Source organism: Pelobates fuscus, chromosome 5, assembly GCF_036172605.1.
Source record: "Pelobates fuscus isolate aPelFus1 chromosome 5, aPelFus1.pri, whole genome shotgun sequence".
NCBI lineage: Eukaryota > Metazoa > Chordata > Amphibia > Anura > Pelobatidae > Pelobates > Pelobates fuscus.
This window is the reverse complement of record NC_086321.1, coordinates 147447298-147591476: the sequence shown is the minus strand read 5'-3', so window position 1 is coordinate 147591476 and position 144179 is coordinate 147447298. Positions and strand designations below refer to the sequence as shown.

General features: G+C 41.3%; 1 protein-coding gene across 1 annotated transcript; it reads right to left on the bottom strand.

The window, feature by feature from the left end:
- Nucleotides 1-27669: 27669 nt before the first annotated feature.
- Nucleotides 27670-142595, bottom strand: TXNRD2 (thioredoxin reductase 2). Its single transcript, XM_063454426.1, has 17 exons — nucleotides 142367-142595; nucleotides 137592-137660; nucleotides 134451-134507; nucleotides 125218-125362; nucleotides 124652-124726; nucleotides 122836-122914; nucleotides 117800-117862; nucleotides 114147-114217; nucleotides 71379-71398; nucleotides 68375-68466; nucleotides 68086-68260; nucleotides 41501-41637; nucleotides 39913-40008; nucleotides 35862-35954; nucleotides 32121-32192; nucleotides 30388-30485; nucleotides 27670-28937 (listed from the first exon to the last, which is right to left on the bottom strand). The coding sequence occupies exons 1-17, from the start codon at nucleotides 142434-142436 to the stop codon at nucleotides 28814-28816; spliced, it is 1536 nt and encodes a 511-aa protein (XP_063310496.1). The 5' UTR covers nucleotides 142437-142595; the 3' UTR covers nucleotides 27670-28813.
- Nucleotides 142596-144179: the final 1584 nt, after the last annotated feature.

Here is a 144179-nt window from a genome sequence, read left to right as displayed (position 1 = left end):
TATGTGTGTGGCGGTGCCCGGCCTCACCTGGGCACCGTACCTTTAACCTTGCTGGTAGATATAGAAGAATGTGTTTTGAGTCTTTTTGCCTACCACTACAATTTCAATAGGTCCCTCTGCAAAGCATGGACAGTGGAATATCCTCTTTTAACCAAGGATGTCAAACCCCCAGATGGTGTTACAGTATATAAAGGTAACTACACTTGTTATGCTAATTATGATGGAATTGGTAAATTCTTGGGTAACTTCTCTAAAGGGTATTGTGCCACCTACAGAAATGTCTCCATGAACTTATTGCAGTTCCATACTAGGTCATTGGGGGATATTTACTGGTTGTGTGGGGATTTACAGCTAAGATCCAGGATGGACAAGGAATGGTGGGGGGAGTGTACTTTGGCTAAAGCCATTATGCCTATACATATTATCTCTGACACACACCCCGACACACATGAGTCCAAACACACACCAGCCAAGGTTAAGCGCGAAGCCCCAGTAAAAGGCAGTTTCGACCCCCACATTTATATTGATGCCATTGGGGTGCCTAGGGGGGTGCCCAATGAATTTAAAGCAAGAGATGAAGTTGCTGCAGGATTTGAATCACTTTTTACCATAGTTACTGCAAACAAGAATTTGAATTGGATAAATTACATCTATTACAATCAACAGCGCTTTGTTAATTACACCAGGGATGCCCTCCAAGGATTAGCCGAACAGTTGCAGGCAACATCCCAAATGTCCTTCCAGAATAGAATGGCCTTAGATATGATTCTAGCCGAAAAAGGGGGTGTATGTAAAATTTTGCCCGACACCATGACATGTTGTACTTACATCCCAGAAAACACAGGCCCTAATGGTAAAGTCACCTTAGCCATAGAAAAATTAAATGAGCTCTCTGAAGAGTTAAAAAGAAATTCTGGGATAAAAGATCCCTGGGAAAGATGGTTTGGTTGGATGACAGGATGGCAAAGAGCTTTAATGCATATTGGTATAGCAATACTAATTTCTCTTTTTATCTTTGCTCTTCTCGTTTGTTGTGTCCTCCCTTGTCTGAGAAAATTCCTACAGAAGACTGTAGACCAAACAACACCAACTTTTGCACATCTGGCAGTTGATGACCAAGATTTTCAAGATCTCAACTCACCCTGTATACCGCTGCAAACTATCCCTTTTGTTGATAAAGTGCGAGAGTTCTAGGAAGGGACCAGCTTAGGGACAGCATCTGTCAGTGAATGGGTAAAGTCCCCGTGTGGAGAAGTGGTGGACAAGCCACCATGGGCCACCCATGGGATTGAAGTGTTCGAGAGCCATGCTGACGGATGAGTTAGCCTGCTAGGGTCAGATTAAGGGACAGAATTGCACTTTGCATTAACACCTAGCTAGCGGCCACGGGGTTTCTGTGCCTTTGGGCTAACACGTCTTCTGGTATTAACAAATAAAGTTTATCTTTTAGAATCTAACATTTCATAGGGGGGACTGATGTAGAATTATTAAAAACCTGTACTGAACCTGTATTGAATTTTTGTACTAACTCCATTTTAACCCACATTACCTGACAGATCCTCCATTTTAAACTACATTACATGACAGAATTTCCCAGCAACATTTAGTACAATGAACAGAGACTGTATTTTCTATAAAGACATGACTAACCCCGGAATTGCTGAATCTCCTGTAATTTGCAACATAGTATAATCTGAAGGCCATGAGAACACTGTACTAATGAAATGTTCTATTCATAAAAGAACCTTGCACCTGATCACGAGACTGACATCACTAACTACGTAAAATGACGCCCAAGCCCCCCTTTCCACCGAGTAAACCTCATGCTGGGAAAGATGGCGCTTGAGCCATCCGTCCACACCCGTGTCCAGAACAATACCACCTCTCGGTGGGAGGACACCTAGCTAACCACTTAGTTTTTGAGCCAATTAATCATATTGATGGGTGGACATTGACACAGACACTTAACAATTAAACCAATTAATGATGTTTATTTACTGATATCTTGATAATCAATGATGATGCAAAACCCCCCTTTTAAGGGCCTGCGAGCCCGCTCTTTCCTCAGATGCTAATAAATTTCCTCGAAGTTATTTTAACCTGAACTCCGTGTGTCAGTCTGAATTACTTCTGCGTATACGCAATTTAATCATCTCAAATTTGGACAGGAACAGATAGACTTTTTTTTTTTAAATTCTTTATTTTTATTGTGCAGGTGGTTACAGGTTATCACATTCGCCACAACAGCGTGTTGCATAGGTTCACAAGAGTTAGGTAGTGGCATGAGCGTTTGCACATTTTTGTATTTATAACAAATTTAGTAAACATTGGTGATCCATAGTTAAGCATGGTGAGTAATAGTTAAGCAAGGTGATTAACAATGAAGCATGCTAGGTTGAATTTGTAAATAACAGCACTAGTTGCGCTGGAGCTTAGACATATATTGCGTTACATTAATTGGTAAGACAGCTTTTGTAAAACCTGTTTTTAAACAGGCTTTTAAATCAGGCTTATATGTCAGGCTTATATGTCAGGCTTATATGTCAGGCTTATAAAACAGGCTTATATATCAGGCTTATATATCAGGCTTATGAAACAGGCCTATGGGACAGGCTCATGAAACAGGCTTAGGTACTGTTATAGTGTGAGCATGTTTAGTGCAGTTATGTAGCATCAGCAAAGGTACAATATACATGCAATCTAGCGTGTGTAATCTAAGCATAAAATGATCAGCAATGCTAGCGAATGCTAAATTAGCTGGATTATACCTTCCCTGCGTGTCCCATGTATTTTGTACTCCAGGTAAGCAGGACAAAGTGTGGTGATGGGACCTGCGTGGCTGCCTGGAGGCACGTTATGAGGCACGGGTGACAGTGGGGCAAGGGGATCAAGCGACTCGCCAGTCAGGCAGGCTTGTCAGTATGGGGTTGGTCTGTGGCATTAGAGTTCAGCGTGGGTCGTCGGTCACGGCTTAGGAGGCTGTAAATGGGTCTAGGGTAAGTCCGTTTGGGTTGCGGCTCTGAACAGTGCCCACCGTGATGTCCCATGGAGTGAGTACCCCCTCAGCCAATGCCCAGCGTTGGGAAGAGCGTTGTGAAGGTAAGAAAGTCCTGGTGTTGGCCCTGGTGCCTCGCCGAGAGGGGTCCCGCATGCTTGGTTTGGAGGGTAGGCAAAATTGTGGAGATTAGCATGCATCTCCTATATGACCTCGGGATCCAATGTGAGATATGCATCTGGTTCTTCGTTGTGGTCAGATCTGGTTGTGGTAAGCTTCTTGTTGTGTCTTTCTTTGCCTTTCTCTTGTTGGGATGTCTGGCAGGGTACCAGTGGGCGGCTTGCTGTCGTGGTAAACCGGGTCTTTTGATCCGCCATTTTCGGGCCCCTTGCGTCTTTAGCGCCATGCGTTTGCCTCGTGGTCGTGGAGGCTGCTTGTGAGGTAAGTTTTCTCTTACTTCTGGCGACCGGACCTGTTGCTGCCTGAGTTCCAGCTTTCTCCAGAAGGCGTTGAACAGGCTATCCAGTCTAGCTTTGAGGTCCCAGTTTGCATGTGAGCACTTGGCGTCCGCCATTTTCAGTTTTTCCGTGGCTGTTTGCAGCTCGATCGGTGACTGCTTATACGGCTTGAGGAGCAGGGTTGCCTCCCTGGAGTGGACCGGGATCACCCCCGCCGGTCCCTGGGGGGGGGGATAGAACCTCGAGGAATCCGCACCGCCACTGGCAGGCCGAGGAGAGCGGCCGCCTCTCCCCCTTTCTGCCAACCGCAGGCCACGGTTGTACATCTCGGGCTCCCGTTCTCAGAATCTCTCGGGTAATATGTCTAGGGGTACACCAGAGCTCCCCTAGCTTGGGTTGAGCTATGTGGTGCCTATTCTAACGCTGTAGCATCGATTTTTCGCCCAAAATCCCCTGAAATAACGGGAGCCCTGTGAACATGCAGCTGTTCGGCTTGCCGGCCAGACTCCGCCCCCCACAGATAGACATTTAAACATATTTGTTTATTTCTAAATTAATCTACATCAGCGGTACGGTTCGCTTGTATGGACCACTTTCATAATGGAAACACCCAAAATAGCGAACCGTACCGAACTGAACCGATCCGCTCAGTGGAAACGAGGCATAACTGAGCTCATATAGCTACGTTTGATTAAATTTACTGGTGAAAATTCATTTAGTGAGAAAACTCTCGGATCTGGTAGTTAAAATTGGTGGTAACATTTAACAGAATGATCAAAACAGTCTGCAGAGAGTTTTAATTATGAGAAAATTCTATGCAGAATGGGGCACATCAGAGCATATGTGCTGGATTTAGAAAAAGGTGCTGAAGTAGGAATAGGATTCTGGGAGTGGCATTTGGGTTTAGGAGCGAAAATAGGAGTCAGCGATAAGAAGGAGTGTGGAGCATTGAATAGTTTTGCATTGAAATACATTTGAGTCAGACAGGGTCAGATGGTAGCAGGGAGAAATGGGTGGACTGTGTGGGATTACATTGCATAGTGTTACCCCATATCGCTGCATCAGTCTATCATGTAATGCGTCAAAAACATCTCCTAGCTCAAATGAAGAGGTGCCCAAAAGGTAGATCCCCAGATATTGTAGAACTACAACTCCCATTATGCTTTTAGAATGACAAAACATCATGGAAGTTGTAGTTTTTAAAACATCTGAGGATTTACCTTTTGGGCAACCCTGCTCTATTGCATCTGCACTTCCTACTAAATGCTATATTAATATTAGCCAATAAATGTAGCACATGGCTTTGTATTTGTTTTATTTAAGTAGCTGATTTTAATTTGTAGAATATTTCACGAGAGAAAGGAATGAAATTTAATTTTGATATTGAATATGGTCGCTCACAACACCCAGTTTTTGGATTAATATATTATCACTAATGCAACAAAAAAAGTCTGATTTACGGTACATGAAAGGATTTGACGATAAAATAAAGTTTAAAGAATAACATATGTTGTTTGTCCGCAGTACCTGCTTACAAATCTGCTAATGTATCTAAGTTCTAAGAAAGGTTTTCAAATATTCTTTATAATTGTTATGATTGCTTATATATCTCAAACATATTCCGCAGCAAATCGCAGTTATAAATATAACCAAGTGACTGACAGACAAAATAAATGTTGACAATTGAAAGAGGTTAAGAGGGCGCTTCTCAAATGAGCTTGCAATCTAGTAGGTGAATAAGAAACGCTCATTTTTAAGAATATACAGATATGAGATATATTTTATAACGGAGCTCCCTGTACCCCTTGCTGGGTACCTCCACCAAGGACCGCTTCCTAGCTGGAACAGGGGACAAACCGCAGCACTTCTGCCCAGAGTCGCCGTGGCTTGACTGGGGTCCAAGAACCTTGGGAGCCCACCCATAGTGTGTCTTCCATCCCCAGTGATGGTGACTACCGTCAAATATCTTCCCCCCCAAAGGTAGACTAACCAGGTACCAGACCTCCAATCGGTCTGTGCCTGAGTTAATCGGGTAATAAGTCCCAAAAAGTCCATCCATCCTGGCAGCCTTCTCGATAAAGTTCCACATAGTTTGTAAGTTTGTCCCGGTCAGGAGCATGGAGCCCTCATAGCCGATCAGTCTGTGGAAGTCTGGTTTGGGCAGGCCAGACTGGGCTTCTCGGTCACCCTGTACATCTAATAATCACAGGGTGACTTAGACATAAGAGGGGACTTGGAAGTGGAGAAAGGGAGTTCCCAGTGAATCTGCCATGGCCCCCTTCCCAAACTCAAACCTATCCCCATATGACTCCACTCTTAGGGGTCCACTGTGACCCCCATAGACCCAAATAGAAATTCTGGAACCCTGTATCCTCAGCTCAGAATAGTTTCCAGCATATTTCTTCCCCTTCAGAAGGAGACCAATACAGGAGACCCCCAGACGAGTTGACTCTGAAGTTAGTGACTATATCCAGATCATAAAGGCCATCACTGAATCGGTACCCCAATCAAATTGCCCATGGAAGAGCAGCACTTACCCAGCCAACCTCTGCATCCACTAAAGCATATACCTGGCGATGCGTGCACACTGTCCTGTCTCCCTGGATCTCTCTCAGCCGCTGGAGGGAAGGCAGGGTGGCTGGGCCCCCTCTGACATGGGGTTGGGGATTGGAGGTCACTGTCCAGCCTTCCTGGGGACTACAGGTAGAGACCAGAGTCCCATCCATTTGTATTGGATAGAGATCCCCCAGTGCTTGTGGCAAAGGGCTGAGGTTAGCCGTGCTTTGCTCTGGGATCCGCTCTTCCATGGGACCAGCTGTGTCTGATGCCTGAGGCTCGCGGGTTACCAGTGGGTTTGGGCAGAAGCAAGTGGAGCTCTGCCCCCGATGCCAGCACTTCAGCTGGGGGAGTTGCGCACTCCTTGAACTCCACCTTCACTAGAAGGTTGATCTCCCTGCTCTTCAACTCCAGCGTCATTGCAAGTTGGGCACCTCTCAGCACTTCCCAATTCAATTTTATCCTCAAAGACCTCCCACAATAGGCCAGGGCCATCATAGTCCTCACCCTCTGGATGGTCATCATCTGCTAAAAATGGGTACTGCTGGACTGCATACCACCTTAAGGCCCGGTAAGACTCATCCAGCCACAATTCTTTCTGTACCAGCTCCTCTAATTTAAACACCCATTCCACCAGGGGCTGCTCTCCCAAGAATTGCATCTGCAAATCAACTTGATCCCAAAATCGTTGCATAATAGTTGGGAGGGATTCTCCCCGGAGACAACAAACCTCCTCAAGAACATTGTTCCAGAGATCCCGATGGATCGAGTCCAGCCGGTCCAGTTCACCCTTTGTTAAGAAAGGGCCATCGTACTGGGACACAGCTGCTTGTAGCCTCCGCTGTAACTCCTCCTCAGATGGGGATGCTGCACAAGTGCTAGCTCTATCCATTTCCATGAATTCCAGAAAGCACAGTGGGATCCCAGTAGAGGTGCCGGTGTCCAGGGACGTTTCTCCAGCTGCTAGGAAGCCATCCCACCGCTGCCAACCAATGTAACGGAGCTCCAGTACCCCGACCGAGTACCTCCACCAAGTCTGCTTCCTTGTAGCTATCAGGGACCCTGAAACACTTCAGACCCAGACGCCGAGGCTTGACTGGGATCACCTAGGGCCTTTTCCACCCTGGACCAAACACCAGACGACACATGGTGAAGGTTAAACAGCAACTCTTTAATGAAACAGCACACATAGTTTAAGCCCCCAACAGCCTCATTTACATACAATAGGTTACATAGATTACTATAGTACAAGGAAGGGTGGGGTCAGAAAATAGCAAGGGCTGATGGGAGATTGAGGAGGGACAGAGCAGCTAGATTAAACTGGTCTGGCAGTGTCCCTGGGACAACGCCCTGCTGGGGAAACAACAGGACAGGATAAAGGGGGAGGTGGAGATGCACAGACCAGCAAGACATTCCACATACCCTGCACAAATAATAGGCACAATGTGAAAAAACACAAAAGGAATTTGGGAGCCCACCCATAGTGTCTGTCTTCCATCCCCAGTGATGGTGACTACCGTCACAGCCTGCTTTTATACAAGTTCAGACACAGTTAAGCACGCACCTGGCACTCCCACACAAGCAGGATAATCCCTCTCCTGGACCTGAGTGGGGACTAGTTACAAGTTACAAACTCCTACTCTGTGCGATCTGAACTAACTCAATTATCTCCAGGCACAGAAAAATATTACAAAACCCCCAAAATACCTTTAAAACACATAAAACCCCACAAAAGTTACATCCCCTGATAGCTGATCTGGGTGACAAACATATCCACAAATCACCCAGATAGGTTCAGGGGTTCGGAATTTCCCTGGAAGTCATAATTTCGACCAACCGTGCACATGGTCCTATGCCCAAAACAGTTCCATGAAATCAATGCTAACGGTCGGTCAAGTCCTGTAGTTTAAAAACGAACAAACTACCGAACGGAATCCATAGTTCTACCCTGGAGCTTATTCACCTTGTTCGTGGGAACGTTTCCCCCGAACAGTGCCTTTCTAAGTATAGAACCGAACGCAGGCGATGATGGAAGTCCAGCGGTGTTCGGGAGTTTCTGTGTCCGATTTTAGTTCCATGAACTCGACGATCAAACACTGCTGTCTGCGTTCATGTGAACAAGATGGCCGCCACCTCGTGGTCGTTCATACGAATTGCAGCCACCCAAATGAACAATTAGAACACTGCAGTGGAACTAGTAACAAGGTGTCAATTGGGCTTAACAAGCTCCCGGGTGGACTCTGGTTCGTGCCGTTGTTTGGTTCCTGAACAACATAATCCTAAATCACACAAACAGAGTAGTTTGCAGGGTATTTTGTATGGCCCAAAATCCTGGGGCAGGAGGCTGACTAGCAGGCTCCTCCAGGAGCGTGTGGCAAACGACCAGACCATAGGGCATTTGTCACATATTTGGTTCTAGATTTATTTAACTCCGTTTCTTCTCCTTGACTAATTTTAGCTCCAAACTGCCTATATCTGCAGACAGATATGTACATATTAAAGAAACTGCCAATTTCATAACTACATTTATTAATGCAACTTCCAGTATTGGCATGTAGGAACATAAGTAAATGCTGAATTTTCGCCAGAGATTGACATGTGCTGGTGGGAGTGGTTCAACAAATTGTTAGCTCTTTATTTTTTCCTGCCTTATTCGCTGGCACGGACTGTAACATGCCTACAGGTTGGAAGAGACGTTGGAAGAAACATACAGATTTATAATTCCCCAGGGACATTAAGATACTAAACCACAATAAATCAGGAGACAGAATTGACTTGTTGTATCCTAAAGCTTCTGTTTTGTAATGTTGATCTTGGCAAAGTAAGAAAATCCACAATATGTTTACATTCTTACTTTCTACCAATAATATATAAATCTTACATCTTTTCTGCTCCTCAAAATACCACATTCCAGAATAAAAATATTAGAAAGCCATGTTATTATTTTACAATGGCTCATATTCAACAAGCTACAAGATAAAGAACATTCTAAACAGGAAACCTGATGAATAGTATGTTAATTATAAGTGATATAAAAAAGTTATTCTGGTTTCTTTACCCTATTTTACAGAGAGTATTTCTCTTGCTCATAATGCAGATATTTCTGCTTTGTGTCTTAATGAACCAGGATTAGACTTCGTACATTCTCTGTGCCGAGATAGGCACACTGCTGGAGTTTTTAACTTAAATTAACACCCTCCCACCTTCCCCCCCATAACAACTTAAGCTGAATTAAGACGTTTTTGGAACAGGAGTGTCCAGGCATTAACTTACCTTCAGGGGTTAAAACATTTTGCAACGATTTAAGCCCAAAGTTAGGACTCCTAAAATAAATTAGGTCCAGGCACTAAGGATTGCTGCAGGAAGGCAGGTTTATTGAAACAAAAACAGCAGCGTTTCAGCCTACACAGAGGCTGATAAAGGCCTCTGTTCAGGCCGAAACATTGCAGTTTTATCTAAATTTATTTTATCTACTAAACTGGGTTTTGCCAACCCTGGCCCTGATACGCACCTTGATTCCTAAGTGTGAGTGTGGTATCCTCCGTTTGTGAATTACCAAATTTAGGGCTCCAACATCTGACATCAATACATGTCCTCTCTATTACCACAGCACCAGGAAGGTTTAATATGCTGGTCATAGATAGGCCACGAGTGTCGGCTGTTATTTCATTTCTATATATATTGCATATGCCCACCCAGAATCCTTTGCGGTGGTATCATCGGTGCAGATTTGTGATTTATGTGGGAAAAGAAAGTCTTATGGCTTGAGTGATTTTTGTTTAACACTGTATTAACTGTTCACAGACTTCAGGTGGAAGGGGTTTTCAATCACACTTTTCCCCCCACCATAACCTTTAATATAGATATGTCTATATTGCTTTTCCCACAAAAAAATTAAAATCTGCAGTGATGATACTACCGCAAAGGATTCTGGGTGGGCATACGCAAATTAGTTTAACAAATAATCACATTTGTGCCTCATTCCATTTTAAACATGGATTCCTTTGAGTTTGTGTTTGCTGTATACAACAGCTTTGAAACACAACTTAGGAAAAGATGCAAAGCCAGTGAACCACTCATGGACAGCTGTTTCGTTGTTAATGCAAATCATTAGCATGAGGTTGGTTACTTGTTTGCTTATTGAGGCTTGGTAGTGCTTGGGAAGCAAAAACCAAAAAATGTGGGGAAAGCAAGTCTTATGGCTTGACTGGTGTGCAGATTTTTGTTTAACATTGTTTTAAAGGGACGCTATAGTCACTAAAACAACTTTAGTTTAATGAAGCAGTTTTGGTGTATAGATTATGCCCCTGCAGCTTCAATGCTCAATTCTCTACCATTTAGGAGTTAAATCACTTTGTTTTAGTCACACCTCCCTGCATGTGACTTGCACAGCCTTCCTAAACACTTCCTGTAAAGAGTCATCTAAAGTGTATCCTTTCTTTATTGCAAGTTCTGTTTAATTTAGATTTTCTTATCCCCTGCTATGTGAATAGCCTGTAAGACCCTCCTGTATGTGATTATAGTTCAATTTACAGAGCAAGATATAAAATTGTTAAAGGTAAATTACATCTGATTGAAAGTGAAACCAGTTTTTTTTTAAAAGCAGGTTTTGTCAATCATAGCCAGGGGAGGTCAGGCAAGGGCTGCATAAACAGAAACAAAGTGAATTGAGCAGTAAAACCTGAGAGGCATGAAATATTCACTAAAACTGCTTAATTAAGCTAAAGTTGTTTAGGTGACTATAGTGTTCCTTTAATTTACATATACATATATATATAAAGAGAGAGATTAGTCTAAGACAAGCTTTCAAAAGTTCCCCCCTCCCTTCCTCAGGTCTGAAGCAATGCTTAGTTTAGGAAGAGGAGAACACTCTTAAAAGCTTGTCTTTAAAATGTTAGTCCAATAAAAAGGTATCATTGTATACTGCAATACTATGGTTACTTTGGCATCATAAACATCATGTTTTTTATTTTTTAATAAGTTGCATGTAATAAATCTGTATTGGCTTTTATATTAATAAACATCATGCACCTTAGATTTCTACTTGGAATTACAGGACTTGCTTATAGATTTTGGAAACCACTGGGAAATGTATACAAGACTCTACTCATACTTATGTTTCTGTGCATAATTCACCTCACTTTACCCTGGTGATGCCTTGAGCGGTTCCACTTCTGTTTGTTATTTGAGTTCCCTATAGGACTAGCTGCTTTCTCGTTAAAATAGAATATATTGGAATTATGCATTGATTAACATGTTATTATGATAGTATAGCCAACACTGGTAATGAAAGTGTTGATGTCTCTGGAAGGAATTGTTCTTAAGAATTTTTCTTGGAGCAGGAAATCTCTATAAATACTGAGGACAAATTGTTTCCCCAAACTGTGCTTAAAATACAAAGAAAAAAGGGCTAAAAAAAAAAAAAAAAAATACAATACGTCATAGCACAGCAAGAGTTTATCCATGATGGATGCCATTATATCATACATCTCAGTATCATCTAACTTTGCACATGTGCGATATTAGAGGAGTGACGCATCTGAAAAAGAAGATGGTATGGCGTGTGGGTGAGAGGTTCAGGTACGTTCAATGCCCTTTAGGCATACTCCCAGGCCACCATACACTGAGCGGGGAAGTCACCTTTGGGGTGTTTGCAAAATATGTGAATGCTACAAAATGGTTTTCCATATAAAAGAAATGTCAGATATTTAAAGGGACACTATAGTCAACCAGACAACTTCAGCTCAATAAAGTGGTCTGGGTGCCAGGTCCCTCAGGTTTTATCTCTTCAGATACAAACATAGCAGTTTCAGAGAAACTGCTATGTTTACATTTGGGGTTAATCTAGCCTCTAGTGGCTGTCTTCCGGACAGCCACTAGAGGCGCATCTGCGATGCTGGATGCAAATTTCGCATCCATCGCGCAGAGCGTCTATAGGAAAGCATTGAAAAATGCTTTCCTATGGACACTTTGAATCCACGCGCGGCACTTGCCGCGCATTCAGCTCCACTGACATCGGACGGTGAGCTGATGTCGGCGGGGGAGGAGAGGTCACCAGCGCCGAGAGAGCCCAGCACTGGAATAAGGTAAGCTGCTGAAGGGGTTTTAACCCCTTCAGCGCCACGGGAGAGGGACCCTGAGGGTGGTGGCACCCTCAGGGCACTATAGAGTCTTTAAATAGCAATTTGGGTGTTGAATTATCTATATAGTGGATATAAGGTAATCAAAACCAAATGTTTAATTCCCCTATTAAAATCGAGGCAATTTATAGATTATTCCAAAGTCGTCTTATTATTTGTAATAATGAATTCTTACAACTACCGTCCAATCCATCTCCAGTCTAGTCGTATCACTTAAGAGATTTCCTTTTAAGAGGCTTAGGAAAGTTAAGCTGCTTTCAAACATGCAGCCTGATATCCAAAGGGAGAGAACAAAATATTCTGTGTCCACGAAAGATTGAATTTATTTGATGTTTTTTTCCGTCTTTTTTTAATTACTGCTAAATTTTATCTCGCTAATGTTGACTTCCTTGTTTAAAGCATTTACGAGAAAAAAAAAAAAAAGAAGTGAAAGAAAAATGAAGAGACTGGTGACAAAAGCAGAGATGTTATACTGATATTCCACAGTTAATTAAAAAGGGGACAAAGAGCTATCTATCAATTTTGGCAGCATCACACAGAGAGGAGGTATGCAGCTCTTTCAGGGGACCTGGTTCCTTACCACTACAAGGACACACAATGTGGGAAGCGATTTTGGGAGGAAAAAAAAAACTGGCGATTGACAGACAATTTGGTTCTGCTGTTGTTTTGCAGGACAGTTTTGTAGATTTGGGAAGAGGGCGGATAGGGATAGCAGAGTTTCATGTGAGGATTGACAAAGGAATTGAGCCACAGTGTACCCAGGGGAGGTGAAATAGGAAATGCACCATTAACCAAAGTGTGTGAGGAAAATAAAAATAAAAAGTGATGACAAGACCACCATTAACACATTATCTTGCATTTAGTATCTGCAACTGCAGTCTACGTTTACTCACAGCTTTTTATTTTCAGGTTAAAGGGAAATCCTCAGTGAAAGAAAGATCAACCAATGTTGCATCATATAAAGGACGGGTTATTCAGTAAAGTGTGGATTGCTGGGATTTAAAAGTGAATTTCACACATAAAACCACAATAGCTGAACTCGAAAAAGTCAGCCATGTTTTCAGGTCAGCTATTTTGGCATAAAATGTAGAAATAACTTTGAATACCCAGCAATTCACATTTTAGTGAATAACTCAGAAAGAAAATCAATTTTAAACTATTAAAGAGGCAAAGTTACGTTGGAAGTAAGGTTATATTTGAATACCCACTTAAAGTTTAGTTATTGAACAGATACAAATTTAGCTTAATAAAGCTGTTTTGGTGAATACATCATGCCCAATCAATCCCTGTGCTCAATTATCTGCCATTTAGGAGTGAATCATTTTGTTTATGCAGCTCTAGTCATCCCCTCCCCACACAATTTCTTAAAGAGTCCAATTTCTTTTAGCTTCCCCTAATGCACAGTGTGTTTAATTTAGAATGTCTTATCTTCTGCTCTGTTATAAGCCCAATAGAGCCAGTAGAAGTCTCCTATGTGTCATTAAAGTTTAATTAACAGATATGAACTTCTAAATTAAACACACTGTTCTGTAAGAAGCATAAACAGAAACAGTGATTTAAAAAAATAATAATAGAATACTCTGTTAATTGAGTTTGCAAATATATTACAAACAGGCAATGTACTGTGCCAAGTACAAATAATATGAGATCACATTGTATACAAGTCAAAATAAGTTAACTGTGTTACATCAGGATTTGCATAGAGTTGCCATACACATTGCAAAACTACTCAGTTTAGCGAGTTAAAGGTATTAGCTATGCAAAACTATATCCCATTGAGAGCAGTGAGACAAGCCAATTAGAGCCACCAGCGTTACTCAAATATATGAATAAAAGGAACATTTCTCTCAAATAGCGACTCAGTGTGGGAGACGCCACAGTCTGACTTAAAACCTGCATACAACAGGTGCCATCAGTTTCCTAATCGGGGGACTTACCTGGCATCCCAGGGAGTCCTCCTGCTGCTGATTCGGCCCTCCTGGGCCATGTGATCTTGACCTAACGATCACATGGACGGAATAGCCGTCCATAGCAGTGCCAGCAGGGGGACTGCCTGGAATGACAGGTATTCCCCCTCCTGCTGCCTGAAATAAAGTTCACTAAAGTTTTAAATTAAATAATAAATACTTAGATCATATATATATACACATTTAGACATACATACACAGTCTAAGTGTATTTTAATATTAATATATATATATATATATTAATATCAAAATACACTTAGAATGACATTAAATATATATAAAATGATATAATATAAAATATATTTATAAATACGTTAAAAAGGAAAAATAAAAAAAATTAAAAAAAATAATATATATATATATGTGTGTGTGCAGTGGCGTACACACAACCCATGGGGCCCCGGTGCGAAAACTGATCTGTGGGCCCCCCCCCCCCCGCTTACTCTGCGCGGGCTGGGGCCGCAACACATTGCGGGCGGGCACCTGGTCGCAGGGCTGCGACCCGTGCGACCGCGGTATGTACGCCAGTGCATGCATAAACACATACACTTAAAGGACCACTACAGACACCCAGATCAAATCAGCTCAATGAAGTGGTCTGGGTGCCAGGTCTCTCTAGTTTTAACCCTGCAGCTGAAAACAGCAGTTTCAGAGAAACTGCTATGTTTCACTGAGGGTTAATCCATCTCTAGTGGCTGTCTCATTGACAGCCACTAGAGGATTTTCTGCGATTCTCACTGTGAAAATCACAGTGAGAAGACGCTGAACGTCCATAGGAAAGCATTGAGTAATGCTTTCCTATATGGGCGGTTTGAATGCGCGCGTGGCTCTTGCCACGCATGTGCATTCGGAGCTGAGAGGCGGATCGGGACGGAGAGATCCCCAGCGCCAAGGGAGCCCGGCGCTGGAGAAAGGTAAGTGCTTTAGACACACACACACACACTCTCATGAACAGACGCACACATTTACTGACAGACACACACTCAGTGACAGACGCACACAAACATACTCAGTAACAGACACACACACTAACACTAACACACTCTAAAACTAACACACTCACTAACACAATCACTCACACTAACACTCACACTAACACTCACTAACACACACTCACTCACTCACACTCACTCACTCACACTCACTCACTAACACACACTCACTCACTCACACTCACTCACTAACACACTCACTCACTAACACACACACAAACTAACACAAACTAACACTAACACACTCACTAACACACTCACTAACACAATCACTAACACAATCACTCACACAATCACTCACACTAACACACTCACTAACACACTCACTAACACACTCACACTAACACACTCACACTAACACACTCACACTAACACACTCACACTACCACTAACACACTACCACTAACACACTAACACACTCACACTAACACACTCACACTAACACACTCACACTAACACACTCACACTAACACACTCACACTAACACACTCACACTAACACACTCACACTAACACACTCACACTAACACACTCTCTCACTAACACACTAACACAAACTAACACTAACACACTCACTAACACTAACACACTCACTAACACTAACACACTCACATTAACACACTCACTAACACACACACTCACTAACACTCACACACTCACTCACACACTCACTAACACACTCACTAACACTAACACACTCACATTAACACACTCACTAACACACTCACTAACACTAACACACTCACTAACACTAACACACTCACATTAACACTAACACACTCACTAACACACTCTCTCACTAACACACACACACACTAACACAAACTAACACTAACACACTCACTAACACTAACACACTCACATTAACACACTCACTAACACTAACACACTCACATTAACACACTCACTAACACTAACACACTCACTAACACACTCACTAACACACTCACTAACACACTCTCTCACTAACACACACACACACACTAACACAAACTAACACTAACACACTCACTAACACTAACACACTCACATTAACACACACACTCACACACTCACTAACACTCTCACTAACACACTCACTAACACTAACACACTCACTAACACTAACACACTCACATTAACACACTCACTAACACTCACTAACACACTCACTCACTACCACTCTCACTAACACACTCACTAACACTAACACACACACACTCACTAACACACTCTCACACACACTCACTAACACACTCACTAAACACACACACACACACGTTTTTTCTGTTTTTGTTTTTTTTATTTAATCCCCCCAGCCTCCTTACCTGTGTGAGAGCTGGGGGGATTCCCTGGGGTCCAGTGGTGTTGCTGGTCACCCGGCTGGCGGGCGCGCGAGGGAGCACTGTCCCCTGGGTGCTCCCTTTTCAGCTCCTCGCGCGCCGCGTACTGATACCGGAGCCGGAAGATGACGTCATCTTCCGGCTCCGGTTTCAGTGCGGTGCGCGAGGGAGCTGAAGAGGGAGCACCCAGGGGACAGTGCTCCCTCGCGCGCCCGCCAGCCGGGTGACAGCAGGGCCAGCCTCGGGGGGCCCGGAGGTGGCCGGCTCCTGGGCCCCCCAGCAGAAGAGGCTGGCCCTGTGGGTACATACCGGGTCGCAGGGGCGGCCGGGCCCCCTGGTGGGCCGGGCCCGGTCGCAGCCGCGACCCCTGCGACCCTGGTATGTACGCCACTGTGTGTGTGTGTGTGTGTAATTTAGTTCTAACTGTATTTTGATAATATATATTGATATCAAAATACACTTAGAACGAAATAATATATATATATATATATATCTATATCCATAAATATATGTACATATCACTACATATATACCTATATATGAAGAAAAATTATTTAAAAAAATTATATACCCAAGGTATGTCCAGTCTTTTTTGGTATCCACTTAGTCACAAACACTGGCCAAAATTGGCGTTCAAATTAGTTTTTTGCATTTTTCACACACAAACAAATATTAACACTAACTTTGACTCGACATAGCCCATTTGCAATACCTTGGGTTGTCTACTATTGCAAATGGTGTGTCAGAATGGGGGTAAGTCTCATTCCTGGGCTACCATACAGTCTCAAAGGCAACGTAACCCATCTAGCGAATTTCAATGTAAAAAAAACTGAAAAATTTAATATGCTATATTTTACCTGTAACTTTCCAAAACACCATAAAACATGTACATAGGGGGTACTGTTTTACACGTGAGACATCACTGAATACAAACATGTGTATTGTATTGCAGTAAAAGCAAACAGTACTATGACATTCACAGTTAAAATGCCATGCAGAACTAAAAAAAATAAAATCTCTTAAGTTCTCACATTTTTAAAAAATATATTTTATTCACATTAAATTGTTTCATAGCTAAATATTTGATTTTAAATGAAAGCCCTATTTCTCCTAAATAAAATGATATATAAGAAGTGTGGGTGCACTTAATATGAAAGAGGTGAATTACGGTTGAACAGACATTTAGTCAAAATCCATGTTTTGTTTGCGTTTTATTTTGATCAAAACGTGTACATTTGACTCAGTCCTTAAGGGGTAAAGAAAAATAAATAAATAATGAAAATGGTGGGGGGAGGGCAACTATGGCTGGATTTGCCACAGCGGCATCAGGCAGGAGCGTGCAGCACGGCTGGTGGGGAGATCAAAGATCTCGCTCACTGACCTGCTCATTCTCCTGTTGTGTGGCCGAGTAAGAGATTTCCCTTGCCTTGCTCTCCCACTCCTCTGCAATGTACAACGGCAACACTTTCCTACAATACCAGGCACTGTCCGGAAGAAGCCGTCTGCACCCACGGGGGTGAACATGTGCTTCATGTCCCATTGGACAGGTGCAGCAAGGATGGTAAATCCGTGCCCTGTCCGAGACATAGTCCTTCCAGCATCCCCATCTGCCTCCTATTTAGTCATAATGTTTAATGGCTTAACATCCAATCAAATGCTTCTCATATAAGCATTATAGCATTGATTTCAGGGAGAAGCATGATACCTGCCTCCATTGCACTGAGAGGACGTTTGCAATGTGTGAGGAAGTTGAACATTAAGAACAGAGTTTGACTACATTGTGAATAAGGAAGCACCATCTAATGACGGTTAGGGTGACAGTCACTGGAGGTGTGTTAAGCCCTGCAATGAAAACTTTGTTAAGTTGATCAAACAGCAATGCTTTACATTGTAGGAGCAAACAATTAAGTGGTCTGCGTGCTTATATTGTCCCTTTAAGTGCAATGTTATTTTCCCTTAAAGTGCAACAATAGGGGAAAGAAGGTTCAAATCAACCCTAGACAACTTGTTGTTAACTTTAGACAGGCACCAAAATTATGTGCATGACATTAGCTAGACAACATTGTGAAAAACCCTTCATTAAACCTTTTTTAGTGTGTGACAAGTCTCAATTTACTCTGGGCAGGTGATAACCCCTGCTACCATTGCAGGGCTGCCATCAGAAATTTTGGGGCCCCTGACAAAGTTCAAGGTCTGGGCCCCTAGAGCCCACTCACGAGTCCGCCCACATGGCTGTCCTTGAATCTGCCCACAAGGATGCTGTATGTGTGTAGAGTGAATGCAGAGTCTCTGTGTGTGTGTAGTCAATGCACAGTGTGTGTAAAGTGGCCAAATGTAGTTCTGAATCTGTTGTAAGTCCCAGAATGCTTTGCTAGCTGGGGATCTACAATTTGCAGGGCTGTATTTAGCACTCAGCAGTGTATGTGTGTTTGAATATAAACATGGTATTGAATGGAGCATGTGTGTATTTGAATGTTGGTGTTTGAATGCAAGCGTGCATTTGTCTGTAGTGTATACACACACACACACACAGATAGATACACACCCTGACATACATGCAAATACACAGACACACAGTTACACATATTGGCACATAGTTACACACACATATATACTCAGGTTCACACTGACATAGATACATAGACATACAAACATATACACAGACACATTCAGGTGCAAACTGACACACAGACACATACACACACTGATATACATACATGCACACACATAGGAGATACAGGCACATGCATTGACATACATGGAAATATACAGACACGGTTACACACACACACACACTGACACCCAGATACAGACACACAGATACACGCACACAGAGATACACACTCAGGTGCAATCTGGCACCCATATATACACAGATACACACACTAACACTCTGATACATACACACACACACACACACACACACACTGACATACATGTAAATATACAGACACACTGAAAGATACAGACACACACACACACTCAGGTGCACATTGACACAGATACATACAGACACACAAACAGATACACGTAAAAACTAAATATAAATAAAATATATGTGTAAAAATGTAGAAAAACAACAATAAAGTAATCAATTCTATGGGCAGATTAACACCAAATAAACACAGCTTTAGTTGAGAATCTCAGAAAACAAAGAAAGCGTGAGCGCTCCAGCAAAATATATATCTATCTATATATATATATATATATATATATATATATATATATATATATATATATATATATATATATATATATATATATATATATATATATTGGAAACGACCGAAAATGGGCCATGCACATAATAAAATATAAGACAGGCTATGCAAGATAAAAACGTACACAACATGGACAGGCAGCGCCAAATAGAAAAGATATACATTACAACAAAGTTACCAAAACAAACTAACAATCTGTTTAAACATTTAAATAGAGCCACAACTAAAACTAAAATAAATGGGGAATATCAACTAAGTAGTGAAAATGATTGTGGACAAAAAGTGTACGTAAAAATCAAAAGCACAGACACTAGAAAACCATGAACATAAAAGCTGCAGCACTGCTATAAAAAAAAAATCAAAGAATAAAACAATAACAAAAACATACACTCAGGTGCACACTACCAACCAGATACAAACAAACACATAGATACACACACTGATAGATACATAGATACAGACAGACACCCACACTCTCAGGTACACATAGATACACACACTGATAGATACATAGATACAGACAGACACACACACACATTTAGGTACACAGATACACACACTGATAGATACATAGATACAGACAGACAGACACACACACATTTAGGTACACATAGATACAGACAGACACACACAAACACTCAGGTACACATAGATACAGACAGACACACTGACACTTTTTTTTAAACCACCCTCCTGTTTCTTACCTTTAGGCTGCAGGAGGGTGGACTCTGCTGGCTGGGGCTGATGTGAGTGTGGGTCTGACTCTGTCCTCCTCTCCCCCCACCCTCATGTTTTTACCTTTAGGCTGCAAGAGGGTGGACTCTGCTGGCTGGGGCTGATGTGAGTGTGGGTCTGACTCTGTCCTCCTCTCCCCCCACCCTCATGTTTTTACCTTTAGTCTGCAGGAGGGTGGACTCTGCTGGCTGGGGCTGATGTGAGTGTGGGTCTGACTCTGTCCTCCTCTCCTCCCACCCTCATGTTTTTACCTTTAGGCTGCAAGAGGGTGGACTCTGCTGGCTGGGGCTGATGTGAGTGTGGGTCTGACTCTGTCCTCCTCTTCACACTCCCCAATGCTTCCTCCCACCCTCCTGTTTCTTACCTTTAGGCTGCAGGAGGGTGGACTCTGCTGGCTGGGGGCCTGGGGCTGATGTGGGTGTGGGTCTGACTGCCCTCCTCTCCTCTTCACACTCTCCTGTGCTTCCTCCCGCGCGGGTGTTAGCTGGGAGGAAGTGAGCTCATTTCCTCCCAGCACTGCTAGTGCCAGGATCCTTAAAGGGGCCCGGACTAGCTATTAAAAATCCACGGCACTGATCGGGCCCCTTCAGAGATATGCCCATCGGGTGGCCCTAAGTGCATGGGCCACCCGATGGGCCCCCTCAGGTAGTTCTGCCACTGTCAAAACACATGTATATAGCGATAACTGCTATATATATGTATGCACATTGGGAATGGGGGGCCTGGGTGCCTGGGCCCCCCAGGACCGCCGGGCCCATGACAACAGTCATGGTTGTCACCCCCTGATGGCGGCCCTGTACCATTGTGTTCATTCATACATACATTGCAGTGTTCTGCATTATATAGTAAACTATACCGTTCATAATCACACATGCAATATTTCCAATATTTCGCACGATTTCCAAAGTGAAAAGGGATCCTTGAAGCAAATACATTTCTCTGAATTCTTAAAATGAGATTAAGCAACTTTATGACCAGAAATCTGTAAACTATCATTTATAATGGCTCGAATAACTCTCAGATACGCTGGCACCCTGTTTATAGTAGGTGTTTGGATGCTGTGGGTGCTGGGATAGACCTGGTGAAACCAAAGCTGCTCAAAAACATAAAAAAAGAGCAAGAAAAAAAGAATTGCAGTCAAACACTCCTTGTACCATAACCACTACAATAATCGGTGGTGTTTATGGTGCTAAGAGTCTCCCTTTAAGTTTTGTATGTACAGACACTGAAATTTTGAAATAACTTCATTTCCTGTATTTACAAAAAAGAATGTAAGGAATGTCAAGAAAGTGTGTCAGTAAATGTTCTATATCTAAGAATGTTAACAGACTTGCAAAATTAACAACATAGGTGTTTGATTTCAAATATTAACTTGAAAACAGTACATTTAAAGTTCTTTTTAAAGGCCATGTACACAATCATATGAAAAGGTAATTTAGACTATTTGGTATTATTTAAAAGACCCACACTACAAAGCAGTGTATCAAATCATAGGGCTGCACGATTAAAGTGGCATGACACTAGGTGTTGCACAGAGTGCAGTTACAACTAGAGCTCAGTAGCACAAGTTGCCTAGGAGCAATGTACTCCTATCTAAACCTGGAAGTCCAAGGATATGCCAAACACAGGACAGCCAATGTGTCTTCTCCCAATGTATGATACAAATTAAACACAAGGAACATACAATGCAACCTCTTGGTGGATTTGTAGAGTGCATAAATGGAAGAAGACAGATGATAAACCTGTTCCCTTGTGGTAGCTTCCTTAGACCACTGGGACTTGACCCAAGACCTCTCTCAAAGGTAAAATGTTCATTGCAGATAAAAAAAATAGATGTGAATATAAATTGGGTTGGGAAGCCCATGAAAGTTCCTTGATCACTATACACTGGCCCAAGCTGTTGCACTGTAATATAAGTGGATAATATTAGCAGCATTTATAGCCTAGAATGTAGACACTTTTATTGGTAATAAAAACGCATATTTAAAGGGTTACTCCAACCACCGCGACCACTTTGTGCTTTTACACACTGGACATAAGATATTTCCACTTTTGAGCTAGTGGCACCTCTGGCACACTTGACTTAGGAAGCCCAGAACTCTGTTCTAGGTTCCCTAATGTCAATTCTGTGCAAAATTGACATCTGTCATCGGCACACACACACACTACACTGGCACCAGATGTAAAGAATTTCTACCTTGCCGGCAGCGCTCCCTGCAACGGTAAACCTAGTTCTCCCGTCCTCCATGCATAGTTTGTTCTTTGCTTTGGTTTTAAAACTCCTCCATCCACAGCTCAGAGTGTGCACATACGCTCTGAGCCAGTGAAGTGGTTGCATCACATGCTTCTCTATGTGACATATATGACTTGTTCACGTCTAGTTTTAGGTCACATCAGGGTAAGGCTGTCTTGTGACCTTGCATTGCAATAATGGAATGTAGTTTTAAGTATGCTACACAAATACTAAAAATACAATGTACGCCATTTAAAACAGGCATGTGTCTAGCCTGCCATACCACATAATTGACTAATGCACAAGACAATTTTACTACAACCTAGAGTTTTAGACAATCAATTAGTCTTAGCTGACACTGAAATGCGGGCAAGGAAAAGTCCATTGTATTGTTTGTTTTAAAAATTTTGTTTTTCCTTTTACCATGAGAAATTGCCTTAACCCCTTAAGGACCAAACTTCTGGAATAAAAGGGAATCATGACATGTCACACATGTCATGTGTCCTTAAGGGGTTAAAGACCACCTAAATGCAACTTAATCTTAAATTATAGAGAATCACATTTAATTGTGCTACCAGGAATTACTAGCAAATTATTAAATTACTCTAAAACCAGAGATGAAAAAATAGCCCTATTCTCGACCTGTCAGTCAATTCAGTATGTGCCACACATGTGTTGATCAGTACAGAGATAAGAAAGTTGTGTTCAGCATTCTACTATCAGGGAAACTCTTCTCTGGGTGTCTCTCTCCTGCTTGTATTCAGCCTAAGGGAAAGCAATGCCTGCAAGGGGAAGTAGGGGCAGGCTCTTTGTGATAGCAGCACCAGCAACAGCACAGTGAGAGGAGAGAAACAGACAGAATTATTTATTTCAGCAGCTTTGGACAGGTAATCTGAGAATGGACATAAAGAACAGATACGATATTTAAACAAAGCCCATGTAAAGTGTTGGGACGTTTAACCTATTATGAGTATGAGTGTTCCCCAAATACGGGTATACAGCAAGTGTAACAACCACTAAAAACATGGCCAATGCTCTCAGCAGGAGACAGGGGTAATGGAAATAAATTAAAATATGAGCTTTTAATAATATTAAGGGACTATTAAAGAAACAGTTAATTGTTTAACATGAGTTTTTTTTTTACTTACCAGATGGTTAGAAAACTGCAAATGTATTTTTTGTCATGACAGGTTCACTTTAAAGATTCACTAATACTTGATGTCATCACTTACAGTAAATTGACAACTAAACAGTAACTTGGAAAAAATCTATGATATTATAGCCAGAGCTGATTGCAGAACCAACAAACTATCAGGAACTTGGGAAAAAAATTACTTTAATACAATAAATTTTTCCTGGTCTGATTAAACTTGGTTTCGGCTGCGATGGCAGGGTCAGAGTTTGTCATAAGCAACTATAATCTACCCTGCCTTGTGTCAGTGGTTCAGGCAGGTGGTAAAGGTGGGGGTAATATTTATGTGGGGGTCCTTGTGCAAGCCTGTACAAGGCTTGCACAAGGACCAATACTTAGTTTTTTTCCAAGCAGTTTATAACATATATTTAAATATTAGATCTAAGAAGTTACCTGTATAAAATATAATATTTTCCGTGCTCACATTAGGTCCATCAAAACCATGGATCACATTTTAAGTGTTGCTGGAGTATTGTTGCTGACCATGTGCATCCTTTTATGTTCAGTCTACTCATCTTCTAATGGCTACTTCCAGAAGGATAGCATGGCATGTTTTAAATCACAAGTTGTTCCTAACTGGTTCAAAGAACATGACAATGAGTTCAGAGGTCCAATGACCAAGAGACCAAGAGTCACTAGATCTCCAATAGAGTACACCTTTCTTATGTGGTAACAGGAGATTCACAGCATGAATGTGCAGCTGACAAATCTGCAGCAACTAAGTGGTGCAATGATATCAACATAGACCAGAATCTCAAAGTAATACTTCCAACACTTTGTTGAATTTGTGCGATGTAGAAATAAAACTGTTCTGGGGGCAAAGGGGTTGTCCTGACAAGTATTAAAAATGTGTACTTAATAAAGCGATCACAGAGTGTGCATGGATATATATATATATATATTGCACTATACTGAAAGTGAAGCTTAGCAGATGGGGCTGTTTTTATTTCAATGCACTGTGATAGTTCTCTTACTGAAAGAACACATAAAATATTACTCACTTTCCTAAGCAGACACAATCTTATCATACCTTTCTCAGAGCTTAAAACGTGCCATTTTTTTCCTGTTATTATTAACCTTTATTTATTACTGTCTCAAGATCCAGGACGAAACTGTACTGTCTGTTGGTGATTGCAATGAAAAGTGCCAAAAGCCTGGCCAATGGCGACATATATACATTTCCATGTTACCAGCTTAGTGTCTGCTATTTCAGCAGTTACTGGGGTGAATAACTGCAGAGGTAAGTAAAAAAAATTACGTACCTCTTCTCCTTTACATATTTTGCACATAAAATAAAATATGAACAATGTTAAAATTATTTTACAGCCATCTATAGTTATTAGTTAGCTATTAGTTTCTCCTAACATTGAGGACATGACACTTCTTTACATACAGTGTTTTCAATGACACTTTTGCCCTCTTGTATAGTAGATGATGTGCTTTCTGAGTAATGAATACGACACAAAACATTTTTTACTTGGATAAATAAAAATAAACATTTATTTGTTCTACTGAGTGTTCAATATAATCAGATCTTAGAAAACCAGTAATGTCTCAGGCTTGTCCTGCCCACTATGTGGGTTTACGTACAAACCATCATTTGTCGGTCTCAATGAATTCACATTGTTTATCATTCATGTGAACAATTTACAAAAACTCCCCATCCCTGAAAAATACATGTATCGGACAACTGTCTGCTTGGAAGAAAGAACTAACATTTTACAAAAAGAGTGATTAGATACAGACATCCTACTTTTACAGATCACATTGTGAAACCACAGTTTGGTCAGATTTTATGAATGATTTAGTACTATTTAAATAAACAACAATTTTTTTGCAGTGGCTTGGGGTGGACTTTTCTTAGTAAAAAAAAAAAGTGATAGACTAAATGGCTCAGACCAAAATGGTGGCTTTGAGGAACTTTGTAGGAGGATTTCTCATTATGTTTACAAAAATGACAATAATTAATTTCACCCAAGTAATCACTAGTATTGACCTTACACATGGCCAAGCAGATCAAGTCTAATACTAAAATAAAGTTACTGAAGCAGCTCCAGACATTTTTTTGAAGTACGCTATGGGAGCAAATTGAACAATTACTTCAATGCAAGTCAAGGTTAAGCTTAAAAACATACAACTCAGTCTGACTGGTTTAATTCATGTAGCTGTCTGCTTTCATTTTTAATGCCATGTTGAGTATGTAATACAGCCCCCCAGTGTGTATGGCAGGGGTGCCCAAAAGGTAGATGCCAAGATGTTGGAGAAATACAACTCCCACGATTCTTTGCATGCCTTTAGAATGCCTTAGAAGTACATAGTATCATGGAAGCTGTAGTTTAAAAACATCGGGGATCTACTTTTTAGGCACCACTGGTGTAGGTAAGGAATCAGCTTGTGGGGATGAGGGGATGTCATGATGAAAACTGTAGCTTTCTCACTATTGGTTTCATACATTTTAATAGCAATTTAGGGGTTTACGGTTTTCCTAACACACATCAGATTTATAATTGTAGATAGTTGTCTTTAAATAGCACATGCAGACTGCTAGCTTTTGTTTTTGCATGAATAAAAGCAGGGTACGTAAGTCTTAAGCCCACCTGGGATTCACACGCACAGATCATTAGCTCCCGTGTTCACAGCCAATGTAAAAATCACTGGACATGTTCCTTGGCCGTATGGAACATTAAGAGTCAGATGCAATTTTTCAGATCTCCTTGTGGAGAAGATAAGCCAAGCTAGCAATATTAGGACACCGTTTCCTCAGGATGTCCTCTGTTATTTTTTATTGTATTAAAGGAGGCAGTAAGCCTTTGATGGTGGCTAGGAGCGTGATGTGGGTTTCAGGAATATTTGGGAGCATAGCCGCAAATTGCAGGCAGTGATCCAAAAGTATTTTTGTTCCCAGTCTGTTTCCTCCTGTAAAGTAATTCCAGTGACGTGAACCTTTTGCTGAGCTCGAAATTAATCTGCAGCATGTCAAAGAATAATCTGTCTAGCTACACTGTATTGCTCTAATTATATCCAGTCGCCACTCACTTGGATTTTGTATTGTGTAAAGCATGGAGCAACGACTGCAGTATCAAACTGATAGATCTTATTATTAACTATCAATGCAATTATTTCATTCCATTAGAGGGAACCATGGACAACTAATATGACCTAATCTTGGAGCAGTAAATAAAACTATATATAACTAGCATTTAGTCCGGTATATGTATGATGTGCCAGGTTACCAACAACTCTAGGCTTGTTCTTATGATAATCTAGAACCCAAGAGAAATATATTTCTATAATGTACTTTGTGTGTGTGAGTGTGCATGTGTTTTGCACACATATATATACACACGCACACACTATGTGACCAAAACGATTCCAATCAATTACTAATAGCAACAAAAGAATATTAAAAACAGATATTCTGAGCTAGAGCTATTGAAAAAAAAAAAAAAAAAAACTCCAAATCGTGCATTAATATACATCCTATGTGTACTGAGTGATGAGACATATGTTCCAAGCATCTGCATTTGATATTTCTAAATGTGGATTAAATTCTATTTTGGAGAGGTGTTCTCACTGCTTACTAGATCTAGTGTATTAAGGTATTATAACTGGGGTGTTTTAGCACTCTCAGTAACCACACCCCATTCTTCACTCTTATATATGGAAAAACCTCAATGTTTTGTTTCATTAAGGTACCATGTACAGTAGGGAATACGGCTGCTCTTTACAGGTTCCTATTGAATCTATTTTAACCCTATAATGTAAAGAAGCTGGTACCCAAAATAACGAAAAATGAGCCTGTTTTCTAGAAATATAAGCCTGTATTGTGAGTTGCACAAGGACCAATACTTAGTTTTTTTCCAAGCACGTTAGAACATATATTTAAATATTAGATCTAAGAAGTTACCTATATAAAATATATATTATAGTCTGGATGTAATCTGGTTGGATAACTGAATACTAAATGAAAACTAGGGTAATTCAGTCTGAAACAGTTTATAGTGATATAAAAACTGCTTAATTTCTGGAAGAAGTAATAAACGGTCCATATACCTATACAGATTGACTCCAACATTATGGGAAGTAGTTCTAGGCTGTCAAAGATTACCATCACTGTGATATATGAATAGATATTTCAACTGTCAAAAAGAAAACCAATGGAACTGTGTAATGAATGTAAAGTTAGTAAAAAAAAAATAAAAAAATCCAATTAATATTTGGGTAGAAATTTAAATCAACTCTAGTTGGTAATAATGAACATTCCCTATTATGGTAGCATATCATATGTTATATTGCCCCAGCACAAGAGAACATTTTAGCTTTCAGTCTTGTGGAAGTGAATAAAAGGGAACAAACCCATAGCTAAAGATAACAATCTGATACATTTCTGCACTTTACACTAAAAAAAACAAAAAAGAGATGTCAGTTTGTAAAATTCTTATAGAAGGAGATGAGAAGATAGCAAATAGCTGTACATGGTCATGGCAGATAAAGTGATCTTACGTTTGAAGGCACTGCAAATAGCAGAATGCAGTTTATACATTGTGTGTGTGCAATCATTTCAATGATAAATTAGAACAGAGAGTTCTGAGAATGCTCATGCCCTGGGCATGTAGGAGATGAAAATCTGAATTACATAACTCTGATTACTACTGCTTTTACATGGGCTGGCCTGCAGTTCCACCTCCTGGCTGTTTGTAGTATAAGTTTGTCAAACTAATGCTTCATCTTATCAACTCCTTTCCACCTGATTTAACTTCAGACACGTCATGAATGCTTTGAAATTGGTTTGAAATGTGCCCTGCATTTCACATGTAATTTGGTGCTGGCAGAAGCTTTTCAAAATGAATTGAAAATAAATCCTTTGAATCCCAGCAAGCTGTCATACTGTGTGGCTGTAGGAAACGTGGTTGTATATTACAATCTTGGGTTAAGTTCTCTCTTGCAAGCAGACAGAAGGATACATATATATTTTTTTTTAAATTCAGGGATGGAAATTAACCTCAGCAGCCGGTAACTGTGGGGTCCAGCCCTGAGCGTTTGGTGATGTGCAATTTGGTTACTTCTTCAGCACATGTAGGATGTATTCCAACTGTATTCATCAGCTGACGATAGGTTGCACCACATCTGCCAATAAAATTATAGCATGTATTAAAGGACAGGATCTAGATGTTTTACACACTCTATAAGGTTTATTTCTAAACAGCACTGTCCTAAAATCAGAAGTCAATTGCTTTAACCCTTCATATAGTTTGACTGGCTCGGTGTCCCTATAAGCATTATATATTTAACTAGTGAATGCCTGCAAACCTTTAGAAAGGCTAGCAATTCAAAGGCCTGTACTTTAATTGACTAATATTTCCAATACACAGAAACACATGTCTGCAGAGCATGAAATCATGTTAAATCCACAGAAGATTGATTATGCACTCTGATAGACTATAAGAAAGGCATTTCTCCAGGTGAATCCATTTTCAGTCATCCTGCTGCAACATGTCATTTGTTTTCATACACACACATCACTTCATATTTAACAGGATGGGGAGCACTGCAGCCTGGTAAAGGTAGGAAATTAGATGACTGCTTTTTGAGCTTTGCCTCCTGATCTATTGCTCAGTTATGTCAGTTCATAGCTGCAGGCTGACCAGACTGAAACAAAGTGACACCGTATTCTAAACATCTGATCTGTTAAAAGTTTCAGACCAAGACAGTCTAGCCCATAGTCCTAACAATCACCCCTTCCCCTTCTACTGTTGCTTTATCCACTTTACCTTAGTATTTGGCTATATGTTGCAGGACAATTTTTCCTATTGCCTCCTGAAAGTCTGGTAGCATATTCCATTCACTAGTCACTAAAGTTAGAACTTTCGAGAATTCAAAGTGAATTTAAAATTTAAGGCCAAAGTAGCAGAACTGGAAAAAATAGCTAGCACCCCAGTTCCCCTTTGCCGTTTCTCTATAACTGGTTTTACATTGCAGTATTAAGACTGCCTCTACTAGCTGTCTACCAGCATCAGAGAACAACCCATAGGAAATCTTAGAGGTAGGCGAATGCCTAATGGGTGCACGGTGCTTATCACGCATGCGCATTAGGTGCCCCCCGTCATCTGACGTCAGAGGAGGCGGAGTGCGACCCATCAGAAAGGGACCTCAGCGCTGGACACGGGTAAGTGAATAAAGGGTTATTTAACCCTTTACCGTGCGGGGAGGGTAATGCACATTGGTGTTAGCAATATATCTTTGTTACTTGCTTACTTTAGTGAATAACACTGCTAGTTCTTTTAACTTGACAAATATTAATTTTCCAGGATAGACATAGGTAAAAATGACAGTAAATATGAACCACATTTTCCTTACATTCTTGATCTTTCCTGTAATTGGTGTTTTTCCCCATCAATAAGTATAGACAACTTCTGTACATCATTAGTTTCCTAAACGCTAGATAACGGACTATGTCTGAGATACATTTCTATTGTCTGACCATGTTTTCTAGCGCTTTCCCCTTTCTGAAATACATGACAGTATGGCTTTATTATGTTCAACTTCCAATTCCCAAGTCCCTAACTTTTCAACATACTTAATTCCAAGAGCAAATCCCTGAGTAACTTCTCCAGCGTTTGGTCCTGTGAAGTGCAAACCCAAAATTCTCTGATTTTCTTTCCGGAGACAGATCATCTGTAATGAAGCACGGAAAGGAAAATATAATCATAATATATTTATATCAGTCCATCAAATTCCACAGCACTGGATACAGTGAGTAAATTACAACACTTTAGTATAATAGAAACAAACTGATATAAAGTAGGTTGTGAGGTGTATAATCTAAAGATGGATTGGATGGGCATGATGTGAGTCAACAAGCACTCTATCATAAACACCTATATAAAAGATAGGATTGAGAATTAACTGGGTAATCAACAATACAAATACAGAGAGAATATCCAAGATAATTATTATGGAAAGTGCTTTTGTATTTGAAGAGTTCAGTTGACATTTGTTAATACTGCCTCAGCAGAACAAAGGGATCAAAACCATATGACAAAATGGGCAAAAAGTCATTAATGCCCAGGTGTCCAGCAGAAGGGGAGCGCACTGCACAATCTCACAGCTCAATTCTCTGCCATGTGAGTTAAATAGTTTTGTTTATGCAGCCCTAGTCACACCTCCCTGCATGTAATATTAACAGCCTTCATACACACTTCCTGTAAAGTCAGATCTAATGTTAACATTTCCTTTATTGCACATTCTGTTTAATCTAGAAATTATTTTCTGCTGCATTGCTAATAGCTTGCAGGAGCCTCCTGTGTGTGATTAAAGTTCAATTTACAGAGCAAGAGATAAAAACTTGTAAAGTAAGTTAACATTGGATTGTATTTTTTCATGCAGGCTGTGTCGGTCACAGTCAGGAGAGGTGTGGCAGTGAGACTTCAGAGGCATGATCTATACACCAAAACTACTTTATTAAGCTAAAGTTATTTTGGTAACTTTAGTGTCTCTTTAAATATTCAGTGCCAATTTTATAATAAAGCAATAACTTGTATTAGTAATGATGCTTACAGTGTCTCTTTACATGAACTTGACATAATAGGTTCACTTTAAGAGCTGCTATTTAATTAACTAACAATTATATAATTAATCACAAACATAACTAATATGTCTAACTGCTTATTGATACGCACATTTGTACCTTCCTCCCCTCCAAAGTGCCAATGCTGTCATCATGCTATCTTCAGGTGTGTAACATCCAGGTGATGGGATATATGTGACCTCAGCTCCACCTACCTTCCACCCTCCATAACATGAATGGCTCTTTTTGGTCCATTTCCCCAAGCAAGGTATAGCTTCCCTATGACACATGCATGCTGGCTTCATTTCCAGCATAGCATCAAAACAGAGTGATATCCATCACTTTACCCCATATTCCCCCAGAACAGCAGTAGATGAGATCACTAGTGTAAAAATCACAGCAGGTACAGAACCTGCTAGGAGGGTTCTCCTACTTCTCACTTGTCATTCAATCCTCAGCAGATAAGCTATGCTAGTGTCTATGCTGAAGATTTACTTACAGGTCAGGAGAGGATCTTTAATGGAGAGAGATATATAGCTAAAAATCTATACATTTGCTAGCAATTCTGCTAGCACAAATACAGATGAAATTGCATGCTTTTTACAATGAGCATACGTTGAAAGGTACACTTTAATGATTTTTGTTTTCTTACTACATATAGACAAATTAAACTTTAATAAAAATGTAACATTATTTAAACTTAAATTCACTATAAGTGGGTATAATAAAATAAAAGCACTTACCTTAATATAACACTGGGCGGCATTTCTCTCTGCCACTGTAAATTCCAGCGGCTTATAAAATGCATGAAACACCTGTTAATAAGAATTAATGTTGTTAGACCAACAAAGTCTTACATAGTACAAACTAATCGGATAAAAGTAAAGCGGGTTAAGAGTTTTCTCACATGGTAACGACCCATTGTATGTATAAGCAGGGGGCAACAAAAGGTACAACCCCAGATGTTGTAGAACTACAACTCCCATTGTGCTTTGCATGCCTTTAGAATGACAAGGCATCATGGGAGTTGTAGTTTTAAATGATCTGGGGGTCTACCTTTTGGGCACCACTGCATTAGAGGGTACCAGGGAGATGCATCCAATGATCTTCTTTGTCTGGATTTGTATTGGTTTAAGACTGGCACACTCTCAAGTGGAATACAAGAAATAACTAATGATGGGGAAATGGATGAGATCACTAGTGGGAAAATCACAGCAGGTACAGAACCTGCTAGGAGGGTTCTCCTACTTCTCACTTGTCACTCCATCCTCAGCAGATAAGCTATGCTAGTGTCTATGCTGAAGATTGACTTACAGTTGAGGAGAGGCTCTTTAATTGAGAGAGCTATATAGCTAAACATCTACACAGATTATATATGAGAAAATATTGAAACACGAAAATGGAAAAGCCTAATGGAAGGAGAGGAAAACATGCTATGTACAGGAATGGGGGACAAAAATAAGTGAAAGCTGTACTTTTTTAACTTTAATAAAAAGGATTTAATTGTATTGCTTGTGAGTTCTTTTTGTTGATTTCCGTAAGGAGTGGGCTCCATGTCTGGTCTTCCGCTATTTCGGAACAAGCCTTCAATGCCAGGCTTCAGACTCTCCTTCTGTACTTGTGAGCACTAAGAACTAATTACAGTGCCACCAATATGGTAAAAGCAATCCTATGTTTGTACTGTTTATGCATTACTTGTTGTTATGGTCTTTATAGACAATTTCCTAGCCAGAAAATTGCTCTGTGTCCTCAGTGCATTGTTTCTTACTTTGTGTCTTATGAACCTTGTATTTAATCACCTGACCAACCCACGGCAGCATAGAACTGAAATGCCATCATTATGAGCCAAAGGAGTTAAAAAGCAATCACTTGATATGGCTCCAATGTAAGTGGTCATTGTGTTCATAATATTTTCAGGTGCAATAGACTATGTTGATGCAACAGCAAAGCATTATGGGTTAATGTAAGCTATAAAAGCTTGTAACTTAAGAACCATGTTTTTTTGCATATGATGGATAGCTTGAATATTCTGGATATTTATGCACCTATATCCTTTTTTTTTTCTTCCAAAGATGAATGACATAAAAAGACAGAATCAACTGTTAACACACAGAGAGAACTTTGAGCAGTATATATTACGGAACATGTAAGGTATCAATAATTAGTGAAAAATGCAAGATGTTTTAGGACTGAATTATCTCCTCAGGTAAGAATGTACTTAGAATGAGATAGTAACAACATGAAACTTGAAGTAATTTCTCATTTTATTCATTTTTTTGCAGCACAGGAGTAACTACAATGGCATTCCTAAACAAAAAGCTGAAAGACAATATTTAACAGTCTCACCATGGACACTGGGTGGGATAGAAAGGAGTCAATCACTCTTCACTCATCCAGAATTTTTGAACATGAAAACCACATTAAATGTTCTTTGAACTTTGAAGCCAGTTCCAATGTGAGTAGACAATTTCTGGTTCATTGAGAAAATAAGATACGGCAGGAATTAGCCTGTGGATAGCTGGGAGTGCAGTTCAGCTGAAGGCAGCATAATTCTCCACCAACCTTTGACTCAACATATTGCACGTTTTCCTCCACTATTAGCCTCAGGTTCTTTATAAACCTGGTTAGTGTCAGGCTTGTTGTCAGGGAAACGTCATATAGCCCCCGAAGCCATGGCTCAGTCATAGACTGTATCCATGTGTCAATCATCCAAAAGGAGGAACGGGCAAGACAGATGACATTTTTGTCATGTGGAACTACGCAGATGGTGTCAACACACTTAAAGATTAATGAACGATCCATAACATAAATGCAAAAAAAAAAAATATATATATATATAGCAGTACAGACAGCTTTAACTATGCATTAACAATCTTTTGCTCATTTCTAAAAAAAAATTGCATGTTACAGAAGAAATGTATAGGGGCTTATTCAATTTTTGTTAAAAGACAGATGATTTTGTGTATGACTATACACAACTGAAGAGCAAAGGAATAGTTTGGTAGTGGCTAATTAATGATTATTAAATTTAATGAGATGCTTAGGGTGGTTTCTGTAATATTACCCGATATTTGTTATTCTGAATGGAGTTAGTGAAAAAAACTAATGGCTGAGATTGAGATTTTTCATGCACTAAAATGTGGACAATAAAAATAAAAAAATCATGTGGGATACAGTGTAAGTCACTTGATTTTTATTTTTCTACAGCATTTAAATCAAAAGGAAGAATTAAGGTACCATAATTCCAGATTTACTGGAAGCACACACAGACATATACCAGAGGAGGAACCTGTCCATTAGTTCCTTACATTCGCTAGCATTTATCTCGCTGCCAGGTTTGTTTGAACTTTTAACATAGGTTAATTCAAAACCCCAAAACTTATGAGTAGGTTAAGAACTATTTATTCCCAAGTCCATAGAGGTTTGGAAAAGAGTTGTTGCACTTTTTTTTTTTTTTTTTAAATATGTTTTTATTTATTTGCGTATTTTGCGTAAATCAAACAGTGAGACTCACAGGTCTCACCATGTATATAACTTTTATACAGCAATAACTTAATCAACAAGAAGTCCATGAGAGAATCTTATGTTGTGTAGGCTTATTGGCTCAAAGGCCCAGATAATTGTGGGACTTGCAGGTCCTTATCCATTTCCATAAACATACGTAGGGGTATCCCCCTTTCATTTTAGGAATCATACAAATTTACTTCCGCTATGATAATATTCCCACCTCTTGAATACTGTATTCCCCGCGTCGTGGATGCTCGCCTATTGGACGTAAGGGGCGGCATAACAGCTCTGGCAGCGTATTTGTGCGAGGCCATGGACCAGGGTTTCCCGCTGTTAAATGTTTTTCGGTGTTTGGCTTTAGATCAGTGTGTAATGCACTGAACTTTATATCTGAGGTCTCACAATATGGGTATTGTGGCGGTCATCTATCGGTGCCATGGTCTCAGAATTATGTGGGAGTTAACCTGTGCTATTCTGTCTTGTGTTTGTTAGTCGGGTTCTAAGTTTCCCCTACGCCTGTCAACTGTTGAATCCATATTCGCTATCGGTCATTCTGTTTCGAGGGGGAAGTTGTTGCACTTATTTTGCTCTCCCTACTCACCAGAATGATTGGAACAATGATGTATGTGTGGGGTTGTTACAGCTGATAGTTGAAGGTTAATAAATGATTTTAGGAAATCTCCAAATCACACTGTTGGCCACCTATATAAAAATAGGTGAGTTCCATGTCAACAGAAGTCTAGGAACACTAGAGTTGTATATTCAATAAATGCTGGATTATAGCGGACTGAAAACCAGATTGCAGGAATAAAGCTAATTTAAATAGCCTTGCTGATGACATTTCCTAATCCTATTTTGCCTACATTTCGCACCATGTTATATAGTTAACTGCAATTTTTGTTTAGACAATAAACCCCTTATCTGTGCTATAAATCCTGGTCTGTGTAGATGGAAATATGAGAATAAAAATGCTATACCTCAATTTCATCTTCTCCGTAGCGTTTGGCTGCATCTTCTTCAGTTAGCCCCACACAACCATATTCCAGAGGGGTGAACACTGTAGTAGGAACCTACAACAAAATGGTTTCAGAAACATATATAAACATAGAAACATAGAATGTGACGGCAGATAAGAACCATTCGGCCCATCTAGTCTGCCCAGTTTTCTAAATACTTTCATTAGTCCCTGGCATTATCTTATAACAAAGTTTAGGAACTGGTTGACAAAAAACAGCACTCTTCTTGGTGCCTGAAGCTCAAAATTAATATCATTGTTGCATACCACCAGCACTTCGAGCCAATCACTGCCATCCAAGTTTAATTAAATGAACATTTTTGCACGTGCTACCTGTATGTTTTTAAGCCTTTTCACTCCCCATGTCACATATAATCAGTGGCGTCGCCAAGATTCATACTTAGGGGGGGCACATAAGGAACAAAAGTAAGGGGGCAGTTATAAAGTGTGTATGTGCATATATATATATATATATATATATATATATATATATATATATATATATATATATATACCGTATTTTTCGCTCCATAAGACGCACCTCACCATAAGACGCACCTAGTTTTTAGAGGAAGAAACCCAGAAAAAAAATATTCTGAACAAACTGTCCCATAGTGTTTCTTACTATAGGACAGTTTGCACAGAATATTTTTTTCTCCCCTGTCCCATAGTGTCCCCCCCTCCCATAGTCTTCTCCTCTCTCCCATAGTCTTCACTCACCCCCTCCCCATAGACTTCATCTCCCCCCCCTTAGACTTCATCTCCCCCCCTCCCCATAGACTTCATCTCCCCCCCCTCCCCATAGACTTCATCTCCCCCCCCTCCCCATAGACTTCATCTCCCCCCCCCTCCCCATAGACTTCATCTCCCCCCCCTCCCCATAGACTTCATCTCCCCCCCCTCCCCATAGACTTCATCTCCCCCCCCTCCCCATAGACTTCATCTCCCCCCCCTCCCCATAGACTTCATCTCCCCCCTCTCCCCATAGACTTCATCTCCCCCCTCTCCCCATAGACTTCATCTCCCCCCTCTCCCCATAGACTTCATCTCCCCCCCCTCCCCATAGACTTCATCTCCCCCCCCTCCCCATAGACTTCATCTCCCCCCCCTCCCCATAGACTTCATCTCCCCCCCCTCCCCATAGACTTCATCTCCCCCCCTCCCCATAGACTTCATCTCCCCCCCCTCCCCATAGACTTCATCTCCCCCCCCTCCCCATAGACTTCATCTCCCCCCCCTCCCCATAGACTTCATCTCCCCCCCCTCCCCATAGACTTCATCTCCCCCCCCTCCCCATAGACTTCATCTCCCCCCCCTCCCCATAGACTTCATCTCCCCCCCTCCCCATAGACTTCATCTCCCCCCTCCCCATAGACTTCATCTCCCCCCCCTCCGCATAGACTTCATCTCCCCCCCTCCGCATAGACTTCATCTCCCCCCCCTCCCCATAGACTTCATCTCCCCCCCCTCCCCATAGACTTCATCTCCCCCCCCTCCCCATAGACTTCATCTCCCCCCCTCCCCATAGACTTCATCTCCCCCCCCTCCCCATAGACTTCATCTCCCCCCCCTCCCCATAGACTTCATCTCCCCCCCCTCCCCATAGACTTCATCTCCCCCCCCTCCCCATAGACTTCATCTCCCCCCCCTCCCCATAGACTTCATCTCCCCCCCCTCCCCATAGACTTCATCTCCCCCCCTCCCCATAGACTTCATCTCCCCCCCATAGACTTCATCTCCCCCCCATAGACTTCATCTCCCCCCCCATAGACTTCATCTCCCCCCCTCCCCATAGACTTCATATCCCCCTCCCCATAGACTTCATATCCCCCTCCCCATAGACTTCATATCCCCCTCCCCATAGACTTCATCCCCCCCCTCCATAGACTTCATCTCCCCCCTCCCCATAGACTTCATCCCCCCCCTCCCCATAGACTTCATCCCCCCCTCCCCATAGACTTCATCCCCCCTCCCCATAGACTTCATCTCCCCCCCCATAGACTTCATCTCCCCCCCCCCATAGACTTCATCCCCCCCTCCCCATAGACTTCATCTCCCCCCCTCCCCATAGACTTCATCTCCCCCCCTCCCCATAGACTTCATCTCCCCCCCTCCCCATAGACTTCATCTCCCCCCCTCCCCATAGACTTCATCTCCCCCCCCCCCATAGACTTCATCTCCCCCCCTCCCCATAGACTTCATCTCCCCCCCTCCCCATAGACTTCATCTCCCCCCCTCCCATAGACTTCATCTCCCCCCTCCCCATAGACTTCATCTCCCCCCCCTCCCCATAGACTTCATCTCCCCCCCCTCCCCATAGACTTCATCCCCCCCCCCTCATTAGACTTCATCCCCCCCTCCCCATAGACTTCATACCCCTCCCCATATTCTTCTCTCCCATACTGTCCCCCTCCCCTTGTCCCATAATTACTTACCTGTCTTGCAGCGTTGGCCGGCAGCACAGGGCGCACCGCGGTAGTGGAACTTGAATTTCATGTTCCGGTTTCCGGCGGGACTGAAAGGAAGTGCGCACTCAGCTTGTGCACACTTCCTTTCAGTCCCGCCGGAAACCGGAACATGAAATTCAAGTTCCACTACCGCGGTGTGCCCTGTGCTGCCGGCCAACGCTGCAAGACAGGTAAGTAAAGCTTCATATTCGCTCCATAAGACGCACAGACATTTCCCCTCACTTTTGAGGGGAAAAAAAAGTGCGTCTTATGGAGCGAAAAATACGGTATATATATACCAATGTAGAAATGTAGACTGCACTCACGGACTTTGGATATCAAAAAAAGGTGTTTATTCCATTGAACAAATAAAGATTTTTTTATTATTATCTATATATATAGATATATATATACATACACACACACACACACACTTTATCGAGCCCTGTGTATGTATGTATGTGTGTGTGTATATATATAGATATAATAATAATGAAAGCTTGGCACTCTCCTTACAAACGACTACACATTTCACCCTGATGCCTGGCATTTGTCAGCCCTTTGCTAAAACACGCAGGAAACAAAGCTGGCTGGCGCGGGGAGCATGGAGGCGGCGCACGAGGGAGCAGTAATCTTCCTGCAGTTCCTGTGTCTCTCCCGTGCACTGCTCTCTATGACCCAGCAGGAAGTCCTCCCAGCACAGCGCCCCCTCTGGCTGCTGATGGGAAAAGGGTGGAACACTGTTCCACAGTGGCAGCACTGCTGCTGCAGCTTGTGAACGGAGACTCAGTGCTTGGAGGGGCACAATTTTAATTGGATGGGCACAAGGGGGGGGCACTGCATCATGTAGGGGGCCATGGCCCCCTCTGGCCCCACCCCCTTAGCGATGCAACGGCTATAATCTCCTGTGCACAGTACATCCTCTAATAAAAGCCTGTGAGTGTATCACTTTCAGACTAGCAGATCATGATCACTGACATGTCAATAAGTAGATTTACCAGTTCCCCAAAAGAGAAAGAAAATGCACTCTGCCATTAATGTTCACCTCCTACAAACTTTGAATGAACTTCGTTTGGTCATGGGGGCTGCCAATCAGGGATTTTAAAGGCAATTTTTTCTCTCTAATGTACCACTTTATCTAAGTGGCTTTTAGGAATTTTAAGGGGGGGGGGCTTCTATTATTTATTTAGAGTAGCTGACAATATTTCGGGATGGCTAATCCTCTTTATTTTGTACCAAATAATGATTTTGATTTGTTTTATGCAATCATAAAAAAGTGTTTGAAACTTGACATGGGAAAATATTTCCTTGAGAACACAGTTGGAAATGTTAAAAATCTAAATAAAGCCAATCAATATAAGTCCCTGTGGAAAAAAGTGCTGAATTCACAAGGCAGATGTGTTGCTAAATTCATGTCCATATACATTCAAAGGTGGGTCGTACATTTTTTAAGGCTGAAAAGGAATATGTAATTATAACAATTTAATTTAATTGATGTAGTTAAGGTGTTGCTCGAGGGGAAACTATATATTTAGGAGGAGGAAGAATTCACCCCATGTTACTCACACTATCATAGTCCATCAGCTCGGTTGAATTATTAAATAGACGACGTGCCAAAAGTTTCCCGGCAGCAATTGCTGTTGGTGTCAGCTCTGGACGACCCTTAGAACAAAGAATATAGAACATTTTACTGATTATCAATACACCAAAAGGGCAAACTATAAAAATAGGATTCATTTTCCAAGCATTTGTCACCAGTCCTGCGTGCACGACGAAGCCCCAATATTGTTATTGTAGCACCATATATTCCAAGATCTCTGGTCAGTTTGCAGGTATTGGAAGAGGAAAATACCTGCCTTCCTCTCATGAACAACAATCCATATGCTGCCTGACCAAGGGTCAATGTGAATCTATCGTTTCTGTCAGTGTGAGATCAACAGAATAACAAATCCTCTGCACGCTAATATTGCCACCATGAAGCAAACGGAAACTCTTCTGACGTCTTCATAAAGTGTTAGAGGCCAAAGTTATAAAATAAATAATCAGAGGCTTGGCCTTATCGTCAGAACAATAAGAGAACTATAATAATAATGTTTAATATAGAGGGTACTAAATTTGTACATTTGCTACTCATATATACCTTTATTTCTGTGATAGACATATGTCTCTATGCAAACATTTCTTTCTTTTTTAGGACACATTTGCACATATTGCGGACGTGTGGTCACATTTTACACTTTTGATATTTTTAATATGTATATCGCACAGTAGCCTGAAAGGAAGATCGACAGATATTGCAGATCAACAAATTATGATTTGCGAGCCTTGATGTTTATATCAGGGGAGATATAATCCTGCAACCTGATCATCTACTTTTTGGCCACCACTAGTGTAAAACATAACCACCGGTAATAAAGGTACCACACTTGTTCAACAAAACATATATAAGTATAACATAATTAATCACAACCATAGAATGCTGCCTATATAAGACATGGAATCATCACTTTAGCCCCTGAAAATAATAGTACAGCCTTGAAGCAACAGAAGTACTGCTTTTGGAAATGCAAAAATGTTGGTACTTAGAACAGTTCACATACATGGCAGTCTGAGCCCACTGATTCTTGCTTAGTATTATATTAGAAACTGACAAAGGGTGTGAAACTTACCACTGTCCAGATCTAAAAATGATAAAAACATCCTTTCAAAATTCTGATCTGATCTGCACTCCTTGTTTGAAAAACATATGTTAGGGGATATTACCCTCCGAAAGCCAGTGAGAGCCCATTGTGTTGATGGGTAAGGATCCGACTCTTACGGACTGTAACACATCCTGTGGGAGAATATATTATACCCATAGGGACCAAACAGAATTGGTTATCTGTAAATATTGGCTCCTTATTGCTATGGTGTTGAGAGACATTTAGAATGTGAGCACACGCATCACACTGCACAACATTGCATCTTGAATTGTTTATAGACGCATTATGCAACATAAAGTTAATTAGTTATCAATAGGAGGGAATAGTTAATTGTAAAGTAAAAATAGCTTAGAATGCAGCAGCCCCAGAACGTCCTGTATATTATAGACTGCACATACTAAAATATAAAAGTTACAAGAGAATGTAAACATTTAAAAAGATACACACAGTACCTCAGTTATGTCTCCGACAGCAAATATATGTGGGACAGACGTTGCTTCCAAAGCATCTACAATTATTTTTCCAGTGTCTGGCTTAATAGACACTCCCACTGTCTCTAAATTCAGATGCTGCGTCTCAGGTGCACGGCCTAGAGAATGATAGATAGGAAAAAAAATGTAAAATTAATAATTCAAATATTCAGAATTTGATAACGTGCTTTTCCACAGCAACTTTTTATCTATGTAAATAGCAACTCATATAGTATAGTAATCTGGGTTTCTGGTTCTTAACCCAATGCTAATTGCAGTGTTTATCATTCATTAATTCACCTGTACAGGGTTATCCATTAAAGTGTGAATTGTCAGAAATTCCATTAAACAAATTAAATAAATTGCATCTCCAGTTAAGGGGACACTATAGTCACCAGAACAACTACAGCTTATTGCATTTGTTCTGGTGAGTAGAATCATCGCCATCAGGCTTTTTGCTGTAAACACTGTCTTTTCAGAGAAAAGACAGTGTTTACATTACAGCCTAGTGATAACTTCACTGGTCACTCCTCAGATAGCGGTTAGAGATCCTTCCTGGGTCATAGCTGCCTAAAATGCATCCAAACATTCAGTATCTCCACCCTCTGCATGCAGACACTGAACTTTCCTCATAGAGATTCATTGATTCAATTCATATCTATGAGGAGATGCTGATTGGCCAAAACTGTGTTTGAATCATGCTGGCTCTGCCCCTGATCTGCCTCTTTATCAGTCTCAGCCAATCCTATGGGGAAGCACTGTGATTGGATCAGGCTATCACTTCTGATGACGTCAGCAGGCAGTGGGCAGGTCTAAAGGAAACAGAGTCAGAGCTAGCAGCTCCAAATTTGAATACAAGTAAGATTTTGCTATTTTTAAGGGAGGCATGAGGGGACCATGGGGGCTAGATGGTGGTTTTAACCTTATAGGGTCAGGAATACGTTTATGTTCCTGACCCTATAGTGCTCCTTTAAGCTATTTTTGTCTAAAATTTTATATCCACTTCCTGACATTTAAAATTTTCATGAATAGTCCTGTGTACTTTTAGTTTATATTGCAGACATCCTAAGTCTCGTGGTAGGTCCAAGAGACTCCTGCATATCTCATGAGGTTCCTGGACACTCGCACACCAGGTGTAATATCCCAGAAATCACTCACACAATCTGACATACAATGTGTGTCAGATTGTGTGTGCTTGATATCTAGGATATTACACATTATAAATGTCCCCAACTCATTGACCACCTGATGGGTATTGTTCCTGAACAGGGTCCCTGTCGGGTGCACGGCCCTTTAAGAGTCTGACCGGGCCCCTGCAGTATCTGCCAGCTGGGAGGACGTGGTATGCTGTCATTACCTCCCAGCTAAATAGACAGCCACGCGGGAAGGAGGAGGAGGAAGAAGGAGAAGCTGGAGGCAGCACCAGAGCAGGCAGTATGGAGAGGCTGGAGTGAGCTGCTGCTGCTGCATGCTCACTACTATCAGCCTCAGCCCAGACACCAAAAGGTAAGCTAAAAAGTGACTGCAATGTATCAGCTTGTGTGTGTGTGTGTTTATCTGTGTGCATATGTGTCTAAGTGCTAGTGTGTGTATCTGAGTGTCTGTGCATGTGTCAGTGTGTGTATCAATGTATATGTGCCAGTGTGTGTATCTGAATATTTGTGTGTATATGTCAGGTGTGGGTATCTGTATGTGTATGTGTGTGTATCAATGTGTGTATCCAGGTATATGTGCCAGTGTGTGTATTTTTGTGTATGTGCAAGCGTGTGTACACACTTGTGTGTGTACCAGTGTGTGTGTCAGTGTGTATTATTATTATTATTACTGGTATTTATATAGCGCCAGCATTTTCCGTAGCGCTTTACAATATTATCAAAGAGGGAGATTTAACAATAAATGAGACAATTACAAAAACTTACAGGAACAATAGGTTGAAGAGGGCCCTGCTCAAACAAGCTTACAGTCTATAGAAGGTGGGGCGTAAAACACAACAGGACCGTAGGTAGCAATCAAACAAGGTGGAGTGAAGCAGAGCTGGAGGAGAGACTAGAGTGCTGCCCTTTAGGAGAGAGCAAGGGACAGGTATGTGAGGTAGAGGTTACTCTGGGAGGCCATATGCTTTCCTAAAGAGATGGGTTTTGCAGCACTTTTTAAAGGATTGAAGACTAGGGGAGAGTCTGATGGTGGTAGGCAGGCTATTCCAACGGAACGGAGCCACCCACGAGAAGTCCTGTAAGCGTGAGTTGGCCGTACGGGTGCGAGCAGCTGACAGGAGAAGAAGAGACCGAGAAGGGTGGGGTAAGAGGAAAGGAGAAGTGCAGCCGCCTCTTGTTCAGTAGCTTGGGAGAAAGTCTGAAGGGTAGGAAAGGCGTGATCCAGGTGTGCTTGAGAAATAGAGGGGCAAAGTGGTGAGATGTGTATCAAGGTGTGCGCATCTGCATAGTGTGTGTAAATAGTTGTAATATATTGTGTGTGACTGTGTGTGGGGGTGCGCATGGGGGATTGGGGAGGGGGGCAGAGTGCAGCAATCTCCCTGAAATTAGTTTTTGCATGTTGGTATGTCTGATATTGGCATGCTAAAATTTTTCTTGCAGATTAAAAAACAACCTGTTTTTTTCTGTGTGAAACTAGTATATATTTCTCCTGTTTATTTTCTCAGGTTGCTTTGAATTTGGCAATAAATGTATAGTATAGTATAGAACGAAAGTAAAAGCGAGAGATGTAAACACATGTTGTTTTGGTTTTAAATATGTAAGGAACATAAATGTATTCATTAATCCAACCAATGGTGTCTATTATCCCCCTCTGAATTGCAAGCCTGTGTTATGAACAAATAACACATTACATTTTATTTAAAGGGTGCTTAAAATTTTTAAATCAAGGCCTAAAAAGCTACTCGTTACAGCAAGCCACTACATACTCACAAGGTTTGAATTTTTACTTTAAATTCTATACCTGGTTTACACCATTATGACCATTTTATTTTTCGGTAATATTTATATCTCTGATATTCTTTGGTTTTTATCAAGCTCTTCTACAGTTCAATCTAGGGTGCTGCAGTACAGCCCAATCTTAGGTGCTGCAGTACAGCCCAATCTTAGTTGCTGCCGTATATGTGGAAAAAGTTCAGACTAACTTTATGTTATTACTAGATGAAATGTGTAATCTGGCATCAAGACATTAGCAGCAGATCTTTTAAGCCCTGCAGAGGTGGTCTCTCCATGGATTGGATTTGCTGTTCTAGCACATGCCACAGATGCCCCATCGGATTGAGATATGGGGAATTTGGAGGCCAAGGCAACACTTTGAACTCTTAGTCATGTGCCTCAAACCATTCCTGAACAATTTGTGCAGTGTGGCAGGGTGCATTACCTGCTGAAAGAGACCACAGCCATCAGGAAACACCATTGCCATGAAGGGGTGTATATGGTCTGAAATAATCTCTAGGTAGGTGGTACGTGTCAATGTGCTCAATGTGGCAATTTTAGCTATAGTAACCCTCCTGTGTGATTGGACAATAAGCCTTGTGTGACGGACCCTCTGTCAATCGATGCTCCTAGTGCTTACCAAGGACCATCAGCCCCGCAGTCCCTACATCCAGCGTTACAACTTGGCTGGGAACTCGCCGTCCTCTACCTACCCTGGACCTACGACAAGGCTCCAGGTTCCAGTGGGTGAACCTCTCCTCCAAGGCAGAGTAGCAGGAACAAGCTCTTAAAAGAGCTTAGTGATTATAATCCCTGGGGAGTATAGTGATATAGCAATCCCCAGGGTAGATGTAGCCTTTCCCCCACACAAGACGAGGCTCTATGTTGAGGGTCTTTTATAACGTTTTCCCCACAAGGTTACCACCCAGGAGGACCTTGTGGGGCACAGGGACACAGGAACAACAAGCCAATAAAAACAGTTTTACATTCAGTCACTCCCATACAGTGTACACAATCTCTCCCCTCTGCCTGTGATATAATTAACAAAGACAATGGACTAACTCAATTAACTCTAAGCAGAAAAAAACATACATTTTTACAAACCCCAAAAAGTACCCCAAAAAGTACCCCAAAAGTCACATGCTGATAGCCCCGATCTGGGTGAACAACCTATCCAAAAATCACCCAGGTTCAGGAATTCCCTGGAAGTCTTATTTTTGCCCCACCGTGCACATGGTCCCATGCCCAAAACAGTTCCATACACTCAATGACAAAACACTGCTGGACAATTTAAGATGGCCGCCGCGACATGTTTGAATCTGTTCCAGTTAAAAGTCCAAGGGGCAGATTCATGGGTTATCACAGGGCCTATAGTCTCAGGGTAGGAGGCTGGCAAACAGGCCCCTCCAAAAACCAGTGGCAAGGTTACTTTCGCCACACCTTGGACTCCCATGACACCTACGCCGGTTCACTAGTTGTTCTCCCTTGCACCACTTTTGGTAGGTACTAACCACTAAATACCAGGAACATCCCACACGACTTGACGTTTTAGATTTGCTTTGAACCAGTTGTCTACATGGCCCTTGTTGAAGTCATGCAGGTTTTTTCCAGAACATGAAATTCAAGAACTGACTAATCCCCCCCTCCAAAATGCACTGACTACATCATGTATTGCAGAGTTAAAAGATGTATTCTGGGGCTTACATTTTGTAGTCCTATGCTACTAGCCAAGTTGCTAGTGAAAGTTACCTGTCACTGCAAGTCATAGTATTTCTATGACTAGTGAATTTCTGCTTGCAAGGGATACATTTTCACTTGCGAATAGTGGGCCCTGCTGTTTTCAATGTACATTTATTTTTGTACAATCTTTATTTTTATTTAGTCAAGTACAACATAGATACAGATGGAAAAAATATAGGAGTTATACATAGATTGGTCTGTCATTATACATGCTGAACCCTGACATCAGACAATTAGAAGACGCCTCTGAATTTAGAATCAAAAGCTTATAAACAAGGACGCAAAGGAGGGTGTTTAGAAGAAAAACAACCTCAAGTTTATAAAATAAAAAAAGGAGTGGGGGAAGAAAAAAAAATATATATTTTCAACCTTACTCCTGTTTCAGCTCTACCATGTTCTGGACTTTGTGGGCGTCACTCACATTTCAAATCTTTTAAGAGCAAGTGTAAGCCAGAACATGCAATGTTCTGTTGTTATTTAAATATATGTATGGATTACAATATAATTCTCACAGAGGCTGTTATATGTGAAATCTTGGATTTTAAATAATAATTTTAAAAAATCCTTTAAAATGTTATATTTTACCAAGTACATTTGTGTGAGTTCTCTCTCCCTAAGCCTTATAATAGCTGTTTTACCGCAACAATACACGCTATGCAACACAGAGCAAGCTTGGTTTGGTAAGCACTGTGTTATAGGCTATGGATTAAGCATATTGTTAGATCCATAAAAGCTTTAAAACGTCGGAGATGTATAATCAAGGAGGTGAAGTGTTTGCACTGGATTAAAGCAATTATCATGAAGGAACCTGTATATTCTTTTAAAAACAATGGTGCCTAGAGTACTTTGACAACAAAGGGGGATGCCACAGGGATGTGCCCAGAGGATATTAAATTAAACAAAAACAAGTTAATCTAGTTGGCAACATGCAAAAAAAAAGCACCACTGTAACTCATTTACTTGCGCTTTTCACCTTCCAAGTAAATTCAAAAAAATATACTCTGAATCACCTGGATGCTTCATGTGCTCCGGATATTCATTCAAACACAAGGCATAAAAAAAGGAATAGTTACTTGGCAGAGAAACAAGGCCTTTGATGTAGAGGCCAGGCAGAATTGGAGCAAACAAGTGGAAAAATGTGGCTTGTCGATGCTAAGTGATATACATCAATAACACAAATGATTCAAAACGTTCCTGCAGGAATGTAGAGACCCTCACACCTTCCTCCTTCCCACTGAAAATAACAATGCCACCTCTGCATGCCTTGGTAAGGACTCCTGCATATACATTTCATCTGCTCGAACCAATGCTTCCTTTGGGAACTCTGACTCAAGTTGTCGGCACTTGGCTATCTGTCTGTCTTTCCTCCTGTCATCCCCTTGGGATGGAGATCGGCTGTTCCCTCTCTGCCCTGTTGTTCTCTGGGCTGATGCTATCAAGCAACAAAAATAATAAACCTACAGGACCTTATCTTGGCTCGGATGTGAAACAACTTCCTACTGTTGTAGCTCTTTGTGTATTGAGAGTTAAATGTCTGGATGTTCTGCAAATGGATAGCTAATGGGGTTTCCCAGTTTCCCTCTTTTCCTGCCTGCTTGGAGCCAAAAGCCAGCTTAGCACGCAAGGGCAGGGATGAACTCCATTTACAGCATTAAGTACCAAGCCCAGTTTTCCCTGAATATAACAACAGCTGAGCTTATCAAAGTCACTGCATTTCAGGTTTTCCAATTGACTGTCCCCACCTGTGAGCAAAAAACTTTGATGATTAAATCAAATAATATTATATATATTCACACATACACAACATTTTTAATTCTTCTTCAACACCCCCTTTTTTTAGCGTCCTCTACGGTTATAACCCATTTTCCAGAACATATGAAAGTGCAATCAGAACATTGTGCCGAAGCTGGATTTTATTTGGCAGCCAGCCAGCCTTGCTGGCTCAAGTTCTACTACTAGGATTACATTTGGCAATCGGATTTTGTATCAAATTTGTTAGTGTTTGGTAAATGAGACCCCAAAGCTGTTACTCAAGTTGTTAAGGTTTTAAAATGCTCCAACATTTTCACATGCAACCTAAATCCCCTGACTCCTCGGTCTGGCTTATTTTTTCCTACCTCCCGTAAATCAATTTTTCTTCGAGATCTAGAGGTTCAGCCTTTGTTAATTTGTGGGGCAGACACAAGAAAACCACTTGGCTGTTTGACATGTTTAAAGCATATACATGTATGTATATGTATTCTATTTATTTGTATAAACCCCTTCAGTGCCGTGGGTTTGGAAGGGTTTTGGTGCTTAGTCCCGCGGTTTGTCCAAAGAAGGGAAATATGGAACCAATATTGGAATAAATACAATAAGATCAAAATCACTTGCAGAAGAAAAAGACGTTTAACCCCTTAAGGACACAGCATCTGATGCTTGTATTGTACTTAAAGGGACTCTCCAGTGCCAGGAAAACATATCCGTTTTACTGGCACTGCAGGACTCTGCAGTGCCCCTCTCCCTCCCAGCCCCCATCCCATGTTGCTGAAGGGGTCAAAACCCCTTCATTGACTTACCTGAATCCAGCGCCGATGTCCCTCTGTGCTGGGTCAGGCTCCGCCCATACGAGCCGGCGGGGGAGACCTAATGCGCATGTGCGGCAATGCTTTCCTATGGGGAATCCGGCGACACTGGAAGTCCTCGTGGATAGCGTGAGGACGTCCAGGGTCATTTAAAACACTTTTCGCATTCGAAGAACACAGAAGTCCCTCTAGTGGCTGTCTGACAGACAGCCACTAGAGAAGGACTTAACCCTGCAAGGTAATTATTGCAGTTTATAAAAACTGCACTAATTACACTTGCAGGGTTAAGAGTGGTGGGAGCTGGCACCCAGACCACTTTAATGGGCAGAAGTGGCCTGGGTGCCTGGAGTGTCCCTTTAAGCACACAAGCAATATTTACGGTTTGTGGTTATCTGCAACTTGCATATTATACTCCGTTTTTTTTTAAAGGATAAAAGGGGCTGTAATTTAATATGACATATACAATATATAAATTCTCATATAATATAAAAAAAAAAAAAGAAACCTATTTTTTGTCACAGTTTTGGCAATAATAACATGCATTATTAGTGCAGCTTAAAACAAGTAATTCAAAATAAATTCTTATTTGTCCTGATTTACAGAGCATATAATATGTGTAGGATTTTAGTTTATTTTTGGTTGTTACAGGTCACAAAATACAAGGAGTAAAATAAAATGTCATAGTGGACCGATTTTAGAATTTGGTATGTTTGTCTTGTAAGCTTAATAGCCATCACAGAAAACAAAATTGCCAAACTAAAGTATATATTTATATTAACTAGACATTACAGACTATTTACCCAATACCTTTGATATTGTTGAAATTATCCCACAAAGGCATACCATTTGTACAAGTACACACTCCAGGCTATCACGTGTATTTTGTTCCTTAACATGATGAAATTCTTCCGCCAGTTTATGTCAAATGTAATCAAATTTTTAAAAATGTTTTTGTAGAGACCACACAAACACCACAGGGTATGTCATATAGTATATTTTGGGCCTTATTATACAGCCATTTAAGCATCAATTTCTTTCAAATATTATTGTGTTTTATTTTTGCATTTCTGTATACACATTGCAATTTAGCCGTCTATTCTGTAAACTTGATATGTGCTATTGTCATAAAAATCACTAAATTGTCCTCAGCTATACTTCCTGAGTACAGAATGACCGTTTGCATTCCTTTGTGAAGATTTATTGAAAATACAGGGCTGAAATTATATATTGAGGTATATTGCCATAATATAATTATATTATGGCAATATACCTCAATACAGAATGCACCTGTTATGGTTCACTATATTTAATACCTGTTATGTGTTAAAGTTATATGTGTGTGTATGTATATGTATATATAGATAGTTTGTATATTGTATCTTTTTGTAATATTGAAACCTATTCTAACAATGCAATGCTTTGTGGACCCAGGACATACTTGAAAACGAGAGAAATCTCAATGTATCTTTCCTGGTAAAATATTTGTTAAATAAATAAACATCCTATATATATCCACTATATATAATGTAGATTGGTCATTGGTGCATCTTAGTAGCTCACATATTTAAATTACTCCATATATTTTTCAAAGTTTTTTGTATTAATTTCTATTTTTCAAATGTTACATAAACAGTATTTTTGCTGCTTATTTTTTTTAATCTTGTGTGTCCACTAGACTAAAATTATCTTAACTGCAACAACTCATGAGTATAACAATACCCCATATGTATATCTTTGCAAAGAAACAATCTTAGTTTTAATTGTATTAGGTCGAGATCGATCATTAAACCTATAGTGGTCTTTTACAATTGCAGGAGGGACGATTATTATTTAGGCAGTTAGACTAGTTATTTCAAATTTGACAGGTGCCCTCGAAGGTACAGATTTATTATTTTTTCACTTGATACTTCCGTTATCTGATAGGAAGTTAGACTTGCACTGATAGGTGCCCTTGAAGGCCCAGTGTTTATCCTTCCTACCACTGATGTTATTTTATTTACACGTCTACTTCAGGAATCTCTTTCTATTACCTTCTATTTAGGTAGCACGATTAGACTTATCTTTCGAGATTTAAGACTTTGTGTATATTACTGCAGCAGTTATGTTGTTTAGGCAATATCTCCCCTTTTCCCTCAGATTGATATATCTCTCTGGTTGTTGCTACATTTGTCTCCACTTTGAATTACTGACTTTTTTGCTCTTCACCTACAATAACTATTTAGACACCTAATCGCAACAGTATCCTCTTTTTAGAGACAACTTAGCCAGGGATCTCTCAAGAGCTTATAAGACTATATTCATTACTTAGTGCTATATATATATGTGTGAGTATATGTGATTATTTTATCCACGTTCTCTCACATTTTTTGTTCACGTTTTATTTTATGTGTGTACTCATTATTACTTTTTATTTATTACTATTAAAAGTTATGTTTTATGATCTACCCCTAGCTTAGGACAGTGTACTTTTGTTTCTGTTTACAATAAATCTGGGTTAACCCCTTTACTGCCCTACAATTCTCTTTGGGCACAATTAGCTTCCAACGTTCTCCTTAAATACTAATCTTATATATAAACTTAATAATAAACTCAGTAATGATATTTGTAAAATAATTCTAAAAGCGAAAATAGAGAGTGCTTTGCTGCTGCCGTCTACTGGCTATTTTCAGTATGACAGTCTCCTATCTCAAATACTGAAATAGTATATCCAATGCACTGCGATTGGTGCTGGGCAACTGACAAAGAATGATCAGAATGGCATTGGGGCATAGAGGGTAACCCTCTGGGGTCTGTTCAGAAAATGGGGGTCTCCCATGCACCATATCCAGTAAGAGAATAGCTGAGCATGATCGTTGAGCTGCAGTGTTCTCAACGAATTTAAACGGCTATAGGTAGTGCTGATTATCAGCACTTAATGCAGCTCAACAAAAAGTCTGTGGTCACAAAAATGGCCCCAGCTGACAGAGGGGAGCCCCAGGTATTTCTTGATACCTGGGTTTACTGGTTTGAGCAGGGATTTAACCCTGCTCTCACTGCAATCTAGATATAAGCATTTAAATGCCGATTTATGGAGCTACATATAGTTTTGTCCCAGAAACCACCAAACATCTCCTTGTATGTTGCAGCAGTTGAGAAATGAATACAGAAGACAAAATTGCCTAAATCTGCTAACTAAATCTTCATGTATGTAAAAGTCTTTATCTTCTAAGCTATATTTATATAGATGGTTATATACCAATATATGAAGAATCAATCAAGCACATCAAACTTGTTATTTGAAGTTGGTTTCTTCACAGGATCAGCCAAAGGTAAGCAGCAGAAATAAAGTTTGCTAATTTACCATAATATGTTAATAATTCTATGTATTTGTTTTAATAAATATTCTAAGCACACCCTCTACTTCGTTAACTAACCTTGTTGAAACCCAGCTCTGCTAATCAATCCAGAACAAATAAGTGTGTTAACACCACTCATCAGTCCGTAAGCAAGTTCGACTTGATACTATATATATATATATACCAAGCACACAGTGGCATAGATTCATTTACAATTTTGTAGTGCAACTACCAGAGTTATTTATTAAATTCTAAATAATACCAAACTAGAATTCAAATAGCAAAATGTAAGCTAAAATAGACCAGCTGTAATTATAGCTGCATTGGAAAATATCTACAAACCTGCTATCCATGAGAATATACTGATACATATACCAATAAACTATAAAGCTTATAGGAATGCTGATTACACTTGAGCAAGTACATGCTCTTGCATAGGTGAGTGAAATACCTCCCCTACACCCATTTTACTTTATTTTATTTATGCCAATACAGTCTGCACTATTGGAGTCTCCCTGTCTTTCTATTTGCATGGTCATCATTGAGTCAAGATTGCCTATACCATAGAAGATCCAGCGTCTTATTTGACTACAGTATCAAGTTTCCATCAGTCTATTGGAATCCACTATATATTGGGACTATTACGTTTTTCCTTATATTTATTTTATTGTATATTTATATGTGAGTAAATTTTTATCTATTTTTTATCTAAAAAAATTTTTTATCCTTAAAGGGAAACTCCAGTGCCAGAAAAACGATCCGTTTTTCTGGCACTGGAGGGTCCCTCTCCCTCCCACCCACCCACCAATCCCCGGTTACTGAAGGGGTGAAAACCCCTTCAGTCACTTACCAGGGGCAGCGACAGGTCCCACGTCGCTGCTTCCTCCTCCCCCGCCGCTCCTCCTTCTGGTTACGTCGGCCGGTGGGCGAGACTGATCTCGCCCGCCGGCCGAGGAGACCTAATGCGCATGCGCGGTAATGCCGCGCATGCGCATTAGCGCACCCCATAGGAAAGCATTGAAAATGAATTTCAATGCTTCCCTATGGGGAATAGAGCGACGCTGGAGGTCCTCACACAGCGTGAGGACGTCCAGCGACGCTCTAGCACAGAAAACCTGTGCTATGAAGCAGGAAGTGTCCTCTAGTGGCTGTCTAATAGACAGCCACTAGGGGAGGACTTAACCCTGCAAGGTAAATATTGCAGTTTTAAAAAAACTGCAATAATTACACTTGCAGGGTTAAGGGTAGTGGGAGTTGGCACCCAGACCACTCCAATGAGCTGAAGTGGTCTGGGTGCCTGGAGTGTCCCTTTAAATTGTACTATTTCTGTACAGCGCGACCTATTATTTTGTTTTTTCTATAAAAGGACCAGTATAGTGCTAGGAAAACAAAGTAATTTCCTGCCACTATAGTGGTAATAGGTTCCCCCCCACCCTCATGGCCCCCCTCCCGCTGGGCTCTAGGGGGAGGAAGGGGTTAAACACTTACCTTTCTCCAGCGCCGAGGACTCTCCTCCCTCTTCCGCCGAATGCGCATGCTTTCCTATGGACTCTGGCGTCTTCTCACTGTGAAAATCACAGTGAGAAGTGCGGAAGCGCCTCTAGCGGCTGTCAATGAGCCACTAGAGGCTGGATTAACCCTAATGTAAACATAGCAGTTTCTCTGAAACTGCTATGTTTACAGCAGGCAGGGTTAACCCTAGATGGACCTGGCACCCAGACCACTTCATTGAGCTGAAGTGGTCTGGGTGCCTATAGTGGTCCTTTAATGAAAGCATCTGTTCCTTAATTCCTACAGGAGTTATGTTCATCGATAGATAATGTTTCTATTCTCCAGTCTTTGAAAGTATTTTAGGTTAAAGTGTCAACACAGCAAACTTTTTTACGCTGGCCATGAAACTAGTACATCCACCACTTGGAAAGATAATGGAGAACAAGTGGTTATACATGGTCTCTGGTTTAGAGTCTAACACCCTCCCACATACTTGTACCCCCAGAGGTACAAAATAACAATGTTTGTAAAACTAAATAGTATGATCCGCTAAGAACCCATTGATTTATCAAGTTAAAGGAAAAGGAAAATCTGTTCTCATTAAAGAAGGTTACATATGGACACTTGCTCTACATTGTAAATTCCTAGAGATACCAGTCTGCAATGCAACTGTAAGGTTTAAGGGTTACTTCTACCACCATAAACACTATAGCCAGCTGTAGTGGTTATAAAGTGAGGAATACCCTTGTCCAGTTTGCTGGTAATGGGGTGAACCATTTTGCAATAATTTGTCCTGTTACCTGGGTTACTAGCGAGCGCCAAGGGAACATGGAAAACAATACATATCTTCTATACACAAATAATCAGCTTTGCCGGCATAGATATGATAATTGACACACACTGTGGCTGTTTTCATTTCCCTTGCTCAAGCAAATGCTGTGGCTTTGAACAAAGTTTTATTTTTTTTCAATGTAATTTTTCGTTTCTTAACAAAAACAAGACATGATTAAAACTAAACTGAAAAAAAAATGTATAGCGAGCACTAAAGAATACTCCACTGGTTAATTTAACCTGGGGGATCAACGGAGGATAAGGGAGATTTCTCTGGTCCAAGGGTTAAGAGCCCTCACTCAGAACAGTTATCCCCGTGGGAGCACCAGCAGATCCTGTAACATGTGGGACTTATCAAAGCGTGGCTCTCAGAACAAGTCTCTGTTTTCCTGTTTAATTGATGGTGTGATAAAGTTTACGGCAAATCAGTACAATTAAAGTTGCAGTCCACAATAGGACTAAACTGAACAGATGTCAATGATATGTTTATGTGACTGAGCTGAAGTCTATGTAAATAGCATGTAAAGGAATTTTCTAACCATTACTGGTCTTCTCCTAACAGTGAATGAGTGCATGAGCAATGACTTTCCGTATTGGTCGTCTACAAGATGTAGTTTAATGGAGATCCTTACAGAACACATTGCTAACACCCAGTGGCCACTTAATCAGGTAGAGTGCTGCAATAAATCAATCTATAATAAAATTAATACAATCAAAATGCACAGCAGTGTTGCAGTTATGTGTGGTACCAATGCTTTAGATGACAATGTTACATTAAAGCTGCAGCTGTAATTAGGAATGCATTCTCAGGCCTCCTAATTGGCCCCGTCAAGCCGATCGCACAGTTCGATGCACATTCGGTGTGCTTTGGGCTCAGAGGGCTTCAGCAGGGCTCTGCACAGTCTATGCTGAGTGGAGCCAGTCTGGAGTCTGTCAATGCCCCTTCTGTGAGAGGAACTGCCACTGTCAGGCAGGCTTGATTTTTGGAGCATCACTGGTGACACAAGTTACATTACTAGCACTCCCTGTTCCAATTGCATACATCCCAATATTGGAAAGTATGCAGAATTTTAAAAGTACCGTATATACTCGAGTATAAGCCGACCCGAATATAAGCCGAGGCCCCTAATTTTAAATCAAAAAACTGGGAAAACTTATTGACTCGAGTATAAGACTAGGGTGGGAAATGCAGCAGCTACTGGTAAATTTCTAAATAAAATTAGATCCTAAAAAAAATATATTAATTGAATATTTATTTACAGTGTGTGTATAATGAATGCAGTGTGTGCGTATGTGTGTGTGTATGAGTGCAGCGTGTGTGTATGAGTGCAGTGTGTGTATGAGTGCAGTGTGTGTGAGTGCAGTGTGTGTGAGTGCAGTGTGTGTGAGTGCAGTGTGTGTGAGTGCAGTGTGTGTGAGTGCAGTGTGTGTGAGTGCAGTGTGTGTATGAGTGCAGTGTGTGTGAGTGCAGTGTGTGTGTGCATGAATGCAGTGTGTGTGTGCATGAATGCAGTGTGTGTGTGCATGAATGCAGTGTGTGAATGCAGTGTGTGCAGGGCCGGTGCAAGGATATTTGCCGCCGTAGGCAAAACATTTTTTGCCGCCCCCTCCCCCCCCATATGTCCTGACTTCCCCTCCTCCTCCCTCAGTGGTCCTTACCTCCCCACCCCCGTGTTCCTTCACCCCCCCCCCAGTGGTCCTGACTCACCCCTCCCCTAGTGGTCCTTACTTCCCCCTCCCCTCCCATAGTGGTCCTTATCCCACCCCCTCCCTCTCATAGTGGTCCTTATCCCCTTTCTCCCTCCCATAGTGTTCCTTATCCCCCCCCATCCCTCCCATAGTGGTCCTTATACCCCCCTCCCTCCCATAGTGGTCCTTAACCCACCCCCACCCTCCCATAGTGGTCCTTATACCCTCCTCCCCTCCCATAGTGGTCCTTAACCCACCCCCACCCTCCCATAGTGGTCCTTATACCCCCCTCCCTCCCATAGTGGTCCTTATACCCCCCTCCCTCCCATAGTGGTCCTTATACCCCCCCCCCCCCTCCCATAGTGGTCCTTATACCCCTTTTTTTTTTTGTTATTATTAATTTTTTATTATTATTATTATTTTTTTATTATTTCTTCTTATTTTATTTATATATTTTTTTTTCGTCCCCCCTCCCTGCTTGATACATGGCAGGGAGGGGGGCTCATTCCCTGGTGGTCCAGTGGCAGTTCAGTGGGGGGGAGAGGGGGGCTGGCAGAGCTGTAACTTACCTTTCCTGCAGCTCCTGTCAGCTCTCTCCTCCTCTGCGCCGTCCGGTCAGCTCTTCTGTCAGCTTACACTGTAAGTCTCGCGAGAGCCGCGGCTCTCGCGAGATTTACACTGGGAGCTGACCGAGGTGCTGAACGGACGGCGCAGAGGAGGAGAGAGCTGACAGGAGCTGCAGAACAGGTAAGTTACAGCTCTGCCAGCCCCCTCTCCCCCCAGTCTGTATTATGGCAATGCAAATTGCCATAATACAGACCTTGACTCGAGTATAAGCCGAGTTGGGGTTTTTCAGCCCAAAAAATGGGCTGAAAAACTCGGCTTATACTCGAGTATATACGGTAAATAGACACGGGATCGAGTAGTTGCATACTATAAAAAGCACACAGACATAATCATGAGATTTGCCTCAGCCAATAATTGGCTATAAATATATATGTTTGAACCAGATGTGGGTGACGACATGAGATATTGGTACACTAGCATTTTTAGAATTTATAGACTGATGAAAACACACTGTTAATGAAAGTAGTCCTAGAAGAATGGCCAGACTCAACTAAATAGAATACCAGCTAATACACATAGAGAAGCTACAGGCATATCCCAGAACACACTTGAAATTGACAAAATTCAAATATAGTCTTAATATTAAAATATTACGTATATTATTCATATATTCATAATATTGCAGTCATTTAAGAAACTAGAAAACAGACCTGCAGAAATGTGTTCCTCGCTCTGTGTTTATTTAAGAATCTCTCGAGGTATAGGAAGAAACTGAACTCAGACAATGTACAACACTTTCATGCAACTATTGTATGTTACTGTATTGTAGTGCAGGGGTTGGCTGCCATCAGCACTCTGGTTGTTGTGAACTACATTTCCCTCGATCCTTTGGCAGCATTATAGCTATAAGAGCATCAAAGGAGATGTAGTCCACAACATCTATGGTGGCAAATGTTGCCTACCCCTGCTTTAGTGTAACATTTGCATTTGCATCAATTTACATCATGCAATAGCTTTCCATGTAACTGATTTTGTCCAGAGTTTAATATTACTGAGATCACTGCTAAACAATGTGGCTGCCCTGCCTAAAAATATGTGTTTGATAACTTTGTCTTTATTGGCCTCATATACTTAGGTGACTTTTGTTTTGTTTTTTGGTTTCAATGATGATGCTTATCTAACCTTGTGTTTTCTCCTTTTTGTCCTTAGAGTGAATTTAAAACATTGCTTATATGTTTTTTCATCACAGACCTGCTAAAATATGCTAATTTACATACCGTCTGCTGATCACTGCTTAGTACCCTCCAATCTTTCTATGCCAATCCCTTCTAGTTATTCTGCCCACATAGAAACCCATGTTCTATTGGAAACCCATGACTAGCTTCAAAGAGCTCGTCACTACTGCTTCATCTTCATCATACTCCACACTTTTACTCAGTGCTGTCCTTTACTCTCTCAACAATGCACTCTCAATGTACTTACCCCTCAACACCTTGTCAACCAAAAATCTCAGTCATCTCAGCACTGGCTCAACAACGACCTTACAACACGTTGTCACACTTTACATTCTGCTCAACACTCCTGCACATCCTCACCTGCTGCATCCACCCTAGTACCATTCTCTTTCTGTTTTAGGCAATATTCTACCTAGAATCTAGAATTGTAAAAAGACTTAACGCAATGTGTTAATTAACTCTCTTTTACCCCATTTAGAACCTTTGAACAACATTATCTGATCTCTCCAGCATCACCCATAACTACTGATCTAGCGTTGCACTTCTCAAGTAAAATCTCAACTATTCAATCATCTTTCCCCACCCAAAGCCTCTTACCTTACTTCTTCAGCTACCTTCTCCTCCTTCACAAGCAACTCTGACTATGATCTCCTATCATAAAACGTTCCACCATACCACCTTCATAACCTAGTCCAACACGATCTCCTACATACTCCTCTTCCTGTTATTCTACCCTATTTGTCCACTATATTCAATCATTCTTTGTTTTTCCCAATCCAATCAAAATGACAGATGTGATACTGCTTCTCAAAAAAGGTCCCACACCTACTAGCTTTCAACCAATATCCCTCCGCGGGAGGGTGTGAGCGTGTTGTCCACAGTTAAGTACCTTCACCTGCTCCCATGATATTATCCGGACCATCCAATCTGGCTTTCAGAGAGCCCACTAAACTGAAACTGCACTCCTTTCTGTTCAGAATTTCCTTGCATAGTCTCAGCATTCTAAGCTCTCCTCCATCCTAAGCTCCTTGATTTCTCTGCTGAACTACATAGGCCAATCATCTAACTCTTCTGGCTACCCTGACAAGCATGGTATTACTGGTACTGCCCTCTTATGGCACTCATCCAGTCTTTCTGGTTGCATCTACACAGTCTCATTCAACTATACATCCACACTACCCATCCCTCTTTAAGCTTGAGTAACGCAAGGCAACACAACTCCTCAATTTCAATTTCTATGAGATGACATCTAGATCTTCCTATCTTTCCCCTTCTTGACAGTTGACCTCTCCTCATGCAAATTTTTTTTTACCATTGGCACATAAATGTCCTCATACTTTCTGCAAATGAAGCCATCTAAAACATAAGTGCTGTTCTTCCCCTTCCTCCATCTCGTTTACCCTTCCACCACCTTCTATTCTCTTTGATACCCTAACCATTTCTCCCTCACCCAAAGCCCACAAGCTAGGCATCATCTCTTCCTCCAGAAACATATAGCCGCTGTTACTTCCACCTCTTGCTTTCACAAATTCAGTATCCAGAAGATCCTTCCTCTCCTAACATTCCCATTCGCACATCCTCACTAGGTTAGATTACTACAACTTTCTCCTAACCCCCCACCCCAACCTCCCCAGCAAATCCAAAATCCATCTCCCTCATACAATTGCAAACTTCTAAAGACATTCCTCTTTACCCAAACATTCTCCCATGTTACTCATTTCTCGGATTGATTCCCATCAGTTCACCTGATCCGTTCCCAATATCCCTCCAGCTACCTGATCCTTACTGCCCCTAGCCACAACCCAATCAGTTTTGCTTACAAAAATATTACCATTCCTCAGGGAACTTTTCCTGTTCTATGTAACAGTGGATGTTGAAAAAATTACAGTAATTGTTCTCTAATCTCATATGAATTATTCTTCAAGTTTTATACCTAACTATATTGCAACTATGTTGAAATTTAATGAGTGTAAAATGTTAAAATGTTATGTTCATCCTTTGAATAATTAGTTAATCTACGTAAGGCTCTATGAATAAGGTGTGCTATGTTAATAAATAATATAGTCACATTAATTGTATACATGCATTCACACCAATGGCCTTGAACTAGGAACTGTTATTTTAGATACACTCATCATACAGCAAGGACGTAAGTTGAATTGCGGTAACTCTATGGTACTGATTTTCATTCATCAATGTTAAGTGACACATCTGCAGGCAGGAAATCGGAAACACTAATTCCCAGTGCATTATCTCAGACACCTGGTGTGGGGTGTGCTGATACGGAGAAAAAAAAAAAAACAATGAATCACACCAAACTGCAAACCAATTAACTAGATGTAACCAATTGTGCTGTTAATCTTAAAGGGTGGAATGCAAAAACACAAAAACAAAAGAACGAGAATTAGAAAAACAATGCAAGAACAGAGGTAAAAAGCAGATTGCTTTAATTTGCACGTTTCAGCTCCACAAATAGAAGAATCTAGAAAATAGCAATGTTATTACATTATGTACATGCCCCTTAAAGGAACACTATAGCGTTTCCCAACATTGTCATGTTCTCCTCCCTAATTCAGATCCCCCCCACCCCTCTATACAATTAAAAAAAAATATTTTCCACACCAACACTAACTCACTGCTGCTGGTCTCTTTGCTTCTCATGTCGTCCCAAAGGCGTAGCTTCCTTGGCTTTTTGACCAAACTAATACTTCTCAGAGTGCGGGAACAGCATCTTTGTCATAGGGAAGAAATAAATCCAGTGCTTCTATATGATCAAAATGTAACATAGCCGAATCAAACTCAGTTGTTGCTGTGGACGCAAGCACTAGTGGCTGTCAGGCAAGCATCCACTAGAGGTGTGTTTAGCCTTGCAATCAAAACATTAACATACTACTAAATGGCAATGTTTTCATTTGCAGGACTACAATGACAGAAGCACTCCACCCAGACCACTTCAAGTGATCTGGGTGCCCTTAGTGTCCCTTTAACTTTATAATAAGTAGTGAAGGGGACACACAACAATATTTAATAATAAGGCCTATGGTGTTAACCACTCCAGACCTCTTAACAACTTTGACTGCTGAAAAGCTTTATGTGTGAAGAGTGTGTCCTCTTTTTTAATTTTACAAAAAGTGCATATTTGAATAGAAATTGACACTTTTATAAATTAACCTGGTTACACCCCCTTGATTTCAAGCAGACAACAGGTAATGATACTTTCTGGTTTCGTTAGCTCAATGCAGCTGACCTCAAGAGGCAGCAATTGCTCAGAGCACCTAACAAAGACTTTCCATTGAGCTGTATTGGGAAGTCTGTGATTGGACAGCCACAGGACGTCTGTGCGGGGTTAGCGAGGGCTGCCAGAGTGGAGACACTGCTCTGAGCTTGCTCTAACTCAGATACTATATAGTAGTGAGAAAGACCCAGTAGTGGGTAATAACATAGGGTCCACAGGAGGAATCTATATATACTCGCACACACGGTTAAAGGGAGAAAGGATAAACAAGGCGATGTCACTGTCCCAAGTTAACCCCATTACTAATATTCCCTCCCTCCTATCCCCTCCTTCCTCTTCCCCACGAAGCATGACTAGCAGACAGTCAGTTGCAGGGTTGGTTACAGGAAGACAATAGTAGATAATCTAAACAAATGATGACAAATAGAAGAAATCCCAGAACCCAGCCAAACAGACCCTAGTACCTCCGCCTCCATAAATGGTTCAGGAGAACGAGGATTTTACGTATCACCTAGAAGACCTGGGAATACTGTACTAGTTCATCATGGTTAATTGTCACACTTGCCTGGATTGATATGTCATGTAATTGAAACTGTATCTTTCATTATGACCCCCTCCCCTGTTTTCCTTCCTGAAAAAAAAGAATCAGACATACCTGATGTCTGATGTCAGGGTGAGGGTCAGTAAAGAGGATACCAAGCTGGATAAGAAGAAATGAGTCATTATCAGAAGTGAAAATTTAAAAAAATCCCAGAAATGAACCAAAAAACCATCAAAATAAAAAGGGATGGGGGTGAGTTAACCGACTCTGGTAATGTGGGAGGGTGAGAGAAGGGGTAAAAAATGTGGAGTGATAGGTAAAGGTGGGGAATGATTATTGTATTATAAAGTTTTGACAGGACCACTCAAGATGTGCGTAGATAACTATTGTGGTGTAGTGTGATTGTCTTGTCTATTTACATGGTCTTGTTTATTTCCAGTTTGCATGTAGTTAGTTATAGGTGTTTGAGAGACACTCCATTGTTATGACATTTTGGCTACCAGTTTATCCTGAATTCAGGGATTAGAGGGACTTGGAGAGTACCTATACTCTGGGCTCTAGGGGAATTTGGGAGTCACAGAGATAGCCTCCCATACATCCAACCAGCCTCCAGGATTAGGTAAAGAGCCTAACTCCCTCTCCCAAGACAAGACCTAGCAATGCTGGCATAAAAAGTTGAGATCGACCGCGAAGGCGTACAAAAAGTAATTGACCAAACACAAAGTCCCTAATTCCTATGCTGTGGAAACAGACAGGTGTGCCTACCTTCCAGCAATGGGTAGACAGGGTGGGTGAGATTTATAACATGGAATCTCTAAGAGCAGCCCTACAAGGTCGAACGGACAGATGCACGCAGACATGGATCCCATGGTTGGTCTTTTTCTCTGCTGAAGGCACAAGGAATTTCTCCTCTCTCCCCACTCCCCTTTTTTCTTTTCTTCCTCCACCTCCCCTTGTCACCCAGTAACCTACTAGTCCCCTCCCCGCCCCACCCTGACAAGACAGCCAACTTCCCAACTGACCTGACCACTCTACCCCTAAGACTGGAGACGAACACTCACTCAGAGGTTCATCAATTACCAGTTTTGTATCTCTAATCTGACTAGACACCACAATTTCCAGCTACAACTATTCCTCTTACATATTGTTTGTTACACAAGCGTGCTGCTGTGTTATTGAATTACACTGTTTAATAGATAAATTATAAAATTAAGGATCGCTAGAAAAGAGATCTACAGTATGTTAGAGATACGAGATGTAAACATGTACAATAACTGGAACACTACTGGTTCAGGGATCTGCCTATTGCTTGTTTATTCACTATGCATGTTCTAATGTTGACACATTCATTTTATGCTTATAGTGTAAGAAACCATGATGTGTACTGTTCTTGCTTGTATACCCTGAGTTTTGCTTTGGTTGCATATTAAAAAATGGAAAAACTAAAAAAAAAAAAATATTGTCAAAAAGAAAAAAGATATGGCCTCTCTAGAATAGTGCATCTGGGCTTTTGCAAGACTTAAATCTTGATGATCTCAGCCAATTCAATACTTTCCCATAGGAAAGCATTATGAAGCTAGTGTGCATTTGTGAAAAAACACTGCACTGCACCAATCAAATGGCGTACACATGACCTATGGGGCCCCGGTGCGAAAATTGATCCGTGGGCCCCCACCCCCCGCACGCTTACTCTGCGCAGGCCGGGGCCGCAACACATGGCGCCTGGCACCTGGTTGCAGGGGTTGCAGGGCTGCGACCGCGGTATGTACACCAGTGCATGCAGATGCACACACACTTAAAGGACCACTACAGAGCACATCAGTTCAATGAAGTGGTCTGGGTGTCAGGTCCCTCTAGTTTTAACCCTGCAGCTGAAAGCATAGCAGTTTCAGAGAAACTGCTATGTTTCCCTGAGGGTTAATGCAGCCTCTAGTGGCTGTCTCACTGACAGCCGCTAGAGGAGCTTTCGCGATTCTAAGACACTGAACATCCATAGGAAAGCATTGAGTAATGCTTTCCTATGGGCGGTTTGAATGCGCGCACGGCTCTTGCCATGCATGCGCATTCGGAGCTGAGAGGCGGAGGGATCCCCAGCGCCAAGGGAGTCCGGCGCTGGAGAAAGGTAAGTGCTGAAGACACACACACACTCTTACGAACAGACACATTCACACTAGCTAACAGACACACACATTTACTGACAGAGACACACTCAGCGACAGACATACATACACTCTCACTTACAAAACATACACTCTCACTGACAAACACACACTCACTAACAGACATCAAACAGACTCACTAACACAAACACACTCAGTAACAGACACACACAGTAACACACTCACTGACACTCACTAGCAGACACACACTCAACAGACACACTCACTGACACTCACACTAACACACACACTAACACTCACAATAACACTAACACACACAGTAACACACACACTAACACTCACAGTAACACACAATAACACTCACAGTAACACACACACTAACACAAACAGTAACACTAACACACACTAACACTCACAGTAACACTAACACACACAGTAACACACACACTAACACACACAGTAACACACACACTAACACAAACAGTAACACAAACAGTAACACTAACACACACAGTAACACTAACACACACAGTAACACTAACACACACAGTAACACTAACACACACACTAACACTCACAGTAACACTAACACACACAGTAACACTAACACACACACACTAACACTCACACTAACACTCACAGTAACACTAACACACACTAACACACACACTAACACACACAGTAACACACACAGTAACACTAACACTCACAGTAACACTAACACACACACACACACACACTAACACTCACAGTAACACTAACACACACACTAACACATTTTTTTATTTATTTATTTAATCCCCCCAGCCTCCTTACCTTTTGGAGTGCTGAGGGGATTCCCTGGGGTCCAGTGGTGCTGCTGGGCTCCTGGGGGGCCGGTCACCCGGCGGGCAGTCAGGCTAGCGGGCGCGCGAGGGAGTACTCTCCCCTGAGTGCTTCCTCTTCAGCTCCCTCGCGCGCCGCGTACTGATACCGGCGCCGGAAGATGACGTCATCTTCCGGCTCCGGTATCAGTGCGGTGCGCGCGAGGGAGCTGAAGAGGAAGCACTCAGGGGAGAGTGCTCCCTCGCGCACCGGCCAGCCTGACTGCCCGCCGGGTGTAAGCAGGGCCAGCAACTGGCCCAGTGCGTACATACCAGGTCGTACGCCCCCCTGGTGGGCCGGGCCCGGTCGCAGCCGCTACCCTGGTATGTACGCCACTGCTACGAGACCATCTGATTGATTAGCCAAGTTTACTTGGCTATTGAAGCGGAAGTTCCTCTAGTGGCTGTCAGTGTGACACCCACTAGAGCCATGTTAACCCTTCAATGTAAATATGTTTTAAGTTGCAGGGTTAAAACGACAGGGACAGGACACCCAGAACACACGCCATTGAGATGAAATGACCTAGATGCCTACTATGTCCCTTCAAAGTCCTGTCCTATAATTGTTCGGTGAGGGGACATTCCTGGCCAGAAGATTTTATTTTGGAGGATGGGTGTTGGACTGGAATTTTTTTTAATTTCCACATTTATATTTTTCCTTTTTATTAATACTAATAAGTTTTCGCATTTCTTAATTTTTTTTCTTTTTCATTTTTTCTTTTTAATTCTTTATTTATAGCGTGCAGGGAATTACAATCATGCATGGTGTGCCACGATAGCACGAACAAGAATAAGCAGTATAAATTTTCATGGCTGTTTTAAACAGGACTGCACATTTTATAGTTAATATAGACATGTTAGACTAAGCATTTTTCATTTTAAATGGTTCACATGCTGATGTTGAGTATGTCAGTAAACGTGAAACCGTACCTTGGATGGGTCTTAGCGATAAGATGTATTAGGCAGAATATGCACATAGAGCGATAAGAGAACAAGGATAAAAGATAAACATGCTTTCAACAATGATGGGGATGGCTGGTAACCATGGACAGGCTAATTTAAGCCGACTAACAGTTACACGAGATGCTAGCCACAGAATTTTACTCAGCTAAAGTAATGCAGGGGTCGATAGGCTAACAGAGTTACTTAACAGACAGTAGACTCGTACCCTTAGCTATATTTTAGTGCCGACATTTCATACTAGTTTAAGTAAACATTATGAGAGTGACTCCGTCTAGATTATGAGCAAGGAGTTAGAGCAGAGATTATTCGCTTACAGTGTGGGAGCTTGCGACTAGTGAGACATGGAGTGGTGTGCTTGAACACATTTATGCTGTTGAAAATAATGTCGCTATGGGTTAATCATGCGGAGTACTAATCATATATAAAGAAAAACATTAACTTGCAAGCTTTGGTATAGGTAAAACATAACTGATGAGCTCTGCTGACTATGTGATTAGGGTATAGTGTAAGAAGCACAGAGTCCTTTTAGTGAGATGTTTCGAGACGACCTAAGAGGATCGGAGGCTGCGGGCCTACAAACCAGTCTCTGTCAGCCCATGCCGGTTCGTGGCAGATTGTCGTCCTGGGCGGGATGGCTCAAGGTTTCGGAGCGGCAATCGTGGGGTGAGGATCCCCTCCAGCCCCAGGCCTGTATAGAGGGTGGCATCTTCTTGCCACTGGCTCGAGAGCTCGGCGAGTTCGAGGCAGACCCTTTGTGGGTGTAGCGGACGCTGCCGGTGTTCCGTCGCGCCAGCGGCGGGCAGTCTTCCCGCAGGGTGGCGGATGCTTCGGAGGCTCTCTCCGTGTGGCCCTCAGCCTGGGCGGGCAACGCGTGTGTGTGGTCAGCTTGGGGTTTGTTGTTCTGCCCGGAGTAGGGTGCCTCTTCCCCCCGACCACAGCCCCAGACTTGTGTGCTAGCGGTGGAGTCCCATTTAGCTTACTTTGTTCTCCGGTCGGCCTGCCCTGATATGGCAGGGTCTGCAGGTCTGCCGCAGGCGCCCGCAACCTTCTCCATAGCTTGCACCAGAATCGGGCAAAGGTGGCTTCAAGACGTTGCTGAATGGTGCAGGAGTCCTCCAGCTCAGGCAGGAGTTTTACGTTGCTTGTTGTATCTGTAGCCGCCATTTTAGACGCTCCATGTGCTCTGCTGCCTTGGTTTTGCCAGTCACCAGGCTGTAAGTGCCGCTCGTATCTGTTACCCCAGTTGCTTGTGTTAGACCGAGATGACCCCCATCGGTCCAGAGGGGGGGGGGGTAGGAGATGAGAGCTCCGAGGAATCCATATTCAGGGTCGTTAGCTCGGGGAGCGGCCGTCTCCCCATCACTCGACTCCCGTTAGGCCTCAGGGTGTGATGTGGGGTTCCCCGGGGGTTGCATGCTCGTTCTGGGTATCTATGTGATCCTCCCGGTGTCCCTTTCATCATAGCTCCACTCCAGGGAGTAGGTGCGCCGTTCTTTAGGGGGATTATCCCCGAAATGTCTTCTTTTTCATTTTTATCCTCCTTTTTACATTTTTTATTTTTAAATTTTCAATGATTTCAATTAACTTTAATATGTTTTATTAGATGTTTCATTTGAGTTACTTGTTAAGAGTGAACAGTATTTTTCTTTATGTATGATATAATAAGACCTCTTATGTTTGAACTCACAGTAATGTTTATGGTGCCAAGAGTGCCTTCGAGGCCTCCCAGGATAAGTTGTCAAACCGTTCGAGAATGGTTATTGTAGTAAGAAATACAGAGTTAATTGGGGCATTAACAGGTTTTAATGAGAGATAGAAGCCAATTGGCCCACCTAGACTGCCAAATTCAGTATCCAAAAGCACACGCATTGTTCTTTATTTTGGCATATTAAAAATACTACATGTTGCTTTTTCCCAGGATCTAGCTCACAAGGTACAGCACTCTACAGTATAGTGGAGTTCACTGAAGCGATACCACGTTATAAAGTCCTCTGCAATCTTGTAATTATGAAAGTTGAATGGACACATTGTTCATTCTTTCAGTCAAGACTCCTTCCTTCAAGACAAAGCCTGGGTTTAATATTAAACCAAGGCTTCCTCATTAACAGGGACCAACAGAAGGCAAAGGAGCTTTGCAATAGAGGAGTATGTACAACATGGCACAGCTTCATTGGTCCAAGTTTCCTAGCAGATTTTTTAGCATTTTCATGCTACCCATGGCTCCTTCCTGTTCAAAATAATAGAATCACAGGTACACAGGATATGTGGCATAATCCATAGGAAAAACTAGAGGTGAACATAAAATTATGAAAAATAGTACCTCAATATTATCACAGATTTTGGTGATGCAGTAGATGATATAAAAAGCTTTTATCATTATTTTACACACAGGACTATTGTCAATATATGGCGCTCCATATTCACATTGATTTTCGCATAGACAGAATAATATATGATTTAGCTTACCTACAGCCCACATAACTGTATCAAAAATGTCGATTGCCTCTTTTTCCGTATCTGCATTCTTCCAAGTGACCTTCAGTCTTCCATTTGGTAACTTATCTATGTTTGATGGCGTACATTCCCACAGAAATCTTGTGCCATATGATTCCATATAATCTGTCACAAGGAAAGCCATTTGCTGCAGAGGAAGACAAATGAAACATTTAGGATGCCTCTTTCAATAGACATAAACAATTATTTCATAATAGGATGTTAACACACGTAAAATGTTTTCCTAAAAAAAAGTATATACCTGATCGAATCCTCGAAGCGGTATACTTCGCACCATGACTGTAGTGTCCAAGCCAATCCCAGATAAGAAACCTGCACATTCCAAAGAGACATCTACAAAATAGGTAGTTATGGAAATTGCTGAGAGGGGAAAAAATGTGAGTTTGAAATATTCCTCAACAATAGGAATTTAAAGGCACAGCAGTGCTGCATTACTTTCCGAACTTCACTCCTGATCCAATGCACCATCTGTCTCTAACTTTATCAACAGAAACACAATTGTGTTACCAAGTATTCAACTTTTTTTTAATATAAATGAAATACCCGGCATGCAACTAATGTTCATCATTGGCATGTCTGGAATTGGATTAAACATGCTCAGACTGCTAGGCAGGTTGCCGGATCAAGGCCTTCATCTGCAAATCTGGGCTAGGACTCTATGTACAGCTGGTGATATGGGTGCAGAACGAATAGGCAGACTATGTGTATTGCGGTTGCACGTCACTGTTGTTTATGCAGTGTTCGCCAAGGGTGACCTGATACGGAACAAAGTTGCATTTCCTTCATCCACTACAATCCCTGTTCCCTCTGAGGATACTGCATGTGCAATGCACATCACCTAGGGCTGTGCACATCCAAAATCAGCACATATGCAAAGTACCATGTGTTGAAGACATCAGTGATGAATGGGAATCCGCAGGTATGCTGCAACAGTGGGTTACTGAGCCAGTCTATGCCCAGAGTTCTAAGCAACAAAATGAGGTCACCTAATGGGTAATCCGTATATGGACATAGCTTAATTATTTTTTGTGCTCTATCCTTGTATCTTGTATCCCTGTAAGTACACAGGTTTCACTAGTAAAATGAAAATGAATACAAATACAACTCAAATGTCTGGCTACAAGGGTAGCTGAGCTGAGGGCTACACACATCATTTTCATTCTATTAAGAAACACACAAAAACAAACACAATCAGCCAGCCACTCTCTCACACACATGCATAATCAACTATAATCATAACTAGTCAGCTACTTTCTCACACACTCCCACATACTAGCAACGCTTTCTTACTAATAACTAGCAGCTCACACGTTAATTCAGCCAAACACAAGCATATGCATATAACTAGCTACTTTATAAATACATATGTAAATACCCATGAATACTACATATACAGACTCTACATGGGGCTGCACAATTTATTCTAAAATGCTTAGCGTGTGCACACATATTCTAGGAAGTTTCTGATGGGAAATTTGTTTAGGGGGAGAGAGGAATCACATAACAGCAGTAGGATATTTGCTGTGGCAAGCAATGTCTAGCCCTGATCATATGCATAGGACATGAAATGTTGAATCTTGCAACAGACACATGCTTGGATACAAAAACTCAATCATAGACACAGACTCACTCAGTCATACACATAAATTGACATGCATATTCAGTCATACAAGTACATAAAATTGTATTCCAAATTTTAATCATGCACGCATACATATAAAGTGAATCTCACACCTACATTCATAGACACACACTTACTAATAACTACATGAGAACACTTCTTCACTCAGTAATAGACAAAGATAAACACACTGTCAGTCAGATATACCAACTTCAGCTTATTGCTGTTGGTGGTGAAGAGCGAGATAAGATTAGGAGGTCTCGAGCAGTCTCTGGTGTCTAGTGAGCTGTCTCTAAATACTGTTTAGTAAGCTGTCTCTAAATGGTCTGGTAGCAGAAACAGCTTAAAGGGTTCACTTCCTCACTCCATACAGTGGACTTACCTACAGCAAGTGGTTGTGAAGCTCTATTGACTGAGCACACAGACAGCACTCTTCTTCACAGACCTTGCAGGCAGGTCAGAAGACTTATTTTGATATGCTCTGATCGACAATGGCATACATTCTCTACACCAGGACCTATTTGTGTGTGCAATGGCAACATGGATATGTTGAGTGCTCTTCTAATGTTTTGATTGCTAAACCAATGCTCAGTTACCATCATTGACCAAGGTTATGATAATATCCTAATTGGACAAACCTGAACAATACCGAAAACCTGGATCGTTGGTGGTAGTTGAGGATGTCTTTGAGCACACAATATCTCTTATTTAATGCTATGAAAATAATACTAGCACAATACTTCATCCTGTTTCAATTTAACACAGTATGATACCCCAGGATTCACTTTCATTATTTATTTTTTTACTTCCATTCGCAGAAGCCTCACATTATACTGAAAACACCATTCAGATTTTCACACCATGTGAAGTTTTTCACACTTTCTAGGTAAATTGTATTAGTTAGTACACTTATAAATAAAGAAGTATTATGAAATATGGAGGTTTGATCCATTTCCCTAGGCTTGCACCTGAAAGATATCATTTTCATTTGTTGATAATAAAATTAGGTTAGTTCGGTTTTGTGCACGTGCTCTGATTTAGTTTCCCCCAAAATCATTAATAGAGGTTTTTGCCCAGTAAAATAACACCGATTTCATTAAAACTGAAAGGATAAAGAGCTTAGATGAACCTGCTAAGAATCATTGTTGGAGAGGTTCCGTAGTTGATATATTAATCAACAGCTCTGTCTATTAGACTAAATAAATACAGTCTCCAAAAGGTAATGGTTCGTTGTAACACTCCCTAAATTATAGATTATATATTTAACAGCATGCACCTAAACAAGTGTTTGTGATAAACTGACCATTCGATATATTTTATTGTCCAATTTTCCCCATTAAAATATTGTGTACTCTGCATTCACAATAAAAAATGTCTTTGGGGGAAAAAAAGTTGGCGTTTAATGACAGCTTAGTCACATGCATTCTGAATACCAAGGCAGGTAAATTAAAATATTTAAATGCCTCAGATGTTTTTAGCTCACACTATGTTATGCTGTACAGTCACTTATTTTTAAGATAATAGGCTTGTTTCCATAACAGATATTAGGGCACAACAGCTGAAATCAACAAACACATGAAATAAATCAAATGTGAGGAAACGCAGGACTGGTGCAAAAGGATACAGCTGGCTCCAACCACCAATCTGTCAAGAGAGTAAACAGAAAATGCTCTTTATTGCATGCTGTCACATAAGTACCACACCTCGATAATATCCTAATTATTGAGTGATTACAAGATTAGAGGTGTGATCTGCTCTTCTGTGAGAGGAAATAGTAAACAGAACGCCTTCCAAGCTCATAAAATCGGAGAGCACTCTGTGGCATAAAAGATCCTGATGTGGTGGAGGAATCGGCAATAAAAACTGCAAGACTGACAATTTACAAAGACAGATTCCACACAGAATCTATTCTCTTTCCAAATTAACGAAAACTATTTGGTCTAGTTGTACCCCGATGAATATGGCCATCAGAGAAATCACACAAGTAGCATTTAGGTTGACCTTAACAAATATTAGGAGGATGTAAGATAAACAAAAGATGAGGGGAAAACAAAGTTGTCTCTTTGGTAGTTTTTGTGACCCAAGAAAGCCAATCCATGGTCTCGCATTAAGTCATTCAGATACCTAGTGATAATTTGTGCATGTATTACAAAATTGTAGCATGCAAACTATACCCAATTTAAAATGAGCATGTGCATAGTGGCCATGACCCCAACAAATAAGTGGGAATAGATAATAGATATATAAGTGGAGCGCAAAATAGATGATAACAATAAGCCCTTATACACACAAATTAGTGCAAATACCACCATTGGAAGGTGGCCTTTGAACAATCCAGTATTCTCATGCAAAACAAGAAGCACAAATACCAGGTAATCGTGCCATATGTCTGAGAAATTGCTTACAGTTGTGTGATAAAGGCTGTATATATAGTTAATATATGACAACTGATTTATTGTACAAATAAAATTTTTTTAGGTCACATTTAAAAATAGATAAATATACAAAAATGAATGTGCAGGCTGCTTACAAGATGTCAGAGAGTGAGTATATGCGGGCGGACTGCTCCGCTACTCACAAGAACTTTATGGGTGTTAGATCTGTGGAGATGATGCAGGAGATGGGTGAAGTATATTAATCCTTTCCCCTCCGTTTGTTCGCTCCACTGGCTACACCATAGACCGGAGCAATATACTAGAGCAGAGTCTAGTTGAAGTTCACGGGACTAACAGTGCCGCCCACTGATGACATCAATGCGTATTACGTCAACGTGTTTTTGCCAGTCGGCTTCGTCAAGACGTTAGGTACGTATCAGTCATCTTCCTAATGGGAAAGATTTAAGGGCAGTACAGTCCACCCTCCACAGTCTATTGGTTGCAGGAAAAAGTCCTAATTTACATATATTTCGGCCGACGCACATATGTATATCACATCTTTTGTCCTGCACGTAATAAACTCCTTGATCTTATGGGTCTTGCCATTCACAACAAACTCGCGAATATGGCACTTTGTCGAGTGTGTTAATTGGCAGGCCCGGCACCTTCCACACCCCAAAAAAAACTGTAAATTGGGTTAAAAAGTTAGAATCTGATTCTTTCTTTTTTAAGATTGGATTGTCTGTTAAAAATTGTTTCAAATTTGGTAAGCCCCTATGTATAATTTTAGGTTGGTCAGGTAGGATGTCCCTGAGAGTAGGATCATCTAAAAGTAGATGCCAATGTTTTTTTTTTTTTGGATGTTCCTAACTTGTCCATTTTGGTTGCCTGAAAATTGGCATATAAATGGAATCGCATATTTGTTTGAATTTGTGTTCTTAATTTTATACTTTAGCAATTCTTCCCTTTTGACTTTGTCAACAGAAGCGACACTATAGTCACCAGAACAACTACAGCTTATTGCATTTGTTCTGGTGAGTAGAATCATTACCTTTGGGCTTTTTGCTGTAAACACTGTCTTTCAGAGAAAATGCAGTGTTTACATTACAGCCTAGTGATAACTTCACTGGCCACTCCTCAGATGGCTGTTAGAGATCCTTCCTGGGTCATTGCTGCCTAAAATGCATCCAAACATTCAGTGTCTCCTCCCCCTGCATGCAGACACTGGATTTTCCTCATAGAGATTCATTGATTCAATTCATCTCTATGAGGAGATGCTGATTGGCCTGGGATGTGTTTGAATCATGCTGGCTCTGCCTCTGTCAGTCTTAGCAAATCCTATGGGGAAGCATTGTGAATTGATCAGGCTACCACTTCTGCTGATGTCAGCAGTCAGTGGGCAGGTCTACAGGAAACAGGGAAAAAATCCTGCAGCTCCAGACTTGAATACAAGTAAGATTTTACTATTTTAGGGAGGAATGAGGGGACCAGGGTGGCTAGATGGTGGTTTTTACACTATAGGGTCAGGAATACAGGTTTGTGTTCCTGACCATATAGTGCTCCTGTAACAATGCCAAGAGCTGAGTAGGTGACGTGTTAACTTTAAATATAGCCAAACCAGAGCACAGACTAAAATAGGGCAAGTTATTGTACCTTTGTACTTGCTTGCATATACTAAAGAAACATTCATCATATTTTTTGTATCAGAAGGGAAATTGTATTAGCAAATCAGTGTCTGAGGGCACATTAGCTCATTAGAGAGAAAACATTTATTCATGTTTAAAGTTTCATAATGTCTATAGGAATACAAACTGACAAACAAAATATCTGAGGATAGATTGGGTGAGTAAAACAAATATAACTATCCTATCACTTAAAAGTTTTCATTATAGCATCATTTTTGTATACAACAGAATTGTTTTACATTTCATTTTAACCTATCTGGCCATGCCATGTTTTTTTTTGCCCGTCATAATATTATTTGCTGGGCAGAAAAAAAGGCAATCGTGCAAACACTGGAATGAAATGAGCATAGGATTTGCAGGAATTAAAGTCTACAAGTAACACTAGCAAAATACTCTTCCAAGTTTCTGACAAAGGTAAGTGTTTCCATTTAACATGAGAGGTATGAAGTGTTTGCACGCTGCCTATCATTTTAATTGTTGCTCTTGCAGAAATACTCGCTCTCCCAAAAAAAATCTTAAAACACATGTTTAACTCTGAGCAACATGTTAGCACAGCTATAAACCTACCCCTCCCAGCTGTTAAACGTTAGTGTTTAAAGGGTCTGGAAATAGAAATGAAATCCACAATTGGTACACAAAAAAAGAATAATACAGTACAACTTACTGCACAGATATCCTCTAAAATAAACTCAATAATAAATTATATATACCCAGTGCAAATCAACCATTACGCAGACCAAAATCATGTAATAAAACTCAATTCCAGAGTAATTGTTGAACTCCCTCCGCTTCTGCCTTACTCCAACGCATCAATGTCTGGACATACCACACACACACACCGAATTTCGCCCCATTTAAATATATATATTATATACACACACACACACAACATTAAAATTTCCATCCGTCTCCATAATTGGCGCACACAGATAGTTCCGTTCTTAGAGTCCTTACCAACAACTTTGTAGAAATTATGCATCTCCTGCATAGTTCTGTACATAGAGACTTAAAGAACCACTATAGGCACCCAGACCACTTCAGCTCATGAAGTGGTCTGGGTGCCAGGTCCCCCTAGGCTTAACCCTGCAGCTGAAAACATAGCAGTTTCATAGAAACTGCTATGTTTACACTGCAGGGTTAATACAGCCTCTAGTGGCTGTCTCCCTGACAGCCACTAGAGGCCGCTTCCGCGATTTACACTGAGTAAATCGCACTTATCTGATGCTGGACTTCCTCAGGGAGTCCAGCGTCAAATAAGATTTCCATAGGAAAGCACTGAGAAATGCTTTCCTATGGGCAGGTTTTAGTGCGACTCCACTCGGGAGCTGATGTTGGGGGACGACGTTGAGGGAGGCGAGCCCCGAGGGAAGGGGGCTCTCCAAGAGCCTATAATGCCAGGAAAACGGGTTTGTTTTTCTGGCACTATAGTTCCTTTAATATAAAAAAAGTTCACAAAATTGGGCAGTAACAAACATGATAGATAAAAACCATTATACATGCAATACATCATGTGATTAAAAAACAAGAAAACCTTTGAGTTTAATGGAGAAGATTGTTTAAACTATTAAAAGTAAGAGGAAAGCACAGAAGAGTTTAAAACCCTAACGACTTCAGTTATTAGAACTAAAATCGATAGTCTATTAAAATATCAAAAAATAATAAAATAAAAAAAAATACAATAAAAATAAAATTGCCTTAGATGTTTAATAAAAGATGGGCAAAATAAGGATGATCCAACACTCTCCACAGATTTGATCATTCCCAGGCACAACAGTGTGGAGTGGCACTATAAACCACTCTTTCTTTGTGAGTGTTATTCCTTGGTGATTGTGTTTTATTACATGATGTTTTCCTATTGGTTGATCTGCACTATGTATAAAACATCATTTATTTTAAGGTTTAATTAAGCGGATATAGGAAGTGATTGGTATTGTATTTTTTTGCACAGCAATTGTGGATTTCTTTTATGTTACGTTTTTGTGTCACATTATTATTGGTTGCCGCTTTTGGGTTTTGGTACATAGTGACACGACTTGCTTTTATGTTTGTGCCTGAACCATATTTATTTATTGTCTTAAAGGTTGTGGAAAGCTTTCACTCTTTATTCACCCTGTATTAACAGTGAAAAGTGGATGTTTTTTTTTTGTGATGAGTATTGAGGTTGTATCAGCCACCAGGGGCATGAGATGTGGGTGGCCTTGTTATACGAGATCGCTGAGCCTTTGGGAGGTATCAGCATGATGCTAGAATGTTTGATAGGAACGTCACTAATAATCCTTGTTGGTACTAATAATATAATACCTTTTTAACAAAACAAGTATTAGAGCTCTGTATATGATGCCGGCGAAGCCGCTGGGGCCAGCAATTGGTTGGCAGATTCCGCGTGAGGTGCAGGTGACAGGTTTGTGCCTGGGGTAACTGTCTGGAGTGCAACAAGTGAAGCTCATGCAGACAGCTATAGATTACAACTGCCCAGCTATTGTATAGTCAGACTTAGTTTAGATCTCAGAATGGCTCATGGGATCAGACCTGGATTTGCATATCTTAGAAGCAAAGAACTGTGCAGTCAGTGACTTGTTTTATCCACCTTTTTTAGAAACTGTTGATAGAACATTTCTTGATTAGAAAGCAAATATATTTGCAATGGTTTTACTTGATTTCAATGGTTCTTTTGGAAAATGCTCTCAGAAAAAGCATTAGATTTTGAATGAATGGTATAGCCTTTCACAGTATAAAAAAAAAAAAAAAAGTACCTACATCCTATAATTTTGTAGGAAATAAGAAACACTGTACTTATGTTATTCTCAAGAGCAACAAAGGTTTTATCTGTGAACAGTAAAGGGGGGAGGGGGTGTAAAGCTCAAAGTTTGGAGTAACCCTTTAATAATATAATACATACAGACAAGTAACCACAGTAAATGCTACATTTATACTGTACTGTATTGATCCCCTGAAAAGGAGAATACTGTGGAATATATTAAAACAGATTTGTCGATAAAATACACTTCACCCAATATTTAAATCTAATTTTCATAGAATACATAATAAAAAGTAGGGACTAGTTTTCCTCATGTATAGCAGTCAATTTGACAAAACCTGAGCTTAAAACAAGGTTCTGTTTCAGCAGGAAATCAATGGTGTTACCCACAATCCATCATTAAACACAATACAAGAGAAGGGCAAAGAGCAGAGGAGAACAAGCTGCCTGCGCGTATATTGAGACCCAGCACAAACAAAAAAAAAGCAAGGGAGGTAATAAAACCTCTACAACATTTTAGCTTGCTGATGTATTTTATGTGTGAAGAATGTGTCCTCTTTTTTTCCATTTTACAAAAATGCATACTTCAATACAAATTGGCACTTTTATAAATTAACCTGGTTACATCCCACAGGCTTTCAAGCAGACAACCGATTCTGTTACTTCCTGGTTTGGTTTGCTCAGTGGAGCTAAACTCAAGAGACAGGGAATTGGTCAAAGCACCTGCCTTGCAGAAACTTCTCATTGAGATGCATTGGGAAGTCTGTGATTGGACAGCCACAAGAAGTCTGGGCTGGGGAAGAAGGGGATGGCTTGCAAAGGCTGCAGACAAAAGAACTGCAGCTTTTGCAAGCTGTTTTTAGATATACACCCAATGAAAGAAATTCATATTTTTTCAGCTAAATAGTGATTTTTTAATTTGTTTGTATTTGAGCGGTGGAGTATTCCTTTATGACACTGAGGCATGAAGGAGGGAGAGGAAGGAAGGGAAGCCGAAGGAGAAAAAGGACTCTGCCACTTTAACACAGTTTGAAATAATAATAATTCAGAATTGATGCCAAGTACATAGCATGTCTTCAAATTATTCTTATCTCAAAATTCCTCTTTCGATAAATGTACAACCTCTATATTAGCTAAACATGCTACACACAAATTATAACTGATATTACTCAAATGCTAAAATCTGTTTGGTGACTCCGTTTAATGACATGGAAGTATAACAGTTCTTGGCCTTTTATTTATTTATTTATTTAAGCAAAAAGTATCAGTTTCTGAAGTATCTAAGTTTAGTTGTGAGTGGAGTGAAGTGCTGAGTGCACATTGCCATACAGCCACAATGAGCACACACATGTATCTATTTCTGAAATCATTGAGTCAGGTTTCAAAACTACTCCATCTGAGCAGCTCTCTCCCAGCTGTTGAAATAGAGGCTGATAATGTACAGAAATGCTACAGTAGCCCCTCAAGGCTTATTTTGACTAAGGCTCAGGAATGCAACATGTAAACATTAGACTCCTATATTACACTGTTACGACTTGCATTAACAGTAAGTGGACAAAAGCAGCATTTTGGCTGATATGTATTAGAAGGATTGAGTTTTTTAAAGCAACTTCCTCACATTAATCATGCCAGGAGAATTTCTGAGGAGTCTGACATATTGTAAACACGAAGAGAAAAACAAATCTAAATGTGGCCTTTAGTACAAATGTGGCATTTAAAGGATGGAGGCACAGCAATAGGCTCCAAACCTATGGTAAATAGTCTAGCAGTGAGATGCAAAAGGTATAGAGCGGATTGATTACATGCAATGGGGGAAATAAGAATCAAACTGCTCGCGGGTTTCAAGAAACAATTAAACTCGCTTCAAAGAGCTTACACTCAGAACCTGCTGCTTTCAGCAATATACTTAAACTACTTTAGCAAAACAAGGGCTCTCACAAAATGTTGGGATGGCTTTGGAATTTAAAAAAAAGAGCCAGTTTCAAACACTTAAAGGTTTAAACAGCTTAAATTTAAAGTGGTAAAAAAGTCTCCCCACATGTAAGACCTACATCCCTTTTTTACCCGATTAAAAGCAATGTTATGTGTGTGGGTTTTTTTTTTTTTTAACTATATGCCTTTGACATGCAAGTCTCTTTATAAGTAGCAATACTTTCACAATGCCTGTGAGATTTTCAATGTTTTTTCATAGTGTGTAATAGTCTCTATATGCACCCATTTCAGAGAGACAACTCCATTCCTACTATTTGTACCCTTTATAATGTTTGTAAGGCTACTGCACGTATTAGTCTTCTCCTGTAATGCAACCCGCAGAGTACTCCCGCTAGAGCTATATAAATAAAAGTGTATGTTTATCGGAAAAAATGTAGCTGAGAAAAGCACTCTTACTATTTCAGATTTCTAAAATTTCCTATAAAACACATTAAATAAGAATTTTTAGCATGGCTATATGCTAAGAACGTCCATCTCAAACCATCATTCTTTATGTGTGCTAAATTCCGCCACTATTATGACATTATAGTTCTAGGAAATATATTTTTCTTAAATAGATTCTCCAGTTCATAAAGCACTTAATCTTGCTGATCTGCTTCATGCATCAACTACAAATTCTCTCTTTCTTATTTGACAGAAGAGCTGATTTCAAGCGAAATGTGAGTGCTTCTCATAGAGAGGCATTGGTGGATCAAGCCCCTGTATCTCAATACTACTCTATGAGAAGCATCATCATTAATGATGACTTTGTAGGAGACAGACTGGAGCAGCAGAGGAGACTTCTCCCTGAGCTGGAATCAAAGGGGACTTAACTTAATGTTTAGCCCTTTCCTCTGCTCCAATATTCTAAATACAAAAAGGATCCATCTAACTGGATATATTTATATTTTTTGGTTATTGGAGTGCTCCATTAAGTTAAACGTATTTATTATCTACCATTCACCATATAAAATATTGCTGTCGTTGTGGAGTTCTAGTTTATAGTCTTTGCGGGCTGACATGAACCCTTTGGATCCCTTTGGGTTATCCTAGTGACCGCCAAGGAAGTTTTTTCATGCTTATCCGATCTCTGGGCACTCATTTTTTTTGAAGGTCAGAGCCAACTTACACGATCCAAGAAGGCCACTGCTCAAGCAACCACACCGCTAATAGTGGAGTAGACACTTCTGAGGTCGGAAGAAGCCATTCTTGGGGCATTTGACAACATCTGTACAAGACTTTGGAAGCGTTTCAGCGAACAGATGCACCAACTCACCCTGTCTCATGTGAGTGGTCTCCTGCCAGGGATTGGCCATCTAATTATGAATTTCTGACATCTGGCTAAATATATATATATTTTTTTTATTGCTCTCTCTTTCTTTTTTTTGTATTTGAATATTTGAATTATTTTGCCTATTGAGTTGCGCAGTGCAATTACATGTACATGTGTAGTGGGTCAGTTATGTTAGATTTACCATCATAGCACGCTAACACTATTTTGTGTTAGGATTATAAAATGAGGCATCGACATTTTGTGCAACGTCAATAGCATTTGCTTTGATTTAAATCAGCATTGATTAATCTGTATGTTGTGCATATACATAAAAAAGGCAAAGGCACTCTAGCCTAAAACAGTTCTAGAATAAAACATGAAGTATTAAAGATGATCTTACTCTCACCCTCTAGGTGGCAGCCAAGTGCCAAATGAAAATATACTGAAAATCTATCAACCTCTGTATAAGTAGCAAATCTTATTTTATGTAAAAGTCAGTTCATGACATTACATACATGCTATAAATAGAATTACAAAACAAATCAAAAGTGTTAACAATAAATAGTATTTCTTGATATCTGGTAATCAAAAAAAATATCTTCTTTCACTTTTTTCATAGTTTGTATGTTAAAACGTTTTATGCTGGCCATATAAAGTTACATTTAACATACCTTCATTAAACATTGTCTTAACATTCCTATATGCAATTGGTACATTACTATGAATTAAATTGTCCAGAATATTTTTTGTACTTCAGTGCCACCTAGAGGAACATCTGATTAACTGCGTAGAGAGAAATTTAAAAGCGTTCTCTGCAGAGGTCTTCATCAAGCTTGACAAAGCGAAGGTAAAGAAAAAAACTTTGCTGTGTTTCTCCAATAAATCTGCTTGCTATTCAACTGTGAGTGCCTGAACCATTTTTTACTTGTACCTATTGCTTGACTGAGGATTTGCCCACCTTGGGTCCAGCTAAGCACCTGGGTTTGTAAAAGAGTGCGTGTTTCTTATCCCCATTTCAACCAATTTAACGACTTTGATGGTGATGGTCAACATATATGGCATTGCCATGGTTGCAATTCCTAATGTTTAAACTGCTGTCAAAAAGCAAACCTTGCTATCAGTGAGACCAGGCTAGTTTTTTACATGATGCCACTAGAGAGGCATCATGTAAATAGGGACGTGAAGGTCTCCCAATGTAAGCAATCACTGAGGCAGTGATGGTATATGCCATGATCCCAGCATGTACTTTCTATTACTGAAAGTATTACTCGGGATGCTATCCAGTAATAGCATGAAAAGGCTGCCATTCACCAAGGACCACTGTGGCAGCCAGTCAAACCCATCTTTTGCCGTGATTGACAACGGCTGCCCAGCTGTTCAGCACGCCAGGATCAGCTGTCAACGGGTCGTTGCAACAGGTCATCACTAGTAAGGCAGTCAGCAACAACCGATTGTCCCCAGCCAGCCTGATCGCCCTGGGAACCAATCATACTAATCACTCGTCGGAGCTGTCAACTAAGGCAATGCAATCACTGTGATTGGCTGTCATAGTAACGACTCATCCAGTTGACCAGTCTTTTAATCAGTTTACTGTTAGTGTTAGTACTGTAACAGTTAGGGTTACGTTTAGATATGGTTAGGCTTGCATCAAAGTTTGAGGTTGGGACAGTATGTTGACACATATAGTGTCACTTCACCAAACAGCATCTCTGGGAAGCAAGCAAATGTACCCGTCTCTAAATTTAATTCAAAAAGTTCTCCAAATACCTGGTAACTGTAGGCTGTGATGGGGGTAAACTGCAGTTTGAGGCTATACTGTTCCAAATGTGACATGGGCCCAGTAAATCAATGAACTTTGGTTATACTTTTGAAGATGTCTATATGAGGTGTATTGCTGTACTGGGGCAATAGCAATATATAAATCTTGGGTGTGTTAGCAGTAACAAAAAAGGTATGTGACATTTCCCACAATAATGAAAAGTAGGGAGGGTGGAGGGAGAAATAAAAAGATTAAATATAGCAGCAACTTCGGCAGAGTTTGGTGATCAAATAATTAAATAAAAAGTGTCAAAACGCTTTAAAATAATCTATGGGTCTCATTGAGTGGCAGTTAGGAATTATGTGAAAGCAATTAAAGTTATAGCCTCGGCACACCAAATGCTGCAAAGGTTTACCTTTCAAACCAAAATTCACTCCCTGAAATATCTGTCCTGTAACTAAAAAAAAATGAATTGAAAATGTGGACATAAGAGATTGTAACAATTATTTTTTTTGTTTGTTATTTCGTGGCAGTTTTTAGCACTAGTTGAGTAGAAATTATTACAACCAAAAACAGTTTTTTTCCTAAAACTATTTTTTTTATATTTTAACTTAATATACTTGAAAAAGCACTGAAAGTTCATCTCATTAAAATATTGAGTGTCCTTGTTACAGAATAGAAATCAGGTTGCTTGGCAGAATCTATGACACTCAATAATATTTCCACAAAATGAACTCGCAATGTTTTTTGCAAGTACGGTACATTAAAACAATATCACCGGAGAAAATTAACGGAGCCAAATACTTGCCATGAATTGTTCTTGCATGCGAACATGGCTTTTAAGGCTGACTCCTACTCCCATCATGCTTTACCAAAAACTAGAAATACATACTATTTGGCATATTATAATGATGATATAGAGCTATATAAGGTGTGCTGTATGTGATCATTAAACCATAACTTACTGCAACACCCATCACTTTTCTGATAATTTGGTAAATTTTTGGTAAGCTTTTCAAATTGCTGTTTAGTGAATAAACCAAATTTGTTATAACTTGGTTTACATTGATGTTTCAGGGTAGAATCTTTTGGCACACACATCATCCCTATTCTTGACAGTAGCAATGCCCATAATTTAACAGATTTATGGTAGATAGCCACTGGAGGTGGCGTTAACCCTCTTTATTAAAAACTGCAATAATTACTATTGCATGGTTAAGAGACTGGAACAGTGCACACAGACTATTTCAATGAGCTATATAGTGTCCCTTTAAGTTTGTATTTCCTACTCTGCAAATTGAACATTAACTACACACAGAAGGCTATAAACAGGGTCTAGAAGGCTGTTAGCAGAGCAGGAGATGCATTTAAAATTAAACATAAGCTGAAAATAAAGTTTAAACATGATATTTATCTTTACAGGAAGTGTTTAGGAAGACTGTGCAAGTCACATGCAGGGAGGTGTGACTACAGCTTCATAAACAAAGTGATTGAATTCCTAAATTGCAAAGAATAGAGCAGTGAAACTGCAGGGGCATAATCTATACACCAAAACTGCTTTATTAAGCTAAAGTTGTTTTGGTGACTATAGTGTCCCTTTAACGTTGGCCTCTAATAAATCAAGATATATATATATATAGATATATGAAAAGAAAAAAGAGCCCATTTTAAAGTGTTTATACACTACAGGCACCAGCACAACTTTTGCTCATTTGATAGGTATTGGCCTCGAGACATGCTGTATTTTTATCATCTGTCAATTCTTTTTAGTTTTCTTAAACAAGCTTTCTGCAGCATAAGCCTGCCACCTTAGCCATGTCCTCTTTTACTCACTATGTTCCAGGACTGGCGTCTGCCTCTTGGTATATATTGGGTCAACTACAGCTGTTACTGAACCGCTATGGAGAGGACGTGCAGGGAGAGTGCAGGGTTGGTGAGTATTACAACTCCAATTACTACTACTGGCTGTCTTATTTTTATATTATGCTTTTTTCAGATCTTCTGTACGTCAGCTCCAGAGAACACAGAAAACATTAGATTCAAGCTCACATCTTAGAAAAAGGGGGTGGGAGGACTCTCTATATTCTGCAAGTGCCTGCCAAATCCTGCATTTACTTTTTAATGGCTACATCCTTTCGCTGGTGTATTTCATTCCATGGATTTCCTGCCTGTTACCTGTCTTTCTTTAAAGAGTGAACATGGGTACAATCCAGTCCTTGCACTGTGTCCACTCTGTGTAATATACAAGATTTTGTAAACCAGTGCAGTGAAGTAGGTCGGATATAGAGAGACTATCTCCTGTAGGAGTCTAGTTTGGAGCTCTGTGGAGTAATGCAATGATTGTAATGTGATCTTGTGGTTTGGCCCCCATCTGGAAATGCATGTAATCAGAGGTAAACCTGGAAACCAGCTAACCCTTTTGCGCTCTGTGTGTTAAACTTGTTTAAAAGTTTGCCTATTCACAGCTATTATATATTATCCCTGGGCTGTGGTGATATATGCTAAAGGCATATCATGAGAATCATTGTAAACATTTCTAGAAAAAGAAAGAAAATGTAGTATTTTGTTTGAAATTTATGTAAAGTTTGATGTAATGGGGAGTCAAGATTATGCCCTCTAATCCAGCAAGAATTCAGTTTACAGAAGCGGTTTGTGTTTATGGCTATAGGTCTGTCATTGGTCCATACTAATAAATGGACTCTCAAAGAGAATCATTGCTTCACTCTTATTGTACACAAAACAGGCATTGTTTGAGATCTGAAGAGGAAACTACAGACTAGCAGCTGAGAAGCTGCTAGTCTGCAAAGGCACAGAGAAAAATGTTTTTGCATGTTTTACATTTCCCAAAACCATTTATGTAATGGCAAAGTAGTGATGTAAAAGTAATAAATGAACATAAAACACACAGGTAATGGTCATTTTTAGCACGTAGAGTCACTTTAACGGTGTAATTTCATGATGGTTCCCCTTTAAAGGGCCTTTTCCAAGCACCATATGTAGTGGTTATAATGCTATAACTTTAAGGACACTACTCCCTTCCATTTTCTGTTAGCCCCTTTTGGTTTGGTTAAAAAGCTATCTTACATATTTAATCTTACTATTTTCTTCATTCCTTGGTTAGTAGCCTCCCTTAGCTTTGTAAGACCTTGTATGTGTGTGTATTTTTAGTTATTAATTGATGCATATAGCTTAATCCATGCGTTAAAGTAAATATTTATGTATAAGCCTGTATTTACTGCTCACTTAATTCTGATTTAGTATATTGTTTGGAAGAAATTGTAACGTTATGCACTTTGATATATTGTCTTTATTGCATAGAGCTGTCTGCCATGTGTTAAATTTACGGTAGCTATGACATTTTTCATTTCATATTTATGTATGACTTTATAATTCTTTTATTTAGTATCTTTGCAACCCTTGAATAAAAATACCTGAAAAAGAAATTAAAAACAACAACAGCAAAACAGGGCTCTACCCATTCAAAGCTTGCACTCCCTCCTCTGCTGCTGCACTGATCATGTGGAAATTGCATCTAACCTTGGACAGTATTTGATATTCTGAAAGCACTAGCCTAATGTCCCTCGCTGCTCTCAGTCTATCAATGCCACCCAAGGTTGAAAAATTACTAATAGATTAAACTAAACAAAAACAAGAGGTCAATAACACCCTGCTCAAACAAGCTTTCAATTTAGGACAAAGTGAGAAAAAAGAACACAAAAGGAAGTGCCAGAATCAATACCTGTATCTAATTTAAACTAGTAAAGCTAAATATATATTTTTTTTTTAATTCTTTATTTTTGCTGTGCATGAATAACAACCGTTTGTCAACAATGCCACAACAGCATATTCCAACATAGTGAACATACAGATTTGTCAACTGTTATATAGCATTTAGATGGAACATACACATTTTTATGTTAATAAGTCAGGCTAGGTACACGTAGGTTTTTCGCATTAGTTATAGTAAGTTACATCGCCGCTTGGTAACAGTAGTTTAAGGTGAACGTTTCTATTGCATATCCTCGCTTATAAGTAGATTGTATGTTAATGTATGCTTTGCTATGCTTTAGTCTGATGTGTCAGGGAAGATTACAAATGCAGGTGTACATACAGATTGGCCTACTGACATATAATAAAATAGTAAATTAGCAAGCTTAACTGAATCAAGTATTTAAAGTAATATAATGCTAAATGTGATCTCGCTTATAAGCAACCAGTGATTACACTGCCAATCGCGTTTAAGCCAATTGCTAGTTTCGTGTGCTGTCCCCGTTCATTGCAAAACGTTACATTAAGAGAAGAATTAGGCGGGTGAACATAGTACAAATGGCTAAACAGATGCTTATAGAAAACGACAACTTATGTTTAGATGAATACTCAAGTGAGTAAAGAGTGTGCCACCAGGCAGGTTGTGGCAAGCTAGGTTATCGTCCGCTCCAATCATGCTGTTCAGATCCTCGTGTGCTGCCACCTCAGTTGTGGTATTAGGAGCAGACATGTCCGTGTGGTGGTAGCCACCGCCAGAGCTTCAGTTGTTAAGGCAGCCAGTTGGGATATCAGTTGTGATCAGGCATGGTGTCGGTCAGCATTCAATACTCCGGCACAAGGATAGTTCTCTTAGGGCTCCACTGAGTCCGTTGCGACCCTGGGACCCACTGCCGGTCCAAGTGTCCCTGTAACCTAGCCGGTAGGTGAGTGCTGGCATGATGCTCCAATGTCGGTCTGCGGTTTTGGATATAAGGAGCTCTTGTGAGGCGTGCCCATGTAAGGTAGGCGCTGGGTCCGCTGCCGCCTAGTAGGTCTGCTTGCTGTGTGAGTAGTCAGCAGGACCGCGGGTCCCCGTTGTCCCGACATGGTTGCAGCAATAAGCCATGGGTGGTCGTAGCTCCTGTCGTGTGTTGTGGGATCTCTCTCTCAGCGCGCCTTCTCCAGCGAGCTATAGGTTGGGTGCAGAGGCCATTTTGTGTAGGCCGCATAGTAGCTGACGGCGGTGAGTCTCTCAGAGGGGCTGCTAAGATGTTGCCTGCCCGGTGGGGGGCCGGGATAACCCCCGCCGGCCCAGAGGGGGGGTAAACGGGGCCGGGAGCCCCTGATTCTTAGTAGTTGCCGGTGCGTGAAGCGAGGCAGCGGCCGTCCGCCCCACTCCCCTCCCGATTAGGCCTCAGTTTTAACATGCCCCTCCAGGGGGTTCCAAGCAGGATGTGGTGGGTTTCTACCCATTTTTAGTTGAGTTCCCCTGGAGCCATCGTAACTTGCAGCCTGCTGGCATGGCCGCCCGGCCCCGCCCCCAGTAAAGCTATATTATATTCATATATATCTATATCTATGTGGGAAAGGTGCGGAGTGAAATAGAGAGAAGAACACAAAATATGAAAATACTAGTTATGTGAGAAGAGTGGGGGCAGACTTGTGTAAAGAGACTAATTATCCTGGAGACTAGGTGTTCATAAAGATTAGGTTTGAGAGATTTCTTACAGGGCCAGAAACATGGCTAAAATAACGGGGGTTTAGTAACATTATATGATCATACAATGCATAGGCCTGCCCCAACGTTAATGTCCCCAGCTGCACCATTATAACTTATACATGTTCAGGTGAGTGAAGCCCTCTTGGTTTCATATATTTATATTTGGGAGTCCAGGCCAAATCCCCAGTTTTCCCACACCTCCCAGTCACAGGTGCCTCATTCCAGGGCCCTATTTAACCTTGTACTGCAGAGAGTCCCAGTAGGATGGATTATTCAAGTAAGTGGATTCATCTCAAGAGCAGACATCAGGTTGCTATGGTAGGACCTGCCAACAATGGGGTACGTTGACGTTGTTGCAGGCTTATGCAATGTATGATCATGTACTGTAACTAAACCCCCAATATTTTTGCCAAGGTTAGGTGTTTAAAAAAACAAACAAACGAAAAGACATACTGTATGTCCCCTAAAAATCTGGTGGCCTAGGACAACAGAACTTCATGAAATACATACAAGCAGCCCACCTCGCACAAATTCAGCAGTGGCACCTTACACCCATCAAGAAACGCTGGGTGGACATCAAACACTCTATCTACAGGTGGGAGGCTTTTGCCTCTGACGAAGGTGCACACTTCTATGCACTGAAATGCACGTCAGGTTATCTCTAATCTCACTTTGACACTATGGACAGGGTATTGAATTACTTTATCTGGGCACCTTATACATGTTTGGCTGTATCCAAACATTTTTAACTAGACACCGACTGAGTGATATGCTGCTAATTTAATCTCCTCCATAGATACTATTGGCAATTTTGCTATTTGTATCACCTGGAGACATTTTTTTTTTTTTAATTCTTTATTTATAGCGTGCAGGGAATTACAAACATGCATGGTGTGCCACGGCAGCACAAACAAGAATACATATTTTAGATTGTCATGGCTGTTTTAAACAATACTGCACATTTTATAGTTAAGGTAGACAGGTTAGACTAAGCATTTTTCATTTCTAACTGATTCACATGCTGATGCTGAGTATGTCAGTTTATGTTAAGTCGTACATTATTTGCGTCATATTAATAAGATGCGTGGAGTATGCCTAGTCAAAATATGCACTGTATGCGATAAGAGAACAAAATAAAAATTGTCATGCTTTTAACAAGTTAGTAGATGGCTGGTAACTCTGGACAGGCTGAATAGAATTGACAATAGAAGTACTCTGGCTTAGAAGGTGACCTGTGAGCAAGCTGAGACATACTATACCACCTAGTAGAACAGATCACCCAGGTGATAATGGTACAGAGTCCCCAAAAGTGAGATTGCTGGAGGCAATACAGTCTCAGTAGTTAGGAGTCCCACTAGAGATGAGTGAGGGATAACCCCTTCAGCCTCTGCTGCAGAGTTGTTGTGCCTGGGTGTCAGGTCCGCTGCCAGTCGCTAAGGCGCTGGGTGAGTTCTCTGCTGTGTTCTTGCCGCAGCTTATTTGTCTATCCACCTGTCAGTGAGCCTCTTGGTGTGGCAGTGGTTGTGGGTCGGCGATGCATCTGTGGGTCATCGTGTTACTCTGCCCAAGCTTGAAGAAATGTGTACAATCTGGCTTCCCATGATGACTGCAGGTCAACAGAAATGGCTGCCATCTTGTGTACTCCCCGAGGGTTTGCTTGTCAGAGTGAGTGGTGGTTTTGATGCTGTCCGCCGCCATGTTTGGTGAGCAGGGTGCCGTCGCCTCCAACCGTGCCCGTCCAATGGGGCTCTCGTACCAACACTCGGGCCTGCAGAATTACCTTGGTGGACCGTGATGACCCCCAACGGTCCAAAGGGGGAGGGGGAGGTCCTGCGTCTGCAGGACTTCGGGGCTGGAGGACCGGCCGCATCCCCAGCCCCGCATCAACCGCTAGGCCGCATGTCGGACCTGCCATGGCTAGCGCCTCCGGGGTGCTCGCAGTGCCCCTGTCTCATTCCCGCCGATGCTCCGTGGTGTGGATGGGTGTAGGACCCGTTTAACTTGGCTGGGTTATGACCAGGGAAGCTCTAAGTCCGCCGTTTGGTGGGAGCTCTGGGTGCCTGCGACTTCTCCGCATGGCGGTCAAGCTCCGCCCCCCCGGAGACATTTTTTGTGACGATTATTTTGCTCCATCTCAGACAGAAATGTGACTTAGAAATACACACCCGATCAAACTTATACCAGGCCCATTTTGGCCAATTTTTAATAAAGCCAGTCATGTGCACTGTTTAGTAGACCTTTCTTACCAGTCTATGCAAATACCAACCATGCTGAGTTAACACACCCTTTGACTCTGTATTAAGCACAGTACTTGAAAGACGTATATCTTTCCACATATGTTGGTACTATCCTGCAATTACCATCACAACATCAGGAGTAGCACATGCTAGTTTTATCGATACTACTGGCATGATTACTTTGTATATTATTTTGATACACATTCTGTGATGATCTTTGCTCAAATCTAACTAATATACATACAGAATCTGCCTTACACTTGACCTACTTTTTACCAACAATTAAGCCAGTCATGTATACCGTGTGGTAGACCCGTCTCATCTAAAATAGGAATAGCCTTATAAGGCTAAGGAATTTATGTATATTTTGCTTATAAGTTAAGATTTTGTTACATTTGTCTCCACCACAGAGATCACACCATTACTTTAGATACTGGTATATATACAGTGAGCCCTCTCCTCACTTATGTGAGAAGATTTTGGCTTATTCTTTTTTCCTTTTTTTCCCACCCCTTCCTCTACATGTGATTACCGCGACAGCGACGCCCTCTCCCACCACCAACCGTGCCTACGATCACCCACTCTTTATACCTATGGGATAAACTGCACATTAAATACGACCTCTCTTCCTACCTCTCACCCATGACCCTGATTTACCGGAACAGACTATTCCCACCAGGGTTCGCAGTGCAACACTTCACCTAATTTGACCGAAAAGATATAACACGACTGGGCAACCTATTTCTCAGGGACCAGATCCTAAAATACAAAGATATTCCAGATGAAGCTTCCCTAACAGCATTTGACCACTTCAGATATATACACCTAGCATTTAACAAGCAAGCAGATTCCAACTTACACCATTCGAGAAAGACCGCGTCACCGCCCCAAATAGGAAAGCCAAATATCAGACCCTTGCATTACATTAGCGACACACCCCACACAGATAACCTTACCATACATTGCGGCCTGGGAAAAAGACCTGGGACCCCTAGATGGAAATACTGACTGGGCAGATATCTGGGAGGCAATGTCTTCCATCACTATATGTGTAACCCACAAAGAACAGGCATACAAAATGCTGAAGGCCCTTGATGTCAAGCTCTACCCAGCCTTCTTACCCATCTCCAACACCTTCCTCTACTCTCCTCCCCTCCCCTCCCCCCAACTAAAACACCTCATGTCCTGCCCTAGCATATACTCTACCCTTCGACAGGCCAACAAAATAGACCCGAAACAACTTCATAAATCACAGTTTCAGCAACGATCGAACCCCACTTAACTCACACTATGGAGACCTCAAAGACAAGACCACGCAGGAGTTCCTTCAAATCGCGAATAGAACACCTACACCAACGGACTGTAATAGCGGGACACAGATCAAGCCCAGAACAGGCCACCAAAACCACCCACACACAGACACCCATGTACCCTCGACCCCATGTAACTGCAGACTGGAAAAACAGTAGACAGAACAAATACACAAAGACACCTGCACAAAAGCAAAAGCCACCATACAGGTGCTGGGTCAAATACCACAAAGCAACTTTCTTGAAGATATGCACCCAATGTCTACTGGAAACCGCCAAATATGCACAATCTCTACGCATGTACTCGTAAATGTGCTCCTAAACAAGAATACTGTGCATGGAAGGCATATGTTATCCCAATCAACCCTTTAACACACAGACTAGTACTGTACCTTTCACAAATCTTGCAACCGTATACTTGTAATTGAAAAATACATTGATAAACAATTTAAAAACAAACAAACAAACAAAACAGTTACATTCTGTGAGCTTTGCAATAGCTGTTTAGTGAATGAGTAAGTGCGCTGATCGTGTATGTTTCTGCTTTATTAAATGAAGAACAATATGACTTTCTACTAATAATGATAAACAACCTATAAATTAAAGGAACACTATAGAGTCAGAAACACAAACATGTATTTCTGACCCTATACTGTTAAAATCACCATCTTGCCCCTCTGTATGAAGATAAATTGATACCAACAAAGAAAACGATCAGCCATTTTTTTTACTAGGCATTTAATTGTGCAAGGAATAGACTAAAATGGCTCTTAAAAACTAACCTGTAGAATTTGCACACAAAGACGCAAGATAAAAACCACATGTGCATTAACTGCACAATAAATAAATAAATGCGTGTTACAAATGTGTGTAGGGGACATAGTTTTACAATACCCATCTCTATCATCCTGGTGGGCCGGGCCCGGTCGCAGCCGCGACCCCTGCGACCCCGGTATGTACGCCACTGCTAGAGGTGCTTCCTGGGGAAGTTCTGCATAGTGTGCAGCACTGACATTCAGTGTCACCACCCTCTACATGGAGATACTGAACTTTACTCATAGAGATGCATTGATTTAATGCATCTCTATAAGAAGATGCTGATTGGCCACAGCATTGCTTGGCTTCGCCCCCTCCCACCACCTTGGCTGAGCTCATTAGAATTGACAATCTCAGCCAATCCAATGCTTTTCTATGAAAAAGCATTGTGATAATCACTTCTGAGAAGATTTTACTACATTTAGGGTGGAAAGGGGGGGGGGGGGGGGGGAGGGGGGGCTAGATAGTGTTTTAAACACTATAGTGTCAGAAATACATGTTTGTCTTCCTGACCATAAAGTGTTCCTTTAAGTTTAAGCTGTTTGGAACAGCTGAATTTCGAAACCGAGGGAAAAATTTGGAAAGGCAAAACCGCATCAAAAATAGTGCCCATGACTAGTACTGATATGAAAAAACAGCTACAATATTGACTGCCCTGTGGTAACGCAATATCAGACATTTTTGCAATGCCAAGTATGAGTTGCCAAAATTAAATATATAACTGCACTGAAAAAAAACAAAACAAATAGAAGTGAGAGAAAATGGCTTTATAAAGATTGATTGAAATTGTTTCATATTGTGTTCATACAGCGCAGCCCTTGCCCTCACCAAACAGTCATACTTTTCCTCTCATTAGTTCCTCCCGCAATCCTAGGCGTCTCTTTGACACCTTTCACCCTGCTGCGGCCCCCCCCCAAACTAACCTTACAGCCGATATCTTTGCATGCTACTTTACCGACAAGATTCAACAGCTAAGGAAAGAATTCTCCCCTCCTTGCCATCCTCTTTCTCAACCACACGTAGATCATGCCTTTCCTACCCATCAGACTTTCTCCCCGGCTACTGAACAAGAGGTGGCTGCGCTTCTCCTTTCCTCTCGCCCCACCACTTGCCCGCTCGATCCTGTCCCATCTCACCTTATCAGATCTCTCCCCTTGTCTTGTGCCTTCCTCAACACACATCTTCACCTGCTCTCTCTCTTCTGGCATTGTCCCTGCTGACCTTAAAGCTTCTGGAACGACTTGTCTTTACCCTTGTGTCTCACTTCCTCAATTCCAACTCTCTCCTTGACACTCTTCAATCTGGCTTCTGTCCTCTCCACTCTACTGAGACTGCTCTTATCAAAGTTACTAACAACCTAATCACAGCTAAATCCAAAGACTACTACTCCATACTAATTATTCTTGAACTCTCTGCTGCCTTTGACACCGTTGATCATGCTCTCCTTATTCAAACTCTTCAATTACTTGGTTTCTTTGACTCTGTCCTCACATGGGTTCCCTCTTATCTCTCCCAACACTCATTCAGTGTCTCCTTTTCTAATGATACCTCCTCCCCTTGTCCTGTCTCGGTTGAAGTCCCCCTAAGCCTGTCCTTGGTCCCCTTCTATTTTCTCTTTATACTGCCTCTCTTGGCAAACTTATAACCTCTTTTGGATTTCACTACCACCTGTACGCTGCTGACACCCAGATATATCTCTCCTCCCCGGACCTCTCTCCTGCCATCCTGCAACGTGTCACTGCTTGCCTTTCTTCCATCTCTGACTGGATGTCCTCCCTCTTTCTGAAACTCAATCTCTCTAAAACTGAGCTCCTTGTCTTTCCTCCTCCGAATACTGATCCTCCTCTTTCGCTCTTCTTTCAAGATAGTGGTATCCACATAAGTCCATACTTGCAAGCGCGCTGTCTTGGCGTCATACTCGACTCCGGCCTCACCTTTGAGCCTCACATCCAGTATGTTGCCAAATCCTGTAGATTCAATCTTAAAAGCATAGCACGCACCCGCCCCTTACTTACGCAAGATGCTACCAAGGAGATTGTCCATGCTCTAGTAATTTCCTGCATGGATTATTGTAACCCTCTCCTGATTGGTCTTCCCAAAAGCCGTATTCCCCCTCTACAGTCTGTAATGAATGCTGCCGCCAGACTGATTTTCCTCTCTATTCGATCCTCAAACATATCATCCCTCTGTCAGTCTTTACATTGGCTTCCTGTATCCTATAGGAGTCAATTCAAAGTGCTAACCCATACCTATAAAGCACTGAAAAATTCTAGCCCCTCTTATATCTCTTCACAGATCCATAGGTATGCCCCTTCTCGTTCTCTCCGCTCTAACCGTGACCTTCTCCTTTCCACTGCTCGCACCCGTACGGCCGACTCACGCTTGCAGGACTTCTCGTGGGCAGCTCTCTTCCTATGGAATAGCCTGCCTACCACGATCAGACTCTCCCCTAGTCTTCAACTGTTTAAGGAGTGCCTTAAAACCCATCTCTTTAGGAAAGCGTATGGCCTCCCACAGTAACCTCTACCTTACATACCTGTCTCTTGCTCTCTCCTAAAGGGCAGCACTCTACTCTCTCCTCCAGCTCTGCTTCACTCCCATCGTATTTGATTGCTATTTTCTATCCTAATGTGTTTTATACCCCACCTCTTATAGACTGTAAGCTCGTTTGAGCAGGGTCCTCTTCAACCTATCGTTCCTGTAAGTTTTCTTGTAATTGTCCTATTTATAGTTAAATCCCCCATCTCATAATATTGTAAAGTGCTACGGAATCTGTTGGCGCTATATAAATGGCGATAATAATAATAATAACCCAGTCAAAAGATATACTGAGAAAGTATGGACTACTTTGTCTCAGTAATTTTCCTATGCCTGACACTTATAGACACTGGGCAGAGCTACCATCATCTTGACATGTCAATCTTCCAGCAGTCACCAGTGACAGCTGCAGATATATATGAATATATGGGATTGCTGGGTCCTCCATAGACCTCAATGCTGCACTCTCATGCTCGCGCGAGAGTACAGCAATGATGTTGCTTCCTGGAGCTACAGAAGGAGAACATCCACAAGAAGATGGCAGCGCCTGTAAAGGATCGATTCAGGTAAGTAAATCTTACGATTTCCTATCCTCGCCCCAGCCAACAGACCACTATCAGCAATGTCAACATCTGGGGTCTTAGCAAAGTCCCCATGCGGTGACAGTAAGACTTTAAGTTGGTGAACAAGGGGATGACCACCAGTACCACATTTTACAATAGTTTTTTTTCTAAAGAGAATAAAAAACACAAATAAAAAAAACATAACAAAAGTCCTACCGCACGCAGTGTAGGCATGGTTCACAAACCAGTAAAATAATTCTGAATCAGTGAATCAAAGTGGGTGTAAACAGAACTGGCAGCGGCTGCTAGGCAAGAGTAACTTTTTAATTTGTTTCAATTTTTTATTTTATTTTTTTAATTCACCGGATGATGTGAGGTCCAACCTTTCTTGTCCAACCTCCCTCTGTCTACTACTGGCACTTTTCTCACCATCACCCTGGCTCTTTACAAGCATGGTGGTAGTAGTAGTGGAAGATATAGTGCTGATGGAAGTTTGTGACAATTGCGCAGAATCGGGTAAAGCACCCAGTGGAACTTTCTTGTTCTGCTTCTTTCCTCAGTAATTAAGAGTTGTATCTTTGCAGACGTTGCTTCATACCAGCACTGCCAGACCCTTACTCGCCCCCTATTTACCTCCTTGCTGCAAAATTTGCACGTTGCAAATTGGGGTTTTTCAAGACACTCAAAATAATTACAAAGTTTGCTTCATTGGCACAATATATTACAACAATGTCAGTGGGTGAGCTATTTGTGCGAGTGGTAGCAGCTGATGTCACAACTGTCTCCGTTGCATTAGGCAATTCTCTAGCAGATACAGACTGACTTGGAGATGGTGGAGGAGATGCAGGAGGAGAGTGCACACCGTCTGTTACAACTCCGCTACTCACTTTATCTCGTCATATCTCCACATTTACCCTTGTTCACTCCATTTCTCCCTAACTTAATAATTTTTTTAGTATTAGTAGTACATTAAGTCTTTCCATATTTTTTGTCTACTGCTTCCCATCTATAGTGTCCATGTAATTCACCATACACCAAAGCCATACAACAATAACATAACACACAAAATAACGGTTTGCTTACTAAATAGAGCTAAGAGTGGCTTGAACAGAGTTTTGCTATATAGTGTTAACACCATAACAAAGGATTGTCGATTAAAATGCTGTCCACACAAAACAAACATAAGCCACCATAATTATCAATGAAAGAGCAAATTCCTCTGGCGACAATTGCTTCGCAGCATCACTAGTCAACCAACCATGTGTTAAAGGTTTGCTATATTAGCAACTTTGCAAATTTCTTATTTTAAATTTCTAAACAATAGCCACTAGATGGCGACAAATAACTAGTAAAATATCTAAAATGTATTTTTATATATATATATATATATATATATATATATATATATATATTGTGAGAAACAAACTTAACGTGTGATCTTTGACACAGAAAGAAAGCAACTATGGGTAATAGAAAAAAAAAAAAACAATTTGAACTTTTTAAGTGAACTTAACTTATATACACACACTTATATATTTAACTTATATACACACACACACAAAATAAAACAGAGGGGAAAAATGATTTATATATATATATATATATATATATATAAAAATTTATGTTCTAAAAGAAAATTTTAAAATATGAAAATAAATAAATTGAAGCTAAATATTTAAAAAAAAATTACAGCAAAGCTAAGTCCTATATGGTAAAATAATTACAAAAGGAAATTTAAAATAGACTCACTCCCAGAACCAACAATACTGAAACTATGCATTAAACATCCTGCAGTAACTCCCAGGCCTCATCTCACACTCCCAGAACCAACAATACTGAAGCTCTGCATTTAACATCCTGCAGTAACTCTCAGGCCTCACCTCACACTCACAGAACAATACTAAAGCTATGCATTTTTTCTCAGCACTACCCACCCACCCAGGTTCCCCCTAAATACAGGTGATACTCCGAAAATTACAATATCGTGCAAAAGTTCATTTATTTTCATTAATGCAACGTAAAAGGGGAAACTAATGAGATAGACGCATTACATGCAAAGCAAGATAGTTCAAGCCGTGATTTGTCATAAGTGCGATGATTATGGCATACAGCTCATGAAAACCCCAAATCCACAATCTCAGTAAATTAGAATATTGTGAAAAGGTGCAATATTCTAGGCTCACAGTGTCCCACTCTAATCAGCTAAGTAAGCCATAACACCTGCAAAGGGTTTTTGAGCCTTTAAATGGTCTCCCAGTCTGGTTCAGTAGGAATCACAATCATGGGGAAGACTGCTGACCTGACAGTTGTGCAGAAAACCATCATTGACACCCTCCATAAGGAGGGAAAGCCTCAAAAGGTAATTGTGAAGGAAGTTGGATGTTCCCAAAGTGCTGTATCAAAGCACATTAATAGAAAGTTATGTTGAAGGGAAACGTGTGGTGGAAAAAGGTGCACAAGCAGCAGGGATGACTGCAGCCTGGAGAAGACTGTCAGGAAAAGGCCATTCAAATGTGTTGGGGACATTCACAAGGAGTGGACTGAGGCTGGAGTTTTGTCCAACCTGCCAGTGCATCAAGAGCCACCACACACAGACGGATCCTGGACATGGGCTTTAGATGTCTTATTCCTCTTGTCCAGCAGCTCCTGAACAACAAATAACGCCAGAAGCGTCTTACCTGGGCTAAAGAAAAACAGACCTGGTCTGTTGCTCAGTGGTCCAGAGTCCTCTTTTTCAGATGAGAGCAACTTTTGCATCTCATTTGGGAACCAAGGACCCAGAGTCTGGAGGAAGAATGGAGAGGCACACACTGCAAGATGCTTGAAGTCCAGTGTGAAGTTTCCACAGTCTGTGTTGATTTGGGGAGCCATGTCATCTGCTGGTGTTGGTCCACTGGGCTTCATTAAGTCGAGGGTCAACGCAGCCGTCTACCAGGAGATTTTGGAGCACTTCATGCTTCTTTCCGCAGACAAGCTTTATGGGGATGCTGACTTCATTTTCCAGCAGGACTTGGCACCTGCCCACACAGCCAAAAGCACCAAAGCCTGGTTCAATGACCGTGGGATTACTGTGCTTGATTGGCCAGCAAACTCGCCTGACCTGAACCCCATAGAGAATCTATGGGGCATTGCCAAGAGAAAGATGAGAGACATGAGACTGAACAATGCAGAAGAGCTGAAGGCCGCTATTGAAGCATCCTGGTCTTCCATAATACCTCAGCAGTGCCACAGGCTGATAGCTTCCATGCCACTCCGCATTGAGGCAGTAATTGCTGCAAAAGGGGCCCAAACCAAGTACTGAGTCCATATGCATCCTTATATTTTTCAGAGGTACAATATTATTCTATGTACACTCCTTGCTTTATTGATTGCATGTAATATTCTAATTTACTGAGATTGTGGATTTGGGGTTTTCATGAGCTGTAAGCCATAATCATAGCACTTATGACAAATGACGGCTTGAACTATCTTGCTTTGTATGTAATGCGTCTATCTTATTTATTAGTTTCCCCTTTTACGTTGCATTACTGAAATAAATTAACTTATGCACGATATTCTAATTAGTCGAGTATCACCTGTATATAATAGCATGCTCCTCCAGCTGTTTCCGATTCTCACTCAATTACCTCTTCATTCCCTTTACATTTTACCAATAGCTGCAATTCTCTGTGAACTTCTTTTAGCCATCAATTTCCCCTGCTACTTCTTGTTTTAAATCCCCACTGTATCCTTTAGATTGTAAGCTCTCGGGCAATCTAGCTAAGCACTTTGTATAAAAGAGCTTCAATGGCTAGATATTAGCTTATGGGCAGGGCCCGCTCTACCTTTTGTATTTGTCTGTGTATATTGTACGTCCTCCACTAATTGTACAGCGCTGAGGAATCTGTTGGCACTTTATAAATACCAGTAATAAGTAAATAAACTCTCAGAGATGCCACATCCCAATTGTACCAACTGTCATAGTGTTCCAGGCAAATATACATACTGTATTGGTTCTTAAATCTTGCAGGTACTCATCATGTACACGTGCAAAATAGGAATATATGCGTCCCTGAGCCCCAACACGTGTATTGCTTGTTAAACACACTTCATATCTGCAGTTTCCACACCTATTGATGGCTGTCATTCAGACAGCCACTGGGGGTTGACACAAATACATTCAATTACTGAATCTATTTAAAAAACAAAACAAAAAAAAACACTGTCAGCATGTAAAGTATACTGATGCTGGATTATGTGTGCATCTCATGCAAAAATACAAAACATGGGGCGGGGCCTGAGCGGCATGGCGGCTGGTCGCACTTTGCACGAGCTCCGATCTAAATAATCCTTCAACCAGGCATATATGACAGTTGCACACCTCGACATACCCAAGTGATTACCTGCAACTGCTACCTGACCAGGGAGCCATGAATCGAGTGCACAGAGCAAAATACCTACACGCTAATGATTATCTTTGCGAAACCCGGGGGAGCCACATGGCGGGAGAGACGGCCGCTCTCCTGTCAGGCGGAGTGCCAAGCCAGCTACATGTGCTATACAGCCCTGTCTCCCCCCCTGTTGGCCGGGGGGGGGATACCCCAGCCTCCACAGGCAGGCAGACCGACCCTCAGCAGAATCCAGAGGCACTGCCGATCAAGCGAGCGACCCAGCTACACAGCCCAATATGGCGGCGGGGCCTATCACCTGTGAAGTCGGGCCTACATCACCTGGCTTTGACCACTCCAATCCAGCCGACCGCATGCTACAGCGACTCGAGGGCCATTTTGCACGACTCTGGGCTTCTTTGGAGGCATGTCTGCAATCAGCTGAGCCCCAACATCGAACTGTGAGCGATGGCAGCGGGCCCAGAACAAAGGTAAAGCCGCCCATGGGCAATCCCCCACTCCCTGCTCGCCCATCCACCAAGACAGGCCCCGACCAAGCCAGGAGCCGAGCAGAGCACGACCTTGAAGCGGCACCCACATAGACAGAGGCACCGCCTGAGGCAACACAATACTCGAGTATCCCATCGTTCTCCACAGGAAAAAGACCACTGGCAGGCTCGGACCCATGCCAGACAACTGCTAGCCAGCGATACAGCCTGGGGCCGGAGGGAGAAATATTAAAACTTTGGGACAAACGCTGCCTTCCTGAACCCCTATTCTCAGGGTTTCAGTTTCCCAGACGTGGGAATCGGCTGACTGTGCTCAGGTCTCTGACTTGTAAAGCTCCTACTAACCTGGAGTTTACACTAAGCAAGTTTATAATGCCTATTTCTTAGATATTACTGTTTTCTCGTGTTTAATACAAGCGGACGTTTTCTTGTTTTATCCAGCACTATCTATTGCATATATACGGCACTAAACATAAATATGTCCTTTAACCCCTTAAGGACCAAACTTCTGGAATAAAAGGGAATCATGACATGTCAAACATGTCATGTGTCCTTAAGGGGTTAAATGTCATTTAAAATCGCTGCCTAGCCTGCCGTCACTGGATCTTGCCATGTGATGAACCTCTTGCATGCAACTACAATATAACGCAATATAATACACAATATAACGCATAAATTGAGTTAATGCTTTGCTTACCTAAACTACTAAGGCTAAACGATAAATGTACCACAGGCGATAACAGCATAACCATACTTATATATTGAAAAATGTGCGACCATGCAAGCCACTGTCATACTCCTTATCTATGTTGATAATTGTTGATATACGCTGTTGTGGTGTTTGTGAAAACTTTGTACCTATCCGCACTACAAAAATAAAGAATAAAAAAAAAATATATATATACCAAACATACAGATTTTGATGCTTCTCTATAATAAGCAAAGCACTGGTGGATTGCAGCAATTACTGCATATGTGCTTGCTTCACTAAGAGAAGCAGATGACTAAACAAAAGTCATCAGTCTTAATGACTTAATGGTAAAAAGGATCGGGCTCCAATGAGATGACTGCCTCAGCAGTGTAATAAAGGTAAGTTTACTGATTGAATGTCAAGGAGGAGCAAGGCCGGACTGGCCCAGCTCACACATGGCCGGCCGGAATTATTTAAAAAAAAAAAAAGAAAATTGCGGCGGGGGCGGGGCTTAGGGTGTGGCGGGGACCCTGGTAACTGCAGCATGGGAAGCAGGAAGGAGTCCCTGCTTCCCCAACAACCAGACCCCAGGAGCTCCAAGGGATGTGGAGGTAAGAAGCAGGTCAGTGTGTGTGTGACTGTCTGTGTGTGTGTGTGACTGTGTGCCTGTTTGTGTGTGTGTGAATGTCTGCCTGTGTGTGTGAATGTCTGCCTGTGTGTGTGACTGTCTGCCTGTGTGTGTGTGTGTGTGTGTGACTGTCTGCCTGTGTGCATGTGTGTGTGTGTGACTGTCTGCCTTTAAGTGTGTGACTGTCTGTCTGTAAGTGTGTGTGACTGTTTTTCCTGTGTGTGTGTGTGTGTGTGTGTGGTTGTCTGTGTGGCTGTTTGTAGTAAGCATGTGTGTGATAGTGAGCTTGTCTGTAGTGACCATATGTGTGTCATAGAGCTTGTCTGTAGTGAATCTGTGTGTTGGTGAGCTCTTCTGTAGGGAGCATGTGCGCATCAGTGAGCTTGTCTGTAGTGAGCGTGTGTGTGTGCCAGTGAGCTTGTCTGTAGTAAGCTTGTGTGTGTATCAGTTTGTCTGTACTAAATTTGTGTGTGTGCCAGTAACCTTGTCTGTATGTGTCATTGAGATTGTCTGTCAATGAGCCTATTTGTGTGCATCAGTAAGATTGTCTGAGTCTGTAGGTGAGTATGCTTTACTGTATAATTTAATTTAATTTTAATTTAATTTAATAATTACCCTGAAAGGACTAATATTTTGAATCAGAAGAAGAAATGTATCATATATTTATATATTGAAAGAAACGGCAGCACTCACAGTCTTCACTTAAAATCTTCTTTTATTTGCAAGATTAAAACATGGATCAATGTTTCAGTCCCTAAGTGGGACTTTCTTCAGGATCAATATCATATCATATTGATCCTGAAGAAAGTCCCACTTAGGGACTGAAACGTTGATCCATGTTTTAATCTTGCAAATAAAAGAAGATTTTAAGTGAAGACCGTGAGTGCTGCCGTTTCTTTCACAATCTGGATACCAAGCTTATGCACCCGGCAAGTTTATACCACTGGAGCCTGTGTGCAAGGATTTTCCCAGTATTTATATATATATATATATATATATATATATATATATAATGTGTGTGTGTATATATATAAAAACACCCTACATAGCACAATGACTTATGGGGCTGGCATAGTTTTTTTTCCAGGGCTGCTTCGTATCCCCAGTCCGGCCCTGAGGAGGAGGGTCTAACAATGTTAATTAACAAAGTGGCTCTGTCACCTCACCTTTGAGGATCTTTGCATAGTCTGCAAAGACCCCCTTAATGGAGACATCCCCGCTTGGGGGCTAGTGAAATTGTCCCCTATAGGTGTCTCCATATTCTCTCTTCGGCTTCTGGCACTTCATCTGCCAAGAGCCACGTCAGTGCTGTACTCTTGTGCATGTACTGATGTCTATGGAGGATCCCGCACTCTCAGAAACAACAATGCTTACGTTTGCCACAAGACCACTACAGTAGTGGTTTAAGAACTTATCGTGTCCTTTTCAGAAAAGAAAAAAGTGTGGGTATTAAAAACAAAGACACGGGGCTAAGACAAACGAAAACTACACAAAAAAAACTGAGCTAAACTAACAAACATGATCAGCATTCTTGGTACTGTAGGAATACTTATTTTTAAAGGAGAGTTCAATGCAAGATAACCATTAGAGGTTAGTGCAGCAGTTATGGTGCCAAATGTCTGAGTGCAACTACCCCTTTAGTTTGGCAATCAATTTGGGAAACTTTTGACAGCAATGGCTGCAATGGTTATGTGCTTAACCCAAGCTTTAAGAACTGTTCTGATGATAATAATTAATACATTTTTCCATGATATTGCCTGTTCTTGGAAAGTAAAGATCTCCACCATACTAATTTAAGTAGGCACACACTGAGTGTAAAGTTGAACTCTCCTGAGAGCTTCCCTTTTAATGCATTATATGTGTAAAACATTAAAAATAAGGAAAAAAAAAAATGAAATTAACAAAAACATACTTTAAAGTTCCTACAGTGCTACTAATGTATAGTGTAGTGGAGTGTAGGAGCCTGGAATGGCATGTGTCCCCACACGGTACAAATGTATGAAAGGCCACAGGAGAAAATATAGATCACTAAACACACCTTCTTTGACGTCTGAGGGAAGAAGTGGCATGTTTACAGTTGTAAATCACTCTAGGGGACCTCCGAGTCTAGAGTAAAATCCTATACCATGAACTTAAAGGGTTACTCCAAGCACCATGACCACTTCAGTAGTTTAGAGGGGTGCCTGGAGTCTGTAATGCACATAGAGAGTTTAGCACTTCTCGTGTCGGAAGTGTAACCACCTGCGGAAGGATAATTGAGGCTTCATTAGCCAGACTGGAGCAGGAGTTCCTGGCTGGTTAAGTTCAATTCAGTGTGCCATTAATTGGCTGAGAGCATTCAGCTGGCAATCTCATTAAATGAACTGTGACTGGATTGGCTTCGGGAGCTCTGGATGCACATCACCAGATACAGAAGGATATTCGAGCCTGGCAGGAACCCAAGTAAGAGGGTAAAATAAAACGTTGCTAAGCAGTTTACCACATTACCAGAGAATAGGGCAAGGCTACTGTAACAGACCCCTCTGGCAACCCGAGCGTTACAGGGACTGCTTCCTAGCTGGAACAGGGGTACCGATAGGGGAACTAGCTCTCAGCCCTTACAAGGACTTTCCCCACTGCATTTTCCACCAGCTGTGACAAGCTGGCCTAGGGATTAACCCTTTCTCCCCCATCCCCTGTAACTGGACAACACCTAGTTCTGGAGGTACAACTCTGAAAATCTTTATTGAAACACACAGCTTTTATGCACAGACGACCGCAGGGGGTCTCCATTCAGTTCAATAATCTTCCCTTAGTCCCAGGCAGGAGGGGGCTCGTCTACAGAAAGCCATCTCCCACCCTGGTTGATACCAACAGCACATACAGTTACACACATATAAAACATACATCACTAGATAGCCCCAGGTCCCAGCTGGGATCCCTGAAAATAGCAGGGCTATCGGATGTACAAAGCCCGAAAAACCATCGTACAAAGTCTGGGCTTGAGGCTCTGTACATCCCTGAAAGTAGTTCCAGGGGGTTGCTTGGTTTAGTCCAGCAAATTCAAACTTCGCGCCTAAACCAAGCAATAATCAATCAGCTGAAAGGCGCAAAAACAATTTGCACCAATCAGCGCTCATGGAGGATAGGGGTTTCGACGCTCAATCAGGAGAATGGGCATGAAACCCTGTTTGAAATGGCGCTCCCTCTCTGATTGGACGCCTGCGCTCCGCAGCAACCAATCAGCTCTCCCTTGTCAAGAGAATGGCGCAAACCCAGTTTGAATGGGCACGGACTTCCAGGCGGTTAGGGGGACCCCTGCGACTGTGAAGCCGACTCACAGCTCCAGGGCTTCCGCTTGGGCTCGTGCCTGTCTCTGGGGCTACCTCCACTTAAGCAGCCCCGGGGAGAGCACGTGATACGAATGCCTCCCTGGTTGTCGTTTGGCTATACGAACCGGCGGCCAACCAGGGGAGCATTTCTTAATTTCAGAACGCTCATTAGAACGGGAAATGGGAACTCAGGGTAGTCCTCGTTCGGGAGACGAACCAGTTCCGTTCGTATGAGCTCTCCCGAACGAGGAATGGGGAACAGGCACAATACACGAAATATATAACAGATACATGGGGAAACACAAAATACAAGGGGAAAAACACACAAAAAAACAGTGTGCATGGTATATAGTGGCAGTGGTCCGCCTCAGCTACTCCTCACATCGTCAGCAGGCAGTAGTGGTTATGACACTTGTAGTAACCCTTTAAAGCTGTTCTAAAGCAGAGATGGGCAAATAATCCTGAGATGTTGTAGAACTACAAATTCCATGACGCTTTGCCATTTTAAAGAGTGTTAATGAATGAGGAGTTGTATGTCTATCTGGGGTTCTACCTTTTGTCAAGACTTATCTAAAGGCTTTGGCATGAGCCGGGTAGTAAAAGCAAAGTTTGGAAACATGTTCTAGCCATATAATAATTGAAAGACACTTTGTAGACAATAAAACACACACAATCACATACATGACACTGAGGCTATCTTGGAGAAGGCAGATAATATCTTCTATTAAGAGTGCCCTTTAATCTATATTTTTCAAAGTTAAACACAACTTTCCAATCTTCTTTATTTTATGGCTATAAGGAAAGTTAGTCTATCAAGTGTTCAACTTGGTACCAATTTTAGAGAATAAATCCCCATGAGACAGACTTTCATTGCAACCAGCTGAACACGGAATAATGTAATAAATGATTAATGGAAGTGTTCCTAACAGACAGACCTTTATTGGAAAAATGTGAACACAAAATTCAGTAACATGATTTATGGTAGTGTGCCTTGCAAAGGAAAGGCCTTTAAACATCGGACTACAATGTGCAGCGTTGCAGTGTTTTGCTCTTTTCATGCATCTTATGCTTTAGTGTTCTCCAGCAACCTGACTGCATCAGAAACACAGTGAGTAAAAATAACGCTTTGATCCTATTCCATTGGTAAACCTTTCTTTTTACATATGCTGACTATTTGAGTAAGACCACAGAAAATGATGATTACGTTTGAAAGTCATTTCTTTCTTACAAATGACAAGTGACAGAGACCTGTCAGATAATGGTCACAGCACGGTTTTCAGTTGTACATTGTGTACATCCCAAAGAAGGATGCTCAGCAAGGGTTTCTAAAATTTAGAGTTCTGCCCCTAGCTTTTAGATTGGAAGATGTACAGAGTGCCATAGAAAAAATCAAGAGTAGCTGTATTCTTTGAAAAACCTGTACGGAGGGTGGCAGAGCAACCATTGACAAAGTCAGATGCATACTGCATGCTTTCTGAGATACCCAGATATTTCTACCTGACTTGTGGTCATACTACCCAGTGGACCAAGTCCATTTGTGGTCCACTCAAAGGAGGAGTAAGACTAAGATACAATAGATGAATTACCCACTACAGATAACAACTTTAAGGGTCACAACAGAAATCTAGTTTACTCTAGCAATCAACAGGGATATCCTTTATTTCATGAAGAACAATTTCTTCAACTCACATCTGGCACTGCACTGGGAAGAGCTTCATACCCTGACAGATGGGATCAAGGCTAATGAAGAGGATGTTGCTGTCATAAGCCAATGACAGGTCTCAAAGGTACAACGGGCCTCTCAATTACAACATTCTTTTGGGACTTGACAAGCCAGAATGGATTCCATAGATGATGCAGGTAGGCACAAAAATATTAAGCTCAGAGAGGTAGCTGATGAAATCGATGAAGGGGAGCTCCACACCTCATTTGCCATTTGTTTATTTCCCTCCTCTCGCAGAAATAGGCAAGGGGCACTTTCATAACCACAGTACAAGCAATGTACACTAACGTCACGGCACAGATCAAAATAACTGGAGCAAGCAACAAACCATTCACACTGAGAAATGGTACGAGCCAGGGTTGTACCCTCTCGCCGCTGCTGTTTGTGATGTCCCTGGAGCCCCTATTGCAGGCAATCCGTAGTCACCCGTCAATCCACGGAGTACAAATTAGAGATCAGAACTTTGTAGTTTCGGGATACGCGGACGACATCCTCCTCACATTAACGAATCCCAGAGAATCTATGCGGGCCTTGGTCCCACTCCTGTCCACTTACGGGGAGATATCTGGCTACAAGGTGAGCATGGAGAAGTCCAGTGCTCTCCCTTTAGACCTCTCGGCGGTGGACACAGCACACATCAGCGGTATATATAAAATACGAATGGCACACAACCATGTCAAATATCTGGGGATTAACTTTACTGCTAACCCAGGGAGATTACATAAGGCCCCTTATACGGACACTGACAGGAGACATGGAGAGGTGGACCAACAAACCGATATCCTGGATAGGCAGAATTTACTCAGGGAAAATGAACATACTCCCCCGCATACTATTCCTATTTCAGGCATTACCCCTACCAATTTCTTTAAAAAAAACTGGCACCCCTAAAAAGAGAAATAAACAGATTTGTATGGCAGAATAAGAGGCATCAAGTGGCACGCAATATACTATACCATCCCAAAGCGGCCGGTGGTCTGGGACTACCAAACCTCCAATACTACTATTTGGCAGCCCAACTCACACAGGTAGCCCTATGGCACACACCACACCACACCCCCCCGCCCCGATCAGATGAGATGCATGGACTTAGAGTCCACGATGATGGGAGTTGATCTCCCACAACTGTATATTTGGCTTCCAAAAGAACATAGGGCACCACCTGCCCATCTATCACCAACTCCATCCGGGTCTAGGACTACTCCGCTCGGGAACACGAGCTGATGTCCTTCCCATCCCCCATGATGCCCCTACTTTGAAATAGAGCCTTCCCCTCGGTGCATGAGTGCACGAGACTACAAAGGCATTGAATGCATACACCAAATATACGACAAAGTGATCCCATTTAACAAACTCAAAAACCGATCCAAATTAACGACCACAGATTTCTTCAGATACGTCCAGATGCGAGACTTTGTGAGCTTACCTCACATAAAGAAAGCGGCCCGTACACAGCCTACCTTTTATGAGAGGGTATGTAATGCTGAGACATTTCTGAAAGGTCTGATTAGCACCATTTATTTTCACCTTTGCTCCACCACAACAGACTGGGGTGAGTTAACATATACTAGTAGATGGGAAGTGGAACTAGGAGAAGTTTTAGAGGGCATTGACTGGCAGGACATATGGGAGGCCAATAGCAAAACATTGATTTGCGTGAAAATGCAGGAACAGACTTTTAAAACAATGTATGGTACACGACACTGGTGAAACTGTATCACATGCCTAAAACTCCAACAGACCAATGTTGGAGACTGTGTGGTGACAGAGGAACGTACCACCACATGTGGTGGAGTTGCCCCTTAATGACCACTTTCTGGAAAGAGGTGGAGAGGCTGGTATTCCAAATCCTACAAAAACACATTAGTCTTGACTCATGGGTGTCCCTAATATCTAGACCAATAGACGGCTGGAAAGGACCAGAAATGGCCCTATTACACAACATCACATTAGCGGCCAATAGGGGCTTAGCGCAGTCTTGGCTGCATCCCACTACCCCATCAATGGCCACGGTGCTCAATAAACTCAAGGATAACTATATAATGGAAAAACTAATGGCACATGTAAGAGGGACACTAAAGCCGTTTACAAGGGTTTGGAAGCCATGGGAGGCTTACTTAGGGGACTCAGAACTCCATCTGCACTCCGTCTTTGAGCACCCGGGGGATTCCGCTCTCCTACCCCGCTGGCCTGCCTGCTGCCTCTGTCGATTGTGACCCGGAACTCTCCTCATCTTGTAACTTTCTCTGAATCTTAATCAGTAACATTGAAAGATGTTGAGCAGGCTTTTATACAGCAGACATTTAGGAACTTAGCCACATGAGTAATGCTGTACAGATCTGGTTGCACTCACAGTAGGCCCATGCAGGCTGGGTAACAGGAGATCGGTCACATCTCCCACCAACGCCTAATGCCAAGTTTTGCTCACTGGCCAGAACGCTCAGCAGGCGGATCAGGAGCTAAAATTCGTCGGTAAAGGTACTCAAGAGGTTCTGCACTCTGACTAGCGTCAGCTGGTGCCAAAATGCGGTGTGGAAATGCAGTTTAATTGCAGATGACGATTAAATGCTGAGGAGCTGATGCATGTCAGTCAGGCTCATCCCCCCACCTACCTATTTTTGTGTTGAGTATTGATTGGAACAGAGGGTATAAGAGCATTGTGTTGAGTATTGATTGGAACAGAGGGTATAAGAGCAGGGAAGATGCAAGTGTAGAGTACTGATAGAGTCCTAACCTTAACATCTGAGGAAAGGGATTTAGGGATTATTATTTTTAATGACTTAACGCTAGGAAGACAATGTAATAGAGCAGCAGGAAATGCTAGCAGAATGCTTGGTTGTATAGGGAGAGGTATTAGCAGTAGAAAGAGGGAAGTGCTCATGCCATTGTACAGAACACTGGTGAGACCTCACTTGGAGTATTGTACGCAGTACTGGAGACCGTATCTCCAGAAGGATATTGATATCTCAGAGAGAGTTCAGAGAAGGGCTACTAAGCTGGTTCATGGATAGCAGGATAAAACTTACAAGGAAAGGTTAAAGGAACTTAACATGTATAGCTTGGAAGAAAGACGAGACAGGGGGGATATGATAGAAACATTTAAATACATGAAGGGAATCAACACAGTAAAGAATGAGACTATATTTAAAAGAAGAAAAACTACCACAACAAGAGAGCATATTCTTAAATTATTGGGGCAAAGGTTTAAAAATAATATCCAGAAGTATTACTTTACTGAGAAGGTAGTGGATGCATGGAATAGGCTTCCAGCTGAAGTGGTAGAGGTTAACACAGTAAAGGAGTTTAAGCATGTGTGGGATATGCATAAGGCTATCCTAACTATAAGATAAGGCCAGGGACTAATGGAAGTATTTTTAAAAAATTGGGCAGACTAGATGGGCCGAATGGTTCTTATCTGCGTCACATTTTATGTTTCTATGAGTTTTTATCTTTATTGTTCCTATGTAGTGGGAAATGGGGAGGAGCTGACCATTCTTCTGCCACCACAATATATTACCACTAAATAAAAATGAAAAAAATTAAACATATTTTTGCAGTTCTGATTTAAATCTGGCTAGTTCTGGTAGTGCTGTCACCATCTCTTAGTACAGCTTTAAAATAAGATAAACATGTGTGCACAATGACTGTTACACTTTAAAGAGGACTGAATCTAAACATTATACAAGCAGAATTGAAAGCAAATGTATACATGTTAACTTAAAGGGACATTGTAGGCACCAAAACAATGTTCTCTTAATGTAGCAGTTTTGGTGTATAGATCATGCCCCTGCAGTCTCACTGCCATTTGCCATGTCAATTACACGGCCTTCCTAAACACCTAGTTTAGGTTCCTTTACTGCACAGTCTGTTTAATCTAGAATTTATTATCTCCTGCTCTGATAATAGCCTTCTATATCCTGCAGGAGCATCCTGTGTGTGCACACAGTGCAGAAGAAAATAAAAACCATTTTACTTTCATGTAAAAACAATAAAAAAGGCTGCGCCACACTCAGTGATAAAAAGTCCAAATATTTTATCCTTACAAATGGTCTTTGATGGTAAGGTACTGTTGTGGTGGATCCACTTTATATGAAAGATAAAAAGAGAGAGAAGGACAACCAATAGTGCAGTATGTAAAATTCAAGTGTGGACGTAAAGGAGTAATAGTATAGAACTCACATTTGCCAGAGCTAATAACCAGCTCTGGGGTGAAGCGCATACAGCGGTTTAATCCCTGCTTATGGGATATAAATGGGTTCTTCTCCGTCACTGATGTCCAATTCTCGGGATAAAAAGAGACAACCAATAGTGCTCACTGTATAGTAATATTAATAAAAGAATAAAAGGATGTACTTACAAGACAAGAGCAGACCAACTGCTCTGTGCTGACAGCGTGGGTGGATTTATCCCCACCTAAGGATTTCTTTTAGTACAGGAAACTTCCAGGGATGTTTTCCAAAGGTTTTATAAAAAAACAATAAATGGTGAATAAGATAATACTAAAAAGCCAGGGTAAAAAAGGCTATGTGTCTATAAAAAAAGATAATAGGCACAATAAGATGACCAAAAATGCTTTAATATATATATAAGAACACAATATAAAAAAAAATTCTATCCCTTGGAGTGGAGGCGACATAAAAAAGATGCTTGGTAAAACAGAGATGGAATGGGTGTATAAACTTTAGACTCTAATACCCCATGGTTTGAATGCAGATTTTGATTTACACAACTTTTTATGAAAATTGATGCCTGTCTCTTTAAAAATATGTTTTTATTGCTATTTATAATATATACATTTTATATAGGTATTTTATTAATATTGTTTTATTTATATTTTATTCTATTTTTTATATACTATTTTGTTTCCTCCTATTCTTTTATCCTCCTTCAATTAAGGATTTTTACTAGCTGTATACTATTTATTCAACTTTTCTATTCCCTTTTTCTTTATTCCATTTATACTTGGTATTAGATTGGCCCAGCCAAATCTGCTGTATCATATCCTTATTCTATAGCTGCTATTTCGTTGGTTAACTACATTTCCCATGATTCATTTCGACCTACACTTCCGATTTGCGGAAGTGCCGATAACCATGTGACCAACTTCAAGTTTACTTATATCCTATTTCCCCTGCTCGTTTTTTAATTGCAAATATTTTTTTTTCAATCTTTCTTTTATTAGAGGCATATAAGATGGGGTACATAAGAGAAATTGGGGGAAATGTTCAAATGAATTACAGTATAGAGTCGGTACAGCAAAATTAAATTACATTTCCTGAATTGCGATGCCTCATTTTTTAAATTTTTGTCGTTAAAACTTTAGTTAGAAAATACAAGCTATGGATCATAAGATCCGGTTGGTAACATGCTAAAATATTATAGGTCAGACAGTTGGTTATACATGTGTAGACAAGAAGCTCACAGTTTAAAGAAACAGTGGTTAGACAGTAAGTTAAATGTTATGAGTATTGATCAATGAATTATAACATAAACAACGTGAACTTATATTGCGTGTAGGGTCCTATTCAGTGTAGTGTACTGCTAATTTACAAGTTGTTGCACGAAAAGAAACAGCTTTAGGACAAATAAAGTCCTGGAAACTCCTGTATGCGCCATAGGAAAGACAGTGTTAGATATCTTATCAAGATAATAGTAAGAGAGGCAGAAACGAAAAATCTAGATTATACCAATAACGATAACAGGGAGCGGCTAGGTAAGTTCGGCAATTGCGGTTCCTCTGGTTTTAGGGGTCTTGCAGCATGGATAACAGAGCTGCGGAGGGTTGTTCTGCCACTTTCAGCCGATGCCCTTGCTGTGTGCTAGCCCAGGGCGTGGATGCGAGTTGAGGCTTAGGGAGTCCATGTAGCCCTGTGAGCTCTGGTGGTTGTTGGTGTGTCGGGGACATGGGGTGATGCGGTGGCCCCAGAGGTGCTTTTCCATGCGTGGCTCTGCTTCTTTCTTTCTCCGGCGTGAGCGCAGTGATGTGTGGTCTGGCTGGAGCCCATGGCTTAGTTCACGGGCTGTGGCTGGTCCCTCAGGCCTTCTTTGTGCCGGTGGGTGACGCTGTGATGCGTGTCCCTTCTGCCCGAGTGACCTGGGTGCACGGGGTAAGTCTCTGCCGGAACGCTGTGTGGTGCAGCATCGACGTGTTGGGCAGACATGTTTGCGTTGGTTCCCTGCTTGGGTGGTCTTTGGTGCTGGGCGATGCCTCAGCCGTCGGGCTGTTTGAGGCGGGTCGCTGTTTTGCGGTCGCTTCGAGGGAGCAGGAGGCCTGGTTGGTAGGGTTTGATTCAGCTTACGCTCCAGCTTCCTCCAGAATGCTTCGAAATGGAGGTTAAGTCGATGAAGGATATCATGTTTGTCGAGTGAGTCGTCGGCACATGTCGGATCCGCCATTTTAGGTGGGTCTCCGTTTGTGGGCGACTTTCCAAGCTTCAGCTTATCTGGGATAGGCACCCCAGTGTGGACCGTGATCACCCCCGCCGGTCCATGATTTGTGCGGTTGGCAGCTCCAGGGCGCCTCCGGATCAGGGGAGCGGCCGCCTCCCCCGCCCGGCGTACACTAGGCCGCGATGCCGTTCGTGGCTCCATTTGGCTCCAGTCAGGTAGCCGAGTGGCCCACTGTGTGCCCTTCATCATGGGCGACCAGTGGGTGTTCGATACTGCCGGTTGTGTCGCTTGTTTGAGTCGTTTTCGGCTCGTTTTGTGGAGATTGTGCTGGAGCTCATGGAAAACACGACTCTCCGCCATGATGGTTAGGCCCCGCCCCCTTTAATTGCAAATATTTTAATGGTTATGTATAGGTTTTATCTTCTTAAATATACATGTATGCCATCGTTTTTATGCGACCGCCATTTGCGGCCAATATTACTACAATTCCCATGCGGCATTGCGGTTTACTTCCGAAACGCGGAAGTGCCGAAAGGTCACGCGACTATTTTAAAACGTTTTAAAAACATACTTTCTCACCCTCGTTTTTTATTTTAATGTATCAGAATCATGTCATAGTATTATTATCTGTGTATCTATTGAGTTATTTATGCAATTCTATGTTTTAATTTTGTTCTGATTTCTGATTGGTTGTTCCATTTTTTGGCGCCAAATTTCAATTAGTTCTGTTCTTATATAACACCTACTAGCCAGGTATTACTGTTATTCCATTTGAAAAAGTCTTTTTGACGAAACGCGTTATGGATATTTAATATTGTGTTCTTATATATATATTAAAGTATTTTTGGTCATCTTATTGTGCCAATTATCTTTTTTATAGACACATAACCTTTTTTACCCTGGCTTTTTAGTATTATCTAATTCACCTTTTATTGTTTTTTTATAAAACCTTTGGAAAACATCCCTGGAAGTTTCCTGTACTAAAAGAAATCATGCTGTCAGCACAGAGCAGTTGGTCTGCTCTTGTCTTGTAAGTACATCCTTTTATTCTTTTATTAATATTACTATACAGTGAGCACTATTGGTTGTCTCTTTTTTTCCCGAGAATTGGACATCAGTGACGGAGAAGAACCCATTTATATCCCATAAGCAGGGATTAAACCGCTGTATGCGCTTCACCCCAGAGCTGGTTATTAGCTCTGGCAAATGTGAGTTCTATACTATTACTCCTTTACGTCCACACTTGAATTTTACATACTGCACTATTGGTTGTCCTTCTCTCTCTTTTTATCTTTCATATAAAGTGGATCCACCACAACAGTACCTTACCATCAAAGACCATTTGTAAGGATAAAATATTTGGACTTTTTATCACTGAGTGTGGCGCAGCCTTTTTTATTGTTTTTACTTGTCTTATTTTAAAGGGTCTAAGGTATTCCCTTTAAAGGTTACTGCCTATAAGTTGATTGAGCGCTGTCTCATTCTTTTATCTTTGTTACCATTTTACTTTCATGCATGATTTGTCAGTCACAGTCAGGGGAGAAGTGGTTATGGCAGCATAAACAGAAACAAAATGTATTCAACTACTAAATAGCAGAGAATTGAGAAGTGAGACTGCAGGGGCATGAGCTATACACTATATATGTTTTGATGCCTAAAGTATCTCTTTAGATTTTTAAAACTGCTGGCTACACCCCCCATCTGTAAATCAAATACTTTGCATTAGACTTGTGCACAAATATTAGTTGAACTTTTATAAATAATTACAATGATTGCATGCATGCCCCAGCAAAGAACCCAACGCACGTATTGACAGGTTCCGAACATCAGCCACTTGTTTTTAGTCAAGTGATACATAGCTTATAATATTCCTTCCCAGCAGCATTTGATGTGCTATACACATATATCCAGTTGCGATGAAAAGTAATAAAATATCTACCAGTATGAAATGGACATATAACCCACTAGCAGACAAGGAAAAAATGCAGTATTCAAAGAACTAATCAAAATTATTTACGTACGTTTTTCCGGGAGATTCTTTCAGCCAGAACAGGTCATCACTTGTAATGCCATGTTCCACTGCGCCAGGAATCTGCCAACATAATATATTGCATAAAACACTAGCAGAGTTATTTTTCTTAGGTTTTGCTCTACATGCAGTATCAATGTCAATATGTTACCACACATACAAACTTTGTAAACCTGTTATAGAGACAGATGCCTATGTAGCAGCATTCTATCTAATCATAAGCACCACATTCAAACATCAAATGAATCTAAATTGCATAACATTACAATACATTTAAGGTTCTATTGTGTTAATACCATCCAACAGTACCCCAATATCGGTGGGTCCTACACCAATTATAACATGGGAGTTAAACAGACTAACTGCAATACTTACTGCTCAAACTGCATGCAGAAACTCTCCTAAAATGCACAGTTTATTGTGGTCAGCTCGAAATCCCTTTTTTGTGTGTATATTTGGAATCCAGACCAGATTTATTTTGGGTTGACCACCCCACTCGAAAAGCATACATTTGAGAAGTTTCTGAAAGCAGTTTATGCAGTGAGTATTGCAATTAGCATGTTTATCTCCTATGTTAAAATTAGTGTAGGACCCATCGATATAGGGGTACTGTGACGTAGTAGTGGGTTTAACATGATACGGCCATATGGTGTAACTGAATCCCCATATTTATTGGCTAATATAGGGGATTTTAAGTAGCCTTGCAAAATGTAAAACTGTATTTTTTTTGTGTGTTCGTTTTTTGTATTTATTTAGTTTTTTATGGCAGCACCACTATTGAGAAAGGAAACGTGCCCCCAATACATTTAGGGTCTAAGAATTAGCAATATTTTCCAACCTTCAATTCACTTTAGTAAATAACAGCAGCCATCACATTTTTGTTTTTTGACAAAGTATGAATTTCTTGCCATTCTTCCTTTTTTTAAATTCTTTATTTTTGCAATGACAGCAGTCAATAAAAAAGTACATTGAGAGTAGAAGGTACAAAATGGTTAAATGAAGCCCTAAAGAAAATGTAGTATTTAGAACATTCAGTGAATCACCAACAAACTGAAATATACACACAAAATATTCAATATTGTTCCCTTGAAAACAGATTACCACTTCCAGTAATCTACAGCAGCCTGAAGACATTTTCCTTGATTCTGTACTAGCCTGAGCATCATTTGGATAAATATCTTCAACATACTCAGTGCCAATGGTAAACCTTTACTGACCTCATATATGTCTATCCATGGTTAAATGTGTGGAATATTTGTTTCATCACTTTTTTTTTTTTTTTTAATTCTTTATTTTTATTGTGCACGAGATAACATACAAGCTGACGATGCCACAACAGCATAATACAAGCCTATTAAAACAAGGTATTTCACATAAATGGCTTTTAGTATTGGCACATTTTGTTTTTATATGAGAATAAACAAGATTGGTATGTACGTCTAGTTGTAAGTCACCAGGGTGGCAAACAGCAACATTAGCATGCATAACATGGTGGGTCTCATGTGAGTAACTATGTTGTAACTTAATGTGGTGTGTGTTCTGACAGCATGGCTAGCCTGGGTAACTCTATACCGGGAAGTAGAGCAGTAATACAAGCTGAAAACTCGTGAAAACCTTTAAGCCTGGAGGGTCTAATAGCAGGTAAGTATCATTGCTAAGGGATGGTAGCATGCGTGGAAGCTGGACACCGGCATGTAGGTTTATACTGAGTAAGTGCTAGCCCTACTAGGCATGTCAAGCAGTGATACGTATGTGGCAACAGGCTTATCTGGCAGATAAAACAGATTAGCTAAATCATTTGTGTCGCTGGGTATTTATCAGTTAATAGTATTGCTAACACAGTTTAATTCCTGCCTTTTGACCCGTGATAGTCTCTCAGGGTATAGTGATGCTGTCGGCGTAGGGAGGTTGGTTTGCTCCAGTGACTCTCTGCGTGGGTTGTAAGTCCCAGGGTAGGTCGCTTGGCTTAGAGTCTCTGGATGTGCCAGGTGGGTCAGCCGATGCCCCTTCTGGAGGCTAGGTTGCCAGGTGCTGCAGGTGAGTACCCCTTTCCTGTGTCTTGTAGCAGCTGCCTGTCCGGCCTCTGCGGTGATTCGGACCCGTCCTGCTCCTGTTGTGGCCCCTTTCCTGCTCGGCAGTCAGTACGAGGCGGTAGTTGGCTCCAGCGGTTCTCACCGGCATTTCTCTTTATTGGCCTCCTCTGCCGGGTGTTCGTGCGGCGCCTGGAGGGTGCTAATGGTAGTTTTCGCCACCCCAATCGGCGTGGCCTTTTTTGCCCCCTCAGTAGCTTCAGTGGGGGGTGAGGAAGCTTGTGAGTGCTCTTTTGTGTGGGATCCATGCCTGTGGGCTTATGGAGTTGGTCTGCTCGGAGCCTCAGCCGCTCCCAGAAGGCTTCACATATTTTGTCGAATGTTGCCAAAAAGGTCAGAGCAGGGCTCGCATGCTTCTCGGTGCTGTGTTCCAGCGCCATTTTGGTCTGCGGATTTTGGTGAGGTGCACTCAGGACAGTCCCAGACGCAGGTAAGTGGTTGCCGGGATAACCCACCGGCGGGGGGGGGGTAAGCAGGGCAGTCCGCTTTGGGTCCGGCTGGAGCGCAGGCTGAGGGATCGGCCGTCTCTCCCAGACCCGCGCAGCCAGGTCGCTGTTAGGCCGCGTTAATGTCTCCATGAGTCGTCCTGCGGAATTTACCTCGCGGACCGTCAGATGGGTGAGCTGGGAGTCTGTTGGCTTTAGGTAGTCCAAGTTTAGGCATCAGTGGTTTTAAAGCCTTCAAAATGGTCTGTTTCGTTAGGTTTACTCCCGGAGCTCTGATATTGTGCGACCGGTCGCCATGTTAGGCAAGCCCCGCCCCCGTTTCATCACTTTTTATGTGGGATTTATTTTTGTGAACACTACTGGTGTTCAGCCACACTTGTACTTGATAAAGTTGCAGTATTGGGTCTCACAAATCATTGCATATAATTATCTGCCAATGTTGACACCATCTCTAGTGGCTGTCTACCAGACAGCCACTAGAGGGACTTCCGGGTCGTAATGCAACTTTTGGTTGTCTGATCCTGGACGTCCTCATGCTATACATGAAGGCATCCAGTGTTGATGTCAGTTATGTCACTTAAAACCCCATAGGAAAAAATGATACAACGCTTTCCAATGTGGTAAGTCCTAATGCTTGCACAGCTCTCGGCTAACGTTGGCAGAGGAGGAGCGGAGGCAGAGCCTGAACCAGTGCTGAGGGATATCGGCGCTGGAAACAGGTAAGTGACAGAAGGAGTGTTTTACCCCTTCTGCACCATGGGGCGCGAGGGAAGGGGGCAACTTTGTTTTACTGGCACTAAAGTTTCCCTTTAAGCCTTGTCCAGTTTCTTTACACTTTATGATCAATTAAGTGGAACATATATAAATAAAATCAGATAAAGTATTGCAAAACAACATTGTTTGTTGGATCAGTTATAAACTTCTGTGTCTTGCTCCTGCTGTGCCCTTTTGCACATTCATTTACACTGTATCACAGCAAATAACACAGTGTCACCATTTTTAAACAGCTGATGTGTGTCTACTTTCGAAGGGATAAAAAAAATCTTAACTGTAATCCAGACACCATGAAAACCTTCAGCAAACTATTTAATATGATATATGTCACTTACATGTGTAGGGTACTTTGGTCTTCCTCCTGTAGCTATTACTATGTTTTCAGCTGTCACTGTTGCCTGTCACAAAAATAGAAATAGAAATAAAAATATTCAGGTAATTTTATCTTACATCTCTTACGTATATACACACACATACACACATTCCAGGGTTGGTGTTTTTCACATTATGCCAGAATATCATTCAAGTTAAGAAGCCAAGAATACAAACATGTGGTTTATATTCTATATCTATAATACAATAGATAAAAATAAAAAATAAGACAATAATTATCCTAATGTGGTTCTAAGAGATGAAGAACGTGTTCACAAGTATTACACGGGGCAGGATCTTGCACATCCCATGTTACGTTTTATAGAAATACTGTGGCCCACAGGATGACTTGCAAGTACTTTTGTTGTTTATCTTTTATCTTATCCCTGTGGGCTACAATGTGTGGGTCAGACATCCAGATTATTAAAAAGGTATATGGAGCATAGGGCCTCTATCAGTAATAATAGGTCTATGACATCTGTGACCACACCTTTTAAGAAAGTTCACCAGGGCAATCCTACTGCCATTGGTGTGATGAGTTTGGAGTTGATTCCTCCTAAATCATATGTAGAATTGAGAAATAAAAGATATTCAGAAAAACAGAGACCCGTTGGATTGAACAGCTAAGGAAGAATTCTCCCCACCTTGCCTCTCTCTTTCTCAACCACACGTAGATAATTCCTTTCCTACCCTTCAGACTATCTCCCCGGCTACTAAACAAGAGGTGGCTGCTCTTCTACTTTCCGCTCGCCACACCACTTGCCTGCTTCATCCTGTCCCATCTCACCTTATCAGATCTCTCTCCCCTTGTCTTGTGCCATCCTTGCAAGCGCGCTGTCTTGGCGTTATACTTGATTCTGGCCTCACCTTTGAGCCTCACATCCAGAATGTTACCAAATCTTGTAATTTCAATCTTAAAAACATAGCCCGCATCCACCCCTTTCTTATGCAAGATGCTATTAAGGAGCTTGTCCATGCTCTAGTAATTTCTCGCATTGATTATTGTAACCCTCTCCTAATTGGTCTTCCCAAAAGCCATATTGCCCCGCTACAGTCTGTAATGAATGCTGCCGCCAGATTGATTTCCCTCTAAAGTCGGTCCTCTCACACCTCACCCGTCTGGCAGTCCTTACATTGGCTTCCTGTATCCTATAGGAGTCAATTCAAAGTACTAATCCACACGTATAAAGCATTGAACAATTCTAGCCCCTCTTATATCTCTTCACAGATCCATAGGTATGCCCATGTCTCTCCACTCTGCCCATGTGCGCTGCTAGCACCCATACGGCCAACTCACGCTTGCAGGACTTCTCACGGGCGGCTCCCTTCCTAAGGAATAGCCTGCCTACCACCATCAGACTCTCCCCTAGTCTTCGATCGTTTAAGAAGTGCCTTAAAACCCATCTCTTTAGGAAAGCTTATGGCCTCCCAGAGTAACCTCTCCCTCACATATCTGTCTCTTGCTCTCTCGTAAAGGGCAGCACTCTACTCTCTCCTCCAGCTCTGCTTCACTCCCACCTTATTTGATTGCTATTTCCTGTCCTATTGTGTTTTATACCCCACCTCCTCTAGACTGTAAGCTCGTTTGAGCAGGGTCCTCTTCCACCTATCGTTCCTGTAAGTTTTTTGCAATTGTCCTATTTATAGATAAATCACCCCTCTTATAATATTGTAAAGCGCTACGGAATCGGTTGGCGCTAAATAAATGGCAATAATAATAATAATAATAATAGTCTGGACTTAATGGTATTATACACCATCAGAATACATAATCTTCAAGGAATAATAGAGTCTGTATTCTTTTTTTGCTATTTTAATACTTATAAGGTGTATATGTAATATTTTTGTATATATACATTTATTTATTTATTATTTTTACTTTTATTTTTCATCGTGAATTTTTGCTCACCTTTTTGTCCACAGCGTAACGGTCTCACCATGACTGGCCCCACCTCGCACAGCCTCCATTGCAGAGATGATCTCAGCCAATCCAATGCATTCCCATCGGAAAGCATTGGAAGGGTATTGCACATGTGCGGTAAAACACATCTCCTCATAGAGATACATTAAATTAATACATCTCTATGGGGAACGTTTAGCGCCTCCGTGCAGAGCACACTGTGCAGCACTGACACAGGAAGCACCTTTGTGGCCTTTTGAGTGATTGTCACTAGAGGTGTTAATAGGCACTAACGTAAACACTGCCTTTTTCTCTGAAAGGGACTGGCAATAGACACATAAGCCCCGGCATTTACACACATCCCTGCATTTAAATACTTCATACAAATATTTTCCCCTGCATTTACGCTTTTTTATATTTTTATTTTTCTAATTACTGGGTGTGACGGAAAAAGCAGATGGTGGAGGGGGCAAACAAATATTCACACCTCTGGGGTGTAACTGTACAAATTCAACTTTCTGGTGATGAATGCGATTGTGAAGCAGTGTGAGAGACATTCTCATATATTTTTGAAGCATATGAACTTTGATTTTACCACCACCTTTCTCTATTTATTCTGCACTGGAGATGATACTTCTAATATATGATCTGCCTGTTATAGGATAATGGGATAAACCCAATCTTTGATTGTGGACAAGGAAGGGGATGTGGTCAAGCTGGTCGATGCTTTAGACGTATCCACACTACTGCTATCATAGAATTCAAACTACTTGGTATGTGGACATCATTGCTGACTTCATTCCAACCAGAGACTTGGCTTCTTTAGCTTGGTTCGTTTTTAAAACTCTCCATGTTTTGTCATTCTGCCCAGCCCCCCCATCCCCAGTCCCAGTCGGCTTATTTGGATACCTTTTGTCTTTTTAGTTTTTAAGCATAAAGTGCTGGCTCTGTTGAAGCACACCGACTGATATGAAATCTTATTTCTTTTTGGACTGTCTATGCTAGGTTCTACTGATTATAGAGTACCCAGTAATGTGCGATAGCATTTTGTACTGCTTAACATATGTGCAGTTGTTTACCATGTCTTAATGCCGAATAAAAATAAAAAAATTAAAAACCCTCTAGTTTGTAATCTTTTTTCCCCTCACCATCACTTCTGTACTTCACAAAAGAAAAAACGATGGCAACTTCACACTTCATGTTGGATTGGCTAATTAAATTAACTGTGAGCTAGGTCAGTAACAATGGAATTCTTCTTACACAGATTTGTTTAATGTCTTTAATTATAGAAAAGGATATTAAGTAGAACCACACTGTTCTCATTACTGAATTAACACAGTTTCTCTTACAGAGATTTTATTGGTTTGAGAATAAAAGCCTGACAAGGCAAATCTATTGCCTTTACTTGTTCAGTTTTGCTAAAGACGCTACTCGTAATGAAGCTACAAAATCATTTCAGCATTTGACATTAATATACAGATGTTATACATACAGAGTGAAGGTAGGCCCAATGACTCCCCAGCCTGAACTATTCATTATAGTACATATAAAAAATATGCATCTGATTAGCACAAACTACAGAAAATGGGGAGTCCCTTTTTTTTCTCTCTTTGTAAGTGTATTATTTTGGGGAATAGAGAGCAAAACATTCAGAGAAGGAAGGTCTAGTGGCTCAAGGGACCCTAAACCACAACTGTGCCAAAGCCAGCAAGACAGCTTTCAAACTCACTGTGGAAAAAATACAAGGAGTGTACTTTACTAAATGCCACATTATAATGACCCAAAAACTAAATTAAAACATTTAGGCAAAAAAATAAAAATAAAAAACCTAATCATAGGACCTATCATTAAGTGTGGTAACACACACAAGTTCGTTTTTTCTTTTTACACTCCCGCTCTGTATTTAGGACTGTTACCACTTTTAAAAAAATGTCTTAATAATATTTAGAATTTGAAATCTGGATGAACATTGATTTTTATAATTTCCCGTAATGGAGTAATGCTGGATGGAGCCTCGAGGACTTAATAAGCCCAGCAACCAGAAACAATCTATATGTAAGGTATATTTTTATTGCTCTTTGCTTGAGATTATATTGCAGCGTGGAACAGAGATTTATTTTTGGACTTTAAACTACAACATTGCACAAAAGAACAGACAACAACTAAAATAGCTTGCCCTTCGCTGGGTCCCTGCTCAGTTCTCAAGCTAGTTCTAAGCTCATCGTGTATCAAATGGTTAAAGGGACACTCCACTGCCCAAATAAAATACAGTAGATATGCCCACAATGAAAACATGTATGGGGGTATATCTAAAAACATATCCCGTCTGCAGTTTTTGCAAGCCCTCCACAGCCCAGACATTCTGTGGCTGTGTGATCACATATCTAAATGCATCTCAATGAGAAGTCTTTACAAGGCAGGTGCTCTGAGCAATTGCCTGCCTCTTGAGCTTAGCTTGACTGAGCTAAACAACCAGAAGCATCAGGACTGGTTGTCTGCTTGACAGACCAGGGGCGTAACAAGGTTAAATTAAAATGAATTTTTGTAAAATGAAAGAAAAATAGTATAAACTCTTTATATACAAAGCATCCCTGCAAGCTGGATTGCTACACGGGTATGGAATGTCCATATAAGGTTCTCTCTGTAATGAGCTAAAACTAGCTTGAGAACTGATGGGGATATACAGAAGGGCAAGCATTTTTAGTTGTCCATTCTTAGTATTCTCAGTTCAGGTTTGTTCACAAATTGCCTAGGGTCTAAAAAGATAAAAGGGTAATGTACACATTGTGCCAACTCTCTCTAGAGGGTTATCAGTCACACCTAACTGATGAGGTCCCCCAAGGCTGAAACAAACACCTGGGGTTGCTGTATCTCTAATGAAGAGTGAGCAGGCCAGCATTTAGGATATGGACATTCCTTTAAGATGGGATCATTTCAATAAGCAAATGGTTTAGGATCTCTCAGTCATGTCAGCCAAGATGAGCCAACACTAGTTTGAGAATCGAGCTAGGAAAATGGGAAGGGCAAGCTATGTTTGCTATTGTCTTTTCTCAGTAGTCCCTTCGTTCTGTTTTGGTTTGCTTTTCTAAGTGCACTTACCTCTTTCCCGGTTTTTGTTTGTCCACGTACAGTGTGCACATCAAGAAAACTGGCCTTCATGTTAAAGTAGTTCACTTTCCTATTAAAAGGACAAATACACATATCAGTAAGCTAGTAACAATGGGAAATCCTGCAGTTTGTTATCGAAAATTCACATCACTACTACAGCACAAACATACCAGTCATTTAACATTATTTTCAGGAAGCGTTATTTGAAAGTTCATGGCCAAGTGGAATTTAATTTGCAATCAAAAAACACATTTTCTTTGTTTTCAGGTTAAAATTAAAATGGCACTCTAAGCACTATACCCTCCAGGTAAAAGTCAAACAGCGATCCAACTTCTTCTTCAGAAATCGTTAAAGTAGAAGTACGTCAGCATTATATGTATTAGTTTCGTCCCTATTTGGGGGCTGACACTCAAGATGGCCACTGTTCTTTAAAAATCCCCTATCCAGTGAAAGTTCCCTACCCTCGTCACTACAGGTAATGAGGCAGCACCAGAAGTGAGGCCAAACCAGGTGGGTGTCGGCTTACTCGTGTGGTGCGCCTGTGCCCCAATGAACATGCGTGGCGAGCATATTAGACCTTCCCCTTAGGAAAGTAATAAAAGAAATGGGGAATTAACAGACGCTTGAAGATGTCCAGCGTCAGTTAGGCGACCAAAAGTCACCAAGCCATAATGAAGTGACTCTAGAGGCTGTCTGAGTGACAGTCACTAGAGGCAGTCTTAGTCCTGCAATGTAATCATTGCAGTTTCTCAAGCAGGACAGGGGCAGTGCACTCAGAACACTTCAATGAGCTAAAGTGGTCTGGCTGCCTATATTGTCCCTTTAACACAAACAATTCAAATTCAAAAGCAGTGGATAAAAGACACCACTTAAAACACAGGGCAGAAAAGAAAAAAACAACAAAACAAAAATCTTAAATATTCCCACTTTACAATATACTAAAAACCAAATCAAACAGAATTGGCATTGTACACTAGTTTACCCACTGCATCAGCTATACAATGTAATAATAATAATAAACCTGAAATCTATTAATAAAAACACATTTATGGTGCACTTTCACAACACTACAACAAATGTATTTTTAATTTATATGATGCAGGTTTATTATTACAATTTAAAATATGTTACACGCAGTAACAGCAACGACCTCCAGGGTGCTCAGGAACCAGGTTTCCCCTCCACAATCCATATACAAACATTAAAGAAATCTTCCAGCATGTCCTTTTATTAAAGTGTCTTCGGTGTATAAATCAACAGCGTTTTGACCACAAATTGGTCAAGCTTGACAAAGACCATAGCTGTAGTCAAACCATTGCTGCTTTTTACACTGAAGACACTTCAATAAAAGGACACTTGCTGAGAAGAATGTGCTGGCAGATTTCTTTATCGTTTGTATTATACCAATTTATTGTTGATACAATTGGTAAAGAAGTGTGTAACACGTATTCTATTCGCTTTAATGCAAGCAAACACCACTCAAAGAGAACGGGGATGTGTGAACACTTGCGTTACCTTTTGCATAGCAAAGTCATAGTTTAGATCTCTGCACAGCTCTATAGAGCTAATTATGTTTCAATAAATTAAGTGGAGAATTTTTACCACTTCATAACCAGATTTTACGCAAACCTCTTGCTTATTATGATAGATTGATAACGGTGGTTGTGATACACTAACGTGTTTATTTACTAAATGCCGAATTGTAGAGTAATCAAAATTGAACTGGAAAACTTGGGCAAAACTAGTCAAGATGTGACTATTGCAGAGAACATTTTCAGTGGTTAATGAATTAGCTGCTAAAACTTACTTCCCCTCTAGCTGTACTCTATGGCCCCAATTCAATGACTTTACATGATTTTGGACAGCCCTTGCCATTACGGACCTGGAACAAAGAGAGAACATATACATTAACAAACTTGCCATATTTTATTGGACCACAAGGAAATAAAAATGGCCTGTAGGAGTGCTGTGGATAAATAATACTTAATATCAATATGGTTACTGCAGTGCAAGTGTTAAGTCTGGAGACGTTTTGGAAAATTTTTAAATCCATGTTATAATTGGAATGCACAAATGGAAATACGTGTATCAAAAGTGTCAATTATTTTCTATTGAACAGGTATGTTGCTAAAACTGAAAATTACATGAAACCCCCAAGCATGCTTGCTCAAAATATTTTTCATTGCTTCGTTATATGTTTTTTTCCAATAGAATGTGCTGTATGTTTTTTTTTGTTTTTTTTTATAAAATTAAATTTCACTTTAGAAAAAGTATCATTATTTTAGAGCAAGGAGGTTATGGATTTAATGCAGATCACCCATGTGGTGACCACGCTGTGATGCCGGGAGAGATATCTACTTTACAGGACATTACCAGTCATGATGTGCCTCGCTTGGCATTTGCCAGCCATAGTGAGGGGCATCTTTCAGGGCCCCTCCAAGCAACGCTGCTTGATGCATCAGCTTTTTGGGAATGCAGCCAACATTGACACACGTCCCTCCAATTCCCCATTTAGTTCCTAAAGGAAGAAAAAGAAAATATATATATTTGTTAAGTTTGCATGACAAATATACAGTGACAACCATTCAGATTAAGAGTTTGAGAAGCAGCCACTTCAGTTGTAAAGTTCATGCTTTAGATCTCTAATCCAAATAAGTGTTATATATACAGTGATCTGCAAATAAATATATGCATAGCATCAGCATATGCAGAGTCGTCTTAATACATTCTCACACTAGTTACAGAACTACAGGGAGTGCAGAATTATTAGGCAAATGAGTATTTTGACCACAACATCCTCTTTATGCATGTTGTCTTACTCCAAGCTGTATAGGCTCGAAAGCCTACTACCAATTAAGCATATTAGGTGATGTGCATCTCTGTAATGAGAAGGGGTGTGGTCTAATGACATCAACACCCTATATCAGGTGTGCATAATTATTAGGCAACTTCCTTTCCTTTCGTAAAATGGGTCAAAAGAAGGACTTGACAGGCTCAGAAAAGTCAAAAATAGTGAGATATCTTGCAGAGGGATGCAGCACTCTTAAAATTGCAAAGCTTCTGAAGCGTGATCATCGAACAATCAAGCGTTTCATTGAAAATAGTCAACAGGGTCGCAAGAAGCGTGTGGAGAAACCAAGGCGCAAAATAACTGCCCATGAACTGAGAAAAGTCAAGCGTGCAGCTGCCAAGATGCCACTTGCCACCAGTTTGGCCATATTTCAGAGCTGCAACATCACTGGAGTGCCCAAAAGCACAAGGTGTGCAATACTCAGAGACATGGCCAAGGTAAGAAAGGCTGAAAGACGACCACCACTGAACAAGACACACAAGCTGAAACGTCAAGACTGGGCCAAGAAATATCTCAAGACTGATTTTTCTAAGGTTTTATGGACTGATGAAATGAGTGAGTCTTGATGGGCCAGATGGATGGATTGGTAAAGGGCAGAGAGCTCCAGTCCGACTCAGACGCCAGCAAGGTGGAGGTGGAGTACTGGTTTGGGCTGGTATCATCAAAGATGAGCTTGTGGGGCCTTTTCGGGTTGAGGATGGAGTCAAGCTCAACTCCCAGTCCTGCTGCCAGTTTCTGGAAGACACCTTCTTCAAGCAGTGGTACAGGAAGAAGTCTGCATCCTTCAAGAAAAACATGATTTTCATGCAGGACAATGCTCCATCACACGCGTCCAAGTACTCCACAGCGTGGCTGGCAAGAAAGGGTATAAAAGAAGAAAATCTAATGACATGGCCTCCTTGTTCACCTGATCTGAACCCCATTGAGAACCTGTGGTCCATCATCAAATGTGAGATTTACAAGGAGGGAAAACAGTACACCTCTCTGAACAGTGTCTGGGAGGCTGTGGTTGCTGCTGCACGCAATGTTGATGGTGAACAGATCAAAACACTGACAGAATCCATGGATGGCAGGCTTTTGAGTGTCCTTGCAAAGAAAGGTGGCTATATTGGTCACTGATTTGTTTTTGTTATGCTTTTGAATGTCAGAAATGTATATTTGTGAATGTTGAGATGTTATATTGGTTTCACTGGTAAAAAGAAATAATTGAAATGGGTATATATTTGTTTTTTGTTAAGTTGCCTAATAATTATGCACAGTAATAGTCACCTGCACACACAGATATCCCCCTAAAATAGCTAAAACTAAAAACAAACTAAAAACTACTTCCAAAAATATTCAGCTTTGATATTAATGAGTTTTTTGGGTTCATTGAGAACATGGTTGTTGTTCAATAATAAAATTAATCCTCAAAAATACAACTTGCCTAATAATTCTGCACTCCCTGTATATCACCAAGGTTTGTTCAATATTAATTTGGCAAGTTTGTAAAATGATATAAAAACACCATGTCATATGCCTCCTGCATAACAATGACAGATGAACATGCATCAAGAGCACTGTGCTTCCTGCAACCTATTCCATTTAAAGTATAGCAAGGGAGCAGGAAAGATGTGCCCCATCCAGGAGAGTCCTCCTCCTGACCCATGCTTTGCAATACCAGGTGCTCCAAATAGAAAAGAGTTGCACAGCTTTACCAGGAAGGGGTTTAGTATACTAGTACAGGTACAGAAAACTGGTAGCACATTTTCTCTGTACTTAATTATTTTATTTCTGTGCAATTTAATACCCCTGCAAGCAATATCAGCCTCTGTGCCCACAAAAGAGTAATTTACCCCAGTTGAACATCAAAGACAATATCAACGTGAGAGGAGTTTGGCAGACATCACAGCATTGCATGTCAAGCACAATATTGCATTGATTCTTTCTCATTTATGCATTTTTATCAAGCTTGCAAGTGAACCCCTTGAATTCTATAGCCATTGCCGTCATCCAAGAGTAGTGGGTGTTTGAGCATACAGCTTACTTCTATGTGTTTTTAAATTACATAGCCATGTAACACTACGGCTGCACATCCCATGTATACCCTAATAAGTTGTAATGCAGTGTTTCTGGGCAACATAGCCCTGTCCACTTTCTGAAAAAAAGGCAGTGTTTACAATGTAGCTTAAGTCAACCCCTAGTGGCTGTCACCGTGACAACTGCAAAAGAGACTTGGACATGTAAAAATTGCAGGACAGACATTCAGCATCTCCACACTCTGCATGGAGACACTGAACATTGACTCAATACTGTATAAGGAAATGCCGATTGGCACAGTATGGAGGTTTGCACACTAGACTCACAATGCTTTTCTATGGTTAAGCTTTGGATTGTCTGGGATCATCAAGATTGATGAACTCATTCAAAGATGCAGGGCTGCCACATGGAGACCAGCGTAAAGGGTGAAGAAAAGTGAGTAAGACAGTATAGCGTCAAGAATACACGTTTGTTTTCCTAACACTATAGTGTTCCTTTAATTCGTTCGTCTCAGAGATTTAGCATTTCAGCTGAAAGCAGTCAGGTAAATTGTTAGCATAGGACTCACCTGAGAAAATCACTTGACATTGACAGGTAAACTTACATTTTAATGATACTAAAAATCAAAAGAGGCGGGGGGCGGGGCCTGACCGGGGAGCTGATCAGACACGCTTTCTGTGAGCTCCCAGGCCTGAATTTGATTTTCGGCAGAAACAGTGGGAATACAACCTACTTCAGAACCCCAACTTACCCCACCTTGCTATATGGAGGCAGGGGTACCGGGGGACACCTCGCACGTTCAAAAGCCCGCTGGGAAACCGGACCGAAGGCTTGGGGCCTACAACATGCAGAGCAGGGGAGAGACGGCCGCTCTCCCGGCTCACCAAATCTTGCAGCACCCGCAGCATTGGGCTTCTCCCCCCCCCCCCCCCCCCCTCAGGACCGGCGGGGGTTATCCCGGTCCATGTAATCGAGTACCACAAGCTTATACGGACCACAGACGATGGCAACAGCCTAAATCGTATCCCCAACCAGCAAACAAGATGGAGACTGAAATGGCCGCCGCCACATGTGCTCGGGATGCAAAAGAACCTGACCTTGAGACCAGGCTGGACGAGCTGTTCGCCAGGTTCTGGAGGACAATAACCTCCAGGGAGCAACAGACCAAAGCATACCATCCTGTCACAATCCTGCCGGTGATCCCCCAACAAACGTGCACACCGCCTCAAGCCAACAAAGCCCGTGGACGGCAACACCGAAAAGCCTGTAAGCCCAAGCGACTTCCACTACCTATGACGGCGACCCGTCCATACAAGGGCCTGGCAAAACGAAACCTACCTAAGAGGCATGAAAAGGCGATCCTGCTGCAGCGACACACTGTGCTAAACAGGGACCGGAAGGGCCCCAGGCAGACCACACCGCAACCCTTCTACCGACAACACTCAGAGGCAGACCCTCGACCTGGCATACCTTGGAGGCGACACCACAGCCTGCGACACATCACCTCACGCAGACTCTCCCACGTTGGCGGATCCACCTCGCCGGAGTGGGGCTATGCCCGTACCAACGCAGAGACCCCCTGCATCGAACAAAGAGGCTGGATACACCATCACAACGATAAGATCTCTGCGACCAGACTGCACGCCCTGAGATCTGGAGTCGACTAGGTGATTGCCTGTCCTGGCTACCGGAGCCCGACACCTGCGTCAGGTTCCATGGGAACATATGTGAACTTTCCCAGCACCGCGGACATATCTAACCGCAGACGGTAGAGGACTCTATTTATGACGAGTGTAAATATGTCCCTTAATTTTTTGCGAGTTGCATTTAATGTGTTATTTAATTTTCTTTTTTTCTTTTGCTCAATATCTGATTCACAACTGCACCTACACATTTCATGTAAGCCAGCGCCACTGCCGCCAACTAAACACTAAGCCCAATGTCCCATTGGCACTGGCGATCAGCAATCCAGCATGGCACATAGATCTGTCAACGCCAGGGACCACGGGGGGAATACCACTCGGGACAAAGCAATTACGTACCGAGCCTCTCTGAGTATAACCTCGATTCCCTGTCACCAGATAAGGTCCAGCACACTTATCCGTGGGACCACTAATCTGTGACCTTAATGGCTAGGAGGGTTATAACTACTTGTAAGCTTAACACCCACACATAGGTAGACATACCAGCCTGTCATGATGAAGTCCAACTCAACATGTTACTAACTTATGTCAGCCATGTCACAGCATATCTTGTAAACATATCTTCTGCTGCTGCCACTAGCAATAACTAATCTTCTGAATCACTCACCCTTACTCTAACGCACGTGATAACCTACTCATAGCTTCACTTGCTCTTGCCACTGCAAAATAATCACATGCCTAGACAGTTAAGCGATATCACTCTATGTTATATTACGCAAATGCCTAAACAAAGTAAAGCTATACCGTTTCTATCGTTATATATAAAAAATGTGCTTGATCTACCTTGTACCCCTATGTTCAACTGTTCATATTGTGCTAGAGGACTGCCTTTGGGGTACCTCATATGCAACTGTTATTTGCCTACGCACTACAAAAATAAAGAATAAAAAAAAAAAAAATCAAAAGAGGCCTTACTGCCACTAAGGTTCCAGGAAATTAGTTGGCCTATCTACAGTGATCATGTCCACAGGATCCATACCTTCCTACATTGCAGTCCAACATGCTTACTCTCTGTAAGTTAAGGATTCCAATATATCCGCACCTAGATTTAGTCTCTCCCAACAACTCGCTGGAGGCCCTGTTTCATCTGGCAATGCATTGATTAAGAAGACAAATCGTATAGGCTAAAGACAGACAAGCACCACAGCTCCTACATCCTAATAAACTTTCTGTGCTCGTACAAAGACTGATTCCAATAAGCTGCCAGAAGAGGGATCGATGATCATGTTTATATTGGTTTTCCCATCCCCATCCCAAAGTATTATTACTATAATTAGTATTATTAGCATTCTAGGAACTGTATGACAGCTTTGCAACTTTTCAAAAAATTATATCTGACCACTGCAAACTGAATTCAGCTTAGTTAAAGTAACACTGTAGTCACTACAACAACTTCATCTAATTTAAGTTGTTACAGTGCCATAAATAGTTCCTCCATCCTTGGTGGCCCCAAATTAATTAATTTCAATAGTTAAAAAGCTTGGAAGCTCGACTTTAAGCCACGTCACCAAGCTCCCTGGATAGGAGAGATGAGCGGGATACTTCCCGGCTCTCATACCACGACATCACACGCGCATGAACAGTGACATCATGATCAGTCAGAGATCACTACCTGCAAAGATTCTCTGTTACAGAATCAATGGCAAATCGCCGTGAGCACCGTGCATGTGCCGATGGTTCCCGATGATCCGCAATGATGAGCACTAGATTGGACTGTCATCCTGGAGGCATGCCTTCAGTATGACGTCAAGCGAGTAGGAGGGTGCAGCAGCACTGAGGGAGACTCGGCGATCGAGAGAATGTAAGTAAATTTACTTTTATTAATTTTTGTTGCACACAGGCCGGGGCCTAGAAACAGATAGGAATACTGATAACATAGAGTTAGGAGTAATTATTTATATTGCCAGCGCTATAGAGTCCCTTTAACTTTTTCAGATTCTTACCCTTAGGTGCCAATATAGGCCTTTATAATTATTGTCTCAGTATCCCCTCAAGCCATACTGAGTGCTTGATTTGTGGCTTTAGTTAGTGTATGCAATTACTGATTAATCATGTCACACTAATTTGGGCGTGACACAGATTAGCATCAATGAACATTCTCCTATGGAATTATAAATCTATTTTAAAATGCATCTTTGATTGTCTCCTTTACACATGTGATGATTTTTCTTTTCGTGTTATGTAAAATACAAATTTAATTTAAAAAAGGATTGAAAAAATAGACGTCAAAAGAATTTAACAAGCAGTTGCTGAAATCCTAAACTGTCAGTGGGCAAAAAAAAAAAACCTTCCTGCACAGAATTATTACTACTGACTAAAGGCATATTAGAACCAAGTACTGGCAATACACACACCACATCCAATATTTGTAAGTATGAAACGAGGCCAGAGGGGACATTTTGAAGTCATATACAGAACCAACATACAGTGTGTCAGACATGCAACTGAGCTTCTACACAGATAATACTGCACAGCAGTGGCAGCGTGATGAACATCACTCTCTCGCTGTAGTCTCCCACAAAGCAAAAGGAATTTCAACATAGCATTTTAGGAATGGTCAAATGTACTACAGCAAAAAATGGATATATTTGCACATTCTTTGCATTTCTGAATATAAATTCCTCCAATTAACACCCATTAATGTAATGATGACATTACGCTAACTTAAAATGAAAGCTTCAAAACAATTTACCAAAGCTCTGAATGAGCCCTATTTACTAGTTCAATCACCAAAAATGTATGTCACTCAACCAGTCACCTGCCTCACTTTATCTGAATTAATCAAAAGCTGCAGTCATTGTCAATGTGTTTTGTATGTATAGGTCTCTTGTTCCTTGAGTTTGTGATTGTACGTGATCTTTTCGACACAACAAAAAGGGAGACATCTTATAAGCAAGCTTAGTGGCAAAATGCTTCATACACACGTTTTTTCAGAACCCTTCCAATGCCACATGAGAGAACATTGCATTTGTAATCAAGCACTGCCCACCTCTGTGAACACTGGGAGGGTTAGCACACTATGAACAGAGCCTTACTGTTCAGATGGGAGGTTTTTTTTTGCTTGTTTTCTTTATTTTGGCAACCGCCAACAGTGGCTTTTTGTTCACTGTGTGTTGGGCATTCTAGACATGTTTCTTGTGGTTGAAGTAACTCCAGATACAATGATAGCTATCTGAATTTTGCAACACACTGTAGGCTACCAAACAACAAAACGATCAAGTATGATTTTGATGGGAATGATTCTAATAATTTTGCATGTGTGTATAGTTTCTCAATACTAATTACTGAATTTGAAAATATGGGAAGTGGAGTAAAACAGAATTTAATGCTATAGGCTGGCCATCTCTGCTGTAACATCACAAGGTTGACTTGACTGAAACACTGCACATACTTTTGGTAACAAATAATGCATGCCAAATTTTGTTAATCTAGCCCAGGCTTCCCCAAACTCTGGCCCTGCTGAACTACAACTCCCATAATTCTCAGCCTATTTACTTCATTCATAGAATCATATAAGTTGTAGTTCAACAACATCTGGAGGGCCGAAGTTTGGGGAAGCCTGATCTAGCCCATGCATGTAAATATTTTAAATTTGCAATCCAATATAAATATGTAAACTCTTTTACCTCTGAAATGCTGCTAGATTTCTGAGAACACTTGTTTTTTATTGCCACATTTGATAAAGTTAAAGGGACACTACAGGCACCCAGACCACTTCAACTTATTCCCAGGCCCCGTAACCCTGCAAAGATAATTATTGCAGTTTTTAAGAAACTGCAATAACCTTTCAGGGTAAACTCCACCTCTGGTGGGTGTCTGCTATTGTATAATGCTTTCCTATGAGTAAATCCAAATGTGAGTGCGGAGCAAAGACTAACCCAAGCCAGCGCCAACGACCCACAGGTAAATGATGGGAGGAGAGGGGGGCGCGAGGGAGGAGGAAGCTATAGTGCCAGGCAAACAAGTTTGTTTTCCTGGCACTATAGTTTCCCTTTAATTCTGCAATGGCCAAATGCATCATCCCATGTAAAAAAAATACATTTTTAAAATCCTTTTTTCATAAAGGGTTGCTCCAAGCACCATTGCCAATTCAGTGATTTGAAGTGGTCATGGTGCCTGGAGTCTACATGTGCAGTGTTTTGCTTTGAAAAGCAGCACATACAGAGTATAACTCCTCGACTGCCGGAGGTGTAACACCACCTCTGGCAGCAGCATAGTCAACTGGAAACAACATTTCTATGTTGGCTAATGTCAATACTGTGCATATTTCTATGCCCTGCAGAAGCTGGATGCAAGTAAATATGGTAGGAAGTACCCAGGCTACCCGGCGGGAACCCAGGTAAGAGGTCATACCACGGAAAACAGTTTGCCCCTTTACTAGAAAGTGAGGCCAAAGTACTACTCATACAGTACATTTTAAAAACTAGAGCGGGTTGTATCACACAACCAGAAAATTTTACATATTCGAATTTTGAACACTAGAGGGAAGCACAGTACTAGGAGGATGTTATTAATCTTCAACACACATGCACAAAAAGTAATTAGTATTACCTTTTATTTAATGGTTTTTTTTTTATACTCTCGAGTATAGTTGTTTTGCTTTGTTTTTGTTTTTTTTAGAAAATACTGTAGGAGAACGTTAATACTGCTTTAGGGAAGCAGCATTGATAATGTCACAATATGGAAATGTGGTTGCACAAATACTTTAAACTAAAGCACAGCAGCAATTTCAAGGTAAGGTGGTGAGGTATCACTAATCCACATATTTGTTTATTCCCTGTACGAATGTAACATTTTGACTCTCTAGAAACATGCTCTATTGAAGTGCAATTAAATGTAGACATGCAGCCCATAATGTTTAACTTAACTCTGTTCAGCTGTGCATGAAGGGAACTGTAGTATCCTGCAGAAGCACTAATTCCCTGTGCTGAAACATTGCATACTTTAAAACCTGAGAAGTTTCTACTGACAAATATTTTTTGCATGCTCTTTACAAATAATAAACCGGAAATTGGGCTGAAATTCATTCTTACCTCTAGGTGAAGGATCCACATAATCGAATACAGCAACTTTCTTTCCAAACTGTGCAGCTAGAAAAAAAAGAAGTTGATGAAATACACAATTTGCTACTTAGCAACCACACATTATAAAAAGGGATGTTTTTGCTACCACATTTGCTTTCACAAATGTAACACCTTTGGTGCTGATCTGTTTCATGTAAGTAAGGTTGCAGTTCCAAGCAGATTCCACTACAAAACACAAAATTCAATACAGAGCATTTCAAAAATGAAATCTCACAATATTACAAAAATATTCTGAAGATGGGATTATTGCAGGAGAGACTTTCATACACAGCAATGGAGACAATGTAAAATCCAGAATTGCATGTAACAGATCTCTCTATACCGCGAGCAGGGGCATGTCTACTAAACAGTGAGCAGCCTATGGCTGTTCACTGTTAAAATTTTTTTTTTTTTTTTTTAAATCCTTGTATCCCCCCCGAGCGGCGGGTGGGGGCCATAAATAACAATATGGGGAGGGGGGACACCTATTGTCCTCCCCGCAGGCCCCCACCCCTGAGCGGTGGGTGAGGGCCATAAATAACAATAAGGGGGGGACCTATTGTCCTTTCCCCCCGGCACCCACCCCTGAGCGGCGGGTGGGGGCCCTAAATGAAAATGCCCCCCCTCCAAGGTGACTACCTACCCCCGTCACCCTAAAAATAGTGAGGGGGGAATAAAAGAACTAACAACCTTTAAAAAAATAAACCTTACCATTTCATGTCTTCTTTTTTCTAAAATCTTCATTTTTCAGCCACAAAAAAGTAAAAAAAAAAACTACGCTAAAAATTAATGCATCTTCAACCAGCGAGGGCACAGCGCAGACTGAGCAATGCAGGGCGGGGAAAGGCTTATAAAGCCAGCGAGTAGGGGCAGAATTTACTAATACTAAGTAATCTTTATTGCTTTCAGCCTAAATTGGTCTTTCAGCCTTTTGGTAGGTAGCTCGCTAATACCGTGGGAATTAGGGAGTTATCTACTAAGCGGGTAAAAGATGCAGCCACAGCACGAATCAGATCGGAGTTTCATTCATTAGAATGAAATTCCGATAAGAAACAAGTCCCGAATTGCGTCCTAACACGAATGAACAAACTGTTCTCATTCTGAAAGGACGCAATTTGGCAGTTTCGCCAGCGTTCTGTCTAAATGACAGGACGTTCGGGAATACTGACAGAAAGCATCACGGGAACATGGAGGAAAGCTAAGAATTGTGGGAAAATGTCTCTGGCCACCGTAAATGAAGCACACTTTGCTCCTCCGCTGGTCAGAGATGGTCAGGCGTAGGAAAACTCCATAAGACAAGTAGTCCCTACTTTGTCTTATGTTTTAAAGAAAACTAGAGCAGACAGGAAGAAATGAAGAACAGATACTGACAGAGGGAGAGAAGAGGAATCGATTGGAGAAAGGTAAATTCGGCATGACAGTGCCGCTTTAAATCTGCCCAAACAAGAGTCTAGTAGACATCCCGGGTATGATACAGTTTCAAACACGAAATCATAAATTATAATATAATAAATAATTATAAATAATGATATAATAATACATTTTATTAATAATGTAACCAAAAACACTGACATTTGTCCAAACAAGGGTGCAACATTACTAGTCACTGTAATACTGGGACAAAACTGAGGTGAAAAGGTTTGATACAGTAATGTAATCCTAACAGATTACACTGTATCCCAATGTATTACTATGTATTGTGTGTATTTGTACTTTTTTTATTTTATTTCCCACCTGGTTATGCCAGGCGGCGCTCGCAGGAAAAGGGAACCCGGAAGACGGATGCCGGCATTGGGCAGAGGACACTGCGGGAGGACCTCAGGGGCTCGTAGGGACAAAGTAAGTGACACTACAGTGTAATCCCAAGCGTGGCTCGCTGTTACCGCTTTTGGTACTGAAAATACCGCCAGGGAGATTAAAAAGACACTGTGCTGGAAAGGACATGCTGGAACATTTATTTACTGTTTGTATGTCCCCCTTGTAATATATTTTGGGTCACCTTTGAGATACAAGGCAGATTTTGTAAACTTCCAGCTTTACATTATACGGTATGTAAAATATTATATGTATAGCTCCACTGCAAGTATTTGGCAATGGTTCCAATCTATAAAGAAGCCACGGTGAGTTTTTATATCACAATCTACATTGGAACAGATATATGTAATCACTTAAACCAGTTTAATTCATTAAACACTGAAATTTAGGGAAATGAAAACAAAATTGCAACATTTACAAATAGCCATGGTATAAAAAAAAAAAAAAAAACTTGGCTTTATGGTCAGGAACACAAACATGTTTTGCTGACCCTATAGTGTTAAAACCACCATCTAGTAGTAGTTGTTCTGGTGACTATAGTGTACCATTAAATTTTCAGACTTCAATGTACCAAAATGTACCAGAATGCCAATGCCATTTGATTTTATAAGTGCTAGGGCAAAGCCTTTCAGTTAACACATTTAAGTGATGTCTATAAGAAAAATATATTTAAGTCAATGTCTGCTAGACCAGAACAAGCCAGAAAATCATGTTGGAGTGTGTTCTCAGCCGACTGATGATCTTATCTGGACAAGGGGGCCAGGCAATAACGGAGTGAGGCTGAATCTGAGGTACCAATGCCAGGTGCTTCCATTGCTAAGTATGTGACAGCCAGGAGGAACATCACCCAGGTGACATGTATTGATATTTGATGGATGTAACATGGCACCTACATACCCGAAACAAATCCCAACCTCCTATCAGCACTGCTACTGTTTCACCCACAGTGTGCAGTGACGTAAATAGCAGAGTGCCCCAGTTGCAATAAAAAAAGAACCAAGACTAACTGTCTTGGAAAGAATTCCAGGACGCCCGCCCTGAAATTCAACCACACAAGTTTCCTAATACTTATATATATATATATATATAAAAACAAACGTTTATACTAGAAATGTATGTGTATGTGTGTATATATATATATATATACACACACACATGCACACAAACACACACACACATGTCTAAATATATATATATATATATATATATATATATATATATATATATATATAATAAAATGTGCCAAAATATTAGTGCAGACAATCCCAAACACTCAAATAGTCTGTTAAGTCATACCTTCTTTGGCACATGCCAGGCCCCCGGATCCTCCACCTATAACTAGCAAATCATAGTCACGACGTGCACCTGTGAATATTAATAGAAAATGTACATAATTCAATGATCATCAGAACCTCATAATGTTATGGTACAGTTTCCAGAGAAGTGATGGTTTTCCTATATATTTTAAGTACCGGTATATTCATTGGGGTAGTGTGAAGTAGTGGTGGGCTTAATACAATAAGGCCAGGGCCGGCCCGTCCATAGGTCCCGGTGCGACCATGGCTCCAGGCGGCACCCTGAGAGGGGTTGCATTTTGCAGCCCGTGTCATTATATAATAGATCTTGAGGTGGCTGCAGACTATTGTGTCGGGTCGTCAGTCCATAACCGTGGACCTGACACCAGGAAGGGGTCCGGTGGCTTGCCCTGTATGCCACCATCTGCCCAATGGGAAGTGCCCAGCACCGCTGGTCTGCAGCTCTGCTGGGTGCAGAGCTGCGGACCACGTGATAGAGGTCTTACGAGCTTCCACAGCATTGCCAGGGGTTATTATGGCAACGCTCTAGGTGCTCATAAGACATCTATCACATGGTCTGCAGTTCTGCACCCAGCACCGGACCACCAGAAAATGTATTGAATTTAAAAAAAAAAAAAGGTATATCACAACCTCCCCCCCTCACATTTACCCTTTCTCACACTGTCACCAACACACACTCAGGTCCTCTTTCAAATTGATTGGACTCTGGGCAAGCATTTGCTTGGGTCCCCTGGACCCTGCCGCCGTCACCTCCCCACTCACTCTCTGGCACGCTCCCCCAAACTGCTCCCCCAACACGGGCAGGTGTGAGTGTGGTTGGCATATTCCTGTAAGTCTCAATTTACAGAGAAAGGGTACGTGTCAATATCTTATAATGTTATATGTGTGAGGATGGCACAGTGTGAATAGAGAATGGGTACGTATGTGTCTGTCAGGGAGTGTGTTTCAAATTACTTAGAGTGTTTGTGGGTGTGTTACATTTGGCGTGTTTTTTTTTTTGGCTTGGTTTGGTTTGGGGGGGTGGGCAGTATTTCATCTTTGAACGCAGGCAGCACAATGTCTTGGACCAGCCCTGAACATGGCCATATGGTGGAACTGAATCCCCAAGAGATAGGCGACTTTGAGTAGCATTATAACATTTAAAAATGTATTTTCATGTATGCGCTGTAAATGAATCTGTATTCTAAATGATAGAGTAGGACAAACTTTGTATTTTTCCTACACTTGACAAAAAGGTGGAGATACCTTTTGTCAAGCTTTGCCAAGCCCCCAGTCGTTAATAGTGACTAGGGATCGGCCGATTATTAGAGCCAATATTTGTAACCATCTGAATTGGTCTCCAAAGTTACCGATATTGGCAATAATATACTTACCTTCACAACACGCTATCTTCCATGTCCAGCTACCAGCCGATGTGACACAACGTCACATTTCACCTCTCTCTGCTATGAGCAGAGCACCCCAGTCATTAGGTAAAAATGAGCTTGGAGACATCTTCCTAAAATAAATCATGCTAAAAATAATCTGCTAAGATAATGCCACGTTCACCCTCAAATCACCAGCTTGCTGAGGTTCACCATACTGCCAGGTACTACTGACACAATATTGTCGGCTATATGGTAATAATTTACTATATGTCACTATGATCAGTGATTTTCTTGCATTTAGTATGGAGGGGTAAGGACTGAACACAAGTTTTCCGTTTTATTTTAATATGTGGTATGCCCCCTAATCGTTTAGGTATTCCATTTTTTATTATAGCTAACATTAGAAAGCCTTAAAGAGATTCTTCAGTGCCAGTAAAACATATTCGTTTTCCTGGCACTGCAGGACCCTGTAGTGCCCCTCTCCCTCCCACCCCTCATCCCAAGTTGCTGAAGGTGTTAAAACCCATTCAGTGACTTACCGGAGTCCAGCGCCGATGTCCCCTGGTGCTGGGTCAGGCTCCACCTTCTCTCAGCCGGCGGGGGAGACCTAATGCGCATGCGCAGCAATGGCCGCTCACGTGTATTAGACCTCCCCTTGGGAAAGCATTGAATAATGCCTTCAATGCTTCCCTATGGGGATTTCCTCGACGCTGGAGGTCCTCACATAGCGTGAGGACGTCCAGCGTCGTTTTAAAACACTTTTCGTGTCCTATGAAAGAACACGGAAGTCCCTCTAGTGGCTGTCTAGGTGACAGCCACTAGAGGAGAACTTAACCCTGCAATGTAAATATTGCAGTTTATGAAAACTGCAATAATTACACTTGCAGGGTTAAGGGTAGTGGGAGTTGGCACCCAGACCACTCCAATGGGCAGAAGTTGTCTGGGTGCCTGGAGTATCCTTTTAAGGATTAGTGAACTTGATGAACTTCAGAGTTGCTGAGGAGATAAGGGAAGCCTGTCCTCACACTCTGAGTGACAGTGAGATATGAGCAGGGACACTTCAGTGCCAAAATACAAATAAATAAATGTTTATTAGATATACCCCAAATTAAAACATGCATGCATTTAATTAAGCATTTGGTTTATTAGGGGTATATCTAAAGCAGCTTGCAACAACTGCAGATCTCGTCTGAAGCTTTTGCAAGTTCGTAACTTAAAAACAGTTCATATAATTCCCCCCCCCCTCCCCCCCAACAATAAAATTAGAGGCCAAGTCACGTTACATGACAGTTCACTTTTAATCTTTATTATCATACCACGTGTATTTAATATCAGGCAAAGATAACAATAAACAAATTGCACATAGATTAAAACTTAGTAGAATGAGAAATATGCACTGATATTAAATGAATACATCAAAGTAATATGCCTTGATATTAAATTATTATATCAATGCATATTTCAATGCTCATTCTACCAAACTGTAATATGTGCAATTTGTGTATTGCTTCCTTTGCCAGATTCAAAAAGAAAAATAAAGTTGTGGTTCAATTTGCCTATTTTGCATTTACCCTACTACTCAATTAAAGAAAGATTTACAAAAAAAAAAAGTTAAACATGTTCAGGTAATGGTAGATTTGTGAAGAAAATTGTATTACTTACTCAAAACTGTAAATGCACAGAATATTGGTACCAGTTATTGGCAATCAGCATGAAAGGCAACCGATAATTAGTATCGGCTCTGAAAAAATATATATTGTCGATCCTTACTAGTGGAAAAGGATTCGGTCTATGGAGGATCCCACTGGATTTTACTTAGACATCAGTGTTGTACTTTCGCGCATGCATGACAATACAGCGCTGACATGGGCACCTGGCAGGTGAAGCACTAGGGAAGGCAACATTCAGCACTCCAGATGTTGTAAATTACATCCCTCGTAATGTTTAAACAGACATAATATGGGGACAGTTTGCCCTCGGTCGAGGGCTAAACCCCCACATAGGGCAGTGATTCACCTCCCCCTACCCAGCATCCACAGTTGTAGACATTATCTGCTCCACTTATTATATGACAGGTTGCCTAACCCTGCACTAGTAACTGAAGAGGACCGTCAGGAAGAGCATGTTGGCAGCCACAAGTGACAGGTTCAGGTAAGTATAACTCACTTTCCCCTGCATCTGAGGCAAAGTCACCGCCAGGGGTATTTGCAAATTATGCAAAGACCCTGACAGTGGCACAGCTGCTTTAATACTCCATTTGGTACAGTGTTGGGAGACTCCAGGCTGCAAAATCCCTACAGCCTCAGTTCTCAAACACTGACCCTCCTGCCATTAGAAGTTGATAGGATTGTTTGAATGCAGTAGATGGGGGCAGAATCATGTGAATTGTAGTTCAGGAACATCTAGGGTGCCGATGTCAGACTTAATGCATAGTTATGTTGTTTAGAGGGCTCTGTAAAAAAAAATGTTTTTCAAAGTTATTTTATACTGCACAAGTCCAGTCAACCACATTCTTCTTATTCTAGATTAATTACTGGGCCAAATATGGTAAAGTATAAGCCATGTTATTAATTGGACCAAAATACTCTTTGTACACAAGGGTTTATGGAATACTCTTGGTGTTCCTAATTAAACCACTGGTAAGGCCAGGATTAGCTACCTACTGGTCCCTGGAGAAGCGGTGTATTGGCATTTATATCGTTGTTTTGTTTTATATGCACATCGCGTTTCTATTGATTCTGTCGGGAAGACTGCAGCAGATGTTAACATCATCTCAAAATGAATATGTGATTTCATTTGATTTGTTACAATCCCTACACTCCACTGTCTATTTTATGCAAGGCAATGCACTATTATCTTATGTTTTTTTTTTTTTTTAAATGTTTTATTAATGAGGGATCTTCATAATGATGTGTGTTCAGATTACCCTCCAGCTTTACTCTATTACACTGTCCCTAATTGACTGCACCCATTAAACCAAAACATAAACCACTAATTCACTATTATTATTATTATTATTATTATTATTACCATTTATATAGCGCCAACAGATTCCGTTCTAGTATAATGAATTAAAAAACAAACTGACTGACAGTTAACTTGCTACTGACTGCTCACTGAGTAGATCTCCAAACTGTCAGCTCCATCTCCAGAGCCCAACACATAAGTGACAGCTCCATGACTACAGCCTAAAAACCTGTCATCTCAATTTCCAGAGCCCAATATAACACAGCTCCATCACCTGAGCCCTAAAACACTGACACCTTTCTCTCCAGAGCCTGATCACAGGGTGATTACTGGCAGCTCCATAAATATATTGATTACTAGCACCAAACAGCGGGCTCTGAGAGCACCCTATCCTCCATGGCGGCTCCTGTCCCCCACCTACCTGAGAGCCCCCTTGTGCCCTTGATTTGGAGCACAGCCCTCCTGACAGCATACTGACACAGAGCCGCCATGTGCGCAAGGACCCCGGAGAGGCTGTCCGAAGCGGCGCCTGTCAGAGGGCCGATACCGCCAGCCGTTACTCCGATATTTGAGCACGGCCGGTCTCACACCACGGTTATAGGGTTTAATACCGACTGTACACGACACATGAGAGCTTAGATTTATATCACTTTTCGGGTTACATAAACAGAGCTCCTGCGTCTCCGCCTCCTCCTCGGTCAGACCGGTCACGTGACTGTGGGGTTAGAATGTAAACAAACATGGTCAGGTTCCCCTCCGGCAGCCTCCATGCACTGCCAGGCAATAACCTGTCTACAATGCAGGAAATGTCAGGACATGCAGGCTGGAAGGGAATCTCAAGGCATTTAAACCTCTGACTGAGTGGTTTTGGGTATTGTTCTTTTTTTTTCTAGTGATTATTGTGCTAGGAGTGCCCTGCCTAGTGCAATTATGTAATTATTTTAGTAAGGTACCCCAAAGTGGTTGCTCTGCATCCTGTCTTCTGGCAAAGAAGCTGGATGTCTCTATTCAATTAAAGGGACACTAGGCACCCAGACCACTTCAGCTAATTGAAGTGGCCTGGGTGCACTAGAGTGCTTCCTGAATCCAAATGGACCTTTAGTCCGGTATCTGACGCTGTACGTCCCGCATGAGGACCTCCAGCGTCAGATTTTCCCCTATAGGAAAGCATTGATTCAATGCTTTCCTATGGGGAGGTCTAATGTGCATGCATGGCAGTGGGATCGATAGTGCCAGGAATACAGCTTTGTATTCCTGGCACTACAGTATCCCTTTAAGTGATCAGAGACATCACTCATTGGTTAAGACTGCTCAGCTGATTCACTCATCCTATGATAACATTGTAAATAGAAAAGATCTACACAACAGAAAAAATAAAAAACTCATAGAGTAGTATAGACAGTATACATTGAATCACCAATTATTAGGTTGCACTCACAGACATAAATTGATAGTAGGCGTATCTCAATAGTGGGGAGATGATATGAGATCCTCAACATGGATGTATGGACATGTAAGAGAGAAATAAACCACAAATAAGTGTAGATGGTAAATTCATATACCCTGCACTGCAATAGATTACACTTACGAGTTTGTAGTGATATAAAAGCATATCATCAGATATTATCCACGGCCATCCTCCTCCAATCGGTATAAAATAAGAGGGATACCGTCTCCAAGTTGCAAAAACTATTTACTAGCAAAAAAAAAATATGCAGGGTATATGAATTTACCATCTACACTTATTTGTGGTTTATTTCTCTCTTACATGTCCATACATCCATGTTGAGGATCTCATATCATCTCCCCACTATTGAGATACGCCTACTATCAATTTATGTCTGTGAGTGCAACTTAATAATTGGTGATTCAATGTATACTGGCTATACTACTCTATGAGTTTTTTATTTTTTCTGTTCTGTAGATCTTTTCTATTTACATTGTATTGCAAGGACTGGGAGGAGTCCTGTTTTCTACAGTCTAGAATCTGTTTGTGTGTTTGATCCATTTCTAACTGGTGATTAGTGTGTTTTGTATATCCCTCAGGGTCCCACTCCTGAGGTGCTGAGTGGGGAGGAAGGGGTTAATAGCTTACCTCTTTTTCAGCGCCGGGCTCCCTCGGCGCTGGGGACTCTCCTCCCTCTTCTGACGTACTCGGCTGAATGCGCATGCGCGGCAAGAGCCGCGCGCATTTAGCCAGTCCATAGGTAAGCATTTTCAATGCTTTCCTATGG

What these genes read in the sequence shown, in the direction of transcription:
- TXNRD2 (XM_063454426.1), bottom strand. Translation starts at nt 142,436, where the DNA reads ATGGCGGCTCTGTGTCAGTATGCTGTCAGGAGGGCTGTGCTCCAAATC. An exon ending in AGCGAGGCACATCATGACTG is followed by an intron (nt 124,727 to 125,217) that starts GTAATGTCCTGT and finishes TCTTTGTTCCAG; the next exon opens with GTCCGTAATGGCAAGGGCTG. An exon ending in TACAGTTATGTGGGCTGTAG is followed by an intron (nt 41,638 to 68,085) that starts GTAAGCTAAATC and finishes ATCATTCTCTAG; the next exon opens with GCCGTGCACCTGAGACGCAG.